We start from the raw sequence: 138,609 nt of genomic DNA, 5'->3' as shown, positions 1-138,609 counted from the left end.
AGTTGAAAGATAGATGAAAACCCGTCTTCAATCCTTTTCCACCGTGAAATGTTAAGATCTTTGGTAGATTTTAGTTGTTGTGTGGAAATCGGTTAGATCTAAGTATTCATGGTGGAATGAATGCCAAAACTTATGTTCGTTTTTCTTGAAGAACACCATGATGACATCACCAAGAACACCTAGATCTTGGTGATTTCACGTTGGAATCCAGATTTTGAAAGATAGAAAGATGGAGAATCGATTAATGAACAAAACGTACAAAGGATTGAGTGAAATACTTACAGGTTTGAGAGAAATCTGAGAAATGGCGAGAATAGAAGGCTGGTCGGTCAGAGCTTTTCCAAAAGTGGAAAGCTTGACAAGGACAGCCCTATTTATAGGCTTCCAAAAGTGGAAAGGGTTGGCTGATCGAACAGCATCCCTGATCGAGCGGCTGGCCCGATCGAACAGCCTGTTCGATCGGCTAGCCTGTTCGATCAGGTTGCCCTGTTCGATCGGCTTGCCTGGTTTTTGAGTGTTTCGCGACGATTTTTGATATTTCGAGTTCGATAGTGGAGGAGTAGAGTAGGATAGAGTTTCTATTCAAATTACTTTCAGTCCCAACTACTATATCTAACATACAAGCATCCTTACAACTTATTTTCAAAGTCGGTTTCGATTGAGTTTGATTATCCTTCGATTCTTGATTGATTCGATTGATTCACCACAACCTTTTAACATAAAAGTAACATGCACAAGTAACACGTAAGGCACACACACACGTATAAAAGCATTAAAATTATCCACACTTGAGTTCGATGATTGATTTGATTAGCTTGATTATTGATTGACTAGCTTTATTGCATTGTTACTTCCTATCATTCACAGTCGGTCGTTGATTCACAGTTCGATTATCGGCCGATTAGTTTGATTATACAACACTTACTCCAAATAATATGAAAATCAAAAATGAGACTAAAATGAAATTAATCTTTATTGATCTTTAATTCCAATAACAGTCAACTCTTGACTTTGACTTTGACTTTTGGGAAAACACGGGGTGTTACAGTCTCCCCTCCTTTAGGGAATTTCGTCCCGAAATTAGGCCGAGAACCGTACATCGCCGTGTGCTTTTACCAATTTGATGCTTCAGATCTATCTGAACAACTGCGGGTACTTGGCCTTCATGTCACTTTCGAGTTCCCAAGTGAACTCCGCGCCTCGTTTGCCTTCCCATCGTACTTTTACAATAGGAATGCGAGAGCGTCTGAGTTGCTTGGTCTGTCGGTCCATGATTTCGACAGGCTTTTCCACGAAGTGTAGCGTCTCATTGACCTGAAGATCGTCGAGTGGTATTATTGCGTCGTGGTCGGCTACGCATTTTCGAAGGTTTGAAATATGGAAAGTCGGGTGGACATTGCTGAGTTCCTCCGGTAATTCGAGTTTGTAGGCAACTTTACCGATCCTTTCCAGAATCTTAAAAGGTCCAACAAATCGAGGCGCAAGTTTCCCTCTTTTGCCGAATCGGACTACTCCCTTCCAAGGTGATACCTTTAGGAGTACGTAGTCGCCAACTGCAAATTCGCGGGGCTTGCGTCGTTTATCGGCGTACATCTTTTGTCTGTCCCGGGCCTTCACCAAGTTTTCCCTTATCTGGTGGATCTTGTCAGTCGTTTCTTGCAGAATCTCGGGCCCAGTCAATTGTGAATGACCGACCTCGTGCCATACAATAGGCGAGCGACATCTCCTACCATACAAGGCTTCGAAAGGTGCCATTTCGATGCTGGAGTGATAGCTATTATTGTACGAAAATTCGACCCACGGTAGGTGTTTGCTCCAACTACCACCAAAATCGATAACACACGCACGGAGCATGTCTTCAATAGTACGAATCGTTCTTTCAGTCTGCCCGTCGGTTTGCGGGTGGAATGCGGTACTCAAATTCAGCGTTGTACCAAGAGCTGCTTGAAAAGTTTCCCACAATCTCGATGTAAACCGAGCATCGCGATCAGAAATGATGTCTCGAGGCGTACCATGATTCTTAATGATCTCGTCGGTGTAGATTTGGGCTAACTTGGCCACCTTATAGTCTTCTCGTATTGGCAGAAAGTGGGCTGATTTGGTTAGACGGTCGACTATAACCCAAATACTGTCGTGACCTGATGGCGTGGTCGGAAGCTTAGTTATGAAATCCATAGCTATGCTTTCCCACTTCCATACGGGTATCGGCGGTTGTTCGAGTAAGCCTGAAGGTCTTTGGTGTTCAGCCTTGACTCTTGCACAAGTTAAACAGCTACCAACATATAGAGCAATATCCCTTTTCATCCCAGGCCACCAGTACTTGTAGCGAAGGTCCTGGTACATTTTGTCCGCACCGGGATGAATGGAATATCGGGATTTGTGGGCTTCGTTCATGATGATCTTTCGCAAATCTGTCCTCCTCGGAACCCAGATTCGGTCCAGATAATAGAATATCCCGTTGGCTTTGCTCACGAGCTGAGTTCCATCGTGATAGATTCGTTCTTTCTTCAACGTACGCTCGTTAAAGCAAGCGTGTTGTGCTTCGCGGATGAGAGCTTCGAGGTTATACTGAGCCTGGATGTTTCGAACACCTATCACGTAATTCTTTCTGCTGAGGGCGTCTGCAACTACATTCGCCTTGCCTGGGTGATAACGGATCTCACAGTCGTAATCGTTGAGAAGTTCTACCCATCGGCGTTGACGCATATTGAGTTCTCTCTGGTTAAAGATATGTTGTAGGCTCTTGTGATCGGTGAAGATCGTACACCTTGTACCATACAGGTAGTGTCGCCAAATCTTTAAGGCAAAGACAACTGCGCCTAGCTCAAGGTCATGGGTTGTATAGTTCTTCTCGTGGATTTTGAGCTGTCGAGATGCGTAAGCTATAACCTTGTCTCGTTGCATGAGAACACAGCCAAGTCCAAGGTTTGAAGCATCACAATAGACAACGAAGTCATCGCTTCCGTCCGACAGTGTAAGAACTGGTGCATGGCACAGCATGTGTTTGAGGGTTTGGAAGGCAGTCTCCTGCGCGGTTCCCCACACAAAAGGCTTGTCTTTATGAGTAAGGGAGGTAAGCGGTACAGCAATCTTTGAGAACCCTTCGATGAATCGCCGGTAGTAACCAGCTAATCCGAGAAAAGAGCGAACTTCTGACGGATTCTTTGGCGTAACCCATCCCTTGACTGCCTCAATCTTTGCAGGATCAACGTGTATACCCCGACTATTCACAATGTGACCCAGAAATTGAACCTCCTCCAACCAGAACTCACACTTGGAGAACTTGGCGTAGAGTTGGTTTCCCTGAAGCAACTCGAGAACCAATCGCAAATGCTGCGCATGTTCGGCCCTCGATCTGGAATAGATCAGGACATCGTCGATAAATACAATGACGAAACGGTCTAAGAACGGTTTACACACGCGATTCATCAGATCCATAAAGACCGCGGGTGCGTTGGTCAAACCAAAAGGCATGACAACAAATTCGTAGTGGCCGTATCGGGTTCGAAAAGCGGTTTTGGGTATGTCTTCCTCTTGAATCCGCAACTGATGGTAGCCTGAACGTAGATCAATTTTGGAGAAACACTGAGCACCTTGTAATTGGTCAAACAGATCATCGATTCTTGGTAAGGGGTATCGGTTCTTGATGGTCAGCTTGTTCAATTCCCGGTAATCGATGCACATTCGGAACGACCCGTCCTTCTTTTTGACGAAAAGGACTGGCGCGCCCCATGGAGAAGTGCTCGGGCGAATGAAGCCTTTTTCAAGTAACTCTTGGAGTTGGTTTGAGAGTTCTCGCATCTCAGATGGAGCGAGTCGATACGGAGCTTTGGCCACTGGGTTGGCTCCTGGAATAAGGTCGATTCGAAAGTCGATATCACGACTTGGAGGTAATCCAGGAAGATCATCAGGGAACACCTGAGGAAATTCTCGGACAACAGGAACATCCTTGACTTCAACTTTCCTTTTCTTGTCCGTCTCTGCTACAACAATGTTGGCCAAGAAGGCTCGATATTCCTTGCGGAGATATTTGCGAGCTTGAAGACATGACATGAGCTTGAGATCTTTTGCAGTAGTTTCACCATAAACACATAGAATATCACCACTAGCTAGCACAAAACGAATCATCTTATCGGAACACACAACTTCAGCATGGTTTTCACGAAGAAAGTCCATGCCTACTATGACATCGAAACTTCCGAGCTGCATTGGAATGAGATTAATCGGGAATATATGATTGTTGAGCTCGAGAGTACAATCACGGAGCACAGAATTGACAGCAATGGTTCTTCCGGTAGCGACTTCTACTTCGAAGGGTGACGAAAGATAAGAGCGCTTACGTCTAAGAAGCTTCTCAAATTCAAATGACACAAAGCAGTTATCGGCTCCAGTATCAAACAAACATGATGCATATATACCATTCACGAGGAACGTACCATTGACCACGTTGTTGTCAGCTTGAGCCTGGCGTGCGTTGATGTTGAAAGTTCTGGCGTGAGCGGCTTGTTGTTGAGGCTGCTGTTGTTGTTGCTGGGGTTGTTGGGCTTCTTGTTTCACCACTCTGTTCGGGCACCGGTTTGCGAAGTGGTTAGGGTCACCACATGCAAAGCAGGTCCGAACATTGTTTGCCGGGGCCTGTGCAGCTTGAGGAGCTTGAGGAGCAGGTAGCAGGGCTTGGTTAACAGCGGCTTGAGCTTGCGTTTGACGAGAACCATAGCGGCAATTCGCAGTGAAATGCCCGTAAACGTTGCAGTGGGCACAGTAACGGCAGGCCACACCCACCGGGTGATGATAAGAACATGTAGCACAGAGTGGGTGGGGGCCGGTGTACGCACGCTTAGCCGGCGGCGCATTGATCACTGGCGCGGTGCGCTGTGGTTGTTGCTGTTGTGGCGGTACTGACTGAAGAGGAGCAGCATTGGTTGCGGCGGCGCAACTCTTGTTCTTCCTTCTTCTTCTCGAGGACTTGGAGGCTTGAGCAGTAGGGTTGTCGGTTGATGCGGCAGTAACTTGATGCAACGACTTGGATGGCTTATCCCAGACACCAGCCTTAACTCGCTTGTCGTTAATCTCGGCAGCGAGTAGGTAGGTTTCCTCGATTGATGCGGGTTTGGCGGCGAACACAAAATCTGCAACACAATCGGGAAGAGCACGGATGTATTTCTTGATGGTCATCTCAGGAGTCTTGACCTGGTCTGGACAGATAATGCTCAGTTGTTTGAAACGGGCGGTGAGACCAGCGTTGTCGCCCTCCTTCTGCTTGATGGTCCAGAACTCATCCTCCAACTTTTGGCGTTCGTGGGGAGGGCAGAACTCGTCCAGCATGATAGCCTTCAGTTCCTCCCACGTCAGCTCATAGGCAGCGTCGTTCCCGCGCTTATTCCTTTCGGCTGTCCACCAGTCCAATGCCCGCGACTGAAAGACACCGGTAGCATTGAGAGTTCGAAGATGATCTGGGCATCCGCTTTGACGAAGGGTAACTTCCACAGAGTCAAACCAGTGAAATAAGCCTGTAGGGCCCTCTTCACCGGTGAACTCCTTCGGTCCACACGCCTTAAATTGCTTGAAACTGAACGGAGCTTTGCTGGATTCAGTGAGGGTTCGGGATTCTTCCGACGACTTGCTGGTGTTTTCGTACACCTCGCTGACAGCTTTCGCTACGGACCTTGAGATGAGCTTGGCGAGACGTCGGTCTCTCTTTTCCTGACGGGAAAGGTTTTGGCGAGTTCTTGATGATGACGACATGGTCTGCAATAGACATCGCCATAGAGCTCAACACAACGAATTCGAATCTCGCACGTCTTAGTTTACTAAAGCTTAGAATCACGTCGCATCTCACGTCACGTAACACATATAAACACATAAGCTCACAATCATAGAGGCACATAAGCACAGAAGCAATTAGAGCACATAAGCAATTAAGCAAATAGAGCACTTAATTCCCTAAACACGTACGCAATTTTATCACAGAGGCTGTCAGAAAACAGAAACCTATAACCTCAAGTCGAGTGTCGTTCGTTTTGCATATCGGATAGCATCACATTGTATCGTCTAACTTAGTCGTATAGCGTAGCATAGCACACTGGTTTCGTTTAGATCACATCAACGGGGATTTGAATCGAGATAGGATAGCAACAAAGTCACGCAGATTGATAACAAATGGAGTAACCAACAAATCTTAAAACACGTAAACAGGTAGATCATATAAAATCAATGAAGCAACACTCAAAATCGGAAAATGGATTGTCTGCGGCTAATAGACTTTGACTAACCATGGCAATTTAACTATTCACAGTTGACTTGTCGTCACCTTCGACTCTAGGGGACATGTTTCTGCCTCGATTTTTGGGCATTATGCATGCGCATTCTAGGCCATACTCGTGAGTTCAGGTCGTTGGAGTCCGTCAATTGCCTTGGCGAGATAAAATAAAGTCGGAATAACTGCCAAGGTTAGGGTTTCACCCCTAGCTCAGCAATTTCTTCCTTGTTTTAAGAAAATTTAGAGGAAAGTTTTCATCAAATTTTACGGGTTTCAGCCCTGATTTGGTATAATTCTCCCCCGTTTGTTGATAGAAATTGGCACAAAGTAATTGGCAAAAATTTGTAATTTAGGCAGGAATTCGCGGGTTTCACTCCTAATCCCGTCCAAATTACGAGATTTGGCTCGGAGTTCGGATGTATTGATAGAATAGAAGGAAACAACATAAAATAAGCACATAATCTTGGTCCCTTTGTTCCTAGCTATAGTCTAGGTCTCTAAGACAGCGATCCGGACTAGATCGTGTCTAACCTAATTCCCTATAGTTGTGGCTCTGATACCAATCTGTCACACCCCAACCGATGGCGGAATCATCGGGGCGTGGCACTGAGCGAAACAGATTGTTCAGAAGTTTCCACAACAACTATCATACAATTCAGTTATATAACACGTCCCATACCGTGTTCCAAATAATAACAAGTTATCATAGAAATCAACTAAACAATATGGGAACTGTTCCGACAACTCAGGTTCTTAATTATTACAGACCGTATTAAATATTGTTTTAAGACTTCTAGACGGCTAACTGTAGATCTTACTGACTACAGGTGCCAGTACAAGATCTACAGATAATTATGGCCCTGGAGCAGGTATGTGGACACTGTCCTAAGGTCACAGGCTCCTAGAAGCTTATTATTGCCTCGCTTCCCTAGCATGCTAGTAGCTTAAACACCTGTCACATACGTTAAAATAAAAGTCAATACATATAATGTAAAGGTGAGTACACAAGTTTGATATAGCATATAAAGTTCGAAAAGTTTACGCATAACCAAGCACGTACACAAGGGCAAACGATGCATGTAAATTATCAACATGGGACCATCGATACCAACGACTTCGAGTTGACTGTCCGAGACAGTTCGCAATACATGATTACCACCGTAATCCATGCAAGTAATTGTCCTTAGCAACCCCCGTGTGAACGGGTGCTGAGTCCAAACTATAGTACTACGTTGCTAAAGCAGGCAGATAGCACTCCACGTGTAAACATAATAACAGCAATCATTTAGACAAGTAATACATGCAAGTAGGTTAGCGTTCAAATAGTTTGTGTTGTTTGTGAATTTGATAGATTACGTATGTAACACCCAAAAGTGCTGAAAGCAAAAAGGGATCGAGTATACTCACAGTGGTTGATCGTGGATTGAGAGGAGCACTGAGAATAGGTTAGCCTGAATAGTTCGATAACAATACAATGAGTAATGCGGAAAAGTGAACAGTGGAAACTGGATCGGATAGACCATTCGATCGGACGGCTGTTCGATCGAGTGGGCTGTTCGATTGGGTTAAAGTCCGTTCGAACGTCCCGTTCGATCGGCCGGCTGGCTCGATCGGCTGGTTCTTTCAAGTGGATTGTTTCTTCCTTTGATGTGAAGGATGTGTTTGTGTATGATGGTTTGTACTTTTGAAGTTTTTGCAGCATTACCTTTCAAGTTGGCCGATCGAACAGTCCGTTCGATCGGTTGGTCCAACCGATCGGTTAGCATTGCACACTTGGTAAGTTGTCACTCGATCGGGTGGCATGCTCGATCGGGTGACATTCCAATGTTTCGAAAAGGTTCAGCGTTGAAGTGTAGTATCTCATGATTCGATGAGTAATGTTTACAATCGAGTGGCTCGATCGATCGAACAGAACTCACTCAATACTACACCTTGTGAGTTTGTGGGCACAGATGCTAGTCGATCGATTAGCCTAGTCGATCGGCTGGCTTAGTCGTTCGGTTGGGCTGTTCGTTCGAATAGCCTAACCGTTCGGCCAGCTTCTGACCTGGTTAGTCCATCACCTAGCACTTGGTTATTTCCCGTTATTCTATTAACGTTTTAGAGATAGTTGGACCACAAGTTGAAACATAAAAACCTCAGCCTTTACTTTACTCACTGACTCGGCTGGAATCACCCAAGCTCGGTCAGTGAGCGTTCAAGGACCTAAGTTTAACGTTTAACTTGAAATCGGTAAATCTCTTGATAGGACCCGAATCTTAAACCATGTGCTTGTTTAGAATGATTTATAAGTCGGTTCAAGCTTCGTTTCTCCGGTTTGAATGCAAAAAGGGTTGAAAGATAGATGAAAACCCGTCTTTCAATCCTTTTCCACCGTGAAATGTTAAGATCTTTGGTAGATTTTAGGTTGTTCGTGTGGAAATCGGTTAGATCTAAGTTATTCATGGTGGAATGATGCCAAACTTAGTGTTCTTGAAGAACACCATGATGACATCACCCAAGAACACCTAGATCCTGGTGATTTCACGGTTGGAATTCAGATTTTGAAAGATAGAAAGATGGAGAATCGATTAAGGATCAAAACGTACAAAGATTGGAGTGAAATACTTACAGGTTTGAGAGAAATCTGAGAAATGGCGAGAATAGAAGGCTGGTCGGTCAGAGCTTTTCCAAAAGTGGAAAGCTTGACAAGGACAGCCCTATTTATAGGCTTCCAAAAGTGGAAAGGGTTGGCTGATCGAACAGCATCCCTGATCGAGCGGCTGCCCGATCGAACAGCCTGTTCGATCGGCTAGCCTGTTCGATCAGGTTGCCCTGTTCGATCGGCTTGCCTGGTTTTGAGTGTTTCGCGACGATTTTTGATATTTCGAGTTCGATAGTGGAGGAGTAGAGTAGGATAGAGTTTCTATTCAAATTACTTTCAGTCCCAACTACTATATCTAACATACAAGCATCCTTACAACTTATTTTCAAAGTCGGTTTCGATTGAGTTTGATTATCCTTCGATTCTTGATTGATTCGATTGATTCACCACACCTTTTAACATAAAAGTAACATGCACAAGTAACACGTAAGGCACACACACACGTATAAAAGCATTAAAATTATCCACACTTGAGTTCGATGATTGATTTGATTAGCTTGATTATTGATTGACTAGCTTTATTGCATTGTTACTTCCTATCATTCACAGTCGGTCGTTGATTCACAGTTCGATTATCGGCCGATTAGTTTGATTATACAACACTTACTCCAAATAATATGAAAATCAAAATGAGACTAAAATGAAATTAATCTTTATTGATCTTTAATTCCAATAACAGTCAACTCTTGACTTTGACTTTGACTTTTGGGAAAACACGGGGTGTTACAGCGTAGCAGTCGCGCGGACATGCCTTGTTTAGATCTTTGTAGTCGACGCATATTCTCCAGCTGCCGTTTGGTTTCTTTACCATCACTGGGCTTGCCACCCATGTTTGGTATCTGACTTCTCTAATGATTCCCGCATTTAGCAACTCCAGTACCTGTTCTTTCATGGCGTCATGCTTTATGTCGCCCAAGTGGCGCTTGGCGTGTACCACCGGCTTTGCTTCTTCTGAGACATTTAAACGATGTTCTGCTATATGCCGTGGAACGCCAACCATATCAGCTGGTGTCCAGGCGAACACGTCCATGTTTTCGTGCAACAATTTCTTGAGCGCCGCGTGCGTTAAATCGGACATCGCAGGTCCTAGGGTAACTGTTTGTTCTGGGTATGTGCTGTTCAGTACCCATTTCTCTGCTTCTGCACGCGGTGCTGGTTTGCTTGTTTTTGTAGGCTTGATCTCATCTGTTGCTAAGACTTCTTTGCTCGCGTATATCAGTGCAATGCCTGTTTCTGTGGGAAATCCAATAGCTGAATGTGGAGCGGAGCATATCATACTGAAGTCTCCTTGGGATTCTCTTCCCAGGAGGATGTCATGTCTTGAGTGTGCTGGTAACACCATGAACGTGACCTCTTCTGTTCTTGAATTTCTTCCATCCGAAAGTAACACTGGGAATGATATCTGTCCCAGGGGAAAGACGGCTTCGTTGCAGAAACCAATTAGTGGGTAATCAACTGGTTCCAAGCGCGCCTTGTCCTCCTGATCAAATTGATTGAAGCATTGTTCATATATGATATCCGCGGTGCTCCCCGGATCGATGAAGATGTACTCTGTCTGGTAGTGGCCAATCACACCTGGAATGACTATTGGTCGTTTTTCCCTCGGGCCTCCTCTAACAACTGGGAAAATAACTTGCTTCTCGCGCCATGAATCATCCTGTGTGTGCTTGTTGTAATTTTTCTTTGGTCTTCGTGGACCTCCCTGAACCATGTGGGTTTCCAACTTCCTGAGTTTTTTGTTATCTGGCCCTTCGTCTGTTCTTTGGATTTGGCGATAGTCGCGCTTTCCGCCTTTTACTAAGTGTGTGAGCTTTCCATCTCTCAGGGCCCTTTCGATTTCTTGCTTTAAACTGAAGCAATCGTCTGTTAGGTGGCCCGTATCCTTGTGAAATTCATAGAAAAGATTGGGATCTTGACCCCTCTTGTTGCGCATCTGTAGGGGTGGTTTGAACTGGTGATTTTCGGTAGCCAAGACTTCAGAGGGGGTTTTTGTCAGTGGTGTCCACTGTTTTTCCCTATTTTCTCGTTTCACTTCCTTTCGGTGAGCAATTTGGTTGATTGTGTGGTGCGCATCTTCCCTTGTTGGGCTTCTTTCTCTGTGACTGGAAGCCTTCTATGGCTGACTTCTGCCCCTTCTGTTGTGTCGGTCATTGGGGTTATGTGTGTGTTGACGGTGATCGTCACCGGTCAACTGTCTATCGGTCTGCGCAATGGTTTTTGCTGCCTCTATGAAGGTTTCCCAATCTTTGGGTCCTCCGTCTCGCCCTTTGATTCTTTTGACTAAATCGTCACACTTGACCGCCCTCATGAAATGTGCACGCATCATCTTCTCGCCCACGTCTCTGATTTCTAAACATTCTTTGTTATATCTTGTAATGAAGTCTTCCACACTTTCATGATCTTTGCTCCATATGTTTAAACAATCGCCGGGATCTCTGGCTTGTCTTCGCTGCTGAGAGAAGTGTGCTAGGAACTTCTCTCGGAAGTCAATCCACGACTTGATTTTTCTTGCTGGTAGGCTGTCGAACCATATGCCGAACAGATGACACCAAGTTGGTAGGTTCCATCCGCCTGTTGCTCCTGCGCCTTTGAAAACCTGGAGGTGATCATCTGGATCTGTCAGGCCATTGTATTTGCCAACGTTGTGCAGCAGCTTGGTTTTGTCTATAGCAGCTGTGGCTATTTCCCTGATGAATTTTGAATCTTCGGCCATGTCGTCTGGACGGTAGCTTAAGGTATAATCATGCTCTGCCTTTGGGTTGTACCCTGCGTGCTTGGCAGGCTTGTACGATGTGTGTTCCGGGTGTAATCTGCTGAACACTGTGCTTTCCTTGTACGTTGGGTCTTCCTCTTCGTCTTCCCACTCATTGTTCATATTGCGCGCGCCCAGGCGGCTTTGAATCGGCTTTCGTTGTAAGTTGGAGTGCTGCACATAGTTGCTCTCTGTTTCACCGTAAGTGTCGAGCATGTCGTGCGCGCTGGGCTTTCTAATGTTTGTTGCAGGTCCTTTTTCTGGGCGTAAAGTCCACGCATTGACCTGCTGAGCCGTGTGTATGCTCAGAGATTGTTGCGGTGGAGTAGCGAACGCCGATTGGTTAGCCTGTGCTTGGAGCAGGGCTTGTTGCGCGCTTAGTTGTGTGTAAACGAGGTTTATAGATGCCATCTGCTCGACGTACTAGGAAGCCAGAGTTTTTCCTTCGGGTAGCCCTAATAGTGCAGAGAAATTTAGTTGTGCTTGTTCCGATGGAGCTGAGGGGCCAGCTCCATGGCTTGATGTGTGCACCGATGGAGGTGTTTGAACCAACCCGGATGGGGGTATATGCTGGACTACCCCTTGTGGAGGTTGGAAAGTGGCTCCGTTTGTGGTCTGGGTGATTATCCTGGTGGGTGTTTGGAAAATGGGTCCAGTTGTGGTTTGGCTAGCGACCCTGGACGCGCTTCCGAAAATGCTAGGAAAATCGTTGTTTGTTTGCCCTTCCTGGATGATTTCGTTCCTTTGACCCCTTTGGACGTGTGCTGAGTCCGAAACGAGTTCAAAGGAAGAGACTTCTCCATCTACATGGTGTGAAGGGTTTTGCTCAGCCATTTGTACGAGTGTTTCTTGAAAGGAAAAGAGATGAGATTGGTTTTGCAAAAAAGCGGATGGCGCCAATGATGAAACACCGATTAACACCAAGGTTAACAGATGGGGTTATTTCTTCTATGGGTTCAACCTCTTTCCTTACTCGTGACAATGGCTCGAATCCTGCAAAACAGTAACGCCGTTAGTCTCGTTAAGAGGGGGAGATGGAGGTTTTCCCTCTTAACCAGGCTCCGACGTGAGAATAAGTACTGTTCTGAGAGAATAAAATAGTGTGTGTATAGAGTGAGTATATAGTGTAAAGATCCTGAACCTGAATGATGAAGGGTCCTATTTATAACCGGAGGGTAAAGGAGGGAGGAGCAGCTGTGCCAGCTGTGGGTGCGCGCCAGCTGTCCGACCAAGGGGAATATCCTCTTGGTCTGCTCTGTTGTGGCTGGTATAGTGGTACACGTGGCACGCTTACATTTGCCCATGCTGGAAACCTTGTACTGATGTCGTCAGTTCTGCCCCATGATTTGTCGCAGGCCTACGTGGCGTCCTGCGAGTGGTGACACGTGTTGTCCTTTATGTCTGGTAGAGCATCTTTGGTGCCACCTGCGGATCTTCCAGAAGTTTCTAGAAGCTTCTGGATTGCTTTGCTGATGTGGTCGCCAAGTATGCTAAAAAAGTGGTGTGGTCCCTGCCATGTAGGCAGGGAATTGGGACCATACCTCTTCATCTTTTAAAACTTTAAGGCGGGGTCAGAGGTGTAATTTCTCTTTTTAATTGTATATTTTAATCTTTGGCTACTAGTATCTTACTAGTATGTTGTCTTTATAAAAGTTTACCGTTCAAATTTTTTTATCACAACATCACGATATCACTTATTCACAACTTAACATGAATTTTACATAAGTACATTGGAATTAATGATAACTCATGAGCATTGAATGTTCAAATCCACACTAACTACTACTACAAACATTTTTTTTTAAATTTATAAACTTATAATTTGTTTAACTGGGAGTTGCACGTTTGTTATTTTGTAGAATTTATTAGGCATGGTTGTTATTCTTACATCCAACTTTAATAATTCTCAGCACAACCTATATTTTTTAATTAACAATTGGTGGCTGAACACTTAATCACAAAATTTACTTTAAAAAAAATAACTTTATTAAAAACACACCTCCGACCCAAACGGGCAAAAGGCTAAAACAAAACACACCCCCCCGATCCAAACGAGCAAAGGACAGAAAATTACAATATATACATAGGGTATTTACACCAATCACCCCATCTAATAAAATTACACGATGTTCTATTTTTAAACCAGGAAAACCCTCTCCACTTAATCTCCCTCACAATCTCTTGCGTTCTACGATTGGTTTGCTTGAAAACCATCTCGTTCCTTCCTTTCCATATACACCAACACGAAATAATCATCAACCCCTGAATGATTGTTTTTGCCTTCTTTACAGAATGTCTTTAAAGTCGAAAGCATATATTGGGGGGATTTTACACCAAACACTTATCTCCGACCAAATCCGAATCGCCATTGAACAAGCAGTAAAAGGTGCTCCACTATTTCCTCAAACTAGTTACAGAAAGGGCACATAACAGATATGATGTCCACATTCCCTCTTCTTAAGTTCACTCTTGTAGCTAGTCTATCCAAGTTACCTCTCTAAGCAACAATGTTGCATTTAATAGGCACCCATTTACACCAATCGAAATTAGGCAGCCGACTATTTCCCCATTCGGCAATTATGGCCTTTCTAACTGCCTTCAACGAGAAACTATCTTAGCTATCTTCCTTCCAGACCCGTCTATCCTTAGAGTTGTTGAGAGACACCTTATTAAGGGCCTCTCTGCATTCCTGCCACTCCTTTAGCTCCACGTCCGACTCAGGCAGTCTAGCCCAATTCCAAGCTAAACCTCCATTTCCCATGTTCAACTCCAACATATCTGCAACCCTGCAGGTTTTAACTAAATCCAACCCAAACAGATGTGGCCATCTTTCCATAAGAGGAATTTCTCCTTCCCATGTATCGATCCAGAACCTAATATCTTTTCCGTTCCCAACCTTACCAAAAACCAAATGGTTTAAACCCTCCCCTTTGATTTTAATTTTAGTAATCGATTTCGCGATGTTAATACAACACCCTCCCACATTATCGTTAAAAGGGAGAAAACTTCTCTGATTAATTTTTCCATGACAAGAATCAACCACTTTCCTCTATAAATTTTGATTTCTAACCATGTACCTCCATCCCCATTTAATGAAAAGGGCCTCATTAACCTCTTTGAGACGGCTGATACCCAAACCCCCCCTGAGATTTAGGCCACGTAACCCACTCCCAAACCACCCACTTCATATTGTTATATATATTTGATCTCGCCAAAGAAATTTTCTCGTTTTAGCTTCACAAAATTACTTAAGCCAATAAAACAATTTCAATTGAATTGGCCCAACTCCAAAACCAGTTAGACAAGTCACGTGCTCATTTTATTTTGTGACCCAACCTTTGCCCATTCATGAAACGGATTTCAAACAACAACAAATACTTTTTGACTTTTTAATTAGCTATGCAATTAGATCTGCCATATTTCTCTTTTACACTAGGGTAAATTACACTTTTCGTCCTTTATGTTTATAGCGAATTGCAATGGATGACCTTTAACTTAATAATTACAGTCACAGTCCTTTATTTGAAAAACCTGTTGCATGTTTCGTCATTTGGCCCTAACCTGGTTAAAATATTCAGTTAAGTATAGTCACATAAGGGTAGTTTAGTTTTTATACCTAATTATTTAAACTATTTAATAAATAAAAGAAATTAGCATTTAATTATTTCATAAATACCCTCCACACACACACTCTCTCTCTCATCTATAGATATCACCGCCACAATTTCCAGTTCATGTTTTCCTTCTTTTTTTTCTCAGTCTTCTTCATCATAATAACATCATCTCTAATTCCCACTTCACAAAACACACCAAATCAATAAGAGTGGTGGTGATTATCAACAACCCCCAATTCTCCACTTCTTAAAAACAAAAATTCATCATCATACCTTAATATCTTGAAATTGTTGTTGGTTTCATAATCATCACTGAAGAAATTACTGATGATATTCTATCAATTATAGCACCAAAGAAATTCTGAAGTGCTACAAAGCCCCCTATTTCTCCTACTCCCACTCATCCATAGCAGAGCTTCTCCACCACAAGGGCCTCCAGATTCGAAACCATTCCGGATGGTGTTCCTCGACTCGCCTGGCTTCCAAATCAGGAGTCCCACATAGCTTAGACGACTCGCCTGGCTTCCGATTCGAAACCATTCCGGATGGTGTTCCTCGAAGTCCGGAAGCTAGCGGCGACACCATAAGAGATCTGCTCATGCAATCCCTTGAAACCAACTTCTTAGGTCGTTCCATTGAACTTGTAACCAAACTTCAGGATGCTCCAAACATAATATGATTTGGTAAGAAATTGATGTGATTTTCTTGTAAAGTAAGATATCTGTTGCTATGATTGTGTATGTATGAGTGATTGGAACAGTTCATATGAATTTGAGCGTGAATGATTGGTTTAGGGTAAGAGAGCTGCCATGGTATGTACGGATGGGTGGTCTAGGGTTTGGTAGTTGAAAATTAATAAAATTGGGGGAATAGATCGAAGAAAATTGGGATATTAGTAAATATGAAGAAGATGGTATGGGAATGGATCAAGATTATAATGAATCTGGAGGTTGATGAAGATTTGTGAGCAACTGTTTGTTATGTAGAGAGAGAGAGAGAGAGAATACAGGGGAGAGAGAGAGAGAGTACAGGGAGGAGAGGAGATGATGATGTTTTTATAATTTTATAATTTTTAAATTCTTTTTTTTATTAAATGACTGTTTTGCCCTCACATGGGTTGCACATGATCTCACTTAACTGAAAATTTTAACCAGGTTAGGGTCAAAGGACCTAAGGTGTAACAGGTTTTGCAAATAAAGGACTGTGACTGTAATTATTAAAGTTAAAGGTCATCCACTGCAATCTGCTACAAACATAAAGGACGAAAAGTGTAATTTACCCTTTACGCTACCTTGTTTGCCCGACTTCTGAGACCACACAACTAACTCCCAGTCTTCTTCTTCTCCGTTCAAATTTACTTACCAAACATCAACCTGCAACAAGTAAATCACCGATGCAATTTCAAATTCTCCGTATAACATTTAACTTTACGAGGTTGGTTTTGAAAGTTCAAGGGGGGCGATTCCAAAATTTTATGGGGGAGCGCTATCCATTTTAACGGGCGGATAACACTAATTTGTTTAATCTTTATAAGGGGGCGCCCCCTAATCATGCTCTAAAATATTATTTAAAAGCTCTAAAGAACATATCCAAAATAAGTTCAAAGTAATACATTACATGTGAAATCAAGTTCAACAACACAAAATAAGTTTTAAATTTCAACGAAATACAATATTAGACGATAATCAGTTTTTGCAATCTATTATAATGTATATAAGATAAATATATTACATGCAAATAATCCGAGATAAGCCGAGTTGCAGTGGCAGAACTAGAACATTAACTCAGGGGTATCCCAATTTTTTTTTACCGTGCAATCATACAATATTAAAAAAACAACAATAAATAAATAAAGTAAAACAAATACCTAATAGATTTGTCCTCTTCTTTTTTTCATACCTTGAAATCGTTCCATCACATCGTCGTTTTTTACTTCACGTAAAAAATCCTTTTCGACCGCACAAACCATAGCATTGTTCAAAAATTCCTGGCCAATTCGATTGCATAAATCCGTCTTCAGAAGCTTCAATTTCGAAAAACATCTTTCAACGGTTGTGGTTGCAACCGGTAAAAGCAAATCTAGCTTAACTACCCGATAAACTAAAGGACAAGAACTATGCGTTCCCGTTTCAACCATAATACGCACAAGATCACTTATTCCATTCAAGTTTTCAAAGTTATCATCATCGCTTATTGTGTGACGAAATGACTCAATATGACCAAAAAAACTCCCTATTTCTTGTGTAGTAAAATCATCCGGGTACATCTTAGCAAACGCCAATATCTTCGATGGGTCAAACTTAGAAAAACCGTTAGAAGGATTTAAACCCGATATATTTTTTATCAAACTGGCTGTTACCTCACTAAATCGATTTCCTAATTCTTGAATTTGCATGTCCAAAACCTCATTAAAAATGTCTACTTCAAAATGATGTCAATTTTGCAATGACATTCTTTCGGTTTCTTCGATTACCATAACTTTCAGTCATGTCCAACATTGTAATGTCGTATTTTTTTACAAAAGGAAGTCTCTTTTTCCAACATCGGCTCAAACCCATTTTGTCTTAAAGCATTTAATGCTCATTTTGTATCATTTATCAAGTTGACCGCTTCTGTCACACCCCAACCGATGGCGGAATCATTGGGGCATGGCACTGAGCGAAACAGATTGTCCAGAAGTTTCCACAACAACTATTTACACTATTCAGTTAAATGATACGTCCCATACCGTATCCCAAATAATAAAATATATTATTACAGAAAGCATCTAGTCAATTAATCATATTCCAACAACTCAGATTTTTAACAAAACAAATAAATATTGTTCAAATGCTCCTAAAGACCCAGCCTGACAAGATCTACAGACAACTATGCATTAGAAGCTTGTTCTTGACAGATAACTATTTGTTGGGGGCCTTTAGAGCCTTATTCTAGCCTCGCTTCCCTAGCAAGCAAACATCTTAAACACCTGTTACATACGTTAAAATAAAGTCAATACATATAATGTAAAGGTGAGCATACAAGTTTGATATAGCATATAGAGTTCGAAATAGTTTACGCATAACCAACACGTACACAGAGGAAAACGAAGCATGTTAATTATCGACATGGATCTATCGATACCAACGACTGCGGGTTGACTGTCCGAGACAGTTCGCAATACACGATTACCACCGTAATCCATGCAAGTAATTGTCCTTAACAACCCCCGTGTGAACGGGTGCTGAGTCCAAACTATAGTACTATGTTGCTAAGGCAGGTAGATAGCATTCCATGTGTAAACATAACAACAAGCATTCATTTAGTCATGTACCACATGCGATTCGGTTAGCGTTCAAATAATTGAGTAGTGTGTTCGATTGTGATTTGATAAGTAACATATGTATCACCCAAAAGTGCTAAAGCAAAAAGGGTTCGAGTATACTCACAGCGATTGGTTAATGGATTGAAGGGAGCGCTTGGGAGTAGGGTTAGCCTGAATAGTTCGATAGTATAACGATGAGTTACGTGATAAATGGAAACAAGTGACAGTGGGTCAAACAACCCGGTCGATCGAACGGTAGGTTCGATCGGACGGCTGGTCCGTTCGGCAAGACATTCCATTCGGACAGCCTACTCGATCGGCCGACAAGCTCGATCAGTTAGTCTGTTCAAGTGGATTGTTTCTTCCTTTGTGTAGGATGTGTTTGTGTATGATGGTTTGAACTTTTGAAGTTTTAGTTGCAGTATTTAAAATCATTGAAGTGTTCCTACCTTTCAGGTCGGTCGATCGATCAAACGGGTCGTTCGATCGGTCGGCTTAACCGATCGGTTAGACACCTCAGTTGCAAGTCCTCAGTAGGTGGTCACCTGATCGGACAGCATGTCCGATCGGACAACACTCTAAGGCTTGACGAGTTGAAAATCGATTAAGTGTTGAAGCATAGTAACTCATGATCCGAAGAGTAATGTTTACCAAACAAAGGTTCGATCGAACATTACTTCGTTCAACACCAGACTTCATAACTTTGTAAAGTGTGGGCCATATGCTAGCCGATCGGCTGGCCTGGTCGATCGGCTGACCTGTCCGATCGGTTGGGCTGTTCGTTCGGACAGCCTAACCGATCGGTCAGCATCCTGACCTGGTCGGCCTATTGTCTAACACTTGGCTGTTCTGATTACTTGACGTTATATCGAAGTAGTTTGACAACGAGTTGAACCAAGGGACCTTCGTTCTTACTTGTCTCCCCTGCTCGGACAGGAATCACCCAAGTCCGGCCGGTGAGCTGGTTCGGAACGGTCGTTTGAGGTATAAGCCGAAATCGGTGAACTTCGCAGATAGAATCCGAATCTTGACCCACCCAACTACTAGAATAATTGGTGAGTCGGCTCAAGCTCCGTTTCTACCGGTTTGAAGGCATTGAGTGTAAAAGATTTGAAAGAAAGTTGGAAAATCCGTGTTTCAATCTTTCACACCGTGAAATGTTTAGATCTGTGAAAGATCTTTGTTAATTAATGTGGAAATCGGCTAGATCTAAGTGTTTCTTGGTGGAATGAGGCCAAAACATGAAGTTCTTGAAGAACACCATGATGACATCACCCTAGAACACTCAGATGTTGTTGATTTCACGGTTAGAATTCAAGATTTGAAAGATAGAAATGTGTGGAAGTGTGTATAGATAAAAAAGGTACAAGATTTGGAGTGAAAACTTACCGGAATCGGAAGAAATCTGAGAAAAGATGAAGAACACGAGCTGGTCGGTCAGAGCTTTCCAAAAGTGGAAAAGATGACAATGACAAGGCTATTTATAGGCTCCAAAAGAGGAAAGGCCTGGTCGATCGGCCAGGCATCCCGATCGGACAGCCTGTTCGATCGGACGGTCTATCCGATCGGCTGGCTTGTTCGACTGGTGAGTTCCTGTTCGATCCACGGCCTTTTCGAGCGTTTGGGCGACGATTTCTGATATTTCGATTTCGATGGAGGATGATACGAATTCGATAGAGTTTCCTATTCAAATTACTTTCAATCCCAACTACTATATCAACATATAAGCATCTATCATTCTCGTTTCGATTTCGGTTGAGTTCGATTGAGCTTCGAGTTTTGATTTGATTCGATTGGTTACCACGCATATAACATAAATAAGCACGCACAAGTAGCACATAAGGCACACACACACGTATAGCAATACCAAAGTTCGCATAATTCGAGTTTCGAGTTCGATGATCATTTGATTAGCTTGATTATTGATTGATTAACTTTATCGCATTGTTACTTCCGGCTATTCAAGGTCGATAAACGGTTCGCATTGATAAATATTCGATCACTTTGATTAGACAACACTTACTCCACATAATACAAAATTTCAAATAGACTATTAACAGTCAAAGAAGTCAAACTTTGACTTTGACTTTGACATTCGAAAACACGGGGTGTTACAGCCTCCCCTTGTTTAGGGAATTTCGTCCCGAAATTAGGCTGAAAGCTACACAACACCGTGATTTACCAATTTGACGCTTCAGATCTTCATTTAAACAACTGCGGGTACTTGGCCTTCATGTCGCTTTCGAGTTCCCAAGTGAACTTCGCGCATCGTTTGCCTTCCCATCGGACTTTCACGATAGGGATGCGTGAGCGTCTGAGTTGCTTGGTTTGGCGATCCATGATCTCGACAGGCTTTTCCACGAAGTGTAGCGTTTCGTTCACTTGAAGATCGTCGAGCGGTACGATTAAATCATGGTCAGCTAGGCATTTTCGGAGGTTAGAGACGTGGAAAGTCGGGTGGACGTTACTAAGTTCTTCTGGTAGTTTGAGTCTGTAGGCAACTTTTCCGATCCTTTCCAAAACCTTGAAAGGTCCAACATATCGAGGCGCCAGTTTCCCTTTCTTGCCGAATCTGACTATACCATTCCAAGGTGATACCTTTAGGAGTACATAGTCGCCAACGTCAAATTCAAGGGGCTTGCGTCTTCTATCGGCATAACTTTTCTGTCTACTTCGAGCTTTCAATAAGTTGTCTCGTATCTGGAGGATTTTGTCAGTCGTTTCTTGTAGTAACTCGGGACCGGTTAGTTGTGAATGACCGATCTCGTGCCACACAATAGGTGAACGGCATCTTCTTCCATATAGGGCCTCGAATGGTGCCATTTGAATGCTGGCATGATAACTGTTGTTGTACGAGAATTCGACTAGTGACAGGTATTTGTTCCAACTACCACCGAAATCTATAACACACGCACGGAGCATGTCTTCAAGAGTACGGATCGTTCTCTCAGTCTGTCCGTCGGTTTGAGGGTGGAATGCGGTACTCAGATTAAGCGACGTACCAAGAGCTGCTTGAAACGTTTCCCACAATCGCGAGGTAAACCAAGCATCATGGTCAGAGATGATGTCGCGAGGCGTACCATGAATACAAATGATCTCGTCGGTGTAGATTTGGGCTAGTCGTTCTACCTTGTAGTCTTCTCGTATTGGTAAAAAGTGGACTGACTTGGTTAGACGATCAACTATAACCCAAATACTGTCGTGACCTGATGGCGTGGGCGGGAGTTTGGTTATGAAATCCATAGCTATACTTTCCCACTTCCACATACGTATCGGCGGTTGTTCGAGTAAGCCAGAAGGTCTTTGATGTTCAGCCTTAACTCTTGCACAAGTAAACAACTTCCAACATAGAGAGCGATATCCCGTTTCATGCCCGGCCACCAGTACTTATAGCGAAGGTCCTGGTACATTTTATCGGCACCGGGATGAATAGAATATCGGGATTTGTGGGCTTCATCCATTAGAATCTTTCGCAAATCGGTCAGCTTAGGGATCCAAATTCGGTCTAGATAATAGAAGATCCCATCGGATTTGCTTACTAACTAAGCTCCATCATGATAGATCCTCTCTTTCTTCAATGTGCGCTCGTTAAAGCAAGCATGTTGGGCTTCGCGAATGAGAGTTTCGAGATCTTGCTGGGCTTGGACATTGCGAATACTGAGCACATAACTCCGTCTGCTGAGTGCGTCGGCAACAACATTTGCTTTGCCTGGGTGATAATGAATCTCGTAGTCGTAATCGTTAAGAAGTTCTACCCATCGGCATTGACGCATATTAAGTTCCCTCTGATTAAAGATGTGTTTCAAACTCTTGTGATTGGTGAAGATCGTATACTTGGTACCATACAAGTAGTGTCGCCAAATCTTCAATGCAAAGACAACCGCGCCTAGCTCAAGGTCATGGGTCGTGTAGTTCTTCTCGTGGATCTTGAGCTGACGAGATGCGTAAGCTATAACCTTGTCTCGTTGCATGAGAACACAACCAAGACCAAGGTTGGAAGCATCACAATAGACAATGAAACCATTGCTTCCGTCGGGCAGTGTGAGAACTGGAGCATTGCACAACATATGCTTGAGGGTTTGAAAGGCAGACTCTCGTGCAGTTCCCCACACAAAAGGCTTGTCTTTATGGGTAAGAGCGGTAAGCGGCACAGTGATCTTAGAGAATCCTTCAATAAATCGTCGATAATAGCCCGCTAGTCCGAGAAAAGAACGAACTTCAGACGGGTTCTTAGGCGTAATCCAACTTTTAACTGCTTCAATCTTCGCGGGATCGACGTGTATACCTTCACTATTCACGATATGACCCAGAAACTGAACCTCCTCCAACCAGAATTCGCACTTGGAGAATTTGGCATAGAGTTGATTCCCCTGTAGTAACTCGAGAACCAAACGTAGATGTTGCGCGTGTTCGGCCTTTGACTTGGAATAGATCAAGACATCGTCGATGAACACGATGACGAAACGGTCTAGAAATGGCTTACACACACGATTCATCAGATCCATGAAAACCGCGGGTGCGTTGGTTAAACCAAAAGGCATAACAACGAACTCATAGTGGCCGTATCGAGTGCGAAAAGCGGTTTTGGGAATGTCTTCCTCCTGAATCCGCAATTGATGATAACCTGGACGTAGATCGATCTTCTAGAAACACTTGGCACCTTGCAGCTGATCAAATAAGTCGTCGATTCGAGACAGAGGGTAACGGTTCTTGATAGTCAACTTATTCAACTCCCGATAGTCGATGCACATCCGGAACGACCCATCCTTCTTTTTAACGAAAAGGACTGGCGCGCCCCAAGGAGAGGTGCTCGGGCGAATAAAGCCTTTTTCAAGCAATTCCTGGAGTTGGCTTGAGAGTTCCCGCATTTCGGATGGAGCGAGTCGATAAGGGGCTTTGGCAACGGGGTTAGCTCCAGGAATGAGGTCGATGCGAAAGTCGATATCACGACTTGGCGGTAATCCAGGGAGATCATCAAGGAACACCTGAGGAAACTCACGGACCACTGGGACGTCTTGGACTTCGGCTTTCTTTTTCTTTTCCTTCCCCGCTACTACAGTGTTGGCCAAGAAGGCTTTGTATTCCTTGCGGAGATACCTGCTCGCTTGAACACACGACATGAGCTTGAGACCTTTCGAAGCTGTTTCACCATACACACATAGCATATCACCACTTGCGAGCGAGAATCGAATCATCTTATCAAAGCACACAACTTCAGCATGGTTTTCACGAAGAAAGTCCATGCCTACTATGACGTCGAAACTTCCGAGTTGCATCAGAATGAGGTCGATTGGAAAGATGTGATTGTTGAGCTCAAGGGTACGATCACGGAGAACAGAATTAACGGCGACAGTTCTTCCAGTAGCGACTTCGACTTCGGATGACGAGGGGAGATAAGAGCGCTTACGACTAAGGAGCTTCTCAAATTCAAACGACACAAAGCAGTTATCGGCTCCAGTATCAAACAAACATGATGCATAGATACCATTCACAAGGAACGTACCATTGACCACGTTGTTGTCAGCCTGATCCTGACGGGCATTGATGTTGAAGGTTCGGGCACGGGCTGCTTGCTACTGCTGCTGTGGCTGCTGCTGTTGCTGCTGGGGCTCTTGCTTCACCACCCTGTTCGGGCACATGTTGGTGAAATGATTAGGATCACCACATGTAAAGCAGATTCGAGCATTGACTACAGGTGCTTGAGCTGCTGGTTGACCTTGAGGGGCGGGGAGTAGAGCTTGATGAGCAGTAGCTTAAACTGGGGCTTGACGGGGACCATAGCGACAGTTCGCATTGAAATGACTGTAGAGGTTGCAGTGAGCGCAGTAACGACAGGCGAGTCCCACCGGATGATGATATGAACATGTCGGGCAGAGCGGGTGGGGACCTGTGTACGCACGCTTTGCTGGCGGTGCATTGGTCACTGGAGCTGGGCGGTGGTGCATTTGCTGTTGAGTTGGTACAGCTTGAAGAGGGGCAGCAGTTGTTGCGACGGCACAGTTCTTGTTGCTGGAGCTGTTGTTGTTGTGCTTCTTCCTTCGACGTGAGGACTTGGAGGGTTAAGCAGTGGCGGTGTCGGTGGTTGCTGCTGTGGTGAGTTGATGCAGAGACTTCGATGGCTTATCCCAAAAACCAGACTTTACCCGCTTGTCATTGATCTCAGCGGCAAGTAGGTAAGTCTCCTCGATAGATGACGGCTTGGCGGCATGAACAAAATCGGAAACACAGTCAGGTAGGGCTCGAATGTACTTCTTGATAGCCATATCTGACGACTTGACTTGATCAGGGCAAATGATGCTAAGCTGCTTAAAGCGAGCAGTTAGAGCAGCGTTGTCTCCATCCTTCTGCTTGATCGTCCAAAACTCATCCTCCAGCTTTTGGCGTTCATGGGGAGGGCAGAATTCGTCCATCATAATGGCCTTTAGCTCTTCTCAGGTTAGCTCATAAGCTGCATCATTTCCGCGCTTGTTTCGTTCGGCCGTCCACCAGTCTAGAGCTCGGGACTGGAAGACACCGGTTGCATTGAGGGTGCGGAGATTCTCAGGACAGCCGCTTTGGCGCAGAGTGACTTCAACTGAATCGAACCAGTGAAACATGGCGGTAGGGCCATCTTCGCCAGTAAACTCTTTAGGTCCGCATGCTTTGAACTGCTTGAAGCTGAAAGCAGTCTTGTTTGCATCTTTAGGAACGTCGGCTCGGGATTCCTCCGACGATTTGCTGACATTCTCATACACCTCGCTCACGGCTTTAGTCACTTGCTTGGAGATGATAGCAGCGAGACGCTTGTCTCTCTTTTCTTGGCGAATGAGAGGGGTTCGGCGTGCAGATGACGACATAGTCTGCAATAGACATCGTCGAAGGTCTCAGACATAACAAATCGAATCTCACCTCACACGTCTAGTACTTACTAAAGCTCAGGAACACGATAAGGCATGAATCACATAAACACATAGACATGAAGATCACACAATCACAAAAGCACATAAACAAGTAGGGCACAAAATCCACATAACCACAGAAGCACATTACACCTACACATTAAGCACAGAGGCAGATAATGTCACGAAATTTTACCTATCAGCACACAGTAGCACCTACAGTATCCTGACTGCCTCTAAGTTTTGCAAGTATTCAATTATAGCAATCGCACATAGCATATCGAGTAGCATCATATAGTCGAATAGTATAGCATAACATCGTCTAGATTGCAGCAACTTGTTATCGACTTGAGATAGAACGGCAATGCGAGTTGTGTGTGTCGATCGAGTGATAGCAAAATCGAAAACAAACTTCTCAAAATTTAAACACGTAACAAACAGATACACATAAACACATAAAATCAACGAGTCATCAGAGTCAGCGAGTGCGGGCTCAGAATCGAATCATATAAAATCGAGAAATAAATTGTCTGCGGCTATTAGACATCGACCACCCAAAGCGATTCGACTATTCACAGTAGATTTGTCGTCACTTTAGACTTTCGGGACTCACGTGTCTGCCTCGATTCTTGGGCATTCCGCGCACATTCCCTAGGTCATACTCGTGAGTTCAGGTCGTTGGAGTCCGTCGAAGCTTTGGTGAGATAGAATAAGTAACGGAACAAGTTGTCAAGGTTAGGGTTTCACCCCTGGCTTAGCAACTTCTTCCTTGTTTTAGAAAAAGTGAGGAGATTATTCATCAAAATATGGATTTCACTCCTGATTTGGCATAATTCTCCTCGTCTATTATAGAAAATCGTTGATAAATTGATAGAATCAGCAGTGATCAAGCAATTTTAGTCGGGAGTTTGCGGTTTTCACACCTAATCCTGACTAAATCGCTTGACTTTAATTGAAAAATTCGAGTGCAGTGATAGCGAAGATTGGCAGAATATAGCACATAAGCTTGGTCTGTTGGTTCCTAGCTATAGTCTAGGTCTCTAAGACAGCGACCCGGACTAGGTCGTGTCTAACCTAATTCCCTATAGTTATGGCTCTGATACCAATCTGTCACACCCCAACCGATGGCGGAATCATCGGGGCATGGCACTGAGTGAAACAGATTGTCCAGAAGTTTCCACAACAACTATTTACATTATTCAGTTAAATGATACGTCCCATACCGTATCCCAAATAATAAAATATATTATTATAGAAAGCATCTAGTCAATTAATCCTGTTCCAACAACTCAGATTTTTAATAAAACAAATAAATATTGTTCAAATGCTCCTAAAGACCCAGCCTGACAAGATCTACAGACAACTATGCATTAGAAGCTTGTTCTTGACAGACAACTATTTGTTGGGGGCCTCTAGAGCCTTATTCAAGCCTCACTTCCCTAGCAAGCAAACATCTTAAACACCTGTCACATACGTTAAAATAAAGTCAATACATATAATGTAAAGGTGAGCATACAAGTTTGATATAGCATATAGAGTTCGAAATAGTTTACGCATAACCAACACGTACACAGAGGAAAACGAAGCATGTTAATTATCGACATGGATCTATCGATACCAACGATTGCGGGTTGACTGTCCGAGATAGTTCGCAATACACGATTACCACCGTAATCCATGCAAGTAATTGTCCTTAACAACCCCTATGTGAACAGGTGCTGAGTCCAAACTATAGTACTATGTTGCTAAGGCAGGTAGACAGCATTCCACGTGTAAACATAACAACAAGCATTCATTTAGTCATGTACCACATGCGATTCGGTTAGCATTCAAATAATTGAGTAGTGTGTTCGATTGTGATTTGATAAGTAACGTATGTAACACCCAAAAGTGCTAAAGCAAAAAGGGTTCGAGTATACTCACAACGATTGGTTAATGGATTGAAGGGAGCGCTTGAGAGTAGGGTTAGCCTGAATAGTTCGATAGTATAACGATGAGTTACGCAATAGATGGAAACAAGTGACAGTGGGTCGAACAACCCGGTCGATCGAACGGTAGGTTCGATCGGACAGCTGGTCCGTTCGGCTAGACATTCCAATCGGACAGCCTACTCGATCAGCCGGCAGGCTCGATCGGTTAGTCTGTTCAGTGGATTGTTTCTTCCTTTGTGTAGGATGTGTTTGTGTATGATGGTTTGAACTTTTGAAGTTTGTTGCAGTATTTAAAATCATTGAAGTGTTCCTACCTTTCAGGTCGGTCGATCGATCGAACGGGTCATTCGATCGGTCAGCTTAACCGATCGGTTAGACACCTCAGTTGTTCGATCGGACAGCACTCTAAGGCTTGACGAGTTGAAAATCGATTAAGTGTTGAAGCATAGTATCTCATGATCCAAAGAGTAATGTTTACCAAACAAAGGTTCGATCGAACATTACTTCGTTCAACACCAGACTTCATAACTTTGTAAAGTGTGGGCCATATGCTAGCCGATCGGCTGGCCTGGTGGATCGGCTGACCTGTCCGATCGGTTGGGCTGTTCGTTCGGACAGCCTAACCGATCGGTCAACATCCTGACCTGGTCGGCCTATCGTCTAACACTTGGCTGTTTTGATTACTTGACGTTATATCGAAGTAGTTTGACAACGAGTTGAACCAAGGGACCTTGGTTCTTACTTGTCTCCCCTGCTCGGACAGGAATCACCCAAGTCCGGCCGGTGAGCTGGTTCGGAACGGTCGTTTGAGGTTTAACCCGAAATCGGTGAACTTCGCAGATAGAATCCGAATCTTGACCCACCCAACTACTAGAATAATTGGTGAGTCGGCTCAAGCTCCGTTTCTACCGGTTTGAAGGCATTGAGTGTAAAAGATTTGAAAGAAAGTTGGAAAATCCATCTTTCAATCTTTCACACTGTGAAATGTTTAGATCTGTGAATGATCTTTGTTAATTAATGTGAAAATCGGCTAGATCTAAGTGTTTCTTGGTGGAATGACGCCAAAACATGAAGTTCTTGAAGAACACCATGATGACATCACCCTAGAACACTCAGATCTTGATGATTTCACGGTTAGAATTCAAGATTTGAAAGATAGAAATGTGTGGAAGTGTGTATAGATAGAAAACATACAAGATTTGGAGTGAAAACTTACCGGAATCGGAAGAAATCTGAGAAAAGATGAAGAACACGAGCTGGTCGGTCAGAGCTTTCCAAAAGTGGAAAAGATGACAATGACAGGGCTATTTATAGGCTCCAAAAGAGGAAAGGGCTGGCCGATCGGCAGGCATCCCGATCGGATAGCCTGTTCGATCGGACAGTCTGTCCGATCGACTGGCTTGTTCGATTGGTGAGTTCCTGTTCGATCCGCGGCCTTTTCGAGCGTTTGGGCGACGATTTCTGATATTTCGATTTCGATGGAGGATGATACGGATTCGATAGAGTTTCCTATTCAAATTACTTTCAGTCCCAACTACTATATCAACATATAAGCATCTATCATTCTCGTTTCGATTTCGGTTGAGTTCGATTGAGCTTCGAGTTTCGATTTGATTCGATTGGTTACCACACATATAACATAAAGTAGGCATGCACAAGTAGCACATAAGGCACACACACACGTATAGCAATACCAAAGTTCGCATAATTCGAGTTTCGAGTTCGATGATGATTTGATTAGCTTGATTATTGATTGATTAACTTTATCGCATTGTTACTTCCTGCTATTCAAGGTCGATAAACGGTTCGCAGTGATAAATATTCGATCACTTTGATTAGATAACACTTACTCCACATAATACAAAATTTAAAATAGACTATTAACAGTCAAAGAAGTCAAACTTTGACTTTGACTTTAACATTCGAAAACACGAGGTGTTACAACTTCTAATAAATCTTTACCTTCTTGTTGAAGGTGTTTTGAGAGAGCATTTGTGTAACTTAATATATCTCCCGTCAAATGCATATAAAAAACAAACTCGAGTTTTTTAAAATACGATAGAATACCTTTTGCATTTGTCCGTTGTTGACTGCAATCTCCATCTTCTTTAACATATTGAAGTACGGTAACAACTTCCGGAAACAATCTAAGCAAATTGATGATGGTTCTATGATGTGAACCCCATCGCCTATCACCGGCTCGTGCTAGGGAAACCTTTTGGTTTAATCCTTTACCCGTTTTAATTTCACCTTCAAGTATCTCTTTTTCCACTCTAGCATTTTTTTACTCCCTTAACATATCTTTTCTTTTGTAAGAAGCTAAAACCGTAGTGACAACCATGGAAAGGAATTCATAGAAAGTTTTGACACCGGCATGTTTTTTTTTTGCAACAACGAGAATAACCAACTGAAGTTGATGAGCAAAACAATGGATGTCATGTGCTGACGGACGAGTTTTAACCCATTAAATTCTCCCCGCGTGTTGCTTGCACCATCATAACCGTGGCCTCTCACCTAAAACAAAAATAATTTATAACATAAAAAACAATGATTATTATAATAATGTAAAGAAACTATGAATTTTATTATTTACTTGTTTTATGCTCAACTGGTTGCTTGCTAATAAATCATCAATGGCTTGTTTAAGAGTTTTAGAAGCCGTGTCTTTCACATGAAGAATTCCGATAAAACTCTCTCTAACAGCCCCAAGTTTATCAAAAAATCTAACAACTACAGCCATTTGCTCCTTCAAAGAAACATCACTAGATTCATCTACCAACAACCCAAACACGTCATCTTTAATTTCTGCACAAATGTTTTTTGTTACTTCCTTTGAAAAGCATTCAATAATCTCCTTTTGTATCTTTGGCGATGTCAATTTATTGTTCTTTTTTGCGTTCCCTAATGTGTACTTTCCAATTTCAGGGTGGTTAGTACTAATTAAGTTTAACACCGAAAGAAACATACCTTGAGAATTAGATTCTTTCGATTCACCATGGCCACGAAATGGTAAAGAGTTTTCTAAACAGAATCTAGCACTCATAACAGAACCAAGTAATCGATAATAATTTGCAATCATTTCTTCTTTAGTCAACTTCTTCATATTCTCGTCCATTGGTTGTTTTTGATTCATGAGATTGTGACATTTTTGTGCCGCCTTTAAATGATGACTATCAACATTCCCAGCATGTTCCTTTAATGGCCCTTTTTTACTCCAATCACAAAAGCCTTTAGAACTAGAAGACCACGTATCTCTTCCGCCTTGATTACCAACATCTTCTTTAAACTAGTAACAACATAAACAATATACTTTGTCTGATTTGATGCTATACTCTAACCAACTACAATCATTAAACCAACTAACAATAAAACGAATTTTTTTCCATAAAAGTCTCTAACAGGAAACTTATGAGTACGCGGTTGAAAAGCCCCTTTAACAAGATATGACCTTCTTGTGTCTTCTATTTGATTTGGGTGATAACTAGCAATAGGTGGCCTATCAAATGGACCCGAAGGAAGATCATTCAATTCAATAATACCTCGTGTTGTTGGAATTGAAGTTGTAGGATTATCTGTACTAACCCGCACCTTCGTGCGTGGTTACTACTCGATACACTCGTTACGCCTAGCACCAGAGATTCGGATCATAATGTACTATATCAGATATATCGCTAAATCGAAGTATAATCGAATAATTACGCATATTCTATCACTATTACAAACCTATTTTCATAAATTATAACACTCACGATGATGTTGAGTGAGGGCTTAATCTACCCTCCTCGATAACCGTGAGGTGTCAAAACGTAAACAAGCAACGCTAACAAAGACTATCGGGTGAGTACCATGTCTCCAGCCATCGTGACGATGACGGCAACACGAGCAAGTAGTGCCCCGATAATCATTGTGGCACATCACATCGAAGAACGCACTCGAAGGCACGCGTAACTCGATCATCACACCGAATATTGGATATATAGATGCGTATATGCGACCCTTTTTGTGATTAATTATAATAAATAAATAAATAAATAATACTATAAATATATGAAAACGTGGCCCAAGCTATCACAACGCACAAAAAACGAGGATCGAAAGGCTTCCGTACGGACAGGCCAGCCAAACGGCTGGGCCGGCCGATCAGACAGGCCAGCCATTCGGCTGGGACGGCTGATCGAACGGGCCAGCCGATCGGCTGGGCCGGCCGATCGGATAGGCCAGCCGATCGGTTGGGCCGGCCGATCAGACAGGCCAGCCAGCCCACCTTTCCTCCTTTTCCCTCCTTCCTTGCCTATAAATACCCCTCTTCACCTCCAAACACTTGTTGTTGCTGCTGCTACTCGACCAAGACGTTCCAGCCCCTTAATCTCTCGATTTCTCGCGATTCTTGTAAGTTTTTAACTCGAATCTTGTACTTCCTTGATCTATATGCATTTCTTCACCTTTCTACCTTTCAAATCTCAACTTTTAACCGTGAAATCAACGGATTTGGAGTGTTCTAGGGTGATGTCACCATGGAGTTCTTCAAGAGTGATGTCATCCTATGAAGAACAACTCAGATCCGAATGATTTCCATACGAATTTACATAAATCTAGTCTAAATCCATGTTTTCTAACCAAGAAGTTACGGATTTGAGATGTTCTAGAGTGATGTCATCATGAAGTTCTTATGAACTTTAAGTGTTGGCCTCATTCCATCAAAAAACAACTCAGATCTAAGAAATTTCGCAAGAATAATCAAGGTTTTCACATCAGATCTATACTTAAAAACGGTAGAACCAGAGCTTAGACCGACCTTCTACTCATTCCTAGTGACGTGTTGGTCAAAGATCTGATTTCTAGCAATGTAACCACCAAGTACGGGTTAAACAAAGGAAAACCGTCAAGAACGGCAAGTCCTGATGGAACGGGGTGATTCCCGGCCGTTAGAACAGGTCGGAAATTGATGGGATTTCAGTTGTTCAACACGTCACAACAACGTCCCGACCAAACCACCGAAAATACGCGAATATCGTCGAAAAACAGCTGGACAGGCTGGCCGTTCGAGCGGCCCAGCCGATCGGCCAGGCTAGCCGATCGGACGGGCTGGCCGATCGAGCAGCCCACTCGATCGAGCTGACCATTCGATCGAACAGCCTATCCGAATGGGCCAACCTTCGATCTAACTTCGTCCAATTTCGTGTATTCCGATACCATCTAACGCGTAATCCAATACTCATGTAATCAGTCTGAAATGAGGGCATTCTCAGGCATCATCCCATCAATCCAACCAAATACGCACTGTGAGTATACTTGACCCCCTTTTATCGAATTTTGGGTGTAACATACGTTCCTTATAAATCGAACTTATCAAACGAATGATTCAAATTGTCAATTTATCACTTGCGAATAACTGTTTGCATAGATATACGTGATGCTAGTTGCATGTATGCTAGGACTTATACTCGTGACGTCCCACCACAACTAGTATAATACTATTACGCCCGACGGGGTCTAGTTATGCCATCGAAGAGTCGAGCATCGAGGACTTAGCTGGTAGTATCAGTTTTGTGAGTATATATGTCGTGTATTACGTTTGTGCATATGGAAATTCGCAGCACTTTTAATCTATTATTCTATTACATATCAAACCTGTATACTCGCCAATACTTTTGTATTGACATTATTTTAACGTATGTTGCAGGACTAGTTGAAGCCTACATCAAATCAAGCTAGGAAGTCTAGAAACTCACCTAAAAGCTAGGTTGTCGGATTTGAATTGTTCGAGAGGACAAGAAATCTGTGATGACTTATGTGATTGTATTATTTGTTAGTATGGGATAACGAATGTAATAAATATTATCGCAATATAGTTGTTATGGATTCTATTGAGCAATCTGATTCGCCTAGTGCCGCGCCCCGATGATTCCGCCATCGGTTGGGGTGTGACATTATCATTATCAACATTCGGACTTGCATCAATGTCATCATTTGCTTGGATATTATCATTATCAACATTCGGACTTGAATCAACGTCAACATTCGGAGGAGTTGTTTCATTCGAAATTGTATCATCATCACGTATTTTCTTTTGAAAAAGTTCCCAATTAAAGCTTGTTTTTTTGGAGTTTGGTTTCGTCATCACTTCAAAAGATTCAAACAATCAATCAACAATCAAACTAATAACCAATAATCAGCCAATAACAACAAGTAACAAGAATAAAACTAATAAAACTAACCAATAATCAACTAATCTTTTGTTCGATATGATCGTCTATTCGTATGTGACTCTGTTCGATGATCGTCTATTCGTCTGTGATCTTCTGTTGTTCGATATGATCGTCTAAACAAACAATCAATAATCAGCAATAAGTAACAACAATCAAACAATCAATAATCAAACTAACCAATATTTATTCGATATGATCGGCCAATAACAATAAGTAACAACAATCAAACAATCAATAATTAAACTAACCAATTACCAATATTTATTAAACCTGTTACCTGCATCCTGCGATGACAGCAAGCAATCCGTCGATAGTCACAGCAGGTCAGCAACAAGTAGTTCGTGTGTGGAGTCTGGAGTGGACGTCGACAGCAACAAGTCAGCAAAGAAATCCCTTGTTCGTGTGTTCTGGACGTCGACAACAGGTCAGCAGCAAGTGAAGTCTCGAGTCTCGACCTTTGATATCCCCTGATCATTGAATCTGCCGCCCATTCAATCTAATACACTATTGGGCTATTATTTGGTTATTTGGGCGGTTATTTGGGCTAATCTAATGTATTACTATTGGGCCATTATTTGGTTATTTGGGCTAACCTAATGTATTATTTGGGCTTATAATTAGTTTGTAAAAAAAAAAGAATTTTGAGGGTTGTCCTCGTAGTTGTTCAGAGGTGTTCTATGTATAAAAATCGAAATTTTTATTTACACTACCGGAAAAAAGTTGAGCCGTAGCTCGTGCTACGCCTGGACCTACACTAGGTCTGCCCCTGCCGAGTTGAGTTATCAAGCGAGTTAAACCGAGTTAATCCGGCCCGTTACGAGCCGAGCCGGCTCAGCTCAGGTTCAAACCAAGTCATATTGAGCGATTTTTTCCAAGCTAAATCCAAGCGAGGAGTATTGGGGTGGGAGGGTATATATGGGTCGAGGAGTCGTTCATTTTCACACAGATTACAACTCATTTAACTCCTTCGGGTTTTGGTGCTTTTGCATCGCCTCCGACGATTTGCCGTTATCTGAAATCAGAAATATATACGTTTCTAGTGTGATGTGAGTATGTCTTTTCTTCAAATACGATATTGCTTAAATGCTGTCTTGGATTTTCGAAGGCTCTCACTATCTGCACACCAAGTCAGGCTATCTGCACAATTAGGGTTTGCATACGCCGCGTATTGGTCAATACGCAGCGTATAGGGTTACCTGAATACGCTGCGTATTGGTCAATACGCAGCGTATATAAGTGGTAGGTGGACGACCAGACAGTCAAACCTAGTACCATGTCAAATCAGTCTTACATAGGGTGCGTATTGATCAATACGCATCGTATTGGTAGACTGATTTGACCTGATACGATGTTGTCCAGGGCACGTGAATAAAGTAATACGGTGAGTAGGGATCAATACGCTGCGTATTGACATGCCAGATGAAAGTCTATTTATCCCTCCATTCATATCTGTTACCCATCACCCGACATATACTTTGCTTTCCTTTTCATCTTCTTCTTCAGTAAATTGTTAGTTTTTGGTTCAACCTTGTTAAAATGTCATCATTTTGGAAGGATAATTATTTCGGTAATCGTTATTCTAACGACACATGGGGATCAAATGCTGCCAATGAGGAGGAGGAGGTTGTGTCTGGAGTCCCTGTTAATCAAGAAACACAGTTGCCAGACTTGAACAAGACTCCCACTCCACCTGTTGATGAACCAAATTACCCGGCGCATCAAGTGTGTCCAGATTACGGATACGGGTATGAATCTCCGTACGTGCAACAAAGTGGATACGGTGTTGAGAATGCACCTGTTGATGAACCATATTACCCGTCGCAGCAATCGTATCCGGGTTATGGGGTATACGGGGATGAAGGTGGATACGGAAGTTACAGTGGATACGGTGGTGATGGTGGATACGGGGGTGAAGGTGGTTACAGTGGATATGGGGGCTACGGTGGATACGATAGATATGGGGGTGACGGTGGTTACAGTGGATACGGGGGTGAAGGTGGTTACAGTGTATACGATAGATCTAGGGATGAAGTTGGATACGGTGGATACGAAGAACATGGTGGATATGGTTATGAGTCCCGTAACACATCACTTTATGAACCATCTACCCCGGGCAATCCATTTCAAGTAAATGAGGTATCACATTAAAATAATTATTGTTATTATTATTATAATTATAATTGTTATTATTATTATTATTATTATTATTATTGTTAAAAATAATATAATTATAATAATTATTGTTATTGTTATTATTGTTAAATACTTTAATTATTATTATTATTATTATTATTATTATTATTGTTATTATTATTATTATTATTATTGTTGTTGTTAAAAATATTATAATTATAATTATTATTATTATTAAAAATTGTATTCTTTTTATAATAATAATCTAGTTAGTCTAATTAACAAAATGGTTAGTTTAAACCTAACTTAGTTAGTTAAATCATAGTTATATCCTAACTAGGTTAGCATTTAATACAAGGGACCACTAACTGAGTTAGAGAACTCAGTTAGTCCAGTTAAGTGCCAAAAACAATATAAAGTCCCTGAAGTTTCAAATTTTACGAAAATAGTCCCTGAAGTTTCAAAAAATTGACAAAACAGTCCCTAAAGTTTTGAAAATTGACAAAATGGTCCCTGAAGTTTCGAAAATTGACAAAAATGGTCCCTGAACTTTCGAAAATTGATAAAAATGGTCCCTGAACTTTCGAAAATTGCAAAAATGGTCCCTGAACTTTCGAAAATTGACAAAAATGGTCCCTGAAGTTTCGAAAATTGACAAAAATGGTCCCTGAACTTTCGAAAATTGACAAAAATGGTCCCTGAAGTTTCGAAAATTGACAAAAATAGTCCCTGAAGTTTCAAAAATTGACACAAATGGTCCCTATACTGTTCAGTTAAGTATGCTAACTGAGTTAGTGTTTAAAGATGAAATCTTTATATGAAAGTTAACCTTGTTAAATCATTCTGTTAAAATAGTTTCAATAATAACCATATTAGTACCTGAAGTATGAGTTTCGATTATATTATTATTATTATTATTATTATTATTATTATTATTATTATTGTTATTATTATTATTAATGTTTTTTTGACACAAATGGTCCCTGAAGTTTCGATTATATTATTATTAACGTAACTTTTTTTAGCGTTTCATGTCTCTAACTGATTTGAAGAATTGGGTACAAGAAACGGGAAAGGATAATGGTTACGTAATTGTTACTCGCCGATCAAAAAATATTGGCGGTACTACTGGGATGGTATGGCTTGTGTGCGACCGTAGTGGTGAACACCGTAGTAAAGCAACAGTTAGGAAAGCTGGTAGCAAAAAAATCGGCTGCCCATTTTCATTACTCGCCATCCGGGACGTGATGAACGACACGTGGGAGTTAAAAGTGGACTGTGCGAACCATAACCACGAACCTACGACGAGTCTGTTGGGCCACGCTTTTGTGCGAAGATTTACTAAAGCCGAATACAAGCTAGTGGAGCAGCTAACTGCTCAAAACATGGAGCCACGTATCATATTTCAAACCCTAAGAAAGCAGTTCCCCGACAGCCTGCACGTTCAGAAAGACGTGCAAAATGCGGTACAAAAAATTAGAGCGACAATAATGGACGGAAAGAATCCTATTCAGGCACTGGAAAGCCTGCTGCATGACCGCCGATTCATTTACGACACCCGACAAGATCCCAAAACAGATGTCGTAACAGAGATTTTCTTTGTTCATCCTTATTCAATCACTATGTGGCGTGCATTCCCGCACGTGATGTTGATCGACGCGACCTACAAAACAAACCTCTACAACATGCCATTTGTCCAGGTTGTGGGTATGACGTCGACTGGGAAGTCTTTTTGTATCGCACATGCCGTTATTTGTAAAGAACGAAGGGGTAACTACGTGTGGGTGCTTGAGCGGATCAAGTCAATATTGCATGAATGTATGATGCCGCGTGTGATAGTCACGGATAGGGAGCTTGCCCTAATAAACGCGTGTTCTAAAGTATTCCCGAACGCAAAAAGGCTTCTATGCCACTTTCACATCCAACAAAATATAGCTAGAAAGTGCAAGTCAGGGTTCGATAAAGAAGATTGGGGGAAATTTATGTCGTACTGGCGGACATTGTGCGAATCTTCATCAGAGGCCATGTACAAGTACAACTTGGAGAAAATGTATAACCGACTCGTGGTTGCCAACCGAGAAAGTAAGTGTTCCTTCAACAAACGACTCACCCAATCTATTATATTTCACACACGCTTTTACATTTCATTATTTTATTTTTACAGGTGTCTATGATTACGTCTACGAAAACTGGCTCAAAGACTATAAAGAAATGTTCGTCTATGCGTGGACCGATAAGTGTCGCAACTTTGGTCAGCGCACCACCAACAGAGTTGAGAGCCAGCACGCAAATTTAAAAAGATACATTACGCGCGGGAGTTCATTGGAGCGAATAGCAAGATGCATCATTGATATAGTTGAAACTCAGTACGATGAAATACAAAAAAGTTTCACTAAGAGCATCGAAAAAACGATGAACCACCACAGACACTGAATGTTGGACAACCTACGTGGAAAGGTTTCCCATGAAGCACTTGATTTGCTGGAAAAAGAGCTACTGAGGAAGATGGATGTGTTGCGGAAACTTAACGCGTCATGTGGTTGCCATATGTGGCTTAGCAAAGGATTGCCGTGTGCTTGTAGGCTGGAAAACTACACACGTACAGGTAAAAAATATTAAAACCACAAACCTTTTGTTATTTTGTACGATTTAGCTGTTTCTCACACCGTATTAACTTAACTGTGCAGGGCGTATAATACAACTCGACGAGATAGATGTATTCTGGCGTAAGCTTGACTTGCTCCCTTGTAAACTGGTAGACGAGGAGGTCGATATTGTAGCAGAGCTCAATAATGTGCGGCAACATTTAGAGGCGCAGTCCCCCGTTCAGCAAAAGAGTATGCTTTCAAAGATAAAAGCGGTTTTCACCCCGAAATCGTCAACCAAGAAACCACCGATCGTCCAGCAAAACACTCGCGGCCGGCCTACATCAAAGAAAGTACAAGAAAGGCTAGATGAAGCTGCGAGGTTAGACCAAGCTGCGAGATACAGCTCCTGTGGCGAGGACAGCAACGTAATTACCGCTTCCCCCAAGCATAGGTATGATTTACCCCGACACAGCTCATACGTACCGTCAGAGGGCTCTCGTGGAACTGGTTCGTTAGTGAAGTCTGAAAAACCTAAAATGCAACCAAACAGTTCAACAAGTTCTAAAAAGAAGGAGACGAGGGATGATAAGGTTTTTCCATTAATAAAGGGGGACGAGCATTTGTTATGCATTAAGAGGTTTAAGAATCAAATTCCATCAGAGTTTCGCTCTTACATATCGCGTATAAAAGATGTGACCCCAGACGGTCATTGTGGGTACAGGTCTGTGGCTGTCGGGTTAGGTTTTACGGAACACGCATGGCCCAATATTCGAAGAGATTTACTACTGGAGATTGACCATAACAAACCGCGTTGGAAGCATGTATTCGAAACATATAACGAAGGAGACTTTAAACGAATACGTAAGAGCATCGAATGGCATTCAGTGAAAGGGTGCGATCAAAGTCACTGGATGGAAATGCCCTAGGTAGGGCTTCTCATAGCGCAAAGGTATAATATTGTCCTCCACGTGCTAAGCATTGAATGGAGCTCTACCATCTTCCCATTAACGGATGCCCCACTAGATCCACGACCTCAAGCGATAACGCTTATACATGTTCACGGGGGACACTTCATACATGCTAAGTTGGAAGGAGACTACCCCATGCCTTTAGTGAACCCGATGTGGTCGGCACATCGATCAATAGCTGCGAAACGGTGGGAAGAAATGTATACACCGCGGTTAGAGCACTACTACGAGTTAATGCATCCTAAATCAGACCGAGACAAAGACAGAGAACCGAGTTTAAATGTTATCGAAGATTAAGCGGAAACTTGTATTTTTGTAAATTGTAGAAATTTTTTAATTTATAAAGTTTTTATCATTTTTAATTTTTATAATTCAAATAATATCATTTTTAATTCATTTATAATTTATAATTTATAATTTATAATTTATAATTTATAATTTATAATTTATAATTTATAATTTATAATTTATAATTTATAATTCAAATTTTTATAAACATAATTTTTGGATTATTTTTAGTTTCTCTAAATACAAACCAAGAAAAAAAAAAAAAAGGTCTTCTAAGGTGCGTAGGGATCCCTACGCATCGTATGTTATCCAAATGACAATAAAGCCCCTCTTTTGGCTTCCTTTAGCCTCAGAACAAGGGTAAAAAGGTAAAATGAGGCTAAACAAGGCAGCGTATTGATCAATACGCATCGTAGGTTAAAGGCGGACAATTTTCCCCCCAAATTGAAGTTTGAAAATATAAATATGTTAAATTACGATTTTGCCCTTCTTTTAGGGCTATACGAGGCTAAATATAAGGGCAAAAAGGTCATTTTCGGACCTTTATATACGCTTCGTATGGGTCTCTACGATGCGTATATAATTTTCATCATGATGACCTTTATGCCCTTCTACAGATGCTTCGTATAGGCTAAACAGAAGGGTATAAAGGTCATTGTGATGACCTCTTATATACGTATCGTAGAGACCAATACGAAGCGTATATAGAGGTGGACAATGACCTTTTTGCCCTTATACTAAGCCCCGTATAGCACTGATAGAAGGGCGAAACCGTAATTTCAGACTTGGGCATACGATGCGTATTGATCTCTACGATGCGTATAGGTTCTGATATAAATCAGGAAAACCCCTACGCAGCGTATGTTCTTCCCCAAATTACATACAAAACCTCTACGAACCCCTACGAAGGCGACTACGTATTTCCGACCGTATACACGCGAATTCGAAGTATAAACGAGGTATATACTCAACCTATTTAAGTAATTTTGATTTTTTTGGTATTTTATCCGTAAATTAGGGCTGTATCATAGGTAAATTAGGGTTTACAGTGAATTAGGGGTGTTTGTTTGATTTGTTTGCTAAGGGTTTACAGTGAATTAGGGGTATTTGTTTGATTTGTTTGATTAGGGTTTACAGTGACCATTTTTGTAAATTTATCAAACCTCAGGGACCATTTTTTGTAAACTTATCAAACCTCAGGGACCAATTTTGTAAACACATCAAACCTCAGGGACCATTTTTGTAAATTTATCATCCGTAAGGCGCGTATGGGCCTAACGGGCAACGACGGACTTAGTTTCGACGCTCGTTAGGCCCGTACGCGCCTTACGGGCCTAACGAGCGTCGAAACTAAGTCCGTCGTTGCCCGTTAGGCCCGTACGCGCCTTACGGATGACGTCGACTAAATAATAAAAAAAATATTATTTAGTCGACGTCGTCCGTAAGGCGCGTACGGGCCTAACGAGCGTCGAAACAAAGCCCGTCGTTAAAATTTTAACGACGGGCTTAGTTTCGACGCTCGTTAGGCCCGTACGCGCCTTACGGACGACGTCGACTAAATAATAAAAAAAATATTATTTAGTCGACGTCGTCCGTAAGGCGCGTACGGGCCTAACGAGCGTCGAAACTAAGTCCGTCGTTGCCCTTTAGGCCCGTACGCGCCTTACGGATGACGTCGACTAAATAATAAAAAAAATATTATTTAGTCGACGTCGTCCGTAAGGCGCGTACGGGCCTAACGAGCGTCGAAACTAAGCCCGTCGTTAAAATTTTAACGACGGGCTTAGTTTCGACGCCCGTTAGGCCCGTACGCGCCTTACGGACGACGTCGACTAAATAAGAAAAAAAATATTATTTAGTCGACGTCGTACGTAAGGCGCGTACGGGCCTAACGGGCGTCGAAACTAAGTCCGTCGTTAAAAGTTTCGACGCCCGTTAGGCCCGTACGCGCCTTACGGACGACGTCGACTAAATAATAAAAAAAATATTATTTAGTCGACGTCGTCCGTAAGGCGCGTACGGGCCTAACGAGCGTCGAAACTAAGTCTGTCTTATATGTAGTAACTGCGTACAGGCCTAACGAGTGTCTCTGGAATATAACAGGTTCTGTGTGAATTTAAAGTTCAGAAGGCTTTATACGCTGCGTATTGACCAATACGCAGCGTATACGAAGTGTCAGTATACGGTGCGTATAGGTCAATACGCAGCGTATTAGCAGTTACTACATATAAGAATTAAGTTCCATGTTCTAACAGCTCCGGAACGGAGGATAAACTGGTTAAGGCGTTACGGTTCTAAATGATAGGTCACGAGTTCGATACATGCTAAGGGCCGGTTCTTTAAAGAAGACCCCCTTTTTATATTGATTTTATATATATTTACACTTTGGTCCCTGGTGTTTCATTTTTTATAAAAATGGTCCCTGAAGTTTCATGAAATTACAAAAATGGTCCCTAATGTTTGATAATTTAGATAAATGGTCCCTGATGTTTCCAGGATTTACAATAATGGTCCCTTATGTTTCAGAAATTGACACAAAATGTTTTCAGGTATGAAGTGTCAAATTTTACTAAGTTTATATACGCTGCGTATTGGCCAATACGCAGCGTATAGAAACCTGGCAAAAATTTGACACTTCAAACCTACCAAAATGACCCCAAATGTGCATCAGTTTTGTTTATGCTGCGTATTGGTCAATACGCAGCGTATAAAGCCTTCTGAACTTTAAATTCACACAGAACCTGTTATATTCCAGAGACACTCGGCCTGTACGCAGTTACTACATATAAGACGGACTTAGTTTCGACGCTCGTTAGGCCCGTACGCGCCTTACGGACGACGTCGACTAAATAATATTTTTTTTATTATTTAGTCGACGTCGTCCGTAAGGCGCGTACGGGCCTAACGAGCGTCGAAACTAAGGCCGTTTAACGACGGGCTTAGTTTCGACGCTCGTTAGGCTCGTACGCGCCTTACGGAGGACGTCGACTAAATAATAAAAAAAATATTATTTAGTCGACGTCGTCCGTAAGGCGCGTACGGGCCTAACGGGCGTCGAAACTAAGCCCGTCGTTAAAATTTTAACGAGGGGCTTAGTTTCGACGCTCGTTAGGCCCGTACGCGACTTACGGACGACGTCGACTAAATAATAAAAAAAATATTATTTAGTCGACGTCGTCCGTAAGGCGCGTACGGGCCTAACGAGCGTCGAAACTAAGTCCGTCGTTGCCCGTTAGGCCCGTACGCGCCTTACGGATGATAAATTTACAAAAATGGTCCCTGAGGTTTGATGTGTTTACAAAATTAGTCCCTGAGGTTTGATGAATTTACAAAAATGGTCCCTGGTGTTTCCAGGATTTACAAAAATGGTCCCTGGTCAATTTCTGAAACACAAGGGACCATTTTATTAAATCCTGGAAACACCAGGGACCATTTTTGTAAATTCATCAAACCTCAGGGACCATTTTTGTAAATTTATCATCCGTAAGGCGCGTACGGGCCTAACGGGCAACGACGGACTTAGTTTCGACGCTCGTTAGGCCCGTACGCGCCTTACGGACGACGTCGACTAAATAATAAAAAAAATATTATTTAGTCGACGTCGTCCGTAAGGCGCGTACGGGCCTAACGAGCGTCGAAACTAAGTCCGTTTAACGACGGGCTTAGTTTCGACGCTCGTTAGGCCCGTACGCGCCTTACGGACGACGTCGACTAAATAATAAAAAAAATATTATTTAGTCGACGTCGTCCGTAAGGCGCGTACGGGCCTAACGAGCGTCGAAACTAAGCCCGTCGTTGCCCGTTAGGCCCGTACGCGCCTTACGGATGACGTCGACTAAATAATAAAAAAAAAATTTATTTAGTCGACGTCGTCCGTAAGGCGCGTACGGGCCTAACGAGCGTCGAAACTAAGCCCGTCGTTAAAATTTTAACGACGGGCTTAGTTTCGACGTTCGTTAGGCCCGTACGCGCCTTACGGACGACGTCGACTAAATAATAAAAAAAAATTATTTAGTCGAGGTCGTCCGTAAGGCGCGTACGGGCCTAACGAGCGTCGAAACTAAGTCCGTCGTTGCCCGTTAGGCCCGTACGCGCCTTACGGATGACGTCGACTAAATAATAAAAAAAAATATTATTTAGTCGACGTCGTCCGTAAGGCGCGTACGGGCCTAACGAGCGTCGAAACTAAGCCCGTCGTTAAAATTTTAACGACGGGCTTAGTTTCGACGCTCGTTAGGCCCGTACGCGACTTACGGACGACGTCGACTAAATAATAAAAAAATATTATTTAGTCGACGTCGTCCGTAAGGCGCGTACGGGCCTAACGAGCGTCGAAACTAAGCCCGTCGTTGCCCGTTAGGCCAGTACGCGCCTTACGGATGATAAATTTACAAAAATGGTCCCTGAGGTTTGATGTGTTTACAAAATTGGTCCCTGAGGTTTGATGAATTTACAAAAATGGTCCCTGGTGTTTCCAGGATTTACAAAAATGGTCCCTGGTCAATTTCTGAAACACAAGGGACCATTTTATTAAATCCTGGAAACACCAGGGACCGTTTTTGTAAATTCATCAAACCTCAGGGACCATTTTTGTAAATTTATCATCCGTAAGGCGCGTACGGGCCTAACGGGCAACGACGGACTTAGTTTCGACGCTCGTTAGGCCCGTACGCGCCTTACGGACGACGTGGACTAAATAATAAAAAAAATATTATTTAGTCGACGTCGTCCGTAAGGCGCGTACGGGCGTAACGAGCGTCGAAACTAAGTCCGTCGTTGCCCGTTAGGCCCGTACGCGCCTTACGGATGATAAATTTACAAAAATGGTCCCTGAGGTTTGATGTGTTTACAAAATTAGTCCCTGAGGTTTGATGAATTTACAAAAATGGTCCCTGGTGTTTCCAGGATTTACAAAAATGGTCCCTGGTCAATTTCTGAAACACAAGGGACCATTTTATTAAATCCTGGAAACACCAGGGACCATTTTTGTAAATTCATCAAACCTCAGGGACCATTTTTGTAAATTTATCATCCGTAAGGCGCGTACGGGCCTAACGGGCAACGACGGACTTAGTTTCGACGCTCGTTAGGCCCGTACGCGCCTTACGGACGACGTCGACTAAATAATAAAAAAATATTATTTAGTCGACGTCGTCCGTAAGGCGCGTACGGGCCTAACGAGCGTCGAAACTAAGTCCGTTTAACGACGGGCTTAGTTTCGACGCTCGTTAGGCCCGTACGCGCCTTACGGACGACGTCGACTAAATAATAAAAAAAATATTATTTAGTCGACGTCGTCCGTAAGGCGCGTACGGGCCTAACGAGCGTCGAAACTAAGCCCGTCGTTGCCCGTTAGGCCCGTACGCGCCTTACGGATGACGTCGACTAAATAATAAAAAAAATATTATTTAGTCGACGTCGTCCGTAAGGCGCGTACGGGCCTAACGAGCGTCGAAACTAAGCCCGTCGTTAAAATTTTAACGACGGGCTTAGTTTCGACGCTCGTTAGGCCCGTACGCGCCTTACGGACGACGTCGACTAAATAATAAAAAAAATATTATTTAGTCGAGGTCGTCCGTAAGGCGCGTACGGGCCTAACGAGCGTCGAAACTAAGTCCGTCGTTGCCCGTTAGGCCCGTACGCGCCTTACGGATGACGTCGACTAAATAATAAAAAAAAATATTATTTAGTCGACGTCGTCCGTAAGGCGCGTACGGGCCTAACGAGCGTCGAAACTAAGCCCGTCGTTAAAATTTTAACGACGGACTTAGTTTCGACGCTCGTTAGGCCCGTACGCGCCTTACGGACGACGTCGACTAAATAATATTTTTTTTATTATTTAGTCGACGTCGTCCGTAAGGCGCGTACGGGCCTAACGAGCGTCGAAACTAAGTCCGTCGTTGCCCGTTAGGCCCGTACGCGCCTTACGGATGATAAATTTACAAAAATGGTCCCTGAGGTTTGATGTGTTTACAAAATTGGTCCCTGAGGTTTGATGAATTTACAAAAAGGTCCCTGGTGTTTCCAGGATTTACAAAAATGGTCCCTTGTGTTTCAGAAATTGACCAGGGACCATTTTTGTAAATCCTGGAAACACCAGGGACCATTTTTGTAAATTCATCAAACCTCAGGGACCAATTTTGTAAACACATCAAACCTCAGGGACCATTTTTGTAAATTTATCATCCGTAAGGCGCGGACGGGCCTAACGGGCAACGACGGGCTTAGTTTCGACGCTCGTTAGGCCCGTACGCGCCTTACGGACGACGTCGACTAAATAATAAAAAAAATATTATTTAGTCGACGTCGTCCGTAAGGCGCGTACGGGCCTAACGAGCGTCGAAACTAAGTCCGTTTAACGACGGGCTTAGTTTCGACGCTCGTTAGGCCCGTACGCGCCTTACGGACGACGTCGACTAAATAATAAAAAAAATATAAGAATTAAGTTCCATGTTCTAACGAGTGTCTCTGGAACATAACAGGTTCTGTGTGAATTTAAAGTTCAGAAGGCTTTATACGCTGCGTATTGACCAATACGCAGCGTATACAAACTGTCAGTATACGCTGCGTATAGGTCAATACGCAGCGTATTAGTAGTCACTGCATATAAGAATTAAGTTCCATGTTCTAACAGCTCCGGAACGGAGGATAAACTGGTTAAGGCGTTACGGTTCTAAATGAAAGGTCACGAGTTCGATTCATGCTAAGGGCCGGTTCTTTAAAGAAGACCCCCTTTTATTCTGATTTTATATATATTTACACTTTGGTCCCTGGTGTTTCATTTTTTATAAAAATGGTCCCTGAAGTTTCATAAAATTACAAAAATGGTCCCTGAAGTTTCATAAAATTACAAAAATGGTCCCTGATGTTTGATAATTTAGATAAATGGTCCCTGATGTTTCCAGGATTTACAATAATGGTCCCTTATGTTTCTGAAATTGACACAAAATGTTTCCAGGTATGAAGTGTCAAATTTTACCAAGTTTATATACGCTGCGTATTGGTCAATACGCAACGTATAGAAACCTGGCAAAAATTTGACACTTCAAACCTACCAAAATGACCCCAAATGTGCATCAGTTTTGTATACGCTGCGTATTGGTCAATACGCAGCGTATAGAGACCTTGTTTTCTGTGCAATGATTGGTAATCAGGCACTGAGATCTATGGTTTATCTACGCTGCGTATTGGTCAATACGCAGCGTCTAGGGTTTACCTTATAGGCTGCGTATTGACCAATACGCAGCGTAGATAAACCCTAACTTTTGCTAGGGTTTGGTGTGCCAATAGGCACTTTAGTGTGCCAATAGGCACTCACTATCTGCACACCAAGTCAGGCTATCTGCACAATTAGGGTTTGCATACGCTGCGTATTGGTCAATACGCAGCGTATAGTGTGACAACTCGTACTTCGAACCCGTCTTTGTAACGTATGTAACGTAGTGAACTTAATTGACGTATGGAATGTTATGACATTACGATATGTGACTATGTGAATTTACGTGAACGTTATGTGGTTATGTGCTATGTATAATAAGTGTTTGAATGTTAATCGAGCCCCAACCTGAAACGCGCAACGTAGAACCCGATCGCACAAGCCCAAGTGGCCGTATGCTTGTAACTGAGCTCAGTGGACAGCCCAAATGGAGGGTCGGCCCACTCCTCTTATTCGTTCAACCCACGCAATAGGAAGGGTTATTTCTCATTGATACTAAACACAATACGCACGCAAGTTGCAAACCCTAAAGCTCATACTCCCTCTCTAGCAGCCGGCGATAATCTGATTGTATCTCGAAGCCTTCTTTGATTTCGTTTCCCTTCTTAATCGGTTAGTGTGCTTACAAATGTTTCATGATTGACTGGTTATGTAGTTAAATGATTTGTTATACTAATGATTGGCCGCATGTATGCGTTGAATGATATTCTTGTGTGTTGATTGAATGACAATCGGTCCAATCATGTTTGGGCGGCAAGATTATGGGGAATTACATACAAAAGGGTCGGCAAGATTATGGGGGAACCGACCACCTTTATATATCGGTCCAATAAAAAAAAAATCATCCTTTGAATGTTTAAACAAGTCATCGGCCAATTATTGTGTTTATTGAATGGTATATCGATTAGCATGTGAATATGTGGGTTAAGTCAATATTGTATATGATTACAAGCATGATGTCGGTCCAAGGATATTGTAGAATAATGGTTTGATGAAAGTGAATAACTTTGATTAAAGAGAATGTCGGCCATGTGGGTGTGGTTGTAGTCTTGATATAATCTAACCATGTGCATAGTTAATGTGTATTGTCAGTAGTGGTTAAATATAATAGTTTTATGTGGAATTTATAAAAGTTAGGATAGGATGATGAATATATGATTTTGAAATGTATTGAAAATGCAGCCAAGGTGGATAGATATCACTAAACATTCTCGGTCATAGCAATTATATTTATACATGGAATTGTCAGAAAGCATGTGATGGGGATTTGTTTTCAAAACTTTATCTTTGTTATTTACATTAATTGGTGATGGATCTGACAACAAATCATTCAAACATTTACTATTAGTATGGGTGATATAGGGGTCCAATGAGATACCTTGTGTATGCTTGTTGGTCCAATGGTCATAACTTATTAAATAGTGTTAGTAAATTTCAAAACAACTAATCAAAGTCAGTAACAACTATCCTAGGAATGGGTGGCGATCAAGAGGTCAGTTCTTGGTCAAGGAGATGTCAGGCTCCGAATTAGTGGGTTGGGCGGTCAAGTGAGGGCAATTGGCTGTGGGCTTGGCCCACTAATATTAAAGAACCGAACAGTGAGAATGCGGCTAATCATGCACATATGACCATCTCATTTTATTTGTCTAAGGTTTGATTGGTGGGATGGGCGGCCCAAGAGTGGTCATTGGCTGACTTTAGCGGCCCACACTATAAAGTGCCAACCGAATTATTATGTTTAGAAGTAATATTGTTGTGTGATGATTTTGACGAGACAAAATGTACACCGACGAATCACCGGTTGTCGAAACTGGATTTTTATTTCGCCAAGGGTAGTTGGCGAAACAGATTGTTTGTGTTTCGCCAAAAAGTATGTTTCGCCAAGAAGTGTGTTTCGCTAAATGTATAACCTGCCCAGTAACTCAGTCTAAACCTGTTAAATATTAACTGAGACATATAACTGCTGTTATGTTAAGTGATGTGCATGATTTTTATGATAGTGAATACATGCTAGTCCTTCGGTGATTATACCTATACGTGAACAATTTGGATGTAAACTGATTGTGCATACGTGCGTATTTAGGACGTGATTGATTAACTGCGAGCACTTACTTACCATACCGAGCAAACCAAGGTGAGTTCACACAGCCAAGGCATGGGTTCCCAGGGTGGGAATGGGATTTGGTTATTTACTGGTACTTGTCGATACTGGAACGTAGTGATGTGAATTGATGAACTATGGTACATACTCCACTGTTAGAACTACTACTAGACTAGTAACACTTATTGAACTGATCTTCGCACACCTGCCAAGGGTTGGCCGCGATATTATGACTGACTTCGCACACCTGCCTTTGGAAGGCCGCGAACTGTAATTTACTAATCTTCGCACACCTGCCTGGTAGGCCGCGATACAAGTAAACCTAGTCTAGAATATACGGGATGACCATCCCCCTAACATCTTCGCATACCTGCCTGGGAGGCCGCGATGGAAACTATTACGATATACGTCATAACGAACGAACATACTACCACTCACACTATACTATTACTGAACTGTTAAACTGTGAACTCGCTCAACTAGTTTGTTGATCCTCTGTTACATGCCTTGCAGGTTGTTAGATACATGGAGCTTGCACAGGGAGGAGCAGGTCGTTGTGGAGATTGGATCGTGGATGTTATGTTATACTTACAACACTTGAACTATTTACATACATTGGATATCATTAATACGCTTCCGCTACTTAAATTATGTTTTGTTGGAACATCAATCGTATTGAATAATTGGTTTACATTTATTATACTTGACATTAACTACATGTTCGATATGATTGGTGGCGTGATCCTGGTCAGTCACGCTCCCAAGCGGTGATACTCCGCAGGTGGATTTTGGGGGTGTGACAGATTGGTATCAGAGCCATTGGTTATAGAGAACTTGGTTTTAATATGGGAAAACGTTTTTATTAAGACCAGACTATAACCAGAACAGTGCTCACAACGATCCACAACGACGCTTCGCTCCACGTGCAAGACTCGACATCCTAGGTAATAAGGTTTATGTTTATTACCTGCTTGCTAGAACTGCATAGAACTTTGCTCGTAGTATGCTTACATTACTTTGCTCACTACTTGTTATTGCTTGAGAACACCTACATGCTTACACTTTTCTGTCATCGCCCTACTCGCGAACCACTCTCACTTACATTACTTTCACTATGAAGATCATGTCTGGAAGAATTAGCATGACACAAGCCCAGCTAGAGGCTTTCGTTCAAGCTCAAGTTGCTGCGGCAGTTGCAGCAGCTCAAGCAGGTCAACACGCGCAGCAGCCTGTCTGCACTTTCAAGAACTTCATGGACTGCCGTCCAAATTCTTTCAGTGGCACCGAGGGGGCAGTGGGACTCCTCCATTGGTTTGAAAAGCTAGAGTCAGTATTCGAAATGTGCGAGTGCCCTGAGGCTCGCAAGGTCAAGTATGCAACTGGCACTTTGGAAGGAATCGCGTTGACTTGGTGGAACGCGCAAGTACAGATCTTAGGGTTGGCAGCTGCTAACGCCACACCCTGGAACGATTTTAAGGAACTTATTAAGAGGGAATATTGCACACGTGAAGATATTCACAAGTTGGAAGACGAGCTGTACAATTTGAAAATGGTTGGATCTGAGATTGAAGCGTATACTAAACGGTCAAACGAGCTGGCCGTGCTGTGTCCAACTATGGTAGACCCTCCATACAAGCGCATTGAGATGTATCTCAAGGGATTGGCGCCAGAGATCCAGAGCCATGTGACATCGGCTAATCTTGATAATATCCAGGCTATACAGCGCCTTGCTCACCGTATTACAGATCAGGCAGTGGATCAGAACAAACTGCCAAAACGTGTCAAGGCTACCACTACTGCTGTCACCACTTCTGCTACTCCAGTGACAACAAGAGGAAATGGGAGGGGGATTCCAGCAAGGGATCGGTTACTGTTCAGTCTCAGCAACGCAAGACAAATGACTACCAGAATTCGACTCAGCAATCATCTGGCAGTCAGGGGCAGGGTGGATATCGGGGAATTCACCCACTGTGTAACAAGTGCAACAAACACCACAGCGGAAGATGTCGCAGGGAACAATGTCAAAGATGCCTCAAGATGGGTCATGAGGCTAAGGATTGTAGAAGCTCTCGGCCAGCAAATCAGAACCAGCAACTTCCGCCACCAGTTCCTCAAAACCCGCAGCAGCAGCAACCACAGCGTGGAAACCGGGGATGTTTCCAGTGTGGGGCGGAAGGTCATTACAAACGCGATTGTCCTCAGTTGAACCAGAATCAGAACCACAACAATAACCAGGGCAACGGGAACAACAACAACAACAACAATGGCAACGAGGCAAGAGGTCAAGCTTTCGTGTTAGGACGAGGAGACGCAATGAACGACATTTGAACTTATAACTTCTTTTTGGGTTTTTTTTCATTTTTATGTTTCCGCTACTCGAACAAAGTTTGGTTTGAACATCAAATGTATTGGGTTTTATGAATCATTTTTAACTACTATACTTTATGTTTGATATGATGGATGTTTTGATATTATTGAACGCACCAGCCGTATTTATGGACCTTATGAACAGGGTGTGCAAACCCTACCTAGACAAGTTCGTCATAAAATTCGTGAAGCCCACTTTCTAGGCCATGTAGTGAACAAGGATGGGATCCATGTCAATCCATCCAAGGTAGATTCGATCAGAAACTGGCCTGCACCGCGTACACCGACAGAAATACGCCAATTCTTGGGTTTGGCTGGTTATTATCGGCAATTCATCAAAGACTTTTCAAAGATCGCGCAACCACTTACGCTACTGACACAAAAGGGTGTCGTTTATCGCTGGGGAGAGCCCCAGGAGACTGCTTTTCAGTACCTAAAGGATAGGCTTTGCAGCGCACCTATCCTCTCTTTGCCAGAGGGCACAGATGACTTTGTAGTATATTGTGACGCATCAATACAGGGTCTGGGTTGTGTATTGATGCAGCGGGGTAAAGTTATTGCCTACGCCTCTCGTCAACTAAAGATTCATGAACGGAACTACACGACGCACGATTTAGAGCTGGGAGCTGTGGTTTTCGCGCTTAAGATATGGCGACACTACCTGTACGGTACCAGGTGCACGATTTACACCGATCACAGGAGTCTCGAGCATATTCTTAAGCAGAAGGATTTGAACATACGTCAACAACGATGGGTTGAACTACTGAACGATTACGAATGCGCCATCAAGTACCATCCAGGCAAAGCCAATGTTGTGGCTGATGCCCTCAGTCGGAAAGACACTTTGCCACGGCGCGTGCGAGCGCTACAGCTTACGATTCAGTCCAGCCTCCCTACACAGATACGAAATGCTCAGGTAGAAGCATTGAAACCAGAAAATGTCAAAGCTGAAGCCTTACGCGGCTCACGACAACGAATGGAACAGAAGGTAGACGGCGCCTACTATGTAACGGGGCGTATTTGGGTCCCACTTTATGGCGGTCTACGCGAACTTGTGATGGACGAAGCACACAAGTCTCGCTACTCGGTACATCCAGGGTCGGACAAAATGTACCACGACATCAGCACTACATACTGGTGGCCTAGCATGAAGGCCCACATCGCTACGTACGTTGGAAAGTGCTTGACCTGCGCGAGAGTCAAGGTTGAATATCAGAAACCAGCTGGCCTACTTCAGCAGCCTAAGATACCTCAATGGAAATGGGAAGAAATTTCCATGGATTTCGTTACAGGCCTACCTAGATCCCAGCGTGGGAATGATACCATATGGGTGATCGTGGATCGACTCACCAAGTCTGCACACTTCCTAGCTATAAAGGAAACGGATAAGTTCTCCACTCTCGCAGACGTCTATCTTAAAGAAGTTGTTTCGAGGCACGGGGTGCCCACGTCCATCATTTCGGATCGCGATGCACGATTCACGTCAGAGCTATGGCAGGCGATGCATAAACCATTCGGCTCAAGATTAGACATGAGCACAGCATATCATCCTCAGACGGATGGGCAGTCTGAGCGAACGATCCAAACTCTAGAAGACATGCTTCGGGCATGCGTTATCGATTTCGGCAACGGCTGGGAAAAGCATCTCCCTTTGGTGGAGTTCTCGTATAATAATAGTTATCACACCAGCATACAAGCCGCTCCATTCGAGGCATTGTACGGACGTAAATGCCGGTCACCTCTCTGTTGGGCAGAGGTGGGGGATAGTCAGATTACGGGTCCAGAAATTGTAGTGGACGCCACGGAAAAGATCGCACAGATACGACAACGCATGGCGGCAGCACGCGACCGTCAGAAAGCCTACGCGGACAAGCGTAGAAAGCCTTTGGAATTTCAGGTCGGGGACCGGGTATTATTGAAAGTCTCACCCTGGAAGGGTGTGGTACGTTTTGGCAAACGGGGCAAACTAAATCCGCAGTACGTCGGACCATTCGAAATCATAGAAAAGATTGGCAAGGTAGCCTATATATTGAACCTACCAGCTGAACTCGGGGCAGTTCACAATGTCTTCCATGTGTCAAACTTAAAGAAGTGCCTATCAGATGAAAACCTCATCATTCCTTTCAAAGAACTCACTATCGACGAGCGGTTGCAGTTCGTCGAGGAACCAGTAGAAATCACGGACCGGGATGTGAAGGTCCTCAAAAACAAGAGAATCCCTCTTGTTCGAGTTCGTTGGAACTCCCGACGTGGCCCAGAGTACACCTGGGAACGCGAATACCTAATGACAGAAAAGTACCCCCAGTTATTCGGAACCAATGCAACCACTGCTGAGGCTGAAGCTACTACTTCGGAATTTCGGGACGAAATTCCAGATCAACGGGGGGAGGATGTGACACCCCAGGAAAACCAGTGAACTATTGAACTTACCTAGCTTCCTCAGTGAGTGCATACCAAATTTCGGGACGAAATTTCCAATTAGTTGGGGATAATGTGACAACTCGTACTTCGAACCCGTCTTTGTAACGTATGTAACGTAGTGAACTTAATTGACGTATGGAATGTTATGACATTACGATATGTGACTATGTGAATTTACGTGAACGTTATGTGGTTATGTGCTATGTATAATAAGTGTTTGAATGTTAATCGAGCCCCAACCTGAAACGCGCAACGTAGAACCCGATCGCACAAGCCCAAGTGGCCGTATGCTTGTAACTGAGCTCAGTGGACAGCCCAAATGGAGGGTCGGCCCACTCCTCTTATTCGTTCAACCCACGCAATAGGAAGGGTTATTTCTCATTGATACTAAACACAATACGCACGCAAGTTGCAAACCCTAAAGCTCATACTCCCTCTCTAGCAGCCGGCGATAATCTGATTGTATCTCGAAGCCTTCTTTGATTTCGTTTCCCTTCTTAATCGGTTAGTGTGCTTACAAATGTTTCATGATTGACTGGTTATGTAGTTAAATGATTTGTTATACTAATGATTGGCCGCATGTATGCGTTGAATGATATTCTTGTGTGTTGATTGAATGACAATCGGTCCAATCATGTTTGGGCGGCAAGATTATGGGGAATTACATACAAAAGGGTCGGCAAGATTATGGGGGAACCGACCACCTTTATATATCGGTCCAATAAAAAAAAAAATCATCCTTTGAATGTTTAAACAAGTCATCGGCCAATTATTGTGTTTATTGAATGGTATATTGATTAGCATGTGAATATGTGGGTTAAGTCAATATTGTATATGATTACAAGCATGATGTCGGTCCAAGGATATTGTAGAATAATGGTTTGATGAAAGTGAATAACTTTGATTAAAGAGAATGTCGGCCATGTGGGTGTGGTTGTAGTCTTGATATAATCTAACCATGTGCATAGTTAATGTGTATTGTCAGTAGTGGTTAAATATAATAGTTTTATGTGGAATTTATAAAAGTTAGGATAGGATGATGAATATATGATTTTGAAATGTATTGAAAATGCAGCCAAGGTGGATAGATATCACTAAACATTCTCGGTCATAGCAATTATATTTATACATGGAATTGTCAGAAAGCATGTGATGGGGATTTGTTTTCAAAACTTTATCTTTGCTATTTACATTAATTGGTGATGGATCTGACAACAAATCATTCAAACATTTACTATTAGTATGGGTGATATAGGGGTCCAATGAGATACCTTGTGTATGCTTGTTGGTCCAATGGTCATAACTTATTAAATAGTGTTAGTAAATTTCAAAACAACTAATCAAAGTCAGTAACAACTATCCTAGGAATGGGTGGCGATCAAGAGGTCAGTTCTTGGTCAAGGAGATGTCAGGCTCCGAATTAGTGGGTTGGGCGGTCAAGTGAGGGCAATTGGCTGTGGGCTTGGCCCACTAATATTAAAGAACCGAACAGTGAGAATGCGGCTAATCATGCACATATGACCATCTCATTTTATTTGTCTAAGGTTTGATTGGTGGGATGGGCGGCCCAAGAGTGGTCATTGGCTGACTTTAGCGGCCCACACTATAAAGTGCCAACCGAATTATTATGTTTAGAAGTAATATTGTTGTGTGATGATTTTGACGAGACAAAATGTACACCGACGAATCACCGGTTGTCGAAACTGGATTTTTATTTCGCCAAGGGTAGTTGGCGAAACAGATTGTTTGTGTTTCGCCAAAAAGTATGTTTCGCCAAGAAGTGTGTTTCGCTAAATGTATAACCTGCCCAGTAACTCAGTCTAAACCTGTTAAATATTAACTGAGACATATAACTGCTGTTATGTTAAGTGATGTGCATGATTTTTATGATAGTGAATACATGCTAGTCCTTCGGTGATTATACCTATACGTGAACAATTTGGATGTAAACTGATTGTGCATACGTGCGTATTTAGGACGTGATTGATTAACTGCGAGCACTTACTTACCATACCGAGCAAACCAAGGTGAGTTCACACAGCCAAGGCATGGGTTCCCAGGGTGGGAATGGGATTTGGTTATTTACTGGTACTTGTCGATACTGGAACGTAGTGATGTGAATTGATGAACTATGGTACATACTCCACTGTTAGAACTACTACTAGACTAGTAACACTTATTGAACTGATATTCGCACACCTGCCAAGGGTTGGCCGCGATATTATGACTGACTTCGCACACCTGCCTTTGGAAGGCCGCGAACTGTAATTTACTAATCTTCGCACACCTGCCTGGTAGGCCGCGATACAAGTAAACCTAGTCTAGAATATACGGGATGACCATCCCCCTAACATCTTCGCATACCTGCCTGGGAGGCCGCGATGGAAACTATTACGATATACGTCATAACGAACGAACATACTACCACTCACACTATACTATTACTGAACTGTTAAACTGTGAACTCGCTCAACTAGTTTGTTGATCCTCTGTTACATGCCTTGCAGGTTGTTAGATACATGGAGCTTGCACAGGGAGGAGCAGGTCGTTGTGGAGATTGGATCGTGGATGTTATGTTATACTTACAACACTTGAACTATTTACATACATTGGATATCATTAATACGCTTCCGCTACTTAAATTATGTTTTGTTGGAACATCAATCGTATTGAATAATTGGTTTACATTTATTATACTTGACATTAACTACATGTTCGATATGATTGGTGGCGTGATCCTGGTCAGTCACGCTCCCAAGCGGTGATACTCCGCAGGTGGATTTTGGGGGTGTGACATATAGGGTTACCTGAATACGCTGCGTATTGGTCAATACGCAGCGTATATAAGTGGTAGGTGGACGACCAGACAGTCAAACCTAGTACCATGTCAAATCAGTCTTACATAGGGTGCGTATTGATCAATACGCATCGTATTGGTAGACTGATTTGACCTGATACGATGTTGTCCAGGGCACGTGAATAAAGTAATACGGTGAGTAGGGATCAATACGCTGCGTATTGACATGCCAGATGAAAGTCTATTTATCCCTCCATTCATATCTGTTACCCATCACCCGACATATACTTTGCTTTCCTTTTCATCTTCTTCTTCAGTAAATTGTTAGTTTTTGGTTCAACCTTGTTAAAATGTCATCATTTTGGAAGGATAATTATTTCGGTAATCGTTATTCTAACGACACATGGGGATCAAATGCTGCCAATGAGGAGGAGGAGGTTGTGTCTGGAGTCCCTGTTAATCAAGAAACACAGTTGCCAGACTTGAACAAGACTCCCACTCCACCTGTTGATGAACCAAATTACCCGGCGCATCAAGTGTGTCCAGATTACGGATACGGGTATGAATCTCCGTACGTGCAACAAAGTGGATACGGTGTTGAGAATGCACCTGTTGATGAACCATATTACCCGTCGCAGCAATCGTATCCGGGTTATGGGGTATACGGGGATGAAGGTGGATACGGAAGTTACAGTGGATACGGTGGTGATGGTGGATACGGGGGTGAAGGTGGTTACAGTGGATATGGGGGCTACGGTGGATACGATAGATATGGGGGTGACGGTGGTTACAGTGGATACGGGGGTGAAGGTGGTTACAGTGTATACGATAGATCTAGGGATGAAGTTGGATACGGTGGATACGAAGAACATGGTGGATATGGTTATGAGTCCCGTAACACATCACTTTATGAACCATCTACCCCGGGCAATCCATTTCAAGTAAATGAGGTATCACATTAAAATAATTATTGTTATTATTATTATAATTATAATTGTTATTATTATTATTATTATTATTATTATTATTATTATTATTATTATTGTTAAAAATAATATAATTATAATAATTATTGTTATTGTTATTATTGTTAAATACTTTAATTATTATTATTATTATTATTATTATTATTATTATTATTATTATTATTATTATTATTATTGTTATTATTATTATTATTATTATTATTATTATTGTTGTTGTTAAAAATATTATAATTATAATTATTATTATTATTAAAAATTGTATTCTTTTTATAATAATAATCTAGTTAGTCTAATTAACAAAATGGTTAGTTTAAACCTAACTTAGTTAGTTAAATCATAGTTATATCCTAACTAGGTTAGCATTTAATACAAGGGACCACTAACTGAGTTAGAGAACTCAGTTAGTCCAGTTAAGTGCCAAAAACAATATAAAGTCCCTGAAGTTTCAAATTTTACGAAAATAGTCCCTGAAGTTTCAAAAAATTGACAAAACAGTCCCTAAAGTTTTGAAAATTGACAAAATGGTCCCTGAAGTTTCGAAAATTGACAAAAATGGTCCCTGAACTTTCGAAAATTGACAAAAATGGTCCCTGAACTTTCGAAAATTGCAAAAATGGTCCCTGAACTTTCGAAAATTGACAAAAATGGTCCCTGAAGTTTTGAAAATTGACAAAAATGGTCCCTGAACTTTCGAAAATTGACAAAAATGGTCCCTGAAGTTTCGAAAATTGACAAAAATAGTCCCTGAAGTTTCAAAAATTGACACAAATGGTCCCTATACTGTTCAGTTAAGTATGCTAACTGAGTTAGTGTTTAAAGATGAAATCTTTATATGAAAGTTAACCTTGTTAAATCATTCTGTTAAAATAGTTTCAATAATAACCATATTAGTACCTGAAGTATGAGTTTCGATTATATTATTATATTATTATTATTATTATTATTATTATTATTATTATTGTTATTATTATTATTATTAATGTCTTTTTGACACAAATGGTCCCTGAAGTTTCGATTATATTATTATTAACGTAACTTTTTTTAGCGTTTCATGTCTCTAACTGATTTGAAGAATTGGGTACAAGAAACGGGAAAGGATAATGGTTACGTAATTGTTACCCGCCGATCAAAAAATATTGGCGGTACTACTGGGATGGTATGGCTTGTGTGCGACCGTAGTGGTGAACACCGTAGTAAAGCAACAGTTAGGAAAGCTGGTAGCAAAAAAATCGGCTGCCCATTTTCATTACTCGCCATCCGGGACGTGATGAACGACACGTGGGAGTTAAAAGTGGACTGTGCGAACCATAACCACGAACCTACGACGAGTCTGTTGGGCCACGCTTTTGTGCGAAGATTTACTAAAGCCGAATACAAGCTAGTGGAGCAGCTAACTGCTCAAAACATGGAGCCACGTATCATATTTCAAACCCTAAGAAAGCAGTTCCCCGACAGCCTGCACGTTCAGAAAGACGTGCAAAATGCGGTACAAAAAATTAGAGCGACAATAATGGACGGAAAGAATCCTATTCAGGCACTGGAAAGCCTGCTGCATGACCGCCGATTCATTTACGACACCCGACAAGATCCCAAAACAGATGTCGTAACAGAGATTTTCTTTGTTCATCCTTATTCAATCACTATGTGGCGTGCATTCCCGCACGTGATGTTGATCGACGCGACCTACAAAACAAACCTCTACAACATGCCATTTGTCCAGGTTGTGGGTATGACGTCGACTGGGAAGTCTTTTTGTATCGCACATGCCGTTATTTGTAAAGAACGAAGGGGTAACTACGTGTGGGTGCTTGAGCGGATCAAGTCAATATTGCATGAATGTATGATGCCGCGTGTGATAGTCACGGATAGGGAGCTTGCCCTAATAAACGCGTGTTCTAAAGTATTCCCGAACGCAAAAAGGCTTCTATGCCACTTTCACATCCAACAAAATATAGCTAGAAAGTGCAAGTCAGGGTTCGATAAAGAAGATTGGGGGAAATTTATGTCGTACTGGCGGACATTGTGCGAATCTTCATCAGAGGCCATGTACAAGTACAACTTGGAGAAAATGTATAACCGACTCGTGGTTGCCAACCGAGAAAGTAAGTGTTCCTTCAACAAACGACTCACCCAATCTATTATATTTCACACACGCTTTTACATTTCATTATTTTATTTTTACAGGTGTCTATGATTTCGTCTACGAAAACTGGCTCAAAGACTATAAAGAAATGTTCGTCTATGCGTGGACCGATAAGTGTCGCAACTTTGGTCAGCGCACCACCAACAGAGTTGAGAGCCAGCACGCAAATTTAAAAAGATACATTACGTGCGGGAGTTCATTGGAGCGAATAGCAAGATGCATCATTGATATAGTTGAAACTCAGTACGATGAAATACAAAAAAGTTTCACTGAGAGCATCGAAAAAACGATGAACCACCACAGACACCGAATGTTGGACAACCTACGTGGAAAGGTTTCCCATGAAGCACTTGATTTGCTGGAAAAAGAGCTACTGAGGAAGATGGATGTGTTGCGGAAACTTAACGCATCATGTGGTTGCCATATGTGGCTTAGCAAAGGATTGCCGTGTGCTTGTAGGCTGGAAAACTACACACGTACAGGTAAAAAATATTAAAACCACAAACCTTTTGTTATTTTGTACGATTTAGCTGTTTCTCACACCGTATTAACTTAACTGTGCAGGGCGTATAATACAACTCGACGAGATAGATGTATTCTGGCGTAAGCTTGACTTGCTCCCTTGTAAACTGGTAGACGAGGAGGTCGATATTGTAGCAGAGCTCAATAATGTGCGGCAACATTTAGAGGCGCAGTCCCCCGTTCAGCAAAAGAGTATGCTTTCAAAGATAAAAGCGGTTTTCACCCCGAAATCGTCAACCAAGAAACCACCGATCGTCCAGCAAAACACTCGCGGTCGGCCTACATCAAAGAAAGTACAAGAAAGGCTAGATGAAGCTGCGAGGTTAGACCAAGCTGCGAGATACAGCTCCTGTGGCGAGGACAGCAACGTAATTACCGCTTCCCCCAAGCATAGGTACGATTTACCCCGACACAGCTCATACGTACCGTCAGAGGGCTCTCGTGGAACTGGTTCGTTTGTGAAGTCTGAAAAACCTAAAATGCAACCAAACAGTTCAACAAGTTCTAAAAAGAAGGAGACGAGGGATGATAAGGTTTTTCCATTAATAAAGGGGGACGAGCACTTGTTATGCATTAAGAGGTTTAAGAATCAAATTCCATCAGAGTTTCGCTCTTACATATCGCGTATACAAGATGTGACCCCAGACGGTCATTGTGGGTACAGGTCTGTGGCTGTCGGGTTAGGTTTTACGGAACACGCATGGCCCAATATTCGAAGAGATTTACTACTGGAGATTGACCATAACAAACCGCGTTGGAAGCATGTATTCGAAACATATAACGAAGGAGACTTTAAACGAATACGTAAGAGCATCGAATGGCATTCAGTGAAAGGGTGCGATCAAAGTCACTGGATGGAAATGGCCCAGGTAGGGCTTCTCATAGCGCAAAGGTATAATATTGTCCTCCACATGCTAAGCATTGAATGGAGCTCTACCATCTTCCCATTAACGGATGCCCCACTAGATCCACGACCTCAAGCGATAACGCTTATACATGTTCACGGGGGACACTTCATACATGCTAAGTTGGAAGGAGACTACCCCATGCCTTTAGTGAACCCGATGTGGTCGGCACATCGATCAATAGCTGCGAAACGGTGGGAAGAAATGTATACACCGCGGTTAGAGCACTACTACGAGTTAATGCATCCTAAATCAGACCGAGATAAAGACAGAGAACCGAGTTTAAATGTTATCGAAGATTAAGCGGAAACTTGTATTTTTGTAAATTGTAGAAATTTTTTAATTTATAAAGTTTTTATCATTTTTAATTTTTATAATTCAAATAATATCATTTTTAATTCATTTATAATTTATAATTTATAATTTATAATTTATAATTTATAATTTATAATTTATAATTTATAATTTATAATTTATAATTTATAATTTATAATTTATAATTTATAATTTATAATTTATAATTTATAATTTATAATTTATAATTTATAATTTATAATTTATAATTTATAATTCAAATTTTTATAAACATAATTTTTGGATTATTTTTAGTTTCTCTAAATACAAACCAAGAAAAAAAAAAAAAAAAAGGTCTTCTAAGGTGCGTAGGGATCCCTACGCATCGTATGTTATCCAAATGACAATAAGGTAAAATGAGGGTAAAAAGGTAAAATGAGGGTAAAAAGGTAAAATGAGGCTAAACAAGGCAGCGTATTGATCAATACGCATCGTAGGTTAAAGGCGGACAATTTTCCCCCCAAATTGAAGTTTGAAAATATAAATATGTTAAATTACGATTTTGCCCTTCTTTTAGGGCTATACGAGGCTAAATATAAGGGCAAAAAGGTCATTTTCGGACCTTTATATACGCTTCGTATGGGTCTCTACGATGCGTATATAATTTTCATCATGATGACCTTTATGCCCTTCTATAGATGCTTCGTATAGGCTAAACAGAAGGGTATAAAGGTCATTGTGATGACCTCTTATATACGTATCGTAGAGACCAATACGAAGCGTATATAGAGGTGGACAATGACCTTTTTGCCCTTATACTAAGCCCCGTATAGCACTGATAGAAGGGCGAAACCGTAATTTCAGACTTGGGCATACGATGCGTATTGATCTCTACGATGCGTATAGGTTCTGATATAAATCAGGAAAACCCCTACGCAGCGTATGTTCTTCCCCAAATTACATACAAAACCTCTACGAACCCCTACGAAGGCGACTACGTATTTCCGACCGTATACACGCGAATTCGAAGTATAAACGAGGTATATACTCAACCTATTTAAGTAATTTTGATTTTTTTGGTATTTTATCCGTAAATTAGGGCTGTATCATAGGTAAATTAGGGTTTACAGTGAATTAGGGGTGTTTGTTTGATTTGTTTGCTTAGGGTTTACAGTGAATTAGGGGTATTTGTTTGATTTGTTTGATTAGGGTTTACAGTGACCATTTTTGTAAATTTATCAAACCTCAGGGACCATTTTTTGTAAACTTATCAAACCTCAGGGACCAATTTTGTAAACACATCTGTCACACCCCCAAAATCCACCTGCGGATAACACCCGCTTCGGGGGCGTGACTGACCAGGATCCAACCACCAATTATACCGAATACTTAAGTTGATAACAAAAGTAATACTTGCTATTCATAAGCTTAGCAAATATTAAGTTCAGAGTTTAAAGTTTTAAGTTCAAACAGTTAATAAGTAGCGGAAGCATAAGTAAAGTAGTTTAGACAAAGTTCATGTTTCAAAATAAGGTAACACCCAGCACAAGGGTGAACAGACACTACACGTTCCCAAGCTGCAAGCTCCTTCGTCACTGGTTACCTGCAAAGCATGCAGTAAGGGGTCAACAAAAATGCTGAGTGAGTTCACTAGTTGTCCAGTTTTAATTACCAAAAACTTTGTTTCACCGGTTAATTTATCCGTTTATACATGCCCTGGGGAGCTACCCCAAAAGTTAGCGACTAAACTGTTTTTCCAATACCGAACACTAGGTAACCGTTGCGTATCCGCAGGATGCCCCGATGTCAATGTTCTATCATCATTGACGGATTTCTGAGTACATTAGTTCACGACCGATCCCAAACCAGGGCACGGTGTGAGGCTGGTAAACACCTAAATAGCGCTATCAACTAATAACTCGCTCGCCTAACCCGGCGACTAATCGGTATTTGTAGTAGGGACTTGAGTGATAGAGTTTCGTTTAGTGCCGTTAGTTGCAATCCGTATAAACAGTGATTAACCAAAAGGTTTCCCAATACCCGGGAAGGAAAAGTAAGTTTTGTTCCCAATAACTAGGGAAGGTATGTAAATGGTATCCCCTTTTACCAGGGGATAGGGTTGTTAGTCTCGTGTCCCAAACCACCGGGACGCATGCTTTTAAGTTGTGAACTCACCTTGGGTTGCTCGGTAGGTTTAGGTTACTTGTCAATCACGTTGGTCACCACGTCCTAACATGGTTACCGGTATAGGTCAGGTTCGGTATACAAGCATTCACGTGAAATACATACAGGTACGTAACATGCATACAAGTAAACAGTCATTGGGTTATTGGACCGGCCTAAACAATTAAACAGTCAACAGCAACACATAATCCAGTCAACAGATAGCCCAAGTCACATAATGGCCCAATAACCAAAGTGGACGGCCCACTCGCAACCAGCTGGTCTCGAGTCGCAACCAGGTGGTCTCGGCTTGTCACGTTATGGTTGCGAGTCGTAACCGTGGTCTCGAGTTGTCACGTTTTGGTTGCGAGTCGCAACCGTCGTAGTTTCGAGTCGCAACCTCGTGGTTTCGACTTGTCATGCTTTGGTTGCGAGTCGCAACGGCGTGGTCTCGAGTCGTAAAGCCGTGGTTGCGAGTCGGAAACTGTCCCTTTCATACACACGTGATGATGCAGATGCATCAGTCCATTTTGTACCAAGAATTCAGGCCCAAATCCGGAAATAACCAATAAGATTTCTACAAACACTTTTCCTCATTTGACCATTAGACCATATAGATCAAACTTTACCATTTTTAAAACCTTCAAACCACATTCAAGAAGTTCATCCTATGTTCATCATTTTTCTAGGGTTTTCATGTCAACCTAACCATATATTTATGATCCAAAATCACATATTTTAACAAGATTAACATTGCAAGAACAAAGAGCATACAATACATAGCCGAAACTTATGTTAATCAATCATCATTTTGCAAGAAACAAAGAAGTATAGTTTGATTGGCCATGAACACTTGTAAACTACCATTTTCTAGTCATTTTAAACATGTCACAAGTATTCACACATAAATGGTTTTCACATATATTTTACTTCACAAATCACCCTAGAATCATGCATAATGTTCCTAACCAAACATTTTCTTTTCTACATCATTCAAGCAAACATACAAGGCATTAATTACACACTAACCGGTTTGTGAAGAAGGAGCCGAAAACAAAGGAAGAAGGTGAGGGAAGATGAAGTGTCCGTATGGTGATCTTGTCCGAGATCCTTGCTTGAATCCGAAAGTTGGAGAAGGTTGGGATGATGTTTGAGGGTTTTCTTAGTTGAGAGAAAAAGTAGAAGTGTATGTGTGTGTAAAATGGAAGAAGTGGGGGAAAGGTGGGATATATACAAGGGGATGTTTCGGGTTGGGCTTGGGGTTTCGGCCCAAGCCGGTTACGGCCCAAAGGCCCACTCGCAACCAAGCGGTTGCGAGTCGTGGTCTCGACTCACATACATATATATATAATACATACATACAACACACGTTAAGCAAATAAAGATCACGTTTCCATTTAATAATATTTATATACACAAAATATTACAAGGTGTTCGTTCGGAAAAACCTCGAGTGTCACATTATCCCCAAGTTTTAAGAACTTTCGTCCCGAAAGTTGAAGCAGCCACTGCCAAGCTAGCGTGCTTCAACGGGGTGTCACATCATCCCCCCGTTAGTTTGGAATTTCGTCCCGAAATTCGGTTGTAGCTTCAGTGCTGGGGTTTTCGTTTGGGAACAACTGGGGATACTTGGACTTCATCTGGTCCTCCCGCTCCCAGGTAAACTCTGGGCCGCGCCGTGAGTTCCAACGAACTCGTACAAGGGGTATCTGGCTACGTTTGAGGGTTTTAATTTCTCGATCCGTGATCTCAATCGGTTCCTCAGTAAAGTGTAGCTGCTCATCAATCGTCAGTTCCTTAAAAGGAATCACAAGTGTTTCATCCGACAAACACTTCTTCAAGTTAGATACGTGAAAAACGTTGTGCACTGCACTCAGCTCTGCAGGCAGGTTTAATCTATAAGCAACCTTACCGATTTTCTCGGTAATTTCGAATGGTCCAACATACCGTGGATTCAGCTTGCCCCGTTTACCGAAACGGACCACACCCTTCCAGGGTGAGACTTTAAGTAGAACCCGGTCCCCGACCTGGAATTCTAACGGTTTCCTACGCTTGTCAGCGTAGCTTTTCTGACGGTCACGAGCTGCCGCCATGCGTTGTCTGATCTGTGAAATCTTTTCCGTTGTATCTACCACTAGTTCTGGGCCTGTGAGTTGACTGTCACCTACTTCCGCCCAGCAGAGAGGTGATCGGCATTTACGACCGTACAATGCCTCAAAAGGTGCCGCCTGAATACTAGTGTGATAGCTGTTGTTGTAGGAGAATTCCACCAGCGGTAGATGCTTCTCCCAGTTCTTGCCAAAATCGATCACACATGCTCTAAGCATGTCTTCCAGGGTTTGGATGGTGCGTTCAGACTGCCCATCCGTTTGCGGGTGATAAGCGGTGCTCATGTCCAAACGTGAGCCAAAGGATTTGTGCATAGCTTGCCACAATTCGGAAGTAAAACGAGCGTCTCGGTCGGAAATAATAGAAGTTGGCACCCCGTGCCTGGAGACTACTTCCTTTAAATAGATTTCTGCTAAGGTTGAGAACTTGTCTGTTTCCTTAATGGCCAGGAAGTGCGCAGACTTAGTTAATCGATCTATTATCACCCAAATAGTATCATTCCCGCGTTGAGATCTAGGTAATCCTGTGACAAAATCCATGGAAATTTGCTCCCATTTCCATTTCGGGATTTCGGGTTGCTGGAGGAGGCCTGCTGGTTTCTGATACTCGATCTTGACTCTTGCGCAGGTCAAACATTTGCCAACATAGGCTGCTATGTGGGCCTTCATGCCAGGCCACCAGTATGTGGTTCTTAAGTCGTGGTACATCTTATCTGCACCAGGATGTACTGAGTAACGGGACTTATGGGCTTCGTCCATTACAAGCTCTCGTAGATCTCCGTAAAGTGGGATCCAAATGCGCCCTGCCACATAGTAGGCGCCGTCTTCTTTCTGTTCTAGTTGCTGCCTCGATCCCCGCAGGGACTCAGCCCTGATGTTTTCCGGTTTCAGAGCTTCAATCTGAGCATTTCGGATCTGGGTAGGAAGACTAGACTGGATGGTAAGTTGTAATGCTCGCACGCGCCTTGGTACAGTGTCTTTCCGGCTGAGGGCGTCTGCCACAACATTGGCCTTGCCCGGATGATACTTAATGGCGCATTCATAATCATTCAGAAGTTCGACCCATCGGCGTTGTCGCATGTTTAATTCCTTCTGCTTGAAGATATGCTCGAGGCTCCTGTGATCGGTGTAAATGGTGCACTTGGTACCGTACAGGTAATGCCTCCATATCTTAAGCGCAAAGATCACTGCTCCCAGTTCCAAATCATGCGTTGTGTAGTTCCTTTCATGTATCTTAAGTTGTCGAGAGGCGTAAGCAATAACTTTCTCGCGTTGCATCAACACGCAACCGAGCCCATGAATAGACGCATCGCAGTAAACCACAAAGTCGTCCGTTCCTTCAGGTAACGAGAGAATAGGAGCACTGCAGAGGTTATCCTTTAGTTTCTGAAACGCGGTTTCCTGAGCTTCACTCCATTTGTAGGTGACGCCTTTCTGAGTGAGCGTAGTGAGGGGTTGTGCAATCTTTGAGAACCCCTGAATGAATCTGCGGTAGTAACCTGCCAATCCCAAGAATTGGCGAACTTCGGTCGGAGTCTTAGGGGTAGGCCAATTCTTTATAGAGTCGATCTTTGCAGGGTCGACGTGGATTCCATCCTTGTTAACCACGTGCCCAAGGAAATGGACTTCCCGAAGCCAGAAGTCGCATTTCGAGAACTTGGCGTACAGTTGCTCATTGCGGAGGAGTTCGAGGATAAGGCGTAGGTGCTGTTCATGCTCTTCCTGACTTTTCGAGTAGATCAAAATGTCGTCTATAAACACGATCACAAACTTGTCGAGGTAGGGTTTGCATACCCGGTTCATGAGATCCATGAACACTGCAGGGGCGTTGGTCATTCCAAAGGGCATAACGAGGAATTCATAATGACCATAACGAGTTCTGAATGCAGTTTTGGAAATGTCTTCATTACGGACCCTTAACTGATGGTAGCCTGATCGCAGGTCAATCTTAGAATAGTAGCTTGATCCTTGCAACTGATCAAACAAATCGTCGATTCGCGGGAGGGGGTAACGATTCTTGATGGTAACCTTGTTCAGCTCACGATAATCAATACACATTCGGAACGTGCCGTCCTTCTTCTTAACAAAGAGTACCGGTGCTCCCCAGGGTGACGAACTAGGACGGATAAATCCTTTATCCAAAAGTTCCTGTAGTTGAATAGAGAGTTCCTTCAATTCTGCGGGGGCTAGTCGATAAGGTGCACGAGCTATAGGCGCTGCTCCGGGAGCTAGCTCGATTTGGAATTCGACCTGACGATGGGGAGGGAGTCCAGGTAATTCCTCAGGAAATACCTCAGGGTAGTCACGCACTACTGGAAAGTCTTCAATCCTCTTTTCCTTTTCCTGCGTGTTGGTGACAAGTGCTAAGATAGCGGTGTGCCCTTTTCGTAGACACTTCTGGGCCTTCAAGAATGAGATAACGCCGGAGATTTCTCCACTTTTGCCACCTTGTACGATGAGGGGTTTGCCAGAACGGCGAGGAATACGAACTGCTTTCTCTTGACAGAGGATCTCAGCGCGATGCTTGGATAACCAATCCATACCAACAACGACGTCGAAGCTTCCGAGAGTAACAGGGAAAAGATCGATACTAAATGTCTGACCAGACAACTCTAGTTTGCAGCCTTTGACAACATGTGAGGCCTCGATGTTTCTACCATTAGCTAACTCGACGATATGAGGAGAACTTAGTAACGAAAGCGGACGCTTAAGCTTCTTACTAATACGTAGGGATACATAACTAGCATCGGCACCGGAATCAAATAACACAGAAACATAACGATCATCGAGTAGGAACTTACCCGCCACGACATTGGGGTCATTCCTTGCTTCGCCAGCTCCAATCACGAAAGCCCGTCCTCTAGCACCATTCCCAGCATTGTTGTTCTGATTGTTGTTCCCAGCTCCCTGATTATTGTTGCGGTTCTGATTCAGTTCAGGGCAATCCTTTTTAAAGTGCCCCTCAGCTCCACACTTAAAACATGCTCGGTTGTTTCCCTGCTGCTGTTGCTGTTGCTGTTGGGGCTGTTGCTGATTCTGTCTAGCTGGGAACTGACTTCTACAATCCTTGGCTTCGTGCCCCACCTTGTGGCATCGCTGACACTGGCCCCTGTTACACGCCCCATTGTGGTGCTTGTTACACTTGTTGCACTTAGGGTAGTTTCCCCGGTAGCCACCCTGTTGCTGAGTGCCTTTGTTGTTTTCAGTTTTCCTTTGCTGTGCTGGGGCCTGAGTGGGGTTAGCATCCTTGCTCTGACTTCCTTCCCACTTACGCTTGCTGTCACTAGAAGTTCCGACAGTAGCACTGATCCTTTTGGGCAACCTGCCCTCCTCTACGGCCTGATCAGTAAGTTTGTGAGCAAGTCGAACGATCGGCTGAATGGTAGTGTGGTTGGCTGAAGTTACATGGCTTCGAATTTCTGGAGCCAAACCCTTGATATACAGTTCGATTCTTCGATACATAGGTCGAGACATGTTTGGGCAAAGAGCAGCATAATCATTAGACAGCTTGGTGTAAGTTTCAATCTCTGACCCAACCATCTTGAGCTCATAGTACTCATTCTCAAGCTTGTGGATGTCATCCCGATGACAGTATTCCTCCTTAATCATGTCCTTGAAATCCTCCCATGCCGTAGCATTTGCAGTTTCCAACCCAAACATCTGAATCTGCGCCTTCCACCAAGAAAGCGCGCTTCCTTCAAGCGTAGCAGTAGCAAATTTCACCCAATTTGCAGTGGGACACTCGCAAACAGCAAAGACAGCTTCAATTTTCTCAATCCAATGCAGAAGACCTATGGCACCCTCAGTGCCGTTGAAAGGGAGAGGCTTGCAATCCATGAAAGTTTTGAAAGTACACACTGGTGGTTGCGCAGGTGCATGCTGACCTGTTCGTGAGAAGCGAAGCGTATAGGTTTAGAGGCGAAAAGTCGATGTGGCGGTAGGATCTAAACATCCTAAAAACAACGAGCTTACCTATAGGGTGAGCTGCGAAAGCTGCAGCCACGGTGTTGAGCAGGTTAGTGAACTGAGCCTGCGTCATGTTAATGTTTCCCCTTCCGCGTCCACTCATTGTCTTCATAACCAGAAAACACAGTATGAGTGCGATGTCGTAGTGTAGCGAGAATGAGATAGAAGAGAGAGGTGTATCTATCTGATTTAGGCACACTAATATGTATAGCATAACAGGAAACATAAAGCAAACAAGTAAACACTAGTCCGAGCTATGAGGTCAAAAGTGTCGAGCCTTGCACTTGGAGTGTAGTGTCGTTACGAGTCACGGGTTATAGTCTGGTTTTCTCCAAAAAGATTTCCCCCTTTTTAAAACCAAGTTCACTATAACCAATGGCTCTGATACCAATCTGTCACACCCCCAAAATCCACCTGCGGATAACACCCGCTTCGGGGGCGTGACTGACCAGGATCCAGCCACCAATTATACCGAATACTTAAGTTGATAACAAAAGTAATACTTGCTATTCATAAGCTTAGCAAATATTAAGTTCAGAGTTTAAAGTTTTAAGTTCAAACAGTTAATAAGTAGCGGAAGCATAAGTAAAGTAGTTTAGACAAAGTTCATGTTTCAAAATAAGGTAACACCCAGCACAAGGGTGAACAGACACTACACGTTCCCAAGCTGCAAGCTCCTTCGTCACTGGTTACCTGCAAAGCATGCAGTAAGGGGTCAACAAAAATGCTGAGTGAGTTCACTAGTTGTCCAGTTTTAATTACCAAAAACTTTGTTTCACCGGTTAATTTATCCGTTTATACATGCCCTGGGGAGCTACCCCAAAAGTTAGCGACTAAACTGTTTTTCCAATACCGAACACTAGGTAACCGTTGCGTATCCGCAGGATGCCCCGATGTCAATGTTCTATCATCATTGACGGATTTCTGAGTACATTAGTTCACGACCGATCCCAAACCAGGGCACGGTGTGAGGCTGGTAAACACCTAAATAGCGCTATCAACTAATAACTCGCTCGCCTAACCCGGCGACTAATCGGTATTTGTAGTAGGGACTTGAGTGATAGAGTTTCGTTTAGTGCCGTTAGTTGCAATCCGTATAAACAGTGATTAACCAAAAGGTTTCCCAATACCCGGGAAGGAAAAGTAAGTTTTGTTCCCAATAACTAGGGAAGGTATGTAAATGGTATCCCCTTTTACCAGGGGATAGGGTTGTTAGTCTCGTGTCCCAAACCACCGGGACGCATGCTTTTAAGTTGTGAACTCACCTTGGGTTGCTCGGTAGGTTTAGGTTACTTGTCAATCACGTTGGTCACCACGTCCTAACATGGTTACCGGTATAGGTCAGGTTCGGTATACAAGCATTCACGTGAAATACATACAGGTACGTAACATGCATACAAGTAAACAGTCATTGGGTTATTGGACCGGCCTAAACAATTAAACAGTCAACAGCAACACATAATCCAGTCAACAGATAGCCCAAGTCACATAATGGCCCAATAACCAAAGTGGACGGCCCACTCGCAACCAGCTGGTCTCGAGTCGCAACCAGGTGGTCTCGGCTTGTCACGTTATGGTTGCGAGTCGTAACCGTGGTCTCGAGTTGTCACGTTTTGGTTGCGAGTCGCAACCGTCGTAGTTTCGAGTCGCAACCTCGTGGTTTCGACTTGTCATGCTTTGGTTGCGAGTCGCAACGGCGTGGTCTCGAGTCGTAAAGCCGTGGTTGCGAGTCGGAAACTGTCCCTTTCATACACACGTGATGATGCAGATGCATCAGTCCATTTTGTACCAAGAATTCAGGCCCAAATCCGGAAATAACCAATAAGATTTCTACAAACACTTTTCCTCATTTGACCATTAGACCATATAGATCAAACTTTACCATTTTTAAAACCTTCAAACCACATTCAAGAAGTTCATCCTATGTTCATCATTTTTCTAGGGTTTTCATGTCAACCTAACCATATATTTATGATCCAAAATCACATATTTTAACAAGATTAACATTGCAAGAACAAAGAGCATACAATACATAGCCGAAACTTATGTTAATCAATCATCATTTTGCAAGAAACAAAGAAGTATAGTTTGATTGGCCATGAACACTTGTAAACTACCATTTTCTAGTCATTTTAAACATGTCACAAGTATTCACACATAAATGGTTTTCACATATATTTTACTTCACAAATCACCCTAGAATCATGCATAATGTTCCTAACCAAACATTTTCTTTTCTACATCATTCAAGCAAACATACAAGGCATTAATTACACACTAACCGGTTTGTGAAGAAGGAGCCGAAAACAAAGGAAGAAGGTGAGGGAAGATGAAGTGTCCGTATGGTGATCTTGTCCGAGATCCTTGCTTGAATCCGAAAGTTGGAGAAGGTTGGGATGATGTTTGAGGGTTTTCTTAGTTGAGAGAAAAAGTAGAAGTGTATGTGTGTGTAAAATGGAAGAAGTGGGGGAAAGGTGGGATATATACAAGGGGATGTTTCGGGTTGGGCTTGGGGTTTCGGCCCAAGCCGGTTACGGCCCAAAGGCCCACTCGCAACCAAGCGGTTGCGAGTCGTGGTCTCGACTCACATACATATATATATAATACATACATACAACACACGTTAAGCAAATAAAGATCACGTTTCCATTTAATAATATTTATATACACAAAATATTACAAGGTGTTCGTTCGGAAAAACCTCGAGTGTCACATTATCCCCAAGTTTTAAGAACTTTCGTCCCGAAAGTTGAAGCAGCCACTGCCAAGCTAGCGTGCTTCAACGGGGTGTCACAACATCAAACCTCAGGGACCATTTTTGTAAATTTATCATCCGTAAGGCGCGTATGGGCCTAACGGGCAACGACGGACTTAGTTTCGACGCTCGTTAGGCCCGTACGCGCCTTACGGACGACGTCGACTAAATAATAAAAAAATATTATTTAGTCGACGTCGTCCGTAAGGCGCGTACGGGCCTAACGAGCGTCGAAACTAAGTCCGTCGTTGCCGTTAGGCCCGTACGCGCCTTACGGATGACGTCGACTAAATAATAAAAAAAATATTATTTAGTCGACGTCGTCCGTAAGGCGCGTACGGGCCTAACGAGCGTCGAAACTAAGCCCGTCGTTAAAATTTTAACGACGGGCTTAGTTTCGACGCTCGTTAGGCCCGTACGCGCCTTACGGACGACGTCGACTAAATAATAAAAAAAATATTATTTAGTCGACGTCGTCCGTAAGGCGCGTACGGGCCTAACGAGCGTCGAAACTAAGTCCGTCGTTGCCCTTTAGGCCCGTACGCGCCTTACGGATGACGTCGACTAAATAATAAAAAAAATATTATTTAGTCGACGTCGTCCGTAAGGCGCGTACGGGCCTAACGAGCGTCGAAACTAAGCCCGTCGTTAAAATTTTAACGACGGGCTTAGTTTCGACGCCCGTTAGGCCCGTACGCGCCATACGGACGACGTCGACTAAATAAGAAAAAAAATATTATTTAGTCGACGTCGTACGTAAGGCGCGTACGGGCCTAACGGGCGTCGAAACTAAGTCCGTCGTTAAAAGTTTCGACGCCCGTTAGGCCCGTACGCGCCTTACGGACGACGTCGACTAAATAATAAAAAAATATTATTTAGTCGACGTCGTCCGTAAGGCGCGTACGGGCCTAACGAGCGTCGAAACTAAGTCTGTCTTATATGTAGTAACTGCGTACAGGCCTAACGAGTGTCTCTGGAATATAACAGGTTCTGTGTGAATTTAAAGTTCAGAAGGCTTTATACGCTGCGTATTGACCAATACGCAGCGTATACGAAGTGTCAGTATACGGTGCGTATAGGTCAATACGCAGCGTATTAGCAGTTACTACATATAAGAATTAAGTTCCATGTTCTAACAGCTCCGGAACGGAGGATAAACTGGTTAAGGCGTTACGGTTCTAAATGATAGGTCACGAGTTCGATACATGCTAAGGGCCGGTTCTTTAAAGAAGACCCCCTTTTTATATTGATTTTATATATATTTACACTTTGGTCCCTGGTGTTTCATTTTTTATAAAAATGGTCCCTGAAGTTTCATGAAATTATAAAAATGGTCCCTAATGTTTGATAATTTAGATAAATGGTCCCTGATGTTTCCAGGATTTACAATAATGGTCCCTTATGTTTCAGAAATTGACACAAAATGTTTTCAGGTATGAAGTGTCAAATTTTACTAAGTTTATATACGCTGCGTATTGGCCAATACGCAGCGTATAGAAACCTGGCAAAAATTTGACACTTCAAACCTACCAAAATGACCCCAAATGTGCATCAGTTTTGTATATGCTGCGTATTGGTCAATACACAGCGTATAAAGCCTTCTGAACTTTAAATTCACACAGAACCTGTTATATTCCAGAGACACTCGGCCTGTACGCAGTTACTACATATAAGACGGACTTAGTTTCGACGCTCGTTACGCCCGTACGCGCCTTACGGACGACGTCGACTAAATAATATTTTTTTTATTATTTAGTCGACGTCGTACGTAAGGCGCGTACGGGCCTAACGAGCGTCGAAACTAAGGCCGTTTAACGACGGGCTTAGTTTCGACGCTCGTTAGGCCCGTACGCGCCTTACGGAGGACATCGACTAAATAATAAAAAAAATATTATTTAGTCGACGTCGTCCGTAAGGCGCGTACGGGCCTAACGGGCGTCGAAACTAAGCCCGTCGTTAAAATTTTAACGACGGGCTTAGTTTCGACGCTCGTTAGGCCCGTACGCGACTTACGGACGACGTCGACTAAATAATAAAAAAAATATTATTTAGTCGACGTCGTCCGTAAGGCGCGTACGGGCCTAACGAGCGTCGAAACTAAGTCCGTCGTTGCCCGTTAGGCCCGTACGCGCCTTACGGATGATAAATTTACAAAAATGGTCCCTGAGGTTTGATGTGTTTACAAAATTAGTCCCTGAGGTTTGATGAATTTACAAAAATGGTCCCTGGTGTTTCCAGGATTTACAAAAATGGTCCCTGGTCAATTTCTGAAACACAAGGGACCATTTTATTAAATCCTGGAAACACCAGGGACCATTTTTGTAAATTTATCATCCGTAAGGCGCGTACGGGCCTAACGGGCAACGACGGACTTAGTTTCGACGCTCGTTAGGCCCGTACGCGCCTTACGGACGACGTCGACTAAATAATAAAAAAAATATTATTTAGTCGACGTCGTCCGTAAGGCGCGTACGGGCCTAACGAGCGTCGAAACTAAGTCCGTCGTTGCCCGTTAGGCCCGTACGCGCCTTACGGATGATAAATTTACAAAAATGGTCCCTGAGGTTTGATGTGTTTACAAAATTAGTCCCTGAGGTTTGATGAATTTACAAAAATGGTCCCTGGTGTTTCCAGGATTTACAAAAATGGTCCCTGGTCAATTTCTGAAACACAAGGGACCATTTTATTAAATCCTGGAAACACCAGGGACCATTTTTGTAAATTCATCAAACCTTAGGGACCATTTTTGTAAATTTATCATCCGTAAGGCGCGTACGGGCCTAACGGGCAACGACGGACTTAGTTTCGACGCTCGTTAGGCCCGTACGCGCCTTACGGACGACGTCGACTAAATAATAAAAAAAATATTATTTAGTCGACGTCGTCCGTAAGGCGCGTACGGGCCTAACGAGCGTCGAAACTAAGTCCGTTTAACGACGGGCTTAGTTTCGACGCTCGTTAGGCCCGTACGCGCCTTACGGACGACGTCGACTAAATAATAAAAAAAATATTATTTAGTCGACGTCGTCCGTAAGGCGCGTACGGGCCTAACGAGCGTCGAAACTAAGCCCGTCGTTGCCCGTTAGGCCCGTACGCGCCTTACAGATGACGTCGACTAAATAATAAAAAAAATATTATTTAGTCGACGTCGTCCGTAAGGCGCGTACGGGCCTAACGAGCGTCGAAACTAAGCCCGTCGTTAAAATTTTAACGACGGGCTTAGTTTCGACGCTCGTTAGGCCCGTACGCGCCTTACGGACGACGTCGACTAAATAATAAAAAAAATATTATTTAGTCGAGGTCGTCCGTAAGGCGCGTACGGGCCTAACGAGCGTCGAAACTAAGTCCGTCGTTGCCCGTTAGGCCCGTACGCGCCTTACGGATGACGTCGACTAAATAATAAAAAAAATATTATTTAGTCGACGTCGTCCGTAAGGCGCGTACGGGCCTAACGAGCGTCGAAACTAAGCCCGTCGTTAAAATTTTAACGACGGACTTAGTTTCGACGCTCGTTAGGCCCGTACGCGCCTTACGGACGACGTCGACTAAATAATATTTTTTTTATTATTTAGTCGACGTCGTCCGTAAGGCGCGTACGGGCCTAACGAGCGTCGAAACTAAGTCCGTCGTTGCCCGTTAGGCCCGTACGCGCCTTACGGATGATAAATTTACAAAAATGGTCCCTGAGGTTTGATGTGTTTACAAAATTGGTCCCTGAGGTTTGATGAATTTACAAAAAGGTCCCTGGTGTTTCCAGGATTTACAAAAATGGTCCCTTGTGTTTCAGAAATTGACCAGGGACCATTTTTGTAAATCCTGGAAACACCAGGGACCATTTTTGTAAATTCATCAAACCTCAGGGACCAATTTTGTAAACACATCAAACCTCAGGGACCATTTTTGTAAATTTATCATCCGTAAGGCGCGTACGGGCCTAACGGGCAACGACGGGCTTAGTTTCGACGCTCGTTAGGCCCGTACGCGCCTTACGGACGACGTCGACTAAATAATAAAAAAAATATAAGAATTAAGTTCCATGTTCTAACGAGTGTCTCTGGAACATAACAGGTTCTGTGTGAATTTAAAGTTCAGAAGGCTTTATACGCTGCGTATTGACCAATACGCAGCGTATACAAACTGTCAGTATACGCTGCGTATAGGTCAATACGCAGCGTATTAGTAGTCACTGCATATAAGAATTAAGTTCCATGTTCTAACAGCTCCGGAACGGAGGATAAACTGGTTAAGGCGTTACGGTTCTAAATGAAAGGTCACGAGTTCGATTCATGCTAAGGGCCGGTTCTTTAAAGAAGACCCCCTTTTATTCTGATTTTATATATATTTACACTTTGGTCCCTGGTGTTTCATTTTTTATAAAAATGGTCCCTGAAGTTTCATAAAATTACAAAAATGGTCCCTGAAGTTTCATAAAATTACAAAAATGGTCCCTGATGTTTGATAATTTAGATAAATGGTCCCTGATGTTTCCAGGATTTACAATAATGGTCCCTTATGTTTCTGAAATTGACACAAAATGTTTCCAGGTATGAAGTGTCAAATTTTACCAAGTTTATATACGCTGCGTATTGGTCAATACGCAGCGTATAGAAACCTGGCAAAAATTTGACACTTCAAACCTACCAAAATGACCCCAAATGTGCATCAGTTTTGTATACGCTGCGTATTGGTCAATACGCAGCGTATAGAGACCTTGTTTTCTGTGCAATGATTGGTAATCAGGCACTGAGATCTATGGTTTATCTACGCTGCGTATTGGTCAATACGCAGCGTCTAGGGTTTACCTTATAGGCTGCGTATTGACCAATACGCAGCGTAGATAAACCCTAACTTTTGCTAGGGTTTGGTGTGCCAATAGGCACTTTAGTGTGCCAATAGGCACACTCTTTTCGAAATTCTAGGGTTTTGTTATATATCATTTCGAACTATTCTGACCAACTAGCGAACATATTTTGTTTCTTCAATTTTATATTTTTAAATTTGACCTATATTGGCTCATACTTTTATGTACTTGATTCGATAGTTGGTCTATATGCATAGTGGCATGATAATTGCATGTTCTTATTACGTGTGCATCCTGCAATTTATTAGGGCTTTCGATCATCCAGTTTATAAAGCATCTATGTACCTTTCATTATATATATATGTGACACAATGTAGTATGATCTCCAAACTTCACAATTCAATTGTGCAGAAGATCACAATTACTAATAATTGCCATTGTATAGTAGAAAAATTAGCAAATGTCTAGTCTCTTCTCCTCTCAGTTTCTACATATTTTTTCTGTGTGATTTCATGCTTAATTTGTGTTTGTGTTGTATCATATTGTTGTCATGGTTCAAAAAAACGCTCGAGGCGTCCGTTTTGAGGCGCGCCTCGAAGCGAAACGTCAAGAAATCGAATCTGAGGCGGCACCTCACTGATTGTTTCTATACGTATGCCTCAAAGGTATGAGGCAGACGTTTCTTGTCGAGGCGGAATGGAAATTAAGAGGCGTACATGTCTTTTTAGGCTAGAGAATTTAGGGTTTCATAGGGTTACCAAAGAAAACAGGGTCGATTCTGAAAAAGGCTTGACAAAATACAGAGGTAGATTAAAGAAGGAGACGTATCTGGCTTGTAGCGATGAGTGACCAAGAAAAAATAGGGTTTTAGAATGGAGAAGATGATGGAGTCCTAACTCTTTTAGGGTTACTGAAAAAAGGATGGCTCTTTTATTCATTCCATTTACAAAAACTTACATTTGGACCCTTAAACATTAAACTTTTATTATATTTAACCCAAAACAATTCTCACAAGTATATTTACATTAGGAAAGTTATATGTTTTACGTTTAGTATTTTATTTATAAAAGGTATATTATTTTTATATTTAATTTTTAATTCTGCCTCGGGCTTACGCCTCGGTTCGCCTCGAGGCTTACGCCTCGTGAAGTGAAGGGAAAACGCCTCGAAACTCGTTTCCTTTTTTTTAAACCTTGATTGTTGTGCTATAGTTTAAGCAAATTGCATGTTCTTGTTATTAGGTTTATTACGTATGCGGTCCTGCAATTTGTTGCCTGCAGATTGTTAGGGCTTTTGATATTCTGGTTTAGGTTCATTTAGTATATTTGTGGCACAATGATGTGGTGTGATCTTTTTAATATACCACTTTTTAAATGTGAAAAAAGAACAGTTACTAATAATTGTCATACAGTTATACAGAGAAATTGGAAATGTCTGTGCTGTATCATATTTGTATCAGTTTCTACACACTTAACTGTTTGATTTCTTGTTAACAAAGTGATTATGAAGTCATAAATGTATGTATATCAGTATATGATGAATCAACAAAAAGCCATCAAGTTGGAGCAACCAACAAGGAATTGGTTGGATCTCCCACCAGAGTTGATGGCCAATATACTCTACAGAATTGGTGTGGTTGACATTTTTGAGAGTGCTGAGAAAGTATGCACTGCTTGGCGTAAAATCTGCAAGGACCCTGCTATGTGGATGGTCGTTTATATGGACGGTTCTACAGACCCAAATGGTAGGCTCCCACTTGATAAGATGTGTGAGTATGCTATTGACAGAAGCAAAGGCCAACTTGTTGATATCACCATCACTGAATTCGACTATGCTAAGATTCTTGTATACATTGCAGAAAGGTATTGGATATAAGTGTTAGTTGTGTGCCTTCGTTATTTATATTAGAAGCCAAAAATGCATTGAGTCAATACGCACCACTCGTTCTACTAGTGTTGTCTTTTGAATGTATTTATTCCTTTGACAGATCTAGTCGTCAACTTAGACGTCTCACTATGGCACGTTGTTATGATATTGATTATATGGATGGCATCTGGACCAAAGCTTTGAAGAAACTTCCATTATTGGAGGAACTCAGCCTTTATGAAACAAAAATAACGAGAAGAGGTATTAAAACTGCTGGCCGTTATTGCTCCATGCTTAAAACACTTAAAGTGAATCAAGAAGAATACAGATTATGGGATGAGTATGGTTATAGGGAATTTAAGGCTAAAAAAATTATAAATGATAGGGTAGCTATGGCTATTGGGCAAAACTTACATGAGCTAAGGCACCTTGAACTCATCGGGAACCCCATGTCGAATAAAGGGTTGGGGATGATTCTGGATGGTTGTCATCACCTTGAATCACTTGATTTGCGTGCGTGCTTCTTCATAGATCTTGATGGAGATTTAGGGAAACGATGTTTACAACAGATTAAACGTGTAAAACTCCCCTATGATTCTCTTGAAGGATGCCCATTTATATATCAAAATGATGGCATGACATGTGATGCTGATGATGAATGAAGGCTGTTTTTCTTTTGAAGGTGTAGTTGCTGCTTGCAAGAATAACCTTTTTGGCCTTTCTTCAATAAGACAACTGTAGTTAAATTTCAATTGTGACTCATTGCCACTTTTGTGCCTTTAGGACTGACCATATTTTTTTGGGAATTATCATATCTTCATGCAAATGTTTTTCTTTGATTGTTTTCCAAACATGGTCTGCCACAACATATGGGAGCCTTTAGCTACATTTTGATTCAAGATATAATGGTTTGGGTTGATACCTTTGACACAAATATATATATGGGTCATGTCTGGGTCAATCTATTTAACCCGTCTCATAACCATTGACATGGTACGTGAGTTTACATGATTTCCAATCATAGAAAACCTTTGGTTAAAGTGACTGGATTGCTTGGTTCCAATGCTGATTCAGTTTTAACCAACAATTGTTTTAATGGAATTAATTTCAATTCAACGAATTCTACAAGTTAACTGCATAGGTTTAAGATACTAAACAACAGATTTACTTCATGCAAGTACAAGTTATAAACAACAGCATCTAAGTGTACTTGTGGAAATCTGATGATGACAATGTACTAGAAGCGTTTACAAGTGTAATTAGGCTTTCGCACTGATGATGGTCTTAGAATGACGTTGTGTCTACGCTGACTATCCAATTAGGCGTATTGATAAAAACGATAGAGCTGACATAGTTAAAGACATCTAGGCTAATAAAACCATGATCTCACTTTTACAACGTTACTAATCCAAGTGTATGGCCATTGATCAACATGTAATTAACTTAATAAACTGTTTCTAAAAGTAAACAACTAAATATCAACACCATAATCTTTATACAATACACAAGAATCTAACAATAAGTTTTTATGTTTTGGTCCAATTGTGATTCTCGTGCACATGTTGGGTGAACTTTTATGGATGACCATATATATATTACAGAAGTAAATCAAAACTATAACAAATTAGATGTGACTTGTTTGACTTCTAATAACATTTGAACTCCCACAAAGACGTTCTACATTGCACCTTGAATCGATCTTATTGCAACAAATTATCATATAATCATGTAGGTTCATCAAGACGTATATATTCTTCTTGAACTATATAAATCTATCAATGCATTTCAATATCTTCCGGTGTGTCGACTTTATGGGGTTCCATTTCTTTGCTCTTTCCCCATAGCACAGCGTATAACCCAATCACAATTAACACTGAACCTAATACCCTGCAGGCATAATCAAATCAATAAACTTGCTCGTTAATAATCAAGCTTAGGCGGGTCGTGACCAGGGCCGGCCCTGAGAATTTGTATACCCTGTTCGAGCTTGAAAAAATGTGCCCTTAGGTCTTAACGAAATCGGGTATTGGGCTCACTAAAGGTCTAAACCTAATGTCAAAGGGGTTAATTACTAATCTAAACCATAAGAATATTGTAAAGGGTCCTATGTTGGTGTTTGTATCGTTGTACCCTATTAAAAAATATTTTACATATACATATCGTGTTTTTTTCATAAAAAAATGTGCCCCTCGAAATATCGGGCCCTGGCTGGTGGTCCTCCCCGCCCACCCCCAGGGCCGGCCTTGGTCGTGACATTATGCACACTTACGTTCCAAGATATAATTTCTCGCGTAGAAATGCCCAGCTCAGTACCGCAACGATGACCAGCAATAATGGGCTAAACACCGACACAAACAACGCTCCTTTTCTCTGGATACACCATGACATCATGCAAACCCCGATTCCCGAACAAACAATTCCCTACAATCATGATATTTAGTTAGTTCTTTTCTAACGTATTACTACATATATTTGTTTTATAGACATGCGATTGGTTTAGAAAAAAAAATGATTTTTTAGTGTGTGATGATAGTTGGATGGGTTTTTCAGTTGTACTTTAATATGGGTTAGTTCCTATTATTTTTGAAGTATGCAAATCTGACTAGATCTCGTAAGTGTCCAGCTAGAATTTTTATTTTTTGGTGTTGAGGTTGCTATCTTAGACGACGGCTTCACTTTCTTCATTTTTGCAAAGTGAAGTCGCCATGTGGTGAGATGCTACTTCAACAACAAAAATGCCTACTTCAACAACAAACGGGCCAAAAAATTGGAACAACGATTAGATTCTGCGAAGTAAAAGTTGCGATCTTAGATAACCATTTCGACTTAAATGTCACAAGCTTAGATGACGACTAACCTAGATTTAGAAATCCAACCAACAAACGAGCCAATTTTCATCATGCGTTTAAAACGACTGATATATTTATATTTAAAACAATTTTATAACATACCCCATATACACATGCCACAAATCGGATTGAAGGAAACAAAGACCATTCTTGTTTATATGGCACTATGAACACACCAATTATCGAGCATTCAACGGTCGCCATCCCCAACATCAAAGCTGAGCTCGAATACGGAGCAGGATAAAAGTTGCCCATTTTTGCCTAAACTTTCACAACTTCAATAAGTAAATTTGTCTTCTAAAAACAAGACATCGGATAGACTTACCTGGATAATGAACCATATTGCCCAAGTGAGAGCACTAATGATGACTAGAAGGGGTCCGATGATGGTTCCTCGAGTAGAGTCATTAACTGCATTGTTTGCACTGTGTAAATGAATGGCCGATTGACCGATGGGTACAACCGGTCCATGGTACATGGACAATGTCATTGCACCCGCAACTGCAACCAGTGTTCCTGTCAACTTTGCTAGTCCACCCAATGTCTTCAACTTTGCATCTTCTTGCCTACCCAAAAGAACAATAAAAAGCATGTTTTACTTTCCTTAACAACAAGTTCAAATAATTTAATTAACGTGTGTTATTACTTGAATACGACGGCAAGGACAAACGTGAGAGCCGGCAGTAGATTCGACAACGCACAGGCGATGGTTGGCATCGAGTTCTTCAAACCAATAAAGTATGTGATTTGGTTCAATGTCAACCTGAAAATGGTTAACACAAAATCAGATACAAGTTTAATTAGGTATAATTAGTTTTGAAATAACAAGTGTGACATCCAGCACGTTATTAATTCTAAAATAACAAGTGTGACATCTGCCAATGTAGGGTAACCCACTTACATGCCTCTTAAATGAGAGGTACTAGGTTCAAATCTAGACAAAGGGTATTTAAATAAATGGTGTAGGATCAAGTTTTGCCATTAAAAAAAACAAGTGTGACATCCAGTACGTTGTACCAACTAATATTGTCCTTTTGCCAATCAGATCAAACCTTGCGGATTTAATTTAGTAACCTAAGGGGACAAATCCATACATTCTTAAATCTCTTTCATACATACCCAAAACATGTTAACTGTATTTAACTTCAGTTATTTGTTATGAACCCAAATTCTCCTGTAGACGAACGATATGAGATTTACGTGTCACAACTTTAACTCACCCGAAAATGGAGCAGAAGAAAACTCGGATAAGAACTGCCCTTGTTATCGGAGGTCTTCTCCCTCTACAGCCATATAACATAACAAGTTAGCTACATTCGATGTTTCATGTCTCATCTCTTTTTTGGGACCATTTATAAAGTGTGTATATAACACAAATTTAATAATTTTGTATGTACTAGCATTTTTATCTATATATATTTTTGTATTTTTTTGCGTGCTTATAAACTTAAATTAGTCCTTCACCCCACGTTTATAATCACGAATAAAAACTCATAAAAACTACATAGATTTTCTAAACCAAACAAAAAATAGCTTGTAAAATATATATGTCACTACCAAAAAGATACAAAAGCAGCCGAAATTTGTAAGCAACGATAACGGTACCAGACAAGCGGTCGAAACAAAAACGCTCATTAAAAGTTATTTAACGTCGCGACTAACTTCCGTTTGTAAAATCGATCGTAAGAAGTCATTTTCCACTAGGGTTTAAGAACAAACGCCTAAAAATTGTAGTGTAACGGTCAAAATATGTGTTTACTACCGTTTTAAAGGTCACAAAATATATCTAATGGCAATATCCTCCTAACCTAAAACTTACAATGTCCATATCAATATAGATCCTGCATTAATTCAGAAACTCTACGTACCTTTCAATGAAATAAGCGAAAGGCGCAAGGACGATAAAAGCAAAGATTTGACGATATGCGACATGGATGAATGGGTTCATCCCGGAATCCATCGCAAGCTTTGAGAAAATATTCATTCCTGCGAACTGAATCTGCACGAGTACCATGATTAACGAAGGCAGTAAGCCACCCGCCATTGATTCGTTCATAGTGCAGAGATGAAATTGAATTGATGAGAAGTCAATTATAAAGCATTGTTTGAGAGATTGCTTGAAACCATAATTTGGACTTCAAGTTTATACATGCTTGTATCAAGTAAATTTGCAAGCCAGTAAGACAAAGTGGTAGGCAACATGACTAAATTAAGTGTTTTTTCTAACACGCCATCGATTTTTAACTTACTACATTAAGTAAATGATGTAAATTTCATTCATGAAAGGGAAATAAACAAATACAGATTTTACGGGTGTGTTATACCTCCATAGTCATGTCAGCGAAATAACACATTTAGCTATAATATACGTGAATACTTGATTGTGTATCTACTTTTATTTATGTATAAGCTTTTGCATATGTTAAAAGTACATAAAATCCCCGCATTTGTTTTTGTACCTCACGTATTAATTTTAAAACATCTGTTTGTCTTCTCCCTAGATTTTGATACGTGTATCCAAAGGGTCATGAATATTAATGTTATGAGCCCGAGATCTATGGACGTAGGTTTTAAAAGACTTAATTTTGTTATTCAAAAATGGGTAGCAGTGCAGCATGTTACCTGTTTACCATCTGTCTTGATGTAAATTCATAACACAATAACATACTATTAAATACTTGCATCCTATTTTCGTATACGATTTTTTGAGAAATGTTATCTTCACCTGTGTCGATTATCCTATTTACATCGACGTGCATATCCAGTTTTCCACTTGCGTGTCCGATTTTCCATTCGCGTATATGCAACATCTTATATTCACTCCCCACTAAGAAAAGATTTACTTTGAGTAACGGTTATGGTATGGTGAAACTGAAACTTACCTATATTTGTAGACAGAAGCAACTCAGTGCTTTATACAAAAAAAGCAAAGGTTTTAGACGCTTAACTGTTGGTGGTCCATTTTTATGAAATCTATTTTGTTTTTATTTGTTATCTAAGCAAAGGCCGATCACCAATTAACTGCAGCTTCCTAAGAGTATTTACAACTTTCCAATAACCTATCAATGCGGGGAGTGGGGGCGTTGGTTGGACGGGGGAAGCCAGGCAACGCTGGCTAACCCAGTCCGTGCCAGCGTTGGGTTTGGCGTTGCCTAGCCAACGTCGCTTTGAAGCCCGGCGTGGGGCTAGGGGCGGGGTGAGCTGGCTAGCTTGGATTGGTTGTTCAATTTTGACCGTTAGCCATGCCGTTGGCCATGGCGGTTTCATTGGTAAAAATAAAATTTAAAAGAAAAAAAACTTACAAATTTTTACGTATAAATACCCCCCACACCTACAAATTTTTACAAAATTTTTCAACCGATCTTACACCAAACTTTTAATTTTTTTCAACCAAACAATAAAACCGAAATTGGTGCACTGGACGGAAAAGGAGGAGATCGCGCTTGTCACTTCGATTGTCGATGCACAACGTACGTTACAACGCGGTCAAACCGCGTAATGGGGACAAGCGTTCCAACAATAACAACAACACGTTCGTAACAATCGCCACAATTTAAAGGCCTGCCAACACAAGTGGCGTGAACTAAAACCGAAGCTGGATCAGTTTAAAGTTTGTTTCAACCGTGTCCCTGCGGGAGACCTAAGCCACGACGATCGAATAGAGATCACGAAGATCGAGTGGATGCACGAAGGGAATCCGGAATTTAAGTGGGTTCCCCACTTTAATATTTATAGAACTCTCTATTTTTTTTAGAAATTAGTAACTACTTTTTTAATTTTTTTGGGATTTAATAAGTAGTTTTTTTTTTAATTTTTAGGATGTTGTGTAATTTTTTTTTTGAATATAACATAAGTTTGTGTTTTATTTTATTAATCTCAAGTATATAAAAAAAATATAAAGTCGGCCAACATGGCACTCCAACGCCGCTAACCCACGCCGCTTCCACACCACTCTTTTTTTGGGGTGGTCCAGTGAAGCCCACATTCGCCACGTGTCAAGCAAAACCCTCAATGAAAGCCCCCACTTCCCGGAGTCTAAAATAGAAGTGTCCCATAAGCTTTCACATCCTCTTTATTCTAGTTTTATTTGTAAAAAGTGTGAAATGAAATTATAGTTTTTTTCTACAATGATTTAGAAGTTCTCTCAAATGTTATTTGTGATTTGTTATTTCTTAAAGCATGGTTGAAACTTGAAACCGTTGTATTGAAATCCATTTATTAGGATTTGTTTCATATTATGCAGAAATGGTATGAGGTACATTATGTTTAGTGTTGTGAAATGAATTCTAATCATCTTAATTGTAAATCTAATAGAGAAGATTGCGTGTGTATCAATTTTGGGCACTATGCTATTGTTAATTTTCAAGGAGTCGTATCTTTTCGTTCGTTATTTGAATATCTAATGGCTTCATTTGTTCCTTTGTTATGCAAGAAGACATTGGCGAGTTGTTTTTTTTTTTTTTTTTTTTTTTTTTTTTTTTTGGAACACCAAGGCTTCTATAAAATAGAAAATGAGGCGTCAACAAGAAGCTTCCCAGGATGAAGTGAGTGTTTATTTCGCAACTACACAACAAGATGAATACGAATCTAGTTGACTATGTTTTCTATTGATTTTTGAATGATTACAATCAAGAAATTGATTTAGATAACACTAGAGAAGGGGATGGGAAGATCAGATACAGAACAAGATGGAAAAGAGAACAATCACAATTGATTAACATTATTCATTGCCCTATTCAAACGATCTCTATGCTTATATCCAAACGAGGCTTTCTAGCCTGCTCTCACAAACCCATTAACTTGTTTGGCTTCCTCAATTGGGCTGCGAGGTTTGGGCCAGTTAATATGATTCACAACAATACTCCCCCCCCCCCCCCCTTTCAAATACACCTTGTCCTCAAGGTGTAGATTAGGAATTCGGTGTAGGTAACGAGTTATGTTTAGTGGCTCATGTCCATAAAGGGCAACAAATGGAGTTACCAAAGGAACCATGTATGTGAATGCACGCCGACTAGCCAGTAGGTATGCAACGAAACAACTTAAAGTGGAGGTTAAAATTGTTGGGTGAAAGGGATTACTAAATGGGTCTGTAAACAGTCCATTGAAACCCAGGGAAAGAAATTGAATCAATGGATGAAACCCATCTAACTAATATGCACAAAATGCAACATATAAATTATATCAAACAATGAATAAAATCAACCATTTTTACATACTAATGTTGGAAAAAGTACGTTTCTTTGTATACTTTTGATTTTTAGGACTAAATGAGCTTAAACGTACAATAGGAACAAATTAATGGCAAAAACCAACACAAATACTAGAAAGTGGGGTTAACACACCATGCCTACCCTCCAAGCTACACCCCAAGACCGAAACAACAATCCAGAAGACAGACACGGGGCCGTGCCACTCGTGCCCCATAACAGAATGTGTTAAAGGCCATGCAGTTCAAGACAAAATAAAGAAGGCTGGAGACACGGGGCTGTGTCCCAAGAACACGGGCCGTGATCAACTCCCAGATATCCAGAATCTCCCAACGGACCCCACAAAGTTGACCATGGGGTCGTGCCTACTGTCAGCGTATAGATCTTGCGAGGACTTGATTCAAGCTTATAAGAACTTCTCTTGAGGCAGATAGCACCAAATCGGTGGAAATAAGAACGGCTTGAATCCTTTATAAATAAACTACTATTAAAACTTTAACCCGGCCTTGCGGGACCGCATCCCTGCTGACTCAAACCAATATGGCCGAGGGTAGCGTTGCCTCCAAAAGTGGGACATGCCACATTTTGAATTAATAACTTACTTAATTATCTTTCAGTAATCCGGCTTTGCGGGACTGTATCCCTGCTGACTCAGACCAATATGGCTGAGGGTAGCATTGCCTCCAAAAGAGGGACATGCCACAATAACTAAGATAATCTCTTAAAAAGCCCAAAGTGCGGAAATTATCAATAGATACGTAAAAGAGGAGTCAGAACCATATGATTCTATCTTGTTTATTTTTTTCAACATTTTATTTTTATTTTCTCTTTTTAAAATTTACTAAGATCTTTTCTCATTCTTTTTAGATTAGATGTCGACGATATTCCGGTATTAAAGGTTCTTGTGTCCTTGGACGACCTTGGTATCTTACCATCACTATAGTACGCCAACAATGGGTGCACTGGCCCTAACGTGTTATAGAGAGAAATTGTATTGTAGCGTGTTTCATAAATTTAAAGCTTGATAACGATTAAAAAGTGCTAAAAGTATATATTAAAATTATACCACATTCGACACATGTCAAGTTTTTGGCGTCGTTGCCGGGGACACAAGTATTTTAAGAAAGTTTAGAATCGATGGCCTAATCAATTTTAATCTATTTATTTTTTCTTTTTAGGCTTTTCTTCTTTTTCTGCATTTTCTTCACTTTCTGTAGACTTAGCACGGGTCATGGCTGATCAAACACGGGGCCGCGCCTCACTCCAATAGCATAAAACTTTGTTTTCTGTTAGAAAAAAGCTACAGCACGGGGACGTGTGACACCCACATGGGGTCGTGCCTTTTTCCACCAGATGGTTCATAACTTACGTCTTCTTCATCGCTATTCTTCCTTTTCTTAAATGCTTTTTCTTTCTTACACCATTTGGCCATTGGATCACCATTTGTTGGAGCTATTTGTGTTAATTCAATATCACTTGGACTCGAACTTACTGCACCTTCAACATTTTCAGCAATGCCTTCAACGTTTTGACCAACATTCTCATCACCAACTTGAACATTCTCAGTACCTCTGAAAACAATATCTTCTATTTCTTGAGCAACCTCTGCTGTAGACGGACCAGTAGCACTTGTTTCAACATTCTCTTTAATATTTTGAGTTTCGTCTTCACTAGATTCATTGACCAATTGTCTTTGAACAGGCTTCTTTGTAGTCGCTTTCTTCGGAGTACCTCGTTTACCTTTCTTTTTCTTCTCCTCGTCTTTGATAAACCATTTTGATCTTTTCGATTCAAACAACTCCATTTGCTTATCTTCGTTGTTGGAGTCGCTATCATCATGACGTCGTTTATTATCTGGAGGAGCGATATAATCTGGTTTTTCAATGCAAGCGAACATTCTTCTCTTTGGTGGAGGTTTTTTCAACTTGTATATATTTAGACGATCGAGCGTAGCATTAGACATAATATCAGCTCATTAGACGCATCCTCCTCCAAGTTCTTGATCTTATCATCCAATAACATCTGGATAAACCTCGGATATTGAAAAAATTTATCACTAGTAATGTTCGCCTTCATGTGTTCAAAGATGACTTGAGAAAAATTGTACGGATGGTGGAGAATCAAAGCAGTCACCATACACATGATGTATTCAACAGCCACATCATATCCACCCTTGCGATGACCCATAGCGTGAATCTCCGAGTGCACTAAGAACTTGTAGGGCTGTGACAGATTCTGTTTGTTGTAGTGGCTTTCATTTTCAACTCCCATGAATCCCATTCTAATCCATAATCCCTTGCATAATCTCTCTGATAAACCAACGACATCCTCATCTTTATCTTTCAAATCTAACACTCTTCGAATATCATCAGGTTTGATAATCAATTCTATATCATCCTTTCCGACAAGAGCGAATGAGTGTATAGCCTTGTCTTCCTCCTTGTATCTTTCACCGGTCCAGAAACACTCGATGTGCGATCTATACACCTTGTGCTTATCTGTTAACACTTTCTTCATTTGGCAACGTCCAATGAAATCCAATATCTCTTCAAACGGCTTCGTTTTCGATAAAGACTTGTGTAAAGTGCAACAAATGTTGTGCCTTGAATCAAAGTTAGACGACTTAGCCTGCAAAAACATTTAAACAACACTTAGAATTTTATGCACGTTTTTCAAGAAAATTATAACTTTCAAAGTATAACAACTTTTGGACGACATGCCTTTTGGACGAAAGGCAATTTCAGATGGCAAAACAATTTATGCGAAAGGTTGTTTGGGACGAGAGGATGTTTGGGACGATAGGCCATTTTGGGACGATAGAACTTTATGAACAACAGGAACATTTCAGATGATAGGCAACTTGGGACAACAGACAGTATGTGGCAAAAGGATTATTATATCTAGTAATATACATGTCTGCCTTTTGTGCGAAAGGGTTTATCCTTTCGTACGAAAGGGCCTTTCATTCAAAAACATCATCTTTAACCTCTAGTCATGTGAACAGTGTTCTAGTTACAGGTCTGATTTTGTTCAATATCATCAAATTAAAGGTTCCATAAGTACAAACATATACCAATTAACAAGATTCCACTTTCAATTTTAAGTTTGGCCCGTTAAATAACCCTAGATCTACATTTTTGTCATCGGTTATGCGCAACAAGAGTTTAAACCGTCAAATCTTGTCCAAAATATGTTCATACCTTGCCCATTGTAAGTGTTGTGCTAATCAACACTACAATCTATCGAAATTTCGGCAGCACTTCCTTATAAAAACACTTGAAGATTCAGAGAAAAGTTTGTGTTTCTCTGATATGATTTTGGGACGATAGGCAATAATGAACGAGAGGGCCTTATTTATAGCACTATCCTTTCGGACGACAGGGCCCATAATTTTATTAAAACATTTGGTCAAGCCCTCTCGTACGAGAGGCTCTCCTCTCGTGCGAAAGGATAAACTTCCAAATTTTATTTTTCAATTTTTCAAACACATTTTTATTTTATCGGTTTCAAATACCCACTCAAATAACCAAGTCCAAGTTAATAACCTTGGTTACCCGATAAAAAACCAACTGACATTTTTCAATCGATTGTTCAAAACATTTTCAAGTTTCAACTTAATGAACTTGTCAAATTTTTCAAATTTATTCTCATTTCAACAGATTAACTCCCACCCAGTCGCTTCATGTTTATTCTGCATCAGATTCTGAAGATCCGCTTTCTAACATCGGTTGTCGAAAATAAAGCAGAAATAAAATCTTTTTGTATTTTACAAACTTTATGCTAAAACAAACCTCAAATATTTTTATGGTTTTATCTATAATGAAATGTAACCAAAACTATTTACAACATATTTACAGATATAATTTTTGTGAGTTGTGTTAGAGGATCATATCAGCTTTTGACAAATCACAAACACCGTTGATCTATTTAAACTTTAAGTTCTAAACAGTTCACTTAGATTGTCAGTATACTAATCCACTTAAATTTTCACACAGACTTCGATTGTTTCAAGATATAAGATTAATGTTTTAGGAACTAACTTAACCGTGTGTCCCACCTCAGAATATACTGTCGTATCAAGATTCCCGAGATTCAGTCTTACAGGTGAATATACCTAAATGATATCTGTCTCTGGGTTAGTGCGAGGCCTTGAGAGCTCGGGTTAGAACCACCGTTCCGACAAAGAGATGAAGGCTCTACTTAAGGTGTGTTCCACTTAGGAATCTTCTGACTGCAATTGATAAATCTTTCGACATTTTCAATTTTTGTGCAGTTTTAGGGTTTAAGCGCAAAAGTATTCTACAAAATCTAGGCCATTGCTGATGCAAAATCAGAAGATCTTGTATAATACCCCAGATATCAATAAGTATAAAGACCTAATACCTCAGAATCAGGCAATCTCTCAAACGAAATTTCGGAGTACTAAGTCCATACATCCGAGAGATGTTACCCACACATTAAGTAAGTTTTTTATTTAGGTTTATATCTCGAAATCAATCTATTAAACATGTAAAAGCCTACTGGCATATCATCAGTGAGACCGTTTATCAATTTTTAGCTATTCATTTCTCTAGCTTGTCGTGATTGTCTATTGATGTAGTATCATTACCTCTTTTTATACTAACTCTTTTGTCTTTTTCTATTTTTTTTACATTTTTAATTTTTAAATGTTTTTTGTATTTTGTACTACATTTTCTCCCCCTAAAATTTAAAACATTTTAAAAAGAAGAAAATGACAAACCGATGTAGATTATGTCTCGACGTCCTCCGCCTTGGAATCACCTTCGACAATTTCACCTCCGGATGACAAAAGCCGCATACCGTTTAGTTTCAAAAGATATTGAAATTTAGTTCTATCAAATGGTTTTGTATAAACTGTTCATTCGTGTGGATTTTTTCAACTCTAATCAACTTCTTTTCATAACAGTTACGAATGAAGTGATGTCGAATTTCAATGTGTTTTGTCTTAAAATGATGAATAGGGTTTTTTGTTATGTTAATTGTTGTCTCGTTATCTACGAAATAGGCGTGTTCAGAAATTGCAAACCGTAGTCTCTCATCTGCTGTTGAATCCACAATATCTGTGAACAACAGCTGCTAGCCGAGACGTACTCAGCTTCGTAAGTAGAGAGAGCGACCGTAGTCTGTTTCTTACACTGCCACATTACCAGACGAGTTCTAAAGAACCGGTGAGTACCCAAGTTTAAGTATATAGCATAAGTATAAAAAGTGTTTAAAATGAATCCACATAGCAACCTAGTTATCAAGATTAACATATCAATGGCATGCAATATTCAAGTCAACCCTTTGTTTACGCAAATAAGAATGAAATTTAACATGACCTCTCGTTCACGGGTGGTGCGTTACTCCTATAGCGCTATACATGTTAAATGGAGGCTCGTACGAAGCTAATGACTATTGTATCACAAAAGAATCACCCAAGAATATGAATCAAGTATAACAAGTAAGTATGCATGTATTTGGATTGTTTTGTGCATTACATAAAGTATAATGTGTTGTAAAGCTTCCTTTGAAATCCCATGAAGTGTACTCACGGTTTTGCAAAACTTCCTTTGAAATCCCGTGAAGAGTTGTAAGTTGAGGTTGGAATCACCAAGCCACCCTATATGGGGAAACAAGGTGTGTATGTAACACCTCGCAAAAATCATATCCAATAAAATATAGACACGTGTCATGTAAGACAAACGTGTCAGGAACCCAGATCAAATAAAGATGTGTGGTAGGATTTAAAAGGGGCACATGTTATCAAATTACCTCTGAGCGACCCGAGGGCGACATGTTATTAAAATACCTCTGATCGACACAAGTTACAAATCCCAAGATCCTTGAATCATTTTGATAAACATCTGATATAATAGCCGGTTGTTTTAAATAAATAAAGTTCCATTTTTATATGGAAAATTGGATTTGTAAATTATTGATATAACATTCGGAAGATTGGATTCTTGATTGAAAGAATTAAAACTTGAATAAATTCATGTTCCTTATGTTACCGACATTTCCAAAGCTTGACACTAGGGGCCAAAATGTTGTAAGAGCATGCAAGGCATGCAAAGGCTGAGATAATGGTCCCTCAACTGCAGTAAAGGCATGAGAATTCGGACTTGTAAGAGTTGCATGGTCAAAATTTGGAAGTTTACAAATTTTGGATTCTGGCCATCGGTTACGGACCGTATGGCTTCGAGCTTACGGTCCGCAAGGGTTGGTTACGGACCGCATCCGATTTAGCATACGGTCCGCAAGAAGCATATCTGGGCACATCAGACCAGGGTCGGTTACGGACTGCATCCATATAGGCTTACGGTCCGCAAGGGGTGGATACGGACCGCAAGACATTTTGCTTACGGTCCGTAAGCCTGTCGCTGGCAGCAGAAAATGGACAGCTGCCTGTTCAGCCTGTTGCACCGCCTTATTAACATGGTTTTCAAAATCAGGGGCTTGCTATCCCACAATCCCTAAAATTTCGAGCTTTTAGTTATTATCACAAAACAGCTGTTAACAGTGGACTCGAGACCATCAGATTACGACTCGAGACCATAAGATCTCGACTCAAGACCATCATATCTCGACTCGAAATCATCAGGTCCTCAAATCTTTTCAACTCGAGACCATAAGGTTGCGACTCGAGACCATAAAGGTACAACTCGAGACCAAGGTTGCGACTCGAGACCATAAGGCTACAACTCGAGACCATAAGGTTGCGACTCGAGACCTCATAACTGACTCGAGATCTCATAACTCAGTCGACACCTAACTCGAGACCTGACTCGAGACCTCACTCGAAACCTCCTTACCTTAGGCTGTTTGATGTGAACTAAATTTCAGCTCGATCCGCGCAAACAGGTGGTTTGCTGTTAAATACTTGGTTTTGTTAACACTTAATTAACTAATCAGAATCAGATAACTTTTTACAAAACAAAAATAGCTTAACTTGAATGAGCTTCTTATGTATCATTTCTGGCCAAGGCTGATTTAATACATCTATTTATTGTTCAAGTATTATAAAAGCTATGTTGAGTATGCATTACAAATGTGAAATGTCTTAATTCTGGCCAAAGCTGATTTAATTCATTTATGTTTAGCATGCTTGACAAGTGCATAACTAAAGTGATTGTCTCATTTCTGGCCAAAGCTGATTTGTCACGATTACTTTGCACACATACTTAAATGATTACACTTCTGGCCAAAGCTGATTTGTCTTCGTTTAAGTATAATTTTTTAACTAAGTCTATAATTTTGATGTTAGTAATAGACAATATCACAGCTTCATAATTAATATGGTCATTATTTATGCCTGCCTTAGTATAACATGCCCTTAGATCACATTAGGACTTCTTTCTTAGTATCATAACTTGCTCATCTTATTTCCACTATCAACACCCAATTGCGGGATTCCACCTTTGACCGGTGATAACTTTGCTGAATGGAAGGATGCCCTCATGCTTACACTAGGATTGCTAGATTTTGATTATGCTCTTAGAGAGAATAAGCTGTTGGTGCAGTCATCTGTCACCTTCGTCTTAGTTTCGAGTCTCGTTCGCGTTGTGGATCCAGTCAGACATGACATCACATGTGACATCATCTTGATGACATCACATGTGATGTCATCATATTGAAACAACAGCAAACGACAAAGTGATATTTGGTTATTATGGTGAATGGTAGCTATTTTGTAAGTGGACCAAAGATTGGACCAATGAGAACTCACCAAACAAAGGGCCAATGATATGAGAGTTCAAGAAGACAAAATGAATATTGAATAATCAAAGTGGCAATTCGCTTATTTGGCCAACTTATGGTCCAATGAGGAATCACTTATGTGAAGACAAAAGTTATATTGATTGTGGAGCATGGGAATCGCTTATATGGTCAAACGTTACAGATCGCTTATAAGGAACTTGTCGGTTCGCTGATATGGTCAACATGCATGAACCGCCTTTATGGCATGTCTCTATGGGCGGTTCATAACTAGTATATATAGGTCACTTTGTCATTTCATTTGTAACTGTTGTTCAGAATTGATACCGAGGTGTTGCCGGTATTTTCCCGAAGCATTACCGTATTACCCGAAATATCATCTGATTCTTGAAAGATGGATACTGAATTTTATAACGCTTTTGCTACTCCGACCTCGATTACCCAAAGTGCTTTGATAGAAAATGAAACCGGAACGTCTCAGAAGCCACCAAAACTCATGGATATTGATGATTACAACGTGTGGTCAGAACGATTCGGAAATTGGGTTGAAGCTTATCATCTTGATGCATGGGAACACACCGAGGAACCATATGTTAAACCAGTTAAAAATGGTGTGCAACTAACACTTCGAGAGATGAGTACAGATGAGAAAAAGAAATATCGGGATGAGAAGCTTATGGTGAGTCTACTTCAGCAAGCGATAAAAGAAGATATTCTGATCTTGCTTCAACATGACGGAACTGCATATTCGATATGGACAGAATTGGAAGCCAAGTTTACAGGAAGTGACGATATGTTAAAGAACAAAATGTCTCTCATGAAGAAAGAATTTGATTTGTTTCGGGGATTGAAAAATGAAACCACCAAACAAATTATTGATCGATACTGTAATTTGGTGAGAAATATGACAAAATTGGGGGTTAAGAAAGATACTGATGAATTAACTGAAAAACTTGCAGATGCACTTCCATATGAAATCTGGGGAACATTCTTGATGATGCTGAAGTCTAACAAAGTGGAATACAAAAAGATGAAACTCGGAGACTTCATAAAGCATTTAGAAGCTCAAGAGATGGAGCAGAGAAAGATCGCTAGGATGAAGAACTACGATGGAGAGCAGGATATCAGTCTGTACTACAAGCATGGTGCTACTGATTCAACAAAGTTCTCTCCTAAGATCGAAACTGCTTACAGCGTTAAAGATTCTGCTGAGAAGACGACACCCCAGGGATCAAGCAGCAGCACAAGATTTTCATCTTTTGATCCTAACATCTCTGTAACAAAGAATGGTAGAAAACTTCAGTGTAACATAGTGTTGAGCCTTGAAAATGATCAAGACTACACTGAAGATATTGCTAAGAATCAAATGTCTTTGTTAGGGATGATTTTAGAATCTTATAGTTGTTTTGTTGCAGGAAAGATCGGAAATCCAATGCTTACGAAAGAGGATTACGATCAGATTGATGCAGAAGAAATGGAATTGATGGATATAAAATGGTGTATGGCGAGTGTGATGAGACGAGCTGAAAAGTTCAAACAAATTACTGGCCGTGATGACTTTCGAGATGCAAATGTTTCAACTTTAGGTTTTGATAAATCTAAAGTTACATGTTTTCGTTGCAGGGAGAAGGGGCATTTCAAGAGGGAATGCAAAAACCGTGAAGCTACCGGTGCCCAGAATCCTTTCGGAAACAATGATTATCACAAGAAGGCCATTTATCATCAAATCACACAACCAGCACAGCAGCATCAGGCACAAACAGCTCATGGAAGAGATGTGGTTGATAAAAGGGCATGTGTTGTTAGTCAGGGAAAATATGATAATTTTACCTGGGAAAAATATCTTCCAAAAGAAAGCAAAGTGTGTGTAGCTGAACAAAATGACGAGAAGTTGGCTGAAGGATTTACTTGGAATGATTTCTGTACAGATCAAGACTTTATGGCCAAAAATACTTCTAATGCTTTCTTTGCTAATGCTTATGATTTAAAATGTGCAGAAAGATGCAGAAAAGTCATGGAAGCTGCTGAAGAGAGACGAAGAAAGATTCAAGAGGAGGCTGAAGAGGAAGAGAGATTGAAGGAAGAAGCAAAAGCTGAAAAATTGAGAAGAGCTCATTTTTTAAATTCAGGCAGGACAGTGAAAGAAGTTCCTGAATTTGAAATTAAAGTGGATGCTGAACCGGTCATGGTCCAAGAAAAGTGCATGAACTGTGATTCGCTGATCAAGCAGAACAATGAGCTGCTGCACAACATTCACAAGTTAAAAGAATCGTATGACACAATGAACAGAGAAATCAACAAATACACAGATTCTGGTGGTGAACAAGCTGAAGCTATGAATACTTTGAAGATAGCATATCTGAGACAGCTTGATACGGCGAACTATAACATAAAGAAATGTGCAGATCTCGAGCTTCAGTTAGCGACACAAAAGATAGAAACTGAGAAAGTCAAGAAATTATTGGACAGCTACTCATGTTCTACTTTTGTTGTTGACAGGATTTATCCGGTGGTGAAAGATTTGAAGACCTTTGAAGAAGTGAAGATTGGTGAAGAAGAACAATCCGTGACAAAAGATGAAGAAAAAGTGAAAGCTTCTGGTAAGAAACCGAGTGTATCTTACAACAGATGTCCGCCCCCAGTCGAAAATGGATATTGATGCGTGTTAGTGTATATATATTTTTAGATGTTTATTTAAGCCCTTTTTACACTTTTAGCCAAGTTTTAAATTTATAAAACACGATATTTACTAACACTAAGCACACATATGGGCAAGTGCACCCATCGTGGACGTAGTATAGTGTTGGTAAGATACCGAGGTCGTCCAAGGACACAAGAGCTTTTAATACCGGTTTATCCTCAACGTCTAATCAAATCAAAAAGTTAGAAAAATGTTTTAAACTAAGAAAAATAAAAACTAACTAAATGCTGAAAAATAAAATAAAATAAAAACAGATAGACAAGATGAATCACTTGGATCCGACACGTGTATTAGTATAACCTTTGATTATTTTCGCACTTTTGCACTTGTTTAAGAGATTATCTTAGTTATTGTAGTAGGCCCCTTTTTCGGAGGTGACGTTACCCTCAACCCAGTAGTTTGAGTCAGCAAGGATACAATCCTAAAGGGTCGGATTATTGAAAGATAATGAATTAAGTTATTAATGCAAATTATGGTAGGCCCCGTTTTCGGCGGTGACGTTACCCTCGGCTAAGTAGTCTGAGTCAGCAGGGATACAGTCCTAAATAGCCGGGTTATAGTATTAATAGTAGTTAGCTTATGAGGGGGTCAAAGAGTTTGGATCCCCGCCATCCAATACCTATGGGCATTGAAGGAGATCCTACTAAATTTGACCCAGGTCCCAAGCAGGACCTCTAAACGCTGAACAAGGGCAAGACCTTTACCAAACCGTTCCCTTAACCCCCGACCAGGTAGCCAACATACCTCCATATAGACCGTGGAGATATGAATGGTGAAAATCTTTTATTTTATATAGACAGTAAAATAATGCCAAGACACCACGGACAAACGATAAGGAAAGATCACCTTCAACATAAGTAACTAGTTATTAAAGTCATTAATACAAAACCAAATAAAAAGTGCAAAAGATTTAAAAATAAAAAGTATTATACTAAACACTTGTCTTCACCAAGTGATGTAAGAGACTTAGGCAAACATGGCCTTGATTGTCAAGAACTCTTACGATCAATCTTGGATCCCGAGACGACTCACACACTCTATGATGGACAATGGATGATGGTGGTGGATGATGGTGTTATGGTGGTGATGGGTGGTGGATGAAGTGTGAGAGAGGTGGTGTGCCAAGGGATGAGAGAGAATGAAACCAAGCTCCTCTATTTATAGGCTGAACAGAACGCTGGACACGGCCCCGTGTCCGCTGGACACGGCCCCGTGCCCGTCTGACATTCTCTCTCTTCATTAATTGTAATTGCGAATTACAATTAATGCGTCTGCTGTACTTTCAACACGCCCCCGTGTCCGCTGGGCATGGCCCCGTGGTGAGCAATGGAAGCTTCTACTGGTTTGTCTTTTCTGCTGCTTCCTGGGCACGCCCCCGTGTTCACTGGACACGGGGCGTGTTCAGTCTTCTGTTCTCTTCTCTTTGTCTTGGGAGGTGCCGTTTAGGGTCCGGGCAGTTTACTTTTGTTCCTTTTCTTGTATTTATGGTAGAATTAGTGGTCTTTTTGCTTCTTTTGTGATTTTGAGCTCATTTCATCCTGAAAATACAAAAGGAAGACAAAAACACTCTTTTTCCAACATTAGTACTTAAAAAGGGTTAGTTTTATGCCTTAATTGATGTGTTTTATATGTTGCATTTTACACACATCAAATACCCCCACACTTGAACTTTTGCTTGTCCTCAAGCAAAACTCTTTTAATGTGGCTTACACTCCCAAATGGAATAGGTAGAAGAGAAGTTTTAACTTGTCCTAGAGTGTCGGGAATCCAAGGTTTGTATAGGTTCTATTTTTATTTTATTTACAATCTTATTCGTCATGGTTTATTTTGAACTTTTTCATAAGATAAACTACTTATTTGGGCATAGCATGCCTTATTAAAATTCCATTTATATACAAGTTCACATACCTCACGGGAGATCACTCAATCACTCGGCCGAAGGTGTATATTTAAGTGAATCGCTCGAGAGCGGCACGGATTTACATTTTCCATATGCTTGCCAAGCGATCAATCCTCCTCCTTTTTAACTTTTTACCTTTGTAAATATCAAGAGGTCTTTTGGGGTGAAGGCTTGGGTTTAAAGGTGGGTGGTTGGTTAGTGGTTAGTAAAAAGGGCGAAAATCGTAACAAGTGTCGGTTTTCGTGAAATACCTTATTTTTGGTGACATTTATTTTTGAAGTATTTCTCCAAACAAGCTTTTTGTAGCTTATGTTTGTTTTTGACTTCATTCATTTTTTTTTTTTTTTTTTTCGTCACGTAAAGGGTATGTTTATGAAAAACCGAGTTTGTTACTAAAATAAAGGTGAAAAAAATAGAAAAGGTTTTTGGTGGGTAAAAAAATTGTTTTGGGGGTAATGAAATGAAAGGTTTAGGCTCAAAGGGGTTTTCTAGGGGGGTTTTGGGTAGGTAAAAAAAAATTGAAAAATAATGGTTTTGAAAGAAAATAGTTAGTCCTAATGCCTCCATCATTTACTTACTTGGATTTAAGTTGGTAAGGACCGGGAATGTATCGTCGTGGCAAGTTCTAGATTTGTAAAGACCGAGCGGCTATTCACACAAGAAACGAAAAATGAGCATTTAATCTAAATATGTGTATTTTTATGCTCAATAAAGGCTCAAAACTCACTTTTTGTGGGAATGGGTTTTTAATGTGACCAAGCATATATAATCGAATTTTAGCTAGGCTTGTTATACCGGTTCATAATTTTCTTATGTTAGTTCTTTTTATCACGACGCTATCGGTTGTAAGTTTGTAAAAATATAACCCTTTTATAACTTGTTATTCCCAACTTAAACTAAGACAAGTAAATAAAAAAAAATGAAAAAGTTTTTGAAAAAAAATTTGGGGTGTTTAGCAGTTCCAATAGAGTTTTGTGTAAGGCTTGTTTTAGGATTTTGCAAAATTCCAAGGTTTTAGCATCCCCCCCACACTTAAATTACACATTGTCCTCAATGCGTCCAAAAATAAAGTTTTTGGTTGATTAGAATATGTAAAAGTGTGTTTAAAAACAAAGATTTGTGTTACTGGCACTCTGGACACGGCCCCGTGTTGACCGGGCACGGCCCCGTGGTCAAGTGCCAGTAACAAAAATTATAGAAGTGAAACAGAAGCCTGGACACGGGGGCGTGTTCGCTGAACACGGCCCGTGTCCAGTTACCTGAACTGGGTGATTTCCTGCAGGGGGCTCAGCACGGGGCCGTGTTGGTTGGGCACGGCCCGTGTGGAGCCTTCTGTTATGGAGATTTTTGTCGGTTTGTTCTGTTCTTCTGCATGGTTCCATTTTTTCTCGTTCCCTTTTTCATCCATTACCACCACGAGTCCATAAATCATAAAAACCATCATAACATTGCTAATAGAGAGATAATACATAAAAAAGTTACATAGATAGTAAGCTTATGGAGTTCTAGCCCTATGTTTTATTTTAATGTTAGCAAAATTTCCAAGAATCTACTGATCTTGGTTAGATAAGGCTTTGTAGAGCTCCATCTTTCGGACACGTTTCTCCTCATATGTCGGCAAGCCACTCCTCTACCTCCCTTGGAAGGAGGAAGGAAGGCTCGTTTGCATTTGTTTGAGGAGTTTCAACTTCCGCCGGGACTTCTTGTGGGATTTCCATAGGAGGTTCCGCGGGGATGTCTCCCCACCCGGTAGGGTTGTTAATACCGAGTGCTAAGTTCCAGTCTTGTTGTGGAAGGACTGGTTCCATGGGAGGTGCCACCAAAATGTTTAACCTTTGGTGCAAAAGGTTAATCTCTTGGAAGCTGCTTTCCAATCCCATCGTAAGATCGTTGATACGGTCAATGAGGACCTCCTCTACGGACGTCATTTCGTCGAGAGCCTCTCTTAGTGCTATCACGTAGTGCACAAGTGTGGCTTCAACGGAGGGCCTCCTTCCCCTTCGGCTGTTTGAGGAATGAACGGATGATGTTTCGCTGTTTTCACTCGCCATTCTACGAAAAATAAACCAAAAATAGTTTATAAGACTAAACAGTTTCTGGACACGGCCCCGTGCTCATTGAGCACGGCCCCGTGTTCATCTTTCTGCAGAATTTTGGAGCAAGGAATCTTGGGTTTTTAAGTTATTTTCTGGGTTTATGCAAGCTTTTTGTCAGCAAATAACTTTAAACAATGTTACATAACATGTTTTTACCAAGATTCTATGATCAAAACTCATTGTTCCCTACCACAAAGATTGAAAATTCAAACTTTTCATGGTAGTTCTTGAAGAAAGATGAAGAAGAAGGAAATGTCTAGAAGAGGAAAGGACAAGATGGGTTGTTGGAAACTTCTTTTAGACTTACCTAGGATTGTTTGAGAGAAGATTCCTTCAAATCTCTGTCCCCAAGTTGGTCCAAATGTGCAGGATTTTTGGCTGCATTTATAGAAAACGACAGCCTGCTGAACACGGCCCCGTGTCCGCTGGACACGGCCCCGTGTGTAGCGAAAATTCTGACACAGTTTGTCCGTATTCTGACGTCATGATCAGAAGGGAATCTTTTGATGGACACGGGGGCGTGTTGGCCGAGCACGGCCCCGTGTCGGAAAGCTGATTTATGAAGTTTTGTCTTTATTAAGGAGCTAATTCTTATCGGGTGGCTCCTGACTTGTTGGAACAACCCCATAGTGCCTAAGATACCTTAATTGTCCTATACTAAGGCGAGAACGCAAGAGGTTGTCGGTGAGGGTAATTCCTATTTTCATTCTAGGTGGACAAGTCCAACCCTTTCCCGGGCTCTCGTTAAAGAAGGTGTATGCCGAATCGCTCAGGTCTATGTATGCACCGAACGAGGTCGATGGGGAGTCCTTCACGGCACAATCGGCACAGGGACGACTATCGTCCACGTCTTGTCTAGGAAGAAAGGTATTTTTGGGAGCAACGAGGTTGTTAGAATGCGGTTCCAACATTTCCTCATGGTCATCATCTTGGGATGGATCTAAGAAATCCTTCCTAAGTTCTTTTGACCAATTTAGAAGTAGTTCTTCTAGTTGAAATAGCTCGTCAAGGAGCATATCTCCTAGAATATCTGGTTGGGCGCACTCGAGGGAGAAATAGTGTTTATTTTTACTTTCGCCCCTCTTAAAGTTACAAGGAATTGGTGGGTCTATATAGTGTGGCCTATAAGTGAGGAAGAAACATTTTAATTCCTCGTGTTCGCCTCCACATATTTGACACCACAAACCATAAGAGTGCCGAAAGTAAAAAGAATCACTATTACTCATGTTTGTATCAGAAGTTACCAACCGCCGGGATCAAACGGTTCTGTTTTCAGCAACTGAATCTTGGGCACGGGGGCGTGTTGAGTGGACACGGCCCCGTGTTCAGCCTACTGTCTGATATAAAACAGGATTGCCAGTTCCAATGATTGGGCACGGGGGCGTGTTCAGCGGGCACGGCCCCGTGCTGAGCTCTGCAGAAGCTGAAAAATCTAAAAAAAAATCCTAAAAATTAAAGAAAAATAAAAAGATGATTAGGCCGTTGATTCCTAACTTTCTTAAAATCCTTGTGTCCCCGGCAGCGGCGCCAAAAACTTGATGCGTGTTAGTGTATATATATTTTTAGATGTTTATTTAAGCCCTTTTTACACTTTTAGCCAAGTTTTAAATTTATAAAACACGATATTTACTAACACTAAGCACACATATGGGCAAGTGCACCCATCGTGGACGTAGTATAGTGTTGGTAAGATACCGAGGTCGTCCAAGGACACAAGAGCTTTTAATACCGGTTTATCCTCAACGTCTAATCAAATCAAAAAGTTAGAAAAATGTTTTAAACTAAGAAAAATAAAAACTAACTAAATGCTGAAAAATAAAATAAAATAAAAACAGATAGACAAGATGAATCACTTGGATCCGACACGTGTATTAGTATAACCTTTGATTATTTTCGCACTTTTGCACTTGTTTAAGAGATTATCTTAGTTATTGTAGTAGGCCCCTTTTTCGGAGGTGACGTTACCCTCAACCCAGTAGTTTGAGTCAGCAAGGATACAATCCTAAACGGTCGGATTATTGAAAGATAATGAATTAAGTTATTAATGCAAATTATGGTAGGCCCCGTTTTCGGCGGTGACGTTACCCTCGGCTAAGTAGTCTGAGTCAGCAGGGATACAGTCCTAAATAGCCGGGTTATAGTATTAATAGTAGTTAGCTTATGAGGGGGTCAAAGAGTTTGGATCCCCGCCATCCAATACCTATGGGCATTGAAGGAGATCCTACTAAATTTGACCCAGGTCCCAAGCAGGACCTCTAAACGCTGAACAAGGGCAAGACCTTTACCAAACCGTTCCCTTAACCCCCGACCAGGTAGCCAACATACCTCCATATAGACCGTGGAGATATGAATGGTGAAAATCTTTTATTTTATATAGACAGTAAAATAATGCCAAGACACCACGGACAAACGATAAGGAAAGATCACCTTCAACATAAGTAACTAGTTATTAAAGTCATTAATACAAAACCAAATAAAAAGTGCAAAAGATTTAAAAATAAAAAGTATTATACTAAACACTTGTCTTCACCAAGTGATGTAAGAGACTTAGGCAAACATGGCCTTGATTGTCAAGAACTCTTACGATCAATCTTGGATCCCGAGACGACTCACACACTCTATGATGGACAATGGATGATGGTGGTGGATGATGGTGTTATGGTGGTGATGGGTGGTGGATGAAGTGTGAGAGAGGTGGTGTGCCAAGGGATGAGAGAGAATGAAACCAAGCTCCTCTATTTATAGGCTGAACAGAACGCTGGACACGGCCCCGTGTCCGCTGGACACGGCCCCGTGCCCGTCTGACATTCTCTCTCTTCATTAATTGTAATTGCGAATTACAATTAATGCGCCTGCTGTACTTTCAACACGCCCCCGTGTCCGCTGGGCACGGCCCCGTGGTGAGCAATGGAAGCTTCTACTGGTTTGTCTTTTCTGCTGCTTCCTGGGCACGCCCCCGTGTTCACTGGACACGGGGCGTGTTCAGTCTTCTGTTCTCTTCTCTTTGTCTTGGGAGGTGCCGTTTAGGGTCCGGGCAGTTTACTTTTGTTCCTTTTCTTGTATTTATGGTAGAATTAGTGGTCTTTTTGCTTCTTTTGTGATTTTGAGCTCATTTCATCCTGAAAATACAAAAGGAAGACAAAAACACTCTTTTTCCAACATTAGTACTTAAAAAGGGTTAGTTTTATGCCTTAATTGATGTGTTTTATATGTTGCATTTTACACACATCAATATTCACCCCGAAATCCTAATTCAGAAAGAGTCAATAAAGCAATCAATCTGAAATGGGAGTCTGGGCTGTCGGATAACTTGCCAGAAAGTATCGATGTCACGTACACGTCATCAGACACTGATCATGAGTCAAAGTTGATAAAAAGTGTGGTCGATCAGGTGTTAGACAAAGATGACAATGAGGAGTCAAAATCCGAGTCAAAGTCTGAGTCTAGTGCGTCAAAGCAAACAGTCAAAAAGGACAAACGGGTTTATGACAAAGAGTTTTTAATTTCGAAATCTAATTTGAATGATGAATCAGTCAAAGTAGCATATACTTTGAAGGGTTCTGACAAATTATATTCAGATGAAAGTTTTCCAATAAGAAGTGTCAGAATTGAAATGATTCAAAAGGTTTTCAAAATCACAGAAATTAATATTTCTGAAATAAAAGATTTTAATCTTAACGGAAAACCTAAACAGTACACTTCAAGAGATCAACAAAGAATTAACAAGAAAATGGGTTACAATTGTGGTTATAGTTTTCAACAGAAATCAAACCATAATCGTAATTTCAAAAAGAAAGGTCTCGGTTTTATTCCACCGAAAAACTATAAAAATGAAAAATTTTATAAACAAAAAAATGTGTTTGTTTCAGGGAAAACTTCGGAAGCTGAAAAAGAAAAATTATTCAGAAATCAGACAAATCAGGAATTCCTTGCCAAGAAGCAAGAAGAACCAAAGAAGACCGAAGTTCTAAAGAAGGTTGAAAAGAGATCCTGTTTTCAGTGTAAAGCTGTTGGTCATCTTGCGAAAGATTGTCCGATGACATTCAGACCAAAACAGGAAATCTCAAGAAAAATGAAAGACAAAGTTGTTGAAACGACTGAACTATCAACCCGGAAGTTTACAGGATTTGAGAATTCAACTTATGAAAAAGGAGAATCTTCAAAGAGTGCTTCCAAACGCATAGCCAAAGAATCAAATCAGAAATGGGTTGTGAAAGGTTCAGGTAACAGTTCTGGTGATGAATCTGATTCCATAAAATCAGAGGAGCCATGTGTTGAAGGAAAGGTTGTAAAGAAAACTCCGAAAGTGGACGATGTGAATTTTCCGCCACTACATGCTAAAAATTACAAATCTAAAATCGGAAAAGTTGATGTTCCAAATCAATTTTATTCAGACAAAAAGAAAATTGATGTTGGAAAAACTTTCAACGGCAATGTGAAACGCATCTTTGGAAGAATGGCCAGTGGTAAGGCCCAAAGCATTCAGGAGTTTTATGCTTCCAAAGGATGGGTTTACAAGTCGGTTAAAAAGAGGGATGAAAATGATGAGGTTACACCCAAGGATGGTCAGGCTTGGGTGGATATATTTTTCCAAGAATAAAATCCTGACTTGCCGGAGATCCCAAGATGGTATTGCGGATCATGAATCGGCATCTTTCTAAATCTGTTTGTGAAGTTGCAGGACTTGCCGGAACTCCCAGGTTTGTAAGCGAGGAGTAGGAATCGGCATCTTGAGAATTCAACCTAAAGATGGTAATTGGTTGAAAAACAGGTTTGAAGAGCTTGAATTGCTAAACTTACAAGTGGTTGTATGGTAGTAATTGGTGTAGATCTTACAAATGGTTAAATCAGGGTCATTAAATTGGACTTGATTTAATTATCATTCAAGAATTTGGTAAACAAAGTGATGATTTGAACCCCATTTTACAAAAGATAAAAACAACTAAACTTATTTTCCGGAAAAACCATTCTGATTAAAACAAACTTAAGTGTTTTGAAATCATTATGGGAAAATAGTTTGTTGTGAGGGGGAGTTCTGATTGTTTAAGCCAAACGGATGGAGAATTGAAGTGTTTTGATATCAGTTGTCATGTTCTGTACAGCTTGTTTTCAATTTTCTTTAGATGTATTTGAATTTTAGGGGGAGTAAGAATTTTTAGAAAATCCAAAAACATCAGAAAATTTGAAAAAGTCAAAAACATGATAAAACTAAAAAATGAGTTTTTGTTGCATAAAAGAAGACGTTGCATAAAAGAGGAAATGATAGTACATCAGTGGACTATCACAACACGCTAAAGAATTGGAAAGTTTAAATGTGATAAACGATCTTACTGCGGATGTGTCAGTAGATTTTTGCACATTTAGTAAATTGAAACGAGATATAAACCTAAATCAAACTTGCTTGATTCGTGGGTAACTATTCTTGGATATATGGGTAACCCCCGAAATCTTGTTTGAAAGGTCCCGTATTCTGAGATACTAGGTCTTTATACTCAGTGATATCTGGGGTATTATCCCGGGACTTCTGCTGTATGGAAGTACTGACCTAGTCCCCGGATAATACTTTCTGCTAAAGCTTTGAAACATAAGCTTCGCCCTCAGCATGCTGATGAAACAATAAAATTGATAGTCGCTGCTGTTGAAATGCAAAAAGATCCTCTAAAGGGGACCCACCAAAAGTCGAAGCCGTCATCTCTCTGCGTATACGGAAGTATCGACCTGAGCTCTCACGGCCCTCGCACATAACCCCTTTACAGATATCATCTGTGGTATACTCACCTGTAAGACTGAATATTTGGGATCTGGATACGGGAGTATATTCAAGTGGAGTGATACACAATTAAGTTTAAGTCTCTAAAACATTAATATCGTATCTCGAATCGATTGAAATTTGTGTTGAAAATTTAAGTGGACAAACATACTGACAATCTAGGTAAATTGTTTAGAACTGAGAATGTTTAAAGCTTAACGGTGTTAGTGATTTGTCTCAAAACTGATATGATCCTCTTGCACGAGCTCACAAAAAATATTGTTTGTAAATAGTTTATTTCTGCATTTTAGTTTCTTTATTTCAAAATACAAAAAGATTTTCAGTGTGTTTTAGCATAAAGTTTTGAAAAAAAAATCAAAAAGATTTTCGACAACTGATATTGAAAAGTTGATATTCATAATTCCAGGTGCTAAACATGACGAACAGATGGTTTGGGAGAGTGTGTTGGTTTTGATAACAAAAATGATATATATCTCCAAGTGGTTCTTCAAATTGTAAAATCATTTTGTGATTGTATATTTCTGTGAATGATTCACTAGATACGTTCATATTATCATCGGGAGATTTATTTCTGGGTAGAGGATGTGCAGGTTTTGAAGACCAGGTTCCGATACCTGAAGTCTTTGTGATTACAACAAGCCAGACTGCGATCCCAGCATTTCGAAAGGGGGAGTCTGAAGACATCAAAGTAGAGATTGATCATGGAGAGTTTGTTAATGATGATAAGAAGAGAAGATTAAGAGTTGAGGATGCTTGCACTGTAAGAAAAGACTGAAGTCGTTGAAGACTCGACACTTAAGACTCGTCAACATCTGAGGGGGAGTCTGTTGGTGCAGTCATCTGTCACCTTCGTCTTAGTTTCGAGTCTCGTTCGCGTTGTGGATCCAGTCAGACATGACATCACATGTGACATCATCTTGATGACATCACATGTGATGTCATCATATTGAAACAACAGCAAACGACAAAGTGATATTTGGTTATTATGGTGAATGGTAGCTATTTTGTAAGTGGACCAAAGATTGGACCAATGAGAACTCACCAAACAAAGGGCCAATGATATGAGAGTTCAAGAAGACAAAATGAATATTGAATAATCAAAGTGGCAATTCGCTTATTTGGCCAACTTATGGTCCAATGAGGAATCACTTATGTGAAGACAAAAGTTATATTGATTGTGGAGCATGGGAATCGCTTATATGGTCAAACGTTACAGATCGCTTATAAGGAACTTGTCGGTTCGCTGATATGGTCAACATGCATGAACCGCCTTTATGGCATGTCTCTATGGGCGGTTCATAACTAGTATATATAGGTCACTTTGTCATTTCATTTGTAACTGTTGTTCAGAATTGATACCGAGGTGCTGCCGGTATTTCCTCTTACTGTAATCGTTTGTAATATCAATATACGAGAGGATTAAAGTGTGAAACAAGCTCTGTATATGTTCGTTTCTTTGTTTCCGCCGCTGAAACGGATTTGAGCTCTTCCGAACGACTCATTTAGGTCGAAGTCCGATCCTACATAAGCCAGCGGACCTTACCACTCAAAGTACTGCTGCTGAGCAGATAGTTCATGAAAAATGGACTAGGTGTAACCGCATGTCTCTCATGTTCATGAAGAAATCCATTCATAATGCAATTAGAGGCGTTATTCCTGATTCTGAGGATGCTAAAACCTACCTGGCTTCTGTGGAGGCTCAATTCAAAGGAACATCAAAAGCACACGCTAGTACTCTTATCCTCAAGCTGGTGACGACTAAGTATGATGGGAGGAACGGCATTCGCGAACACATCATGATGATGCATTACATGGCCAATAAGCTGAAAGGGCTAGAGATGGAAATCAGTGATGGTTTTCTTGTTCACTTCATCATCACTTCGCTTCCTTCGTCCTATGAAGCATTCAAAATCAATTACAACACTCGGAAGGACAAATGGACGATGAGTGAGCTGGTCGCTATGTACGTACAGGAGCAAGAGCGTATGAAGATGGATCGCACAACTGATGTTGCTAACTTCACCACCTCCAACTCTAAGAAGAGGAAGCACAATCATCAAAGAAAGGATGCTTCCAAAGTCCAAAAGCCAAATCTTAATACAAGTGCACCTTCCAGCTCTAAGAGCTCCTTAGGCAAACCCTATTGCAATTTCTGTAAGAAAACAGGACATAAGCAAAAGGAATGCCCTGACTTCAAGGAGTGGCTGGCTAAGAAAGGTAATGATTTTTTCATGATACTTGAGTCCTTTAATTTAAATGTTCCTGCTAATTCTTGGTGGTTTGATTCTGGTTCTATGGTTCATGTAACCAACTCTACTCAGGGACTCCTTTCAATCCGGAAGCTGGGAAGAAACCAAAGAACACTTAAAGTTGGGGATGATCGGGAATTAGAAGTGAAGGCCATAGGAACATTACAATTATTTTTGAAAACTGGTTTATGTATTAAACTTTATGATACCTTATATGTTCCTAAGGTAACTCGGAACCTTGTATCAGGACCAAATTTAGACATGGACGGTTTTGTCGTTTCTCATGGTCATCGCAAACTCTCTATTCTCTATGATTCCGTTGTTTATGGTACTGGCATTCTGGATGGTGGTCTCTATAGATTAGAACTAGATGATAATTTTTTCAAATCTTTGTTGTCATATAATATTAATGAATCACTCACAAAGATGAAACAGATTCGAGACTTAGAGACTTCATCTATGTTGTGGCATCAACATTTAGGCTACATCTCAAGAGAACGATTAAATCGTCTCGTAAAGGATGAAGTCTTACCTCCTCTCGATTTCACTGATTTTGGAACATGTGTCAAATGTCTTAAAGGCAAAATGACATCAGCAAATAAGAAAGGTGCCACTAGGAGTTCTAATTTATTAGAACTCATTCATACTGACATTAGTGGCCCTTACCAAATCGCTGGCATAACAGGACATACTTCATTTATCACTTTCATTGATGATTATTCTCGTTACATGTACTTGTATCTTATTAAGGAAAAGTCTGAATCTCTTACAACTTTTAAAGATTATAAAGCTGAAGTTGAAAAGCAATTAGATCGTCAGATTAAAGTTGTGAGATCAGATAGAGGCGGTGAATATTATGGAAGACATACTGATGTGGGTCAAGCTCCTGGTCCATTTTATGAGTTTTGTAAGGGCCAAGGGATTATAAACCAATACACCATGCCTGGTACACCTCAACAGAACGGTGTCGCTGAACGAAGAAATCGTACCCTTATGAACATGGTGCGCAGTATGTTAGCCAACACTAATTTACCATTATTCCTCTGGACTGAAGCGTTAAAAGCAGCTGTTCATATACTCAATAGAGTTCTTTCTAAGTCTGTCCCTAAAACTCCTTATGAACTTTGGACAGGAAGGAAACCGAGTCTTAAATATATGAAAGTATGGGGCTGCATTGCTGAAGCACAACTCTATAATCCTTTCCTAAGGAAACTTGACCCTAAAACAGTTACCTGTTTCTTTATTGGGTATCCTGATCATTCGAAGGGTTATCGTTTCTATTGTCCTTCCCATGTCACCCGTATTGTTGAAACCAAGTGTGATGTGTTCCTGGAGGATTTCAAGGTCAGTGGGAGCAGTATCAACCCTTACGAAGAATTGCAAGAAGTACAAGACGCGGGGGGGAGAGACTCGTCGCTTACCATTACTCCGTTTACTCCTCTTGTACCCCATGCAACTGCACCTGAAGCTACTGCACAAACTCCATCTCCACAATCAGAACCCATTATACCTCATAACGAAGGCACATCAAACGCTCAAAACCAAGACAACGCTGAACCCGAAAATCAACTCAGGAGGTCATCTAGGCAAAGAAGGCCTACTAATTGGGATGATTATGTTACCTACCTGACTGAAATGGATGCTGGAAAGCTCAATGATCCTATCTCTTATAATGAGGCCATTAGTAGTGATCAGTCTTCTGAATGGAATAAAGCAATGATTGATGAGCTTGAATTCATGAAGAAAAATGACGTTTGGGATTTGGTAGAATTACCCAACGGTGTCAAACCTGTAAGTTGTAAATGGGTGTTCAAAACAAAACTGGATCCGAATGGGAACGTTGAACGCTACAAAGCGAGATTGGTTGCAAAGGGCTACACTCAGAAAGAGGGAATTGATTATCAAGAGACGTTTTCACCTGTCTCTCGTAAAAATTCATTAAGGATCGTTATGGCCCTAGTAGCTCATTTTGATTTAGAGCTGCATCAGATGGACGTCAAAACTGCTTTCCTTAACGGAGACTTAGATGAAGATATTTACATGAAACAACCTGAAGGCTTTAAACCTGAAGGTCAGGAGCATCTAGTCTGTAAGTTGAAGAAATCCATTTACGGGTTAAAACAAGCATCACGTCAATGGTACCTCAAGTTTGATGAAGTCATGAAGAAGCAAGGTTTTATGAAGAATCATGTGGATCAATGCACCTACCTCAAGATGAGTGGGAGTAACTTTACTACACTTGTCCTTTACGTAGATGATATTCTATTGGCAAGTAGTAGTTTAGACATGTTGCATGAGTCGAAGCGATTACTCTCGCATAACTTCGACATGAAGGATCTCGGAGATGCTTCTTACGTCATTGGCATCGAAATTCACCAAGATAGACACAAAGGGATCTTAGGATTGTCTCAAAAGACTTACATAGATCGTGTCCTTACACGTTACAACATGCAACAGTGCAAACCCTCAGTCATTCCAGTAGTTAAGGGAGATGTTTTCGGTTCATTCCAGTGTCCGACAACAGAGGTTAAAAAGGAGCAAATGAGCCAGATACCTTACGCGTTAGTAGTCGGGAGCCTGATGTATGCTCAAGTCTGTACTCGCCCAGATATCACTTATATTGCTGGAATGCTAGGTCGTTATCAGACTAATCCTGGCCTAGATCACTGGAAAGCAGCTAAGAAGGTCCTTAGATATCTGCAAGGAACGAAAGACTATAAACTGACTTATAGAAGAAGTGATCACTTAGAAGTGGTAGGTTATTCTGATTCTGACTTTGCCAAATGCAAAGATGACAAGAAATCCACTTCAGGCTACATCTTTATGTTAGCAGGCGGACCTATCTCATGGAAGAGTCATAAACAACAGTTAACTACAATTTCCACAATGATGGCAGAATACATTGTTGTTTACAACGCAACCTGTCATGGAATGTTGCTTAGAAATCTGATCACTGGACTCAAAATCGTTAATTCCATTTCTAGACCATTGAAGCTTTACTGTGATAACTCAGCTGCCGTTAGTTTCTCGAACAGTAACAGTTCGACTAGAGCTGGTTTATATCTCGATACAAAATATTTGTTCGTACGTGAACGAGTTGAGGAAAATAATATTTGTATTGAGTATATTAGTACTAAAGATATGCTTGCGGATCCGAGGATTAAAGGTCTCCCACCTAAAGTTTTCGAAGAACATGTATCGAATATGGGACTTACTAAAGACCTTATTTAATGGCATATTGTACTAGCTTATGTTTTAATTAATGAAATTTCCTCAGTTTGATTTTGTATGTCTCTAACATATGTTCTGCCGGTGTAATGACATATAGACAAATATAAATACAAATCAGACGCTAAAGGGCTTATGTGTATTTTGATCATAACTATTAGGTTTTAAATTGAGGCTATAGTATGACTAATGGGGGTCCTGAGTCGGACGATGACTCAACGGTTGTATTTCTCTGCTATAGTTCTTGGTTTAAGGCTAAAATGAGTGTTAACTCCTGGCCAGGCTCATCTAATACTCATGATAAATGATTACTCGGCTAAGTGGGAGAATGTGAGATTAAATATATTATTATTATTATTATTATTATTATTATTATTATTATTATTATTATAATATTTAATCTTGTAGCCATTATAATCATTTATATTATATAGATCAAAATATATTAATAACCTATTAATAATTAGTTGGTAATTGTTGATGGACCATATTACCCTTATTAACTAATTGGGTTTCCTCTTGGGTGTATATATAAGGAGATTATTAGAGAGTTTAAGGGTTACACAAGTTACACAATTTCACAACCCTCATAACATCATATTCGGCTCTCTCTCCATAACCGATTCCTTCCCTAGTTTCGGTTCATCACCATCATAACTTTACACCCTAACACTATGTTCCCGAGTCATTTAACAGGGGGAGGGGAGGGGAGGGGAGGGGAAGGAAAATTTTCTCTCCTAATCTCTCCAATTTGGGAGGATGAATATATGGTCATATTTGGTCATATTTTCTTCCCTTTTCCCTCCCCTCCCCCTGTTAAATGAAACTCAGGAACATGGTTTTTCATATTTTCATCTCTTTTTCCTCCCCTCCACCTGTTAAATGAGTCTCGGGAACAGAGTGTAAGGAGGAACCAGATCATCCTGACAAGTATGTCGAACTCAATGGCTGCATCTCTGACAGGATTCTCTGCTGGCCTGTCTGCTGTAACAGGTATGTTATTCATATTTTCCATTATGTTTAAACAGAACTAATCAGCATTTTTTTCCAATTCTCTAACCCGAGACTGCTTTGAACCATATACAACATCTGATTACAATTCACCGAGGAAGCAAAGGGAGAAAGCTTAAGCCAGACTAGAATATGCCACCAAACCGAGTACAGTAAACACGAAGTAATAAGATTATCCGAAGTTTCCATGGAATCTTGCTGATATAACTAATACCAAGATTTCTTAGTCTTGAATTATTAGTATAAAATATATTTTAGAGTTATGTCGACCCTAATTTTGGTTATGCTATTGTCACAAAAAAGTCTTTATTTAGGGTTTAAGTTGAGGCCACCAAGGGTTGAGCGTTTGGAGGATTAACACTAAAAGCTTATTAAAATTCACATGTCGTAAGCTCAATGTTTTATATATATATGATGAAACTTAGCTTCCTTAGACCTATATTTTTATCCGTTTCCAACACATTAGTCTAAATCATACACACTTAAAATAATGTAATCCGAACTTATACACGACCTGGTTAAACTGTTTCTTTAAATGAGTCTATCAAGTTATGAGTTGTGTAAATTGTTGTTATCAACCTTTAAACATGTTAAATGGGTTAAAGGATTTTAATAAGTGGCCCGTTAATCGAGTCATGTTTAATTAAATGGATTAATAGGTCTACTTGATGTTTATAATTTATAACAAGTTGAACAAATAATACAAATGCTGATAATTTTCATGTCCTATATTAAATTACTGCAACTACTATACAATACATGTGTTAAGTACAGGGGCGGATTTACAGCCAAGGAAGGGGTTTCCGGGAACCCGTTTGGTTCGTGATTTATAGTGTTAATTTTAATACAAAAGACTGCAAGAACCTGTTAATATTTATCAGGGGAACCTCATAACAGAAGCTGAGAAGTGGTCTGCTGGTAAAGCGCGTGGTGTATGAAATAATGTGTCTGAGTTCGAATCTTATCAGTCCCTTTTATTCTTTTCTTTTTTTTTTTTGTTTTTTCCTCTCAAAACGAATTAGGGTTTACCTTTTGATGTTTACGCGCCTCTTTCGTTTACTCCCAGTTCCAACACACACACACACACACAAACACGACCACTGCACAACACCCCTATCTCCCACTCAAGCCACCACACACATGACCGCAGCCGCCGGAGCCCGGAGCCACCCCTTCTGAGTTCTGACTTCTCCTTTCACTCAGTTCAGGTTTGTTGATTTTAACATTCAGTTTGTTGATTTTTGATTCAATCTATGAGTAGTGATGTTATATCTTAGAATTTATTGATTTTATTTCTTGAACTTTTGTGTTGAAACTTAGAATTTAGGAATTAGGGATGCTCCGTTGATTGCTTTAGTTATCTTTTGCTTGGACCCCACGATTGTTGAGGCATACTCTATTGCGCTTCCTGCACCAAGCTCTAGACTTTGATTGGAAATTTACACCATGTTTTAGCTGTGTTCTATATTGAGATCGCGTATGGGCATGACAGCAGCAGGTGATCAGTGGTTCGGTCACGGCGTGTTAACATTCATTTTTTATAGTGATTCTCTGGTTGGGATTCTGTTTAAATCTTGCCATCAAGCTAAAGAAATTAGCCATTAGGAAAGAGGTCCACTAACATGTCCATTTGTCTCCAGAAAAGTATCTCTTCTCCATTGACCTGCTTTCTTTTCAGAAAGTCAAAAACATCAATATTTAAATCTTTTAAACTAATCCACCACTGTTGGATGTTTTTCCAAATTCCTCTAATTGATTTTTTCACTAGTGTATAGTTTCCAAGGATCTCCTATTATGGTAATTGCTGTTAATAATAGGTTCTCATAAGCTTGATGCCTTTCTTTTGTATTTCTATAGGATAAGTGATGGATACATGAACGATTCTTGCATTTACTATATTGAAAGGGAGTTCTTACAACGAGTTTCGATCGAGAATGTAATGCAATGTTTTCAAAAGATATGAAACCTCGTAGGGAATACGTATTTTTTTATTCATAAAAACCATTTTGTAAATTTATCATGATGGTGTTTTTTTCATTATTGTATCATATTTTTATTATGTGATGAACTTTACCCGACCCGACCCAACCCGAACCGTCGAACCGACCCGTATTTTTTTATGTTCGGACACAAGTTACTGGAACATTTAAAAAAGTGAACCCCTTGGAAAAAATTTCTGGATCCGCCACTGGTTAAGTACCTGAAAAAAACATAGTTTTCCTCATCAAATATAATTTCCATGGTTTAAACAATAACAATGGCATTATCTATATATTAATTACCTATATATTACCTATATATTAATTTTAGAAGTGAATGAACAGCAACTTCATTAAGGGATAAACAAATAGTATTGGATACCGACCGGTACCGAGCCGTACCGAGCCGTACCAGGTATATTCGGTACCAGTACACACTTTTGAGGATTTCGGTAACGGTATTTTCGGTACCGGTTGGTACCGACCTCATCAAATCCTGTAGCAACGTAGCAATGCAAGTAATTGCACCGTTTAGATTACTTTACATACACACAGTAAGTAAACTGCATTTCGTTTGAATGAGGTTTTATATACACAACAACTTATTTTGCTTTCTTTTTGTCTATTTTCTGTAATGAATGAATTGTAGCATGTAAAATTAACTTGGATATTTAGATTATTGATGAGCAAATCGTATCAAATCCTATAATCAAACCGGTATCGTATCAGTACCAAATTTACTATTACCAAATCATTTTCGTTACCAATTTGGTTCCCAACTTTTGGTGTTTTCAGAATCGTTACTTTCGGTTCGACACCGGTCTAGCACCATACCTGTATTTATTGATTTTTACCTTCAAATACCATACCATATTGTATCGAACATTTTCGGTGCAGGTACCTAATTTCGATGATTTTCCGGATCGGTACTTTCGGTGCCGTTACCGGTACCGAGCTCATCCATATTTTAACATGTTAGCACCGTAATAACTAAATTGAAAACAACCGAATTTTAAACGTGTAGGACGTGTGAGTCATATTATTACATATTAGGTTATTTAAAATCGTTTTTTTAGGACGAAGTGACCATCCTTACCACATCATTTTTATTTATGTTTTGATATTCGGTATCTGCTACTGACACGCGTTTTGCAAATATTGGGTCCACGCCGCAACGCACGGACGAAAAATCAACTAGTTTTTGTTAATTTTTATGGTCTACCTGGTATTGGTGTTTTTATTGCCTACAATTAGCAATCATGTTTTTTATCTATACTATATTAATACAATACAAGACTTTCCTTTTTTTTTGTGTTTTTTTACTTTTACCTTTCAACTTTCAGCCTTGACACTTTTTAACCCTTAAATTTTAAAAGACTTTGTAACCGAGTTTCACGTGTTTATTTTTATGTATGTGTCGGTATAAATTTAAGTTGATTTTCGTTTTGACGTAAATTTTCTTCGGAAATGTGTTGGATCAGATATAATATGTTCTTATACTTATTATTTATACGTGTTTGGTTGGTTTACGTTTTGAAGTAATTTTTTTTCAGAAATGAGTCGGGTCAAATATAATATGTTTTCATACTTATATATATGTACGTTTTCTTTGATCTACATTTTGACGTAACTTCTGTTCGAAAACAAGTTTGGTCAGCTATAATAGGTTTTCATCAGACGGTATAAATTCGAGTCACTTTACGTTTCGGCACCGCCACACTGCGTCGTACCATTCTTTAACTTAAAAAAACAATATTTTTTATGTGCTTATTTTAAGGCACGTGTCGGTTTAAATACATGTTGGTTTACGTTTCGACGTAAATTTTCATGAAAGTTATATTTAAGATAACGTTTACGTTTCCATTTACAGTTAATTTAAAATCAGCCTGTCCTGCTGTCCAACTTAAATTTATTTTTATGGTTTTCGATCGGATGTGTCGATATTCTTTTGAGCATATTTCTTTCGGTTGCTATATATACTGAAAATCATCGAAATTAGGTACCGGCATCGAAAATGCTCGGTACAATACGATATAGTATTTGAAGGTAAAAATCAATAAATACATGTATGGTGCTAGACCGGTGTCGAACCAAAAGTAACAATTCTGAAAACGCCAAAAGGTGGGTACCAAATTGGTACCGAAAATGATTTGGTATAGTAAATTTGGTACCGATACGATACCGGTTCGTTTACAGGATTTGATACGATTTGCTAATCAATATTCTAAATATCCAAGTTAATTTTACATGCTACAATTCATTCATTACAAAAAAAAAAAAAAGACAAAAAAGAAAGCAAAATAAGTTGTTGTGTATATAAAACCTCATTCAAACTAAATACAGTTTACTTACTGTGTGTATGAAAAGTAATCTAAACGGTGCAATTACTTGCATTGCTGCTTTGCTACAGGATTTGATGAGCTCGGTACCAACCGGTACCGAAAATACCGTTACCGAAATCCCCAAAAGTGGGTACCGGCACCGGATATACCTAGCATGGTACGGTTCGGTACCGGTCGGTACTGGTACGGCACTAGTATTTGAGGGTAAAAACCGGTGAATACCTGTTCAGAATCGGTACCGAAAATACACCGGTTTGATAAATTTAAAACCGGTACCTATACCCGATACCATTTGATCATCTCTTAATGATGTTACTATTAATTTCATTCTAATTTTAATTTAAAAAATAAACAATGAATCACTATTCATTGAGTTTCTTTTTTATCATATATAAACACTATTCATTGAGTTTCTTTTTTATCATATATAAATTAATTAATAATAATTAGTTAATAAATAGATAAAAATATAAATAAGCCACTTAATTTAGGGTTCTTTTAATTTTTTATTTGGATGTCCCCTCTTTTTGAGCATGAATTATGCAGCATCCACATATTTTCATGTTAATCACGTACTCATTGAGCCTCTTCCACTCGAAATATTATATATATATATGTTACTCTATTATATTAAGTTGTTAGAAACTTCTACTCAAAATAATATAATACAAGGTTATTTGATCGCGTTTTGTGGTGGTATACCACGAGCACTTAATTTGTATTGGTTTAGTTCGTTACAGCATTGGGGTGATTGTACTCGATAAAGAAATCAACACGTATTTTACATCGATCTTATTCGAATGATATCGATTGGTTCAGATCGTCATAGAGCTGATATCGATATTCATTTATTGTCACACACAGAGTCGTATAAATGAAAGATTATCGAAACCAGAAACCATCAAAATGAATATAGATACCGGTATCGATGTTGTTCGGTACGGTACGGTAACGATACGATGTCAACGTATCGAAAGCAAAAACACTAAAAATAAATATCGCTATAGAGTTGTATAAATGAAAAACAAATAAAAATAATAAATAACCATTCATCATTGGTTTCAATTCGGTTTGGTATGACAACATTTGATATCCATTTTCAATTAATTTTATATCGCAATGTTGAAAAGAAAACATAGATGCGGATTTAAATTTTTTGAAAAGTTAACGAACACATATTATCAGAAAAAAATAAATAAATTGAATGATGAATAAAATATCTTATAAAAATATAACTAAATGTTGAAAATAGTATTTAAAAATTGCAAAACTTTAAAATATTAGATGCTATTCATGAGGACTTTCGATTCATTACCGGCGGGTAATCGGTTATTATCAGTTTGATTCATTATGATATCGGTATGGTATCGACACTTTGTGTATTAACCAAAAAAATTCATGATATGACCAAAATGATATCGATAGGTGTTTTACGTCGGTCAAAAACTATACAAACGAATATCAGTAACGTTTTTGATAGTATCAAAAAAGATGTTGTTCGATTGAAACTGTCAAAGCATCGATTTTGCAAGGACGATATCACTTTGGTTCGTCATGGTACCGGTATGGTACCGACACTCTCTATAGCATACAATATATAAATTATACTTTATACTGCTACCGAAGTTATCCAGACGATATTAGTTTAGTTCGTTAGATTAAAGAACCATAAAATATATTTTACCCAACAGATTTTAAACAAAACTTTTAATAAAACATAGATAAAATAAAGCACATTGCAACGACATATTAGGATTTTTTTTTATAAAATGTGACATTGTATTATTAGAATAATAAAACAGGTAACTTTGATAACATATACGTTTGTACTTTGATTATATGTTCATTACGATTCACAACTCAGTTACAATACTCTTTTTATCGAGAAGTAGATAACACGTCGCAACAGCATACACGAAGTATTATATGACCCATTTATCTAATCTAATACTAATAAAGAAATACATCTAATGTTATGTAGCATTTTTTCATTTCATTTATTTTCATCTAATGTCTTGTCATGTAGCATTTCTTAATTGATTCATTTATATATTATATTAATACAATTATTGTATTAGATTAATCTCCAATATTATTAATATAAAATATAATATACCTAATAATATATTAATATAAATGATTGTTATACATTATCCTAATTTATCTTTTCGTCAATTTCTATAACTTTATCTTTTAATAATTATATGAATTTTGTCTTTGTTTTCTTTTTTTATTAAACTACTTAAATTATAAACATATAAATAATTCAATGAGTATTTTAATTAAATTTTATATTAAATTAACACAATCTTAATATATTAGATTGATATCTAATATTATTAATTATATATATATATAATTGTTATACATTATCCCGATTTATCTTTGCGTCAATTTCTGAAACTTTACTTTTTAAAGATTACATGGAGTTTTTCTTTGTTTTCTTTTTACATTAAAATATTTAAATTATAAATATATAAATAAAATGAGCATTTAAATTAAACTGATAAATAATTAAATGAGTATTTAAATTAAATTAAATTTTATATAATCCTTAACTTATATTTTAATTTATGATCAATAATAATTAAGTTATTTCTAATTATGGTAAAGGATATTTATATAGCATCTTGAGTTTACATTTGATCAATGGAATAAACTAACAGGACGGATTTGATTTGATTTAGTTATTAACAATAACAAATTATAATTTGAAGTAATAATTACTAAAATCCCGTGTGCGATTCGGCGGGAATTCAATTTCGATCGATGTCGGTTTGGTTCGTTATGGTAATTACAATCTGTATAACAATCAAAAGAAAAAAAAACAAAGAAATACAGTCGTTAAACTTCAGAGTATAAAAATTTTATGGTCATTTTAAAAAATGTTTAAACTTTAATGTTCTGTCACAAAAACACAAAAGAAAATAAAATATATTACAGTGAAAACCGTTAATGAAATTCATGCTCAAGCTACTGGCATATTATTAATGTTAGTGTTCCATTCAAATTATTTATAATTCAAGTTGTCTAAATTGTAAGTTTTAACTTATGTATTTAATAATAATTAGCAATAATTATCTGTTACATATTGGTCTCTTAATATATATAAATTTATTTCAAAATTATTATATTTTTCTCTAAATTTCAAAGAATAAAAACTTTGACATTTTCTTGATAATAGGTTGTTTTAAGCATTTTTTTTTATGATATTTATCATCTTTAACGTAGGTAAGATTTTTTATTTATTCAAATCACGTAATACATGGGTCTATAAACCTAGTTTCTTCTAATAAACTATTTTGTTTTACATGTTACATAGTTAAAATTAAAATATATTTACTAGATGTTTACAAATTAATTTTATTAAAATAAACATAACTTAACTGTTGTTATAAACCAACATAATTATTTTATAAAAATTCAAGAAGTTCATATACTTTAAAGATTTGCGATTTTCTTCAACTGCATGAAAATAAATTTTAACGGATAACTTTAGTTTTATGAAAGAAAAGTAAAAGAAGGTTGAAAAAATTAAGTAATCGACCTAACCTTCCTTTTTTTTCGTTCTTCACTTGCAAACGCCCAAACGTTCCAAAAATACTCATTTCTACACCAAACGTTCTTAATTTGTTCATGAATTATTGGTGTTATCTAAAAAAAAACGAATACTTATAGTTATAATTGTTGTTCACATATAAGTTTAACAAAGTAAATTTGATTAGCATTTTAATTCTTTTGAGTATGTATAGTACCGGATCCGTTAAAAATAAATAAAAATATACTAGATGTAGCATCCACATATCTATCATGATTTAGTGGCTAAAGGATGAATAAACGACAAGTTTATAAACTAATAATAGCTTTGCGTCTTCTTCAAGCTTTTAATTATTGAAAAGTAACCGAAAATGATGAGGCTGAGCAAGCTAGATACGTTACAAATTAAAATAAAATGCATTATGCATATACATTTACATCTCTCTCTTTTTTTTTCCTACCAGCTATATCATATATTTTTATGTTTTGAAATATGTTAGTGTTGGTGTTACGTACATGTGTTTATATTGTATTAGGTTATCATCTGGGATTGCTTTCCGGGTTGGAGAAAGTTATTTAGATAAACATTATGTGTATAGATAAAATAAAATACAAAGAAAGTGTAATATTACATGCATTAGTGACAAAGTGGAAATACAATTTAAAGATAGTCGAGTTTATTTGAATATGCATATCTTTTGAGTGGCCAAAACCTTTCTGAGTAAATCGAGTCCCTTCTACAAAAAGAACCAATCAAAAGGTATGAGAATAGTCTTTTAATATATAGTTAAAATCACACAAAAAATGACGTATTAACCTGTATATAGATTACTTTCATTCATCCATCAAAATTCATTACTTTCATTGAATTTTTTTCTAGTATGAAACTTCCCAAAATTTTCACTACAAATGTCTGGGTAAGTTGACAACTTCAACCCATTAAACATGTTTTTTTTTTACTTAAACATGTTAAGTAATGTGTATCATAAACGATAAATGGGAAGAAACATAAGATTTGTATAGAAAAATGAATATCTGCCTTACTATGGCGTAGCCGGTAGCATTTGATCGGAATAATATGGCGATCACAGCCGTGATGGTTGTGCAATGACAATCTCCAGAATACCAATCGAACTATCAACAAATGGGTCCTGGCCAAAGGTGGAAAATGTTGTGTTTGTATACTAATCAAATTCAAGATGTTGAGCATTCCCAAAATTTTCTTCAACCTATTAAGGACACAAGAGATGAAAAAAGTTCAAAATAACCTAACCATAGCATTAGACAACAGTTACTCTAGCGAAATAGCGTAACCTTACATGATGACTTTTAAGTCAGTGAAAAGATTCTACAAACATGATTTTGACTTTTTCATATCAATTTAAAAAAGGTGAAGATTTTGAAGTTTGACTTACCATCCACTCCAAGCTTTTGTCCACAATGTGGGTTTGGTTTCTTTGTTATTTAGATAGAAATAGTCACACCAGATCAAATAGGTTGAAGTTTGCAAATGATCTCTAGATCAAGTGGTTGAAGACTTGCATTTCTCTTGAGAGATGCAGGTTCGAATCCCATTTGGTGCATAGTGAGGCACTGGTGGGCAATGATAGGAGATTCAGGGAAACCTGGGTTGGATCCTTGAGCCAAACGGGTTTTATTGGTAATTTCCTCGTCGTGCCTACGGGCGGGTGGGTTACTGGGTTTTCCTCGGAATTGGTGGTGGACTCGGGTTACTCTCGGAGTACTCCGTTTGTCTAGTGGGTACCCCGAGAGTGCTCGGGATTGATTCTGTTGGCCGTTCAAAAAAAAAAAAAAGAAATAATCACAATAAAACCCATTGCAACTATTTACCTATTAAGATCAAAAATAAATTAATATTAGTCATTATGTTATCTGACGCTATCTTCATCGGATGAAGTAACTTTGACCCGTTTACATATAAATGGGTTAATGTGGATCTTTTTTTCTCTTACGAGACAAAGAAATTAAAATTAAACCAAGATAGATCAAATAGGTTGAAAGTTGACTCAAGTGTAATTCTGAAACAAAAAACCTCATAAATCATTGTATCGTTAGACTATAATTGAAATAATATAGTATTTATACTCATATTAGACACTTAAGTTCTGCACAAAAATAAAATTTGGTCAAAAAGTGTCTCCCATTTCAAAGCAACAAAATCCAAAATCATTTCTTTGAAAAGTAAATTATTGCTGAAACAATATAATGGTTGTAAATTAATGTTCTACATATAACTCCAAAGACGATCTTGACTACCGTGTACTACAAAATAACACACCTTACACTTTAGTTAAAACTTAACCTCATTTATGTCATCAATCTAACAAAGAATAAGTTCACCTTTCGTATGGGGTCTGTGAATGTTTTCTTTGGGGTTGTTGTCGAACCCTCTTGTAACACCCCGTGTTATCGAATGTCAAGGTCAAAGTCAAAGTCAAGATTGACTTCTTTGACTATAGCTAGTCTGATTTATGTTTTCGTTAGTTGTATTATGTGGAGTAAGTGTTATTAATCAGAGTAGTCGAATGTTCAATCGATACGAACCGATTTACGACATTGAATAGCAGGAAGTAACAATGCGATAAAGTCAACTAATCGATAATCAAGCTAATCTAATCATCATCGAACTCGAAACTCGAATTACGCGAACTTTGGTTGTTATTATACACGTGTGTGGGTGCCTTATGTGTTACTTGTGCATGGTTACTTTATGTTATGTGAGGTGATCAATCGAATCAATCGAAATGCAATCGAAACTCAATCGAAATCGAATCATGATAATTGGTGGCGAAAAGACAGCGTGCGATATAGATGATTGTATGTTAGATATAGTGGTTGGGATTAAAAGTAATTTGAATAGGAAACTCTATCGTACACGCATCGTCCTCAATCGAAATCGAAATATCAAAAATCGTCGCACCAAACGCTCGAAACAGGCAGCTGAACGATCAGGCTCTCAGCCGATCGAACAGCCCAGCCGATCGGACTGCTGTCCGATCGGACAGGCTGTCCGATCGGGATGCCTTGCCGATCGGCCAGCCCTTTCCTCTTTTGGAAGCCTATAAATACCCCTGTCATTGTCATACTTTCTACTTTTGGAAAGCTCTGACCGACCAGCTCGTGCTCTCGTCCTTTTTCTCCGATTTCTCTAGATTCCGGTAAGATTTCATCCTAAATCTTGTACTTTCTTGATCTATGCACACTCCTACACCTTTCTGTCTTTCAAATCTTGGTTTCTAACCGTGAAATCATCAAGATTCAAGTGTTCTAGGATGATGTCATCATGGTGTTCTTTAAGAACTTCATGTTTTGGCTTCAATCCACCAAGAATCACTTAGATCTAACCGATTTCCACATAAACAAGCAAAGATCTTTCATAGATCTGAACATTTCTCGATGAAAAGGATTGAAAGATGGTTTTTCCAACTTTCTTTCAACTCTTTTACACTCGATGCCTTCAAACCGATAGAAACGGAGCTTGTGCCGACTTGCTAATCATTTCGGTGGTTGCACGACTCAAGATTCGGATTACATCTACGAGGTCCACCGATTTCGGGTTAAACGTTGAACTAAGTTCTGAACAGTTCACCAGCTGGATTTGGTGATTCCTGTCCGAGCAGGAGAAATCAGTAAGAACAAGGGTTCTATGGTTCAACTCGTTGTCAAAACACCTCGATATAATGACAAACCATCAGAACTGTCACACCCCGACCACGTAGAACATACAAAACGTGGCGGAAACGTCGGGGAGTGTTGTAACAGAATCATTGTTTCATAACACATGGAAATTTAAATATTGTTTTATTGATTAAATGAACTCGTTGTTCTATTACAATCACATAAGTACAACTATGATCTTCCAAGTTTTAAAGTTGCTAAGGCACGAGTCCATCCTAAATGTAGCATGCATCAACAATCATCTCAAGACAGCACCTGAAACATGTGTAAAAATAGGTACGTCAGCATAAAAATGCCTGTGAGATACATAGGTTTTGTGAAAACGGAGTTCATGACTTGAGTTTGAGAAAATGTTTAGTCATGAACCTCGTATTTTTGCTTCGTCTTGTAAATCATTTGAAAAACGATAGGATCAGATGACATGTATAAATAAGAGAATAATGTATGGTTAACTGAATAACCATGTAAAATGAGTTTGTATAAGTTAAGTTTGTTTGAAAAACAATGTTTTAATAAAACGTTTATGGTATATATAAAATATACCTTGGTTTTAAGAAAGTTGAATAAATAATATATTAAAATATATTTCAGTTCCAATATTGTTAACCCAAGAGTACTAAATAACGCCACGGTATGTAATGCAATGAAAACACTTATATATAAGAAGTACCAGCGGCGTATCTACCATGTTTTCATCATATTACACTCGTTTCGTTATCTAAACACTAGCCAAAACCAAATCGTTTGATAGATAGTATATTAAATATACTTTGGTTGTTCAAAATAATAGTTTTCAGTAGTATATTACAAGTATACCTTGGATTTATAAATAACACATTAAACTATGTTTTAGTTTTGCAAGTAACATATCAAAATATGCTTTGGGTGATTACAAAATATATGTTGGTTCTTGTACAACACCACACATGAGAGTATATCAAACTATACTTTTTGGGAGTATATCAAAATATACTTTAAAGGTGCGATTTAAGAATTCATTCAGACCTGGTGCATCAAACTACACCTTTGAGACTATAAGGATACCACAAAGGAAATCCCTATTTGGATGGAGAAACAAATTGGTTTCAGACATTCCATGACAACAGGAATGGGGTGTCTAGTCCTATAGCGCTATATCATACTACCAATCGGTCTGGTGAACAAAATAAGTACTATTCCAACAATTACTTTTGTAGCCCTTGAGAACTCAGTATTTAAACCATAGATAGTCATTTTGTTTGTCAAAAGATAAATACTAACATGTATAATCAATTATACTTTGAAATCATGAAAATAACAGATAGGTACACATGCTTCACCCCAAAACAGTTTGGAAAACAGTAAAAGATGGGGTTCTATGTACTCACCTGAGATTGCTTTGAGTTCCTTGTATAACAACCAGATAATGCTAAAGATCACGGGATATCAAACGGCACCTAATAGGTAGCTATGTTAATATACCGGACCAAATCGGAAGGATCGGACAGTACGCGGGTTCGTAAACCAAACGAGTATGGAGACTCATGTGGTATGGCTTAGCAAAGCCTACATACTAAAATGAAACCTAATCTAAGTGCTTACGGTCCATCACGACCCGTTTAGGTAGCTTATGCTACCCTAACGCGTCGTTCGCGTAGAACGCGTTCGGAACGCCTAACATTGCGACCACACGGTATAACCTCGGAAGGTTATAGCTATGGTCACCTAATGTGTTTGGTCGGGTCCTAATGACCGACCAAATGGGTCGGGTTCGAAAGTATAAGCGATGGTTTAAATCGCTTACCTTACGACCCTATATAAGCACTAAACTAAAAGTGACGAGCTAAGCATGTTAGAACATGCTTAACTAAGTTTGAAAACAGGTTTGACATCAAAACAAACGGCTTTGATGCCCACGAGCAGTTTGGTTACAAAATATGCAAGAATGCACATTTTGGCCGAAACTACGACTCGTCACTGAGCCTAGTTAACGTGGTGATCAGTAGGTATAGTCACTACGGACTATAACCATCGTGATCACGCTCACGTTATGAAGTTCCATGAACTTCGCATCGACCATAAGCTGGTCAATGCAGAAAGTCAACAAAACGTTGACTTTCGGACTCGAAAAGCGAATAAAAGAGCGAAAGAAGACTTACGGAGGGTCCCCGAGTGCTAATCAAGACCAAATAGCTCAGGTATGAAACAATGGTTTCAACTTAGAGCTCTAAGATCTGATTTTGTGAATTTTACACTAAAGGGGGGGGGTATTTATAGGAAAAGTGGAACCGTTAGGATCGTTTTATCGAATATCGTGCCTTGATCTCGTGCGTACATGTGTCCAAGTGGATAAGTTCAGTGAACTTGACCCTTGGCTCTTCATTGGGTGAAAAGGCATCGCCCTTTGATCGAACGAAAGGCCAGATTCTGCATTAAATGCAAAATCTTTCTGTCAGACATGTTCACGCGGCCCGCCTAAGGATTTGGCAAATCCTTACGCGCCCCGCCTAAGGTTCCCAGACCAGAATTTTCAATTTTGGTCCCTGCACTTCAAAAACACGTATTTTGGCCCATTTTTGGCACGTTTAAGCCCCGTTAACCTCATTTCAAGGCTCTAAGATGAAGTTAAAGTGTAGGGGACTTGAAATATGCTCAAAAATATTCCGGATGTCGGTTCGTTTGGCCGTACGATCGCGATGTTCGCTTAATTACGACGGAATGCGCATAAGTGTGAAAGACGATCCAAATGACGCGACAAATGGATTTTTCTCATGCCAAACACTAAGGCATAATATAAGGATGCTTACATAAATTTTTGGATGTCCGGATGTATTCAGAACGTGAGTTATGCGCGAAAGTGCAAACTTATGCACTTTTTGACACTTTTAGTCCCTGAATGATCCAAAAGTTTGTTTTAGCATACCAAACCCCTCAAAGCCTATTTCTAAGCTATGTAAAGGATATATATGGTATGTTTAACTTATGGACATGTTCCGGAATGTTCGTTACAGTTCAAATTGGCATACTTTCGCAGTTTGTCAAGTTTAGTCCCTGTAAGCGAATTAACTTGTTTTTGCCATACCAAAGCCTTCAAAACTTATTTCTAAGTTATGTAAAGGTTATTTAAGGTATGTTAAGTGTATGATGGTCTCCCGGAGTATTTGTCGCATTAAACTGAGTACGTTTATGCACCAGTTTGCGTATAATTCTCCAGAAAGCGTTGTAGAGTATGAAATTGAACAAGAATTGATATGTGCAAAGCATACACATATTTATACAAATCCCAAGTATGAAATACAATATTTCCTTGGTTTGGCATTTGTTTGATGGTTGAAGTGACACAGGTGTCACAGTCTCCCCTACTTTAGGAAATTTCGTCCCGAAATTTAATTCTAGAGGAAACTCGTGAGGACAGCTGTGAAGGTTTCGCCTTATAATAGATCCATTGAACCCTTAGGTAAAACCCTGGGCCATGTTAGGATTCTTTAGCGAATTTGTTAACCCTCGGAGTGAATTCCTTGAAATAGTAAAACATGAAATTTTGAACTACTGATTGACGAACGTTTCTTATGAAGGCTTATCATAGGAAAACTTGGTGTGTGATTGAGATCAGAATTGGGGGAGTGTGAGAATAAATGACATTGGTCGAGGTCCGAGACTTCTCCCGTATCATTATTCTTGTCACTAGGTCTTAACACATGATGAAACTTCCTGTGGTTCCTGTGCACTGAATTCCATAATTATGTAGGCCTCCATAATTACGTAATTCCTTGCACAGTCCGCACAGTCCATTTCATAATCCGTAGGAAAAATTACTTGAATAAATATGAAGCGATTTGACTAGACCACCAAAGGATCCTTTTAATTCGATCAACGAACGATCTTTTTAACTAGATCAACACATGATCTTCTTAACTAGACCGTCGTACGATCTCTTTAAATAGACCGCTTAAGGGATCATTTTTTTTTTTATATCATCACATGATATTTCTAATCAGATTTTCAAAATCAATCTGTTTAAGCAGACCTTTCAAGAGGTCCAATTATAGAATAATACTTTATAACCCGAGGGACTTAACTACACTGTTGAAATCCATTAAGGGTTTAAGATAGTATCTTTGGATATCCCATTATGAATCTCTCGTATGAAGATATGAAAGATTCTATGAGGATTTGGATGGATCACATACAACCACAAAACATGTAAGAAAATACATAAGCACAAATTTAGTTAACTTGATTCTTTATTTTGTTATCCTTAGGTATGGATATTTAGGCACACTAGGAATCCAACCTATGGATTTCATTTGGCACTTTAACGATTTATGAAGATCTATCTATAAGGATAGAGGGATTCTCAATAAGTGTTTGACTTTGTTTCTTAAAAGAAACGAGAGTTTAAGGTTCTTGGGGAGATCACAAGTGATCATAAAATGACAGAACCATACGAGTAGTTTGTTTTTGGGTTGACATCATAAAGTTGCATCAAGCATTCACACAAACGCATAAATTTTGCAGAAATAACAACAACAAATCTTTATTTATGTAGCAACGGATTTGTCTTGAAGTGTCAAAAGATAGCAACTAAGGAAATACAAAACACTAATTGTTCACTGCTGCATCATTGTTCATGTTTGCCTCATTGATGTTGAACACTCGTCCACGCGCTGGAGGTATGTTAACAAGCCTTGGGCAATTGTTTCTGTAGTGGGTAAGGTCACCACAGTTATAACATGACCCTGGAGGGAACCGTGCTTGAACAGCAGCAGCGTTTGCAGCAGTTTGATTTGCATAACGACAAACATTGATCAAATGTCCCAACCGCCCACAGTGGGTACATTTGTGACACTGCTCTTGCTCTAGATGATGACGGTTGCATTTGTTGCACAACGGTGCTGTACCAACATAGTTTTGTCTTTTACGAGGTTGTGTTGGCTGGTTTGGTGCAACTTGTTTGTCTTGAGCAGTTACAGCGTAGCTTTGAGAGGCTTTGCGCTTTTTCTTCTTGGACACCTCAGCACTTTCTTCCTTTGGTTCCACATGAGCAGTCTTGTCAGATGGTCTTAAGTCGCCCTTCCGAAACAGCTTGCGCTTCCTGATTTGGGATTCAGTCAGAGTGGCAGCCAATTCAATGGCTTGTCTGACAGTAGTAGGGTTGCTGCCAGTAACGATGTCCTGAACTACGTCAGGAAGCCCATCAATGTATTTCTCAATCGCCTTATCCAGAGGCGTAACCATAGTAGGGCATAACAAGCTCAATTCCTCATAGCGATCAGTATAGGCTCGATGTTCCCCACTGTTTTGCTTTAAATCATCAAATTCTCTTTCTAGAGCCCTAAGCTCATGACGAGGACAGAACTCCTTCATCATAAGAGCCCTAAGCTCGGCCCAAGTCTGTGCTAATGCAACCTCTGCACCGCGGTCTCTCATAACCCCGTTCCACCATGTAAGAGCCCTCTTCTGAAACACACTCGAAGAAAACTCGACCTTGCGATTTTCAGGACACTGAACGTGACGGAAAGTATTCTCAATGCTCTCGAACCATTGAAGAAGACCAGTTGCTCCCTCAGAACCATTGAACTTGAGCGGTTTAGCTGAGTTAAAAATCTTGAAATTGCATGGAGCATTGTTGTTGTTGATGGCTTGAGTTATTTGAGCATAAAGAATTGGGAAGGCAGCAGCCATTTGTTGCGCGATGATTTCCGCCAGTTCGGCATTCGCCATCTGATTGTCGCGTCGAGGAGGCATTCTAAAAGAGGAAACATGAGAGGAAACGAGTGAGAGAATTAGACGAAAAGAATGAGATGAAACAAATCTGATGAAAGTAAGGATAGTGGCCGTCTGTCTGTTACTACAAAGCAACAAACGACTTGGTGATTAATCAAAGCAAATAGGTCAAAAATAATGTATCGCGAAGACATGCTCGCCTATAAGTGGACACTCACCCCAAGAGTTCCCAGGTAAGAGTGACTGGTCCGATTATGTGGATTTGTACGAACACTCTAGCCTTAGACAGAAAACTCAGGGTACAGGCACCCACCCTTCCAGTTTGCATGTGTTCACAATATTTAGACCAACTTTGACAAGAGTTTTGAAAATTCAAAGGGGTTCAAAACCTTATAACAGAGGGTTCAAAACCTAGTAATCAATCATCCTAGAACAGATGATTAGTTTTCAAAGCGGTTTTGAAATTTATGTTCTTGTTGCGGTCGTCGCCTAAGGATAGGTGACGGTGTTGTTTTATGACTAAACGCAAGTAAACTCGCGTTAGGGTCCTAGGAAGGTTATAGACTAGGTCAAAGCATTACTAATAACCTAATTCCCTATAACCATGAGCTCTGATACCAACTTTTCTGTCACACCCCGACCACGTAGAACATACAAAACGTGGCGGAAACGTCGGGGAGTGTTGTAACAGAATCATTGTTTCATAACACATGGAAATTTAAATATTGTTTTATTGATTAAATGAACTCGTTGTTCTATTACAATCACATAAGTACAACTATGATCTTCCAAGTTTTAAAGTTGCTTAGGCACGAGTCCATCCTAAATGTAGCATGCATCAACAATCATCTCAAGACAGCACCTGAAACATGTGTAAAAATAGGTACGTCAGCATAAAAATGCCTGTGAGATACATAGGTTTTGTGAAAACGGAGTTCATGACTTGAGTTTGAGAAAATGTTTAGTCATGAACCTCGTATTTTTGCTTCGTCTTGTAAATCATTTGAAAAACGATAGGATCAGATGATATGTATAAATAAAAGAATAATGTATGGTTAACTGAATAACCATGTAAAATGAGTTTGTATAAGTTAAGTTTGTTTGAAAAACAATGTTTTAATAAAACGTTTATGGTATATATAAAATATACCTTGGTTTTAAGAAAGTTGAATAAATAATATATTAAAATATATTTCAGTTCCAATATTGTTAACCCAAGTGTACTAAATAACGCCACGGTATGTAATGCAATGAAAACACTTATATATAAGAAGTACCAGCGGCGTATCTACCATGTTTTCATCATATTACACTCGTTTCGTTATCTAAACACTAGCCAAAACCAAATCGTTTGATAGATAGTATATTAAATATACTTTGGTTGTTCAAAATAATAGTTTTCAGTAGTATATTACAAGTATACCTTGGATTTATAAATAACACATTAAACTATGTTTTAGTTTTGCAAGTAACATATCAAAATATGCTTTGGGTGATTACAAAATATATGTTGGTTCTTGTACAACACCACACATGAGAGTATATCAAACTATACTTTTTGGGAGTATATCAAAATATACTTTAAAGGTGCGATTTAAGAATTCATTCAGACCTGGTGCATCAAACTACACCTTTGAGACTATAAGGATACCACAAAGGAAATCCCTATTTGGATGGAGAAACAAATTGGTTTCAGACATTCCATGACAACAGGAATGGGGTGTCTAGTCCTATAGCGCTATATCATACTACCAATCGGTCTGGTGAACAAAATAAGTACTATTCCAACAATTACTTTTGTAGCCCTTGAGAACTCAGTATTTAAACCATAGATAGTCATTTTGTTTGTCAAAAGATAAATACTAACATGTATAATCAATTATACTTTGAAATCATGAAAATAACAGATAGGTACACATGCTTCACCCCAAAACAGTTTGGAAAACAGTAAAAGATGGGGTTCTATGTACTCACCTGAGATTGCTTTGAGTTCCTTGTATAACAACCAGATAATGCTAAAGATCACGGGATATCAAACGGCACCTAATAGGTAGCTATGTTAATATACCGGACCAAATCGGAAGGATCGGACAGTACGCGGGTTCGTAAACCAAACGAGTATGGAGACTCATGTGGTATGGCTTAGCAAAGCCTACATACTAAAATGAAACCTAATCTAAGTGCTTACGGTCCATCACGACCCGTTTAGGTAGCTTATGCTACCCTAACGCGTCGTTCGCGTAGAACGCGTTCGGAACGCCTAACATTGCGACCACACGGTATAACCTCGGAAGGTTATAGCTATGGTCACCTAATGTGTTTGGTCGGGTCCTAATGACCGACCAAATGGGTCGGGTTCGAAAGTATAAGCGATGGTTTAAATCGCTTACCTTACGACCCTATATAAGCACTAAACTAAAAGTGACGAGCTAAGCATGTTAGAACATGCTTAACTAAGTTTGAAAACAGGTTTGACATCAAAACAAACGGCTTTGATGCCCACGAGCAGTTTGGTTACAAAATATGCAAGAATGCACATTTTGGCCGAAACTACGACTCGTCACTGAGCCTAGTTAACGTGGTGATCAGTAGGTATAGTCACTACGGACTATAACCATCGTGATCACGCTCACGTTATGAAGTTCCATGAACTTCGCATTGACCATAAGCTGGTCAATGCAGAAAGTCAACAAAACGTTGACTTTCGGACTCGAAAAGCGAATAAAAGAGCGAAAGAAGACTTACGGAGGGTCCCCGAGTGCTAATCAAGACCAAATAGCTCAGGTATGAAACAATGGTTTCAACTTAGAGCTCTAAGATCTGATTTTGTGAATTTTACACTAAAGGGGGGGGGGGGTATTTATAGGAAAAGTGGAACCGTTAGGATCGTTTTATCGAATATCGTGCCTTGATCTCGTGCGTACATGTGTCCAAGTGGATAAGTTCAGTGAACTTGACCCTTGGCTCTTCATTGGGTGAAAAGGCATCGCCCTTTGATCGAACGAAAGGCCAGATTCTGCATTAAATGCAAAATCTTTCTGTCAGACATGTTCACGCGGCCCGCCTAAGGATTTGGCAAATCCTTACGCGCCCCGCCTAAGGTTCCCAGACCAGAATTTTCAATTTTGGTCCCTGCACTTCAAAAACACGTATTTTGGCCCATTTTTGGCACGTTTAAGCCCCGTTAACCTCATTTCAAGGCTCTAAGATGAAGTTAAAGTGTAGGGGACTTGAAATATGCTCAAAAATATTCCAGATGTCGGTTCGTTTGGCCGTACGATCGCGATGTTCGCTTAATTACGACGGAATGCGCATAAGTGTGAAAGACGATCCAAATGACGCGACAAATGGATTTTTCTCATGCCAAACACTAAGGCATAATATAAGGATGCTTACATAAATTTTTGGATGTCCGGATGTATTCAGAACGTGAGTTATGCGCGAAAGTGCAAACTTATGCACTTTTTGACACTTTTAGTCCCTGAATGATCCAAAAGTTTGTTTTAGCATACCAAACCCCTCAAAGCCTATTTCTAAGCTATGTAAAGGATATATATGGTATGTTTAACTTATGGACATGTTCCGGAATGTTCGTTACAGTTCAAATTGGCATACTTTCGCAGTTTGTCAAGTTTAGTCCCTGTAAGCGAATTAACTTGTTTTTGCCATACCAAAGCCTTCAAAACTTATTTCTAAGTTATGTAAAGGTTATTTAAGGTATGTTAAGTGTATGATGGTCTCCCGGAGTATTTGTCGCATTAAACTGAGTACGTTTATGCACCAGTTTGCGTATAATTCTCCAGAAAGCGTTGTAGAGTATGAAATTGAACAAGAATTGATATGTGCAAAGCATACACATATTTATACAAATCCCAAGTATGAAATACAATATTTCCTTGGTTTGGCATTTGTTTGATGGTTGAAGTGACACAGGTGTCACAAGAACAGCCAAGTGTTAGACGAACAGGACGACCAGGTCAGGATGCTGACCGATCGGACTGACTGTCCGAACGGACAGCCCAGCCGATCGGACAAACCAGCCGATCGACCAGGCCAACCGATCAGCTAGCACATGGCCCCACACCTTAACAATTTCATGAAGTCTAGTATTGAACGAAGTTCTGTTTGATCGGACTACAGTCTGATTTGAATTGCTCTTCGGATCATGAGATACTATGCTTCAACACTTAATCGATTTTCAACATGTTTCAACGCGTTGGAGTGCCACCCGATCGGTCAAACCGTCCGACCAGGTGACACCCTGACAAGAACTTGTTGATGAAGTACCTAACCGATCGGTTAAGCCGGCCGATCGAACGAACCGTTCGATCGTTCGACCTGAAAGGTAAGGATACTTCAATATTTTTCAAATGCTACAACGAAAATTTCAAAAGTCAAACCATCATACACAAACACATCCTTCTCAAAGGAAGAAACAATCCACTCGAACAGTTCATCCGATCGGCCTACCGACCGACCGGACAGGCTGTCCGAACGGACTGGTTAACCGAACAGTCAAGCCGTCCGATCGGACCTACCGTCCGATCGACCAGGCTGTCCGACCCTCCAACACTCGTTTCCATTTTTCGCTTTGCTTATCGTTATGCTATCGAACTATTCTGGCTAACCCTACTCTCAAGTGCTCCCTTCAATCCATCAATCACTATGAGTATACTCGAACCCTTTTTGCTTTAGCACTTTTGGGTGTTACATACGTTACTTATTCTATCACAATCAAACACACTACTCAAGTATTTCAAACGCTAACCGTTACCGCATGTATTACATGACTAAATGAATGCTTGTTGTTATGTTTACACATGGAATGCTGTCTACCTGCCTTAATGACGATAGTACTATAGTTTGGACTCAGCACCCGTTCACACGGGGATTGTTAAGGACAATTACTTGCATGGATTACGGTGGTAATCATGTATTGCGAACTGCCTCGGGCAGTCAACCCGCAGTCATTGGTATGGATAGGTCCATGTCGATAATTAACATGCTTCGTTTTCCTCTGTGTACGTGTTGGTTATGCGTAAACTATTCGAACTCTATTATGTTATTATCAAACTTGTATGCTCACCTTTTACATTTTATGTATTGACTTTATTTTAACGTATGTGACAGGCAATTAGGATGCTTATCTGCTAGGAAGGCGAGCTTAGAATAAGCGTCTAGAGCATAGTTGTCTGTAGATCTTGCAGATCGAGTCTCTAGAAGCATTTGAACAATATTTATATTTGAAATCTGATTTGTCGGAACAGAATATTTGACTTGATGTTATCTGTAATAATTTGTTTGCTATTTAAGGTACGGTATGGGATGTATTGTATAAATTGAATAGTAATAATAGTTGTTATGGAAACTTCTAGACAATCTGTTTCGCTCAGTGCCATGCCCCGATGATTCCGCCATCGGTTGGGGTGTGACAGATTGGTATCAGAGCCATAACTATAGGGAATTAGGCTAGACTCGACCTAGTCCGGGTCGAAGTCTTAGAGACCTAGACTATAGTTAGGAACCAACAGACCAACTCATGCATACCTGGTGAGAGTTTTGGTACGAGCATGCTTGCTATCCTCACTATTTCTCGTTACACTACACCATCACTGCACCCTATCTATCAGGATTGAATGGATGATTGGGTCGAGATTAGGTGTGAAAACCGCAAACTCTCGACTAAATTACCTATTCGACCCACATTTTAACTACAAACAGGGGAATTGTGTTGAATCAGGAGTGAAATCCATACTTTAACGCATAGGTCCTCTCTAAATTTTGTTAAGAGCGGGAACAAAGTTGTTAAGACAGGGGTGAAACCCGAACCTTGATAACTTATTCCGACTCATTATATCTTTATAAATCTCACCAAAGCCTCGACAGACTCCAACGACCTGAACTCACGAGTATGACCTAGGGAATGCATGGTGAATGCCCAAGAATCGAGGCAGAAACACAATCCCGAAAGTCGGAATGTGACGACAAGTCTATTGAGAATAGTCGAATCGCTTTGGGTAGTCAATGTCTAATAGCCGCAGACAATCCATTTCTCGATTTTTACGCGTTCTAATAATTCGTCGATTTTGTGTGTGTTATGTGTATTTATCTGGTTACGTGTTTAAATTTTTGGAGAATTATTCGATTTTGCTACCCATTTCGATCAACACACACAACCCACATTGCTCATCTATCTCGGAACGATAACAAGACGCTGCAAATCTAGATGAAATTATGCCATGATATACGCTTATACTATACTCGATATGTTATACGATTACACGATACTACTCGATATACTATACGCGACCGAAATATACGAACGACACGCGAGCTTTGAATGATAGGTTTCTGTATTCTGACTGCATCTATGATTAAAATGTGTATGTGCTTCTGTGATTATGTGTCTCTGTGCTCTACGTGCCTACGTGCTTATGTGCTTCTGTGACTACGTGAATCTGTGATTATGTGCTTATGTGTTATGTGATGCGTGTTTCGACGTGTTCCTAAGCTTTAGTAAGTAGTAGACATGTGAGGTGAGATTCGATTTTGCTGTGTTTGAGACCAACGACGATGTCTGTTGCAGACCATGTCGTCATCCGGACACCAAACCCCACTTACTCGCCAAGAAAAGAGAGACAAACGTCTTGCTGCCATCATCGCCAAGCAAGTAGTGAAAGCTGTGAGCGAAGTGTATGAGAACGTCAGCAAATCATCTGACGAGTCGAGAACTGAAGCTCCAAAGGATGCCACCAAGACTGTTTTCAGCTTCAAACAGTTCAAGGCATGCGGACCAAAGGAATCCACCGGAGAAGATGGCCCAACAGCTATGTTTCAACGGTTTGATTCCATCGAAGTCACTCTGCGCCAAAGCGGCTGTCCTGCAAATCTCCGTACCCTAAACGCAACCGGCGTCTTCCAGTCCCGAGCTCTAGACTGGTGGACGGCCGAACGAAACAAACGCGGGAATGATGCAGCTTATGAGCTGACTTGGGAAGAGCTGAAAGCCATCATGATGGACGAATTTTGCCCTCCCCATGAACACCAAAAGCTGGAGGACGAGTTTTGGAACATCAAGCAGAAGGATGGGGATAACGCTGCTTTGACTGCATGCTTTAAACAGCTCAGCATCATCTGTCCCAATCAAGACAAGACGTCAGACATGGCCATCAAGAAGTACATTCGAGCTCTACCCGATTGTGTTGCCAATTTTGTTCACGCCGCGAAGACCTCATCGATTGAGGAGACTTACTTGCTTGCCGCCGAGATCAATGATAAGCGGGTAAAAGCTGGTTTCTAGGATAAGCCCTCCAAGTCTTTGCATCAAGTCACCACTGCCTCGACCGCCGAAACCGTCACTGCTCAACCATCTAAGTCATCACGTCACAAGAAGAAGCACAACAACAGCAGCTCCAATAACAAGAACTGTGCTGTCACTACTACTGCTGCTCCCCTGCAAGCCGTACCGGCTCAGCAGCAGTTTTATCATCGACCAGCACCAATCACTCAATCGCCGCCAGCAAAGCATGCTTACATAGGACCCCACCCGCTCTGCCCGACATGCTCATATCATCATCCGGTGGGTCTTGCCTGTCGCTTCTGCGCGCATTGCAACTTGTACGACCATTTTACTGCCA

The 138,609-nt window shown here is 40.3% G+C and overlaps 5 protein-coding genes and 1 long non-coding RNA gene across 8 annotated transcripts; 5 read left to right on the top strand and 1 right to left on the bottom strand.

The window, feature by feature from the left end:
- Positions 1-33,880: 33,880 nt before the first annotated feature.
- Positions 33,881-38,157, top strand: LOC110887801 (PKS-NRPS hybrid synthetase CHGG_01239-like). The gene is made up of 4 exons (XM_022135370.1): positions 33,881-34,015; positions 35,416-35,727; positions 36,777-37,806; positions 37,889-38,157. Exons 1-4 carry the CDS (start codon positions 33,881-33,883, stop codon positions 38,155-38,157), a joined length of 1,746 nt encoding a protein of 581 aa, XP_021991062.1.
- Positions 34,548-79,849, top strand: LOC110889666 (putative F-box/LRR-repeat protein 23). 2 transcript variants are annotated; one of them, XM_022137230.2, is made up of 3 exons: positions 34,548-34,637; positions 78,644-78,975; positions 79,101-79,849. In XM_022137230.2, the coding sequence occupies exons 2-3, from the start codon at positions 78,647-78,649 to the stop codon at positions 79,639-79,641; spliced, it is 870 nt and encodes a 289-aa protein (XP_021992922.1). In that variant the 5' UTR covers positions 34,548-34,637; positions 78,644-78,646; the 3' UTR covers positions 79,642-79,849. The 2 variants fall into 2 exon arrangements, with proteins under 2 accessions (XP_021992922.1, XP_021992921.1); XM_022137229.2 differs by lacking the exon at positions 34,548-34,637 and having other exon boundaries at positions 77,223-78,975.
- Positions 56,621-59,650, top strand: LOC118479589 (PKS-NRPS hybrid synthetase CHGG_01239-like). The gene is made up of 2 exons (XM_035974197.1): positions 56,621-57,420; positions 58,502-59,650. Exons 1-2 carry the CDS (start codon positions 56,821-56,823, stop codon positions 59,648-59,650), a joined length of 1,749 nt encoding a protein of 582 aa, XP_035830090.1. The 5' UTR covers positions 56,621-56,820.
- Positions 59,688-61,329, top strand: LOC110887800. The gene is made up of 2 exons (XM_035974196.1): positions 59,688-60,081; positions 60,164-61,329. The coding sequence occupies exons 1-2, from the start codon at positions 59,688-59,690 to the stop codon at positions 61,327-61,329; spliced, it is 1,560 nt and encodes a 519-aa protein (XP_035830089.1).
- A 605-nt stretch (positions 79,850-80,454) lies between the features above and the next one.
- Positions 80,455-83,161, bottom strand: LOC110889665 (WAT1-related protein At1g09380). Its single transcript, XM_022137228.2, has 6 exons — positions 83,049-83,161; positions 82,475-82,591; positions 82,154-82,394; positions 81,931-82,089; positions 81,249-81,400; positions 80,455-80,866 (listed from the first exon to the last, which is right to left on the bottom strand). The coding sequence occupies exons 1-6, from the start codon at positions 83,126-83,128 to the stop codon at positions 80,755-80,757; spliced, it is 861 nt and encodes a 286-aa protein (XP_021992920.2). The 5' UTR covers positions 83,129-83,161; the 3' UTR covers positions 80,455-80,754.
- A 31,591-nt stretch (positions 83,162-114,752) lies between these two features.
- On the top strand, positions 114,753-115,729 carry LOC110891784. Of its 2 annotated transcripts, none has more exons than XR_002565556.2 (2): positions 114,753-114,917; positions 115,030-115,729. It is a non-coding gene; the product is annotated as an uncharacterized LOC110891784 (long non-coding RNA). The 2 variants fall into 2 exon arrangements; XR_004861074.1 differs by having other exon boundaries at positions 114,754-114,917; positions 115,567-115,729.
- Positions 115,730-138,609: the final 22,880 nt, after the last annotated feature.

Source organism: Helianthus annuus, chromosome 6 (assembly GCF_002127325.2).
Source record: "Helianthus annuus cultivar XRQ/B chromosome 6, HanXRQr2.0-SUNRISE, whole genome shotgun sequence".
Lineage (NCBI taxonomy): Eukaryota > Viridiplantae > Streptophyta > Magnoliopsida > Asterales > Asteraceae > Helianthus > Helianthus annuus.
Note: the sequence above shows the minus strand (reverse complement) of the source record. Positions and strands in the feature narration are given on the sequence as shown.

Coding starts and splice junctions, on each gene's coding strand:
- LOC118479589 (XM_035974197.1), top strand. CDS start 56,821: ATGTCATCATTTTGGAAGGATAATTATTTCGGTAATCGTTATTCTAAC. Junction 57,421..58,501: donor ATCCATTTCAAGTAAATGAG/GTATCACATTAA, acceptor AACTTTTTTTAG/CGTTTCATGTCTCTAACTGA.
- LOC110887800 (XM_035974196.1), top strand. CDS start 59,688: ATGTTCGTCTATGCGTGGACCGATAAGTGTCGCAACTTTGGTCAGCGC. Junction 60,082..60,163: donor GGAAAACTACACACGTACAG/GTAAAAAATATT, acceptor TTAACTGTGCAG/GGCGTATAATACAACTCGAC.
- LOC110887801 (XM_022135370.1), top strand. CDS start 33,881: ATGACAGCAAGCAATCCGTCGATAGTCACAGCAGGTCAGCAACAAGTA. Junction 35,728..36,776: donor ATCCATTTCAAGTAAATGAG/GTATCACATTAA, acceptor ACTGATTTGAAG/AATTGGGTACAAGAAACGGG. Junction 37,807..37,888: donor CGTGGTTGCCAACCGAGAAA/GTAAGTGTTCCT, acceptor TTATTTTTACAG/GTGTCTATGATTACGTCTAC.
- LOC110889666 (XM_022137229.2), top strand. CDS start 78,629: ATGTATGTATATCAGTATATGATGAATCAACAAAAAGCCATCAAGTTG. Junction 78,976..79,100: donor CTTGTATACATTGCAGAAAG/GTATTGGATATA, acceptor TTCCTTTGACAG/ATCTAGTCGTCAACTTAGAC.
- LOC110889665 (XM_022137228.2), bottom strand. CDS start 83,128: ATGTTATATGGCTGTAGAGGGAGAAGACCTCCGATAACAAGGGCAGTT. Junction 82,592..83,048: donor TTCTTCTGCTCCATTTTCGG/GTGAGTTAAAGT, acceptor AACCATTTTCAG/GTTGACATTGAACCAAATCA. Junction 82,090..82,153: donor CAATATGGTTCATTATCCAG/GTAAGTCTATCC, acceptor GTGAAAGTTTAG/GCAAAAATGGGCAACTTTTA.